Genomic DNA, 142,675 nt, shown 5'->3' with positions numbered 1-142,675 from the left:
GAAAATCTGTAAAAAGATACCAACACAGTTAAAATACAATCCTTACTCTCAAAAACATTAGAATTGGGTTGCAAAGGGGGGGGAGCGGCATAATTACAAATTAATTTAACAACAGATTAACTTAATGGGACCACCACCCAAATTGCACAACTCTGGGAGGCAGCTTTTGGTGCTTCCAGAAGCTGTTTAATGGGTGGTGCTCAATAGCAAAGAAAATGAGTTTTGACTGAAAATAGAATATCCTTCAAGAGTTAGGACTTCATCATTTGTCTTTGCCACACCATTCTCCAGCACAACACGAGTGCTCAGTGAGCCCAGTTCAGTGACTGTTGTTGAGAAAATCACTACAGGCTTTAGTGGTCAGAGAAGTCTTCATCAAAGAGAGGCGTATGACATTGGGGGAAAGGAGACAGAACAAGGAGGCTACATGGGCATAAACAACATCTCCTTTCAAGTGAGAAATCCTGGGCTAGGCATGGTGGTGCACATCTTAATCTCAGCACTCAGGAGGCAAGGCAGGAGGATCTCTGGGAGTTTGAGGCCAGCCCGGTCTATGAAGCAAGCTCCAGGACAGTCAGGATGACATAGAGAGACCCTATTTCACACTAGACTCAGGGTTATTATAATAACTAAGGAGTCTTGAGAATTATCCTACTCAATCCCCATCATCTCCATGCATCTCATATAAGATAGGAGAAGGTAAGTGCTGCCGTTAACAACACTTTAGGGTCTATTTTCTACCTTAGGGCACGTTGCTACCTAGAATCACAGAATCAAGGGAGTCTAAGCGTTCTGGATCTAATTGGCAGGACAGAGAACACAGCACACAGAGAACACTGCAGGAGAAGCATGTCTTGAAAGAATATCACCCATCTAGAAGGCAAAAGGAGAAATCAAACAGCTGCAGTCTTCAGAAAAGGGGGGAGGGGGATGGTGCTGCTGAAAGCAGCTGGGGTGGCTGCAAGTCTGTAGGGAAAGATGCTGCTGACTGCAGTCTCCATCTGCTTCCTCTTCCAGAGGCATCTACCCTGGAAAGCACATACTGTTTTCTGAGGAGAAGCCAGTGGTATTTTGTTTCAGTTTGGGGTTTTGGGGTTTTGTTTTGTTTTGCCAGTCTTGGGTTTCTTTTAGATGTAACATCGTGCTGACGCCAGCCTAGATTCATTCAGGTTAAAAGACATTGATGCTGGCTAACCTAGAGCAAGGAAAGGAACATTCCCAACAAGTTTTGCAGAATGCTAATTTCCACAGAAGAAATGAACATTGCAGTCAAGGTTTGGGGGGGAAGAGGTAAGCAAAAAAAAGCCAATACAATTTTAATCCAGTACCTTCCAAAGTTAATTTACCATAAGCTTTTCATGTAGGACACTGTGAGAACCCTGCAACAGAGGATAAAACAGTAAGACCCAAAGTTATTACCTAATGATTTGGAGAGAAACACAGCATTAGATATCAATGGCAGAAAATATGGTGGCATACATACTCTGCCCCTAACAAAACCGTCTCCACTGTAGACTCAGTTCAAAGCTAGCTGTTTTACCTTAACTTCAATCGGAGGAAAGAAATTCCTATCATGAGATAATTTGCAAAGGGAAGGTATTGGAGAAATTGGGGGGTGGGGATAAATGGCATGCCTGGGCACAAGAGTAGGACAATGCTGGTCTTGCAGGAAAAGCAGCAACAAGCTAAGCACAGAGTTCTCGCTGCTTGGAGAGAAGAGAAGTTTTGCACAGCCGGAGACGCAGCTGCTACATAAGAAAAGCCTTCCACGAAACAAGCGAACAAACAAAAATGAATAGCTTAAGACCATACAACTTAAGACCATACCATGAGTATGTAGTCGTTAGTCCCGGAAGCAAGAAGAGATCAAGGCAATGGGAAGTCCCGACCCAGCCAGAGTGACTCATGTTAGCTCAGTGTTTCCCCTGGTTCCTCAGTGACTTGGCACTAGAAGATGGCATGAAAAGCAAAGTTGACCTTAGTAGAGCTGTACTTCATCATCACAGTGTGTGTGTGTGTGTGTGTGTGTGTGTGTGTGTATGTGAGTGAGTGTTCACTCAGATAATTACATAAAAGAACCTGTATATTCCTCTGAGCGCAAAGTGCCTATCTCGATTTCATAAAGTCCTGAGTTAAATAAACTCACAGTCAAAAATGTGAACAGATCAATTAGCTAAGAAAGCAACTAAAAATGGGATCAAAGAATTGTTGAATAGCACCTAGCCTAGAAGGTGGTTTGGTTTGGTTTGGTTTGGTTTGGTTTGGTTTGGTTTGGTTTTTCAAGACAGGGTTTCTCTGTGTAGCTTTGGAACCTGTACTGGAACTAGCTCTATAGACCAGTGTAACGAGTATGGTTTTTCCTGTCCGTTGCCTGGTCTTGTCCCGCCACCACGCCAGCCCCAAATAACACACTGACTCTGTATTAGATATAATTCTGTTGGCCCGGTTACTTGTTTTTTATCAGCTAGCTCTGTCTTAATTATTAACCCATTTCTGCTGATCTATGTATTTTTCTTACCGGGGAGCTAACCAGCATACTGCTTTCTCCCGACTCTCCATCTTGGCTCCTTCTTACTACTTCCTATTTTCTCCTTGTCTCCTAGTCCCGCCTATCTTGCTTTCCTATTGGCCAACAGTGCTTTATTCATTAACCAGTATGAGAAACATTTACAAAATGGCATCTCCCATCAGACCAGGCTGGCCTCGAACTCACAGAAGTCCACCTGCCACTGCCTCCCCAGCGCTGGAATTAAAGTTATGTGCCACCAATGCCTGGCTCTAGGTTTTGTTTAATAAGTTCCTACCAAAAGTGCTAGACACACTTTGTGTTTTCGCTTACTTCCCAAGGCATCAGACATCTACACATAATGTTAAGGCCACCATTTGATGGATGATGATTGTTTTGGCCTGAGTGTGTTTCACTTGTTGGAAAGTGAAAATTAACATTCTAAACAAAGATGATCATCAGGCAGAGTAGCAACATAAAAGAAAAACAGTGTCAGGAGATTCCCTCTATCAGAGTGGCCAAGCAAGCAGGGTGAAAGAAGATGGGATAATTAGGCAGACCAGACTCTCTAAGGATCCTGCTAAAACTGAAGGTCAAGGTTTGGAGTTGGACCAGAGTAGGATCCAGCAGCCAGGGAGCCCCGGCAGGCCAGTTAGCGGGAACTTTGGCATCATGCACACCTGTGTGCCATACGCATAAGAGAAAAGAAGATGAATGAGCCCATCTGCTAGGGATGCTATCAGCTAAGTCTTGACTGAGGAGAAGTCTCCTAAAGCAAGAAAGCTGGCTGTCTTGCAGAGAACCTTGATTTGGTTTCCATCATCTGCTCAATGGTCTAGAACCAACTGTCTATAACGCTAGTTCCAGGGGATCCAAAGCCTTCTCTGGGCTCTGCAGACTCCTGCATGAACATCCGGTGTATGGTGCACATACACTCACCTGGGCTCACATACATACGCATAGATAAAAAATAAATAAACCTGTAAGGATGCTTTTTAAAGAAACCAGCTCCCAGGGCCTCCTTTGGGTCCTAGCCTTGATTTAAATCTTCTTAATTGTATCATCTTGTTAACGTTTGGTTGGTCTCATCTCTTGTCTCCGCCTGCCCAATTCTCCATGCTCAGATAAAAAGTACCCCTTTAACCTGAAGAGAACAGCTGTACCCACCTTCACTCATTTGGCTCAGGAGTCACTAACTGCGGCCTAACTAACCCAAGTCGACAGCATCATACAGCAACAGAACTGGGCAAAGTCAAGAGCATCTGGGTCCTGAAGGTCCAGGTGGAATATCTCTTTCAAGGTTTCCCAAAAGTGCCAGTTCTGAGCTCTTCAATTCCAGGAGCCCAGACACAGAGAGACACCAAGACAGAAATATGTGTGTGCTTTATTTCACAAGCCACTCTTGCGTTCTCCATTACTTTCTTGGAAGTGGGTTCTCATCAGCAGAATGAGGATAGTATTTGCTGCTTCCATGGGATCTATTTTGGAAAGTGCAGAGCACATACAGATTTAAAATATTATCCCTCCTGACTTCCTCTTTTCTGTCTCTGTCTTGGTGCCTTGCATGCTAATACTCTTAAAGCAGAAAGTATATTATACACCAAAAGAACATTTCCATTACCTAATGCTCCTGTTCTGACCCTATCTGCTTTACAGAATTTTTCATCTAAGAGAATTCTTTGAAACCAGATCAGCAAAAGTTCTGTTTCAGTGAACAATTTGTTCCCTAAGCCACAAAAATAGCTCCCGCAAGTAAATCCTATGTTAAAAATGGTGTTCGTGAAAACACAGCTTTACCTGTGATACATGGAAGCGTGCTTGGAAATGGAATTGCCTTGCAAGTTAGTTGCTGACTTTTTGAGATTTTTATTACTATTAATTAACATCTTAGTTTGTCCTGCCTCCCTACCTTGGGACTGGTTGGTCACGCCATGCAGCACAATGAGAGTTCTTTATTCAAACAGCCGATTCGCTTTTCAATAAGCAACCACTCATTATACTTCTGAGTATAATGTATATATTATAATGATACTTCTGAGTATAAAGTAGTCTATCCTTCCTCTACTTCTTTTCCTCCTTCTTCTTCCTGACTTCATAATCCAGCTTTGACATATGATTCTTTGATTTAATCTAACCATAGTATTTATTCCTCCAGCCATTACCCGTGCCTCTGCAGAAATAAACATTGCTTCTGGACACTGGAAAGAAGGGATCAGGCCATGGCTGGTGACTCAAGCCTACAATCCTAGCTACATGGGCAGCTGAGTCAGTACAGTGGCAACTTCAACTGGCCTGGGCTATGGAGTGAGTTCAATGCCAGCCTAGGTAATTTAATGAGACTTTATCTCAAAAAAAAAAAAAAAAAGAAAGAAAGAAAAGAAAAGCAAGCTAAAAGGGGTTGGGCTATCCCAGCATCAGAGCCCTAGGTTCTACACCCAGTTATGCAGGGCAGGGAGAAGGAAGGAGGGATAAATGAGAAGGAGAAAATAGGAAAGTTGGACATATATGCTTTGATTGCACTTTAACCAAAATAATAATAATAATAATAATAATATGTGGAAAGCTGGTCATGCTGGCACATGCCTCTAACCCCAGGCAGCAGTGGAAAGCTGAGGCAGGACCATGAGTTCAAGTTCAGTCTGGGCTTTGTAATAAGACCCTGCATCAAATGAGGTAGGGAGATGGGAGAAAGGCTAAGCCTGGTGGTATACACCTGTGTCCCTCATCTGAGCAACTGCGGACAGAAGGGCCACAAGTTCAAGGTCATCCTTAGCTACATACAGAGTTTGAAGCTAGCCTGGCCTACATGAGACCTCAAGTGAGCACACCACACACACACCACACACACACCACACACACCACACACACCACACACACCACACACACACACACACACACACACACACACACACCACACACACCACACCACACACACACCACACACACACACACACATACATACATACACACACACACACCATACACACCATACACACCACACACACCACACACACCACACACACACACACACCACACACACACACACACACACACCACACACACCACACACACCACACACACACACACACCACACACACACACCACACACACCACACCACACACACCACACACACATACCCCACCACACACACACACACACACATACACCACACCACACACACACATAGAGAGAGAGAGAGAGAGAGAGAGAGAGAGAGAGAGAGAGAGAGAGAGAGAGGACAAAGTGAAAGCACTGAGTTAGTACGGACCTCCAAAAGTAGTACAGAACTACTTTTTGGGATGACGACACTCTTTTCTTTGTATCCAAAGAAAGCCCAGCACACTTTTTCCTGGTGTCACCCTGAGGCTCGGGAGTAGTGAGTGGGTTTAACTGATAACGGCATCTTTATTTGCTGGCATTTAAATGTGCCCTTTAAAGACTGAAATCAATTACAGCGTGCCTAATTATAGTCTGGTGGTATACTCGTGTACCTATAGCAATCCAGTTACTAGGAGTAAGCTTTGCATCTTTCCTGCTAATCCAAAATGATGGCAAATTATGATATGGTAATTAGATCAAGACCTTACCTAAGAAAAATACACTGCAAACGGGATGTTTTGCAAAGCTCTCCTCTTTTTTAAATTAAGTTCTACTGTCTGGTTTTTTGTTTTGTTTTGTTTTGTTTTTAATTTCATCTCACCTTGCCAGCATGATGTCCTTGTAATTCATTCTCTAGCCCCGGTGGATTTTGGGCTACTTAGGATGGCAGATACAATGGCAAAGAGATGACGTCATCCTTTAACAAACTGCACCATTATCCCGGAACTGTGTGTACTCTCATTCATCTACCTTTGCTGACATTGCTCCACAGGAAGGGTTTCCAGGGCAGACGTGTGCTCCCTGGGCAACAAAAATGATAGGGGTGCACATCCATTTCAAATCCCGAGAGCAAGAGTTTCGTAAATCCGTTTTATAAATGTACTGGGAATAATGGAGAGACAGCAAATGTCCTCAAGCCTGTTCTGATTAAGAAACCTTCAAGAGTCCAAGTTTAAGGCAACCTCCAAATTTTATTCACATTATAAAAACGTTTTCCTCTTTTAAAAGCACGCTTTGACTCAAAATAGTATGCAAATTAGCATATATGGGTATACTAAGAAGTAACTGTGTTATGATCATTTGATAAGGAGTCAGCAAAAACTAGTAAAAGGTCATTATACAGGGTCCCATCCAAGTATGCTAAAACAGCTTCAAAATCTAATGCAGACATCCAAGAGACAGGAAAAGGAACTTCTGAAGAGAAAGGCAAGCACTCGGAGAAATGCTACAAAACAGTAAAGGCAACCCAGAAACAAGACTGAGGAGAAATCCCTGGAAGAATCAGGTAACATTCCTTCACCTTTGCTCTCTGCCCTAGTTAGCATCATCACTATGACCAAAGAAACTTGGGAAGGAAAGGGTTTATATGTCCATCACAGAAGGAAGTCGGGACAGGAACTCAAGCAGGGCAGGAACCTGGAGGCAGGAGCTGATGCAGAGGTCCTGGAGGGGGGCTGCTTACTGACTTGTCCTCATGGCTTGCTCAGCCTGCTTTCTTATAGAACCCAGAAGCACCAGGGGTGTCACCAGGGGTGGTGACACCCACTGTGGGCTGGGTCTGCCCCTATCAATAACTAATTAAGAAAATGCCCTACAGGGATGCCTGCAGCCCCATCTTCTCAGCTGAGACTCCCTCCTCTCCAATGACTCAAGCTGTGTCAAGTTGACATTAACCTACCCAGCCATGGGTAGTACAACATATGTGTATTCCCTGTGCTGTTAGAGACAGGCAGATTCCTGGGGCTCCCAGCCCAGCCCAGCCTATTTTACTTGGTGGGTGAGAGATGGATCCTATCACAAAAAAAAAAAAAAAGGAAGAAAAGGTGGACACCTGTAGATGTACTCACACACAACAAAGAATACATTTTAATCTCTTCAGAATGAGGTTCGAGCACACAGAAGCTTTGTTTATTTGGGAACTGGAAAGATGACAGAGTAGTTAAGAGCACTGACTGCAAAGGACGATTCCCAGCAATGAAACAACAATCCACAACTGTCTGTAACTCCAGTTCAAGGGGACCCAACCCCCTCTTCTCTCTTCCATGGGCACCAGGAATATACATATATGCACACAAAGCATTCATATATAAAAGAAAATTATTTATTAAAGGAATCTTTAAAAGATTGTTTGAAAATATGATGGTAGCTTAGTCATAAAGTATTTTTCACACAAGCATGAAAGCCTGAGTTCAATTCCCAACACCCACATAAAAAGAAGTCAGGCATGGTTGCACATGGTTATAGCCCTAACACTGAGGAAGTAGAGACACATAGACAACTAGGGCCCAATGGCCATCCAGCTTTGCCTACCCAGTGAACCCCAGGTCCTAGTGAAAGACTCCCTCTCAAAAAACGAAACAGTTTTCCTGCTGGCCTGGTCCCACAACCGCGTCAGCCCCAAATAACACACAAAGATGCTGTATTAGATATAAAGCTGTTGGCCTGTTACTAGTGTTTCTTATCGGCTAGCTCTGTCTTAAATATTAATCCATTTCTATCAATCTAAGTATCTCCACGTGGTCTTATCTTACCAGAGAGAGGATGCAGATCTCTGCTCTCTTCGTCCTACATTTTGAATCTCTCTTACTTCTTCCCGAATCTTCCTTGTCTCCTAGTCCCACCTATCTTGCTTTCCTATTGGCCAACAGGGCTTTATTCATTAACCAATAAGAGAAACATATTTACAGAACGACATCTCCCATCACAGAGCTGGGTATGGTGCTGGTGGATCTCTGTGATTTTGAGACCAGCCTGGTCTACAGAGCGAGTTCCAAAATCACCAGAGCTATATAGTGAGAGCCTGTCTCAAAAAAAAAAAGGGGGGGGGGAGGAAGGAAGGAAAGAAGGAAAAATGAAGGAACAGCTGGGCTGTGGTGGCGCACGCCTTTAATCCCAGCACTCCGGAGGCAGAGGTAGTTGGATCTCTGAGAGATGGAGGCCAGCCTGGTCTACAGAGTGAATTCTAAGGCAGCTAGGTCTGTTACACAGAGAAATCCTATTTCAAAAAGAAAATAATAACAGAAAAAGAAAAGAAGCAAGCAAGGAAGGAAGGATAAAAACAGGAAGAAGGGGAGGAGCTGAGGAAATGGCTCTGTGGGTAATGTGCTTGCTATGCAAGCATGAGGACTTGCACTCACTGCACAGCCAGGCATGAACCTGTGATCCCAGAGCTCGTGGCAGGACAGGAGATGGATATGGGAGAATCTCCAGAAACCCAAGGACCCTGGCATATGGAGCTGAGAATCAGAGATCTTGTCTCAAACAAAATGGACGGCAAGAACCAATAGACCCAACTCAAGGTTGTTCTCTGCCTTCCACATGCATTCCATAGCACATGTGTGTGAATCTACACATACAACAACAAAAAAGGTGGAGTGACATCCAAGGTTGGTGTCCAGCCTTCACACATATTTGTGGACACACACACACACAAAGTGTAGGAAAACCTTTTCCCACTTCTTGCTCCAAACCCTTAGAATCCACCTCTCCCATCTGGTCTCCGTATGGAAGCGTGGGTTTGTATCCTACTTCTGACACCAGACATTGCAATTTAATAAAGATCAGGATAAACAAATAGGCTGAAGAGATGTTTATTCAGGGAGAAATAACTCACAACCTGGACAGATGAACACCAGCAGGTTCCACCAGATGTTTTCCTCTCCGTGTCTTGCCAGCAAGAGAGCCCAGCTGGCTCCTCCTCAGACCTAGTTCCACAGGTCACTTCTGCCCCTGGCTCCACCAGAGAGCCCAGCTGGCTCCTCCTCAGACCTAGTTCCACAGGTCACTTCCGCCCCTGGCTCCACCCCCCAATGGGTGTGGTCAGTGCCACAGAAGGAGACAAAGTGAATATCCCACTACACCAACCCTAAAAGTCAAGGCTGAGCACAGCAACTGCTGTGGAATAGAACATTTGTTTAACTATGTAAAGATGTGTTGCTTTGTTTATGCTGCATTTGTTTAACTATGTAAAAGATGTGTTGCTGTTTCACCTTGCCTGCCTAAGGCACCTGATTATATAAAAAGCTGAATGGCCAATAATGAGGCAGAGGAGGGGTAGGTGGGGCTGGTGGGCAGAGACAAAAGGGGAACCAGCCAGCCAGGAGTCAGACAGACAGACACGGAAGGAGGAGAAAAGCAAGATGGACAGTGCGTAGATGAGGTAAACAAGCCTCAGGGCAGCACAGATTACTAGAAATAAATTAATTTAAGTTTAAAAAAAAAAAAGCTAGCTAGAAACAAGCTTAAGCTAAGGCTGAGCCTTCATAATTAATAATCCATTTCTGTGTTGTGATTTGGCGGCTGGCAGTCCAAGAAAGCCTTCTGCAAGCTATCACTGTCCTCTCATTATTTTTGTGCATTCCACAGACCTCTTAGATGTTTGATAAAGTCTATGGATCCCCTCTTAGAAGAAATGTTTGAAATGTGCAAACAAAAATACAAAGAATTACAAGGGAAATCAGCTATATGGCAAGATCGTTCTATCACTGAGCCCTTAGGGACTTGAGGCCTCGAGGATATGGAGCTGCAAGTTCTAGTCTCAGGGTTTCCAGCCTGTGCCAGCAGATGGAAGTACACACAGCAGTCACACATGCTTTTGCCTTCTGCAGAGGCTGCAGTCAAGACTGTTCAGCCCACCTCTAGCTAGTATGTTCTGCTCTCAGCCTCTGTGAGCTTTACCGAAGGCTGAGTCATGGCTCATTGCTGCTGTGTGCTTTGGAGAACCCCCCGTACCCTACACTGCTCCCACTCTTCGCCAAGAAGAATCCTCTCCTACAACATCTCTTTTTGCTTCCAGAGATCTCAACCTAAGACATTTACTCACTGTCCCTTAGCTTGAGTTTTTCATTTATTGACTTCCTGGGAAGGATTCCATGTATGTGCATATGGATCGAATGCATTCATTTAGCAGCCTCCTACTATTCCGTTCATGGTTTGACCATAACTAATGCAGTACATTTCCAGCACAGACATCTCCAATAGTTCCTCTCTGGAAACTTCAAAATCTCATTTTTACACATTTAAATGCAATCACTGCCTTTCCACATTTTAACTATCTAGTTAGCTGCTAGCGAGGCGTTCATCAGTCTCAGGAGCTACAAAACTTTAGTGCCTTGTTACCTTTGGGAATACAGCTCTGTTCCCAGTGCAATTTACCTTTGTATGTGAAAAGCTGAGAAGCTTCAGCTGGTCCCTGACCTCTGGATCTCTGTCTTTACAGCCCCAAACCCGAGACACCAGATTAGATTCAGGGCCAATTTCCATTCTCAACTGGATGGAAGGCTTGCAAGGGCTTAACTTAGACTCTCCAGGCATGTCTCCCTGCTGGCTGAGGGGTACCTTCTGTGTTTACTGATGACAGTGGATATCCCAAGTATCTAAGCTGCTTAAAAAGCAAGCTAGAGATGCTAGCACAGTATGCTTCCCTTTTTTGATTAGAAGTGCACATGTGTGTTGGCTTCTCTTAGCATGTCTTACCCAGAGGTCATGCAAGAGACTGAGACTGGAGAGGGGGTCGGGAGTGGGGAGGTGCAACAGAGAATTAGAGACACAGAAAGAGGACTTGCAAGAGACTGGGGTGGGGGAGGGCAACATAGACAGACAGACAGACAATGAACTGGAAAGCTGAAGGACAGGAGGATGAAGGAGACTTTCATTCCAAGTGTGTGCCCTTTAATATTACACCGTGCGTTTTCTCAAATAGCAAGGACAATTTCATCTTGTGAATGTGTATGCTCTGGCAGTAGGGTTTTAGGCCGCCCCCAAAATAGACAGAAAAGTAAAACGCAGTGCTGGAGAGTAGTCAAGCCATTTCTAAATTCCTCACTTTGCTCAGAAGCCATGGGGTAGCCATAAGAAGCACCAAGATGGGAAACAGGAGATCGGGCTCCGTACCTCAGCTCTGGCCCCAGCTCTGGGCCAGCTGCTTCATCTCCGATCACACAGCTCCTGTTGTGTAAAAGTTAAGACAGTGGCACTTGTGAGCTATATCTTTAAAATAATACGGTAGTTACTGGAGAAATCTCTTAATGCCCCTGGGCCTCTCTGTTCTTCAGAATCAAAAAGCTGGGCAAAGGGAAGATGCATCATGGTTCTGAATCCACACGGAATAATGAACTTGGCTTGCAAGGATTCCTTCTCCCTTGCGGTGGCGGAAGAGAGACATTTGGGCTTAGAGATCTAGTTCCGCGTGGAGGTGAGAAAGGGCTGCCTAACTCTGAAGCTGCTAATTAAACTAGCAGTTGGCAGGCAGGAGCTTTTTTGTTGTTGTTTTTGATACTACCAAACTGAGCACACCCTGTTGGGGGTGGACCAGAAGAAAAGTCACTCACAAAGGAGGATACACTGGGAGAGTCAAATAGCAGGCTGATTAAGCCAAAGCTTAAGGTGCTGCTAGTCTCTGCCAAGAGACTTCATTGTTTCAGGAGCCCCGAGGTGACCCGAATCAGTGATGGATACGCAGTCCTGTGGCGCCTGCCTAGTCTGAGAACTAGGAATACGAATCAGTTGATTAAACCGCAGCATTGAGGAGTTACACAGGACGTAGCACCCAGGTTGAGTTTTTGTTTGACTATAAATGAATCTGTAAGCCCCACCTGCCTCACCTACCCAAGGACCCGGTAACTTCCTAGCATCCTGGGAGTTGTAGTTCTGAGAAAATAACGACAAAGCCTTGTGGGAAAGCACAGTGGCCTATGGGTTTTGGCTGAATAAGCCCAGAAGCCCAGACATGTGCCTAGGGGCCTTTCACCTGAGGTGGATGGTCCTAACCAAATTCAATCTTGGTTATTATTTAATATTTAATAAAAGCTTGCTTTAATTTGGCCAAAATGGTGGGACTGGATTTTCTAGAGCGAATCTCAGAACTAACATTATGAGGTTGCAAACACTGAAATTCATCATGAAAAGGGCCATCAAGATAAGTGTGCTAACTAAAAAGGAACAAATATCTTAGTGCCCTCTTGGTTGGTGGAAGATGTTCTCCCTCCTGTTGAAGGTCTCCAGCTAGGGGCCCCATTCCTATTCCAAACCCCACCCCCTCAAAAGCCCGCCAAACAGCAGCCCCTCCCCTCACGCCTGCCTCTCCAGGGCCTGCTCAAGACCACACCTACAAGCTACTTAGAGCCTGGCAGCCATCATTTGCCACCTGATTCCTCTCCTGCCCTCCTGAGGATCAATCAAGAGTTGCTTTGCTCTGCTCATTAAACCTGGATTTGATAATTTGGTTTGATTGGCTTATTATTATATCAGCAGCTAACCGGGGATTCCGAACTTCTCACCTCTCCCCCCCCCCCCCATTAGAGGGCTTGTGGGTTACTTCCCAGCCACTGGAAAAAAAAAATTTTGCCAAGACTCTTCATGTCCCTGACTGAAAGAATGGCTTACTCTTGAATAAATGACTTTTCTTTCTCAGGGCAGCCTGTAATTCTGAGAGTTTAGCAATCTACAGACTGTCTTTGGCAATGTGGGCCTACGGCAAAGACAACTTCCCAAAGCTCACGGGATACAAAAAGGCAAAAAATAAGATATCCTTCGTCAGCATAAGAAGAGATAGGATTTCAAATGTAAACTAAAACCTGGTCCCTGGTGGTCTAGTGGCTGGGATTCAGCACTCTCTCAAATGTAAATTAAAGAGTTATTACTTTGGGGAAGGGAGGCCAGGAAGATGGCTCAGCAAGTAAAAGACCCTTGTCTGATAACCCAGATGAAAACTCACTCTGTAAGCTCGCCACTCCTGCAGAGAAATAGAAGGGAACCCCAGGAGAGCTGCCTGGAGCCTCATGGGCCAGCTAGCCTGTAATACACAGGACAGCAACAGAAGCAAGGGAGATCCTGTCCAAAACAGTGGACAGCACGTGATCACATACTCACTCCCAAAAGCTGTCCTCTGACCCCCTCCACAAATGCACTGGGGTTCACACATGCCCAAACCCCCCCCCCCCACACACACACACACACACACACGGGCGAGAAATTGGAGCTAATGCTATAAACATCTCTGCTGATTAAAACACTCACTTGCTGAATGATATTTTGCCCTTGTTCATGCCGCATCATTCTATCATATTCACACACTCTAATTAACATTCTTCTTTTGATGGATAATTGGATTATTCCTAATTTTTCTCCTTCACAAATACGACTGCAGGTTTGGAGACCGGAAGCCGGGACCTTAGTTCTCTTTCCCATCTTTGCAAGATGGCGGGTGAAAAAGCCAAGAAGCCTGGCAAAAAAGAGGGGAAAACCTGCAGCCAAGAAGACTGGCGGCGATGCCGCAGGTGCCCCTGCTGCTGGTGACCCTAAGGTTAAGAAGCTCAAGAAGGGGAAGCCGCATTGCAGCGGGAGCCCTGTCCTGGTTAGAGAAACTGGCCGGTACTCCCGACCTGCAATGTATTCCAGAAAGGCCCTGTTCAAAAGAAAATACTCAGCTGCAAAAACTAAGGTTGAAAGGAAGAAGAAAGAGAAGGTCCTTGCTGCCGTCACCAAACCAGTTGCTGGCGACAAGAATGGTGGTACCCGGGTGTTTAATTAAGCTTCGAAAAATGCCCGAAGTTCCTCTGCGAAGAACACACCAGAAATTTGTCATCGCCACCTCTACAAAAGTTGGTATCAGCAAGGTTAAGATCCCCAAAGCCCCGACTGACGCTTAGTTCAAGAAGAATCAGCTGCTGTTTAAGCCCAGGCACCAGGAGGGCGAGGTCTTCGACACAGAGGAGGAGACAAAAGAGATAACAGAGCAGCTCAGGCTACCAGAGAACCGTGGACTCACAGCTTTGCCAAAGATCAAAGCTGTTCCTCAGCCTCAAGCCTACCCGAGCTCTCGGTTCTCTCTGACAAACGGGATGTGTCCTCACAAACTGGTTTTCTAATTGCTATCAATCTCATCAAACAGCTTCATATGTTTAAAAAAAGAATGCTGCAATATGCATCTTGTAAGTGTTTCCCAGTGTACACAAAACAGCATTCCTCGACCAATGGATACCTGGAAATATAATTGTTGGATGCTGTATTATGCTTACTTTCAGAGTTACAAAATATTGCTAAATTACTTTCCAAAGTGATTGTGCCAATTCACACTTCCACCCACCCACCCAATTATATGACTTTTTTGCCATTTTAATGAATATAAAGCACTATCTTATTTAGTTTACATTTTCCACATTCCTAGGTTGAGCATCTTCTCATATACACTTTCCATCTGTGACTTGTCTATTTATATCATTGCCCCTCTCTCCCTCCCTCCCTCCCTCTCTCTCTCTCTCTCTCTCTCTCTGTGTGTGTGTGTGTGTGTGTCATATTGATTTATTGGAGTCCATTACATATTCTAGAAACTATGTGTTTGTTTAAGATATATCAGCAGAGGACTGAAAGATGGCTCAGCAAGCACTTGCCACCAAGCCTGACAACATGAATTTGATCTCCAGAATTCACATGGAGGAAGAAGAAAACCAACTTCCAACCTCCACACACATCCCATGGCATGGTATGTACACATGCACGCGTGTGCACGCACGCGCACACACACACACACACTAGATAGATAGATGGATAGATAGGTAGATGGATGGATGGATAGATAGATAGATAGATAATAGATGGATAATAAATGGATAGATAGTAAATGGATGGATAGATAGATAGATAGATAGATAGATAGATAGATAGATAGATAGATAGATCGTAGATGGTTTATTAAAAAGAAGAAGAGGAAGAAGTGGTGTAGAAGAATTTTACCAACTGTCTGGGTAGCTGGTTTTTTGTTTTTGTTTTGTTTTGTTTTTGTTTCTGTTTTCCAACTTGACCGAAGCTAGAGTCATTTTGAAAGGGGATTTAATTGAGGAAATGCCTCCATAAGACTGACCTGTGGGCAAGTCTATGGGACATTGCCTTCAATAATAATTGATGTAGCCCACAGTGCTGCAACCCCCGAGGCAGGTGATCCCCGGGCTGTATAAGACAGCAGTCTAAGAAAGCCACTAAGCAGCATTTCTCAATGCCCCTGCTTCAGCTCCTGCCTCGATTCCTGCCCTGACTTCCCACGGTGATTGATTGTGACCTGGGAGTTATAATATGTAATAAATCCTTTCCTCCCCATGTGTTTATCATAGCAACAGAAACCAACTGTTAGATATCAGTAATCGTTCTTGAAGAATAGCATTCAGTGATAGAGGTATTCTTGGAAGAAAAACAAATGTTTTCTCTTGATTTTCTGACCTCAAACCATGGTCATGCACTGAGGACACCCAGCTCAATGGGAAAGCTCCAGCCAAACATCGCCAAAGCTTTAGCTTTGATCCTTTTTCTATACTTTGTACCCGAAGTCTACTTGAGTGTCCAAGACTGTTTCATTGTATAATTCATTCAAACTTAAAACAGTAGAACCTTTTCCTTCAGGATTTTAAACTTTCCATATCAAAGTCCCACACATACACATCAAAGAACAAGGCAATGAAACACACAAGATGGGGAGTTTGGACGAGGTTTTAGTAGAAGGGTGTGAGTAGTAAGAAGAAATAGTGGTGCTGCATCTGTTACTATCCCCAAAGGGCCAAGAAGGCTCACTGCGGACTAAAGATACAGAGTGGAAATTGAGTGAGCTGCCTAGACAAGAGCAAAGACTGCTGAGAGACATGTCCGCCTGTGGCAACCTCGCTGCAGAAATAAGTGCCCAGCCCAGTGCCCCTCTATCCTTTCATGTCCTGCTGAAAGCCAGAGAACACAGGGGGCTTTGATGTCCATGCAGAGTGCCTTCCAGAACTGGAAAATGATCTATAGAGGCAAAATGAAGCCATCCAACACCCTAGTGTGGCCAAGCGACATCAGATCTCACCCGCATTTAGTCAAAGCAGCTCATTTAATGGAGCTCCGAAGCACCGGGCAAATATTTTTCTCTCTTCCTACACCGAAGTTTAATCTGTGGTTTGAGAAGCAAGAACTCCACTCTAACCCTTACAAAGCCTACACTACAATCCTCCAGCCCGATAAAAAGTCACTTCATAAAGATCAGGACTGCTCAGTAGAAAGGAGAAGAAAACACATCCATGAACAAACAGAAGAACAGCACAATGTTACAATGATAAATAAAAAGTAAGAAACCTCCAACCTGCAGAGGGGACCCAGGACAGGACAACAGCCTGGACAGTGGGGATAAGCAAAGAGCTCACAGAGAACACTGGTGGTTAGCATCCTCTTAGAGTAAAATCCTAGTAAGACCCCATTAGAAGTGCAGAGCCTCTCTTCCTTCCACTCAGGGGACCCTAGGGGTCACAGCTGGTCGAGCTTCTCCACGTCCCCCACCCCAATATCCAGGGTCAGAGCAGAGGTAGGATGGTAAGAGGCCCCAGACTGTCATAGAGGAGTCACCGAGAATCTGGAACATTACAAATTAAATGTTTTGTTCTTTAATGGCCCCAACCTACAGGAAACAGTTTTTAGGGGGGGTTGTTTGTTTGTTTTTGGTTTTGGTTTCATCATTGGTTTGTTCTTTTAAATTCTGCTTTTCATGAAGCTCACCCCATTCTCTTGACCACACCCCCACATCCTTACAGAAGAGATGTGAGGGCACCCTCAGGCCAGGATAGTCTTCATTCCAGCAGGTTGTGAGAACCCTGTCCCAAGACAGAGGGCAGGAAAAAAAAAAAATAAGATCAGGACTGCTGAATAACACACGATTCCTTGTAAACCTAAGTGGCCTGCTACAGATTTCTAAGTGTCAAGCATGACTTAAAGGACTGTTTCAAAAGAGTCATGAGGACAGGGAAGGGGCAAGTCAATAACCACATGGATACACGGGACAGAGAGCTTCGGCTCCTACCTATTAACTTGCAAGAATGCCATGGCGAAATATCACTGGACAGAAGACAGCCACACGAGGTTTCAGGCAGGAGACTTAAAGCTCAGCCTGGGAGAGACACGATAGAGCAGAGGGCTACAATCAGTGGGAAGCTCCCGGATGTGGCAAGTGACATTCCAGTTACAAACAGAAGTCAATGGTGAGAAAGTGAGCTGCTGTCTGTTGTCCCCAAAGAACTCTAGAGAGCCCATGTGATGATGCCGGCCAGGAATACAGCACCATGGAGACAGAGGATCAGGGATTCAAAAGCTAGCCTGGGCTTTATGAAACTCAGTCTCAAAATACAATAAAATAAATCTCCTAGAAACTGAGGGAAAGAGTAGGAAATGGAAGAAAGGAAGGAAGGGAGGAAGGAAGGAAGGAAAGAAGGAAGGAAGGAAGGAAGGGAAGCCAAGAGTAAGCTGCCTCTTAATTTCCCTAGTTCTAAGATTAGAACTATTGACAAAAGAAAAAGGGGGTAATGAAAGACTTAAACTAGCAAAGAAATGAAATGAAGCCCAAATAATTGGAATGCTGGGCGGAATTTGCTAATCACCCGCCCAGAGATAGCAGGATACCAAGAATTCACACTGCCCCTCCTTTCTGTGAGTCAGCAGGTGGTAAATAGGGTCCTTAAGAAACAAAGAGATAGCTGCACCTCCAGTTTGCCCAGACAAGATTAATTAGCACACCCTGAGGCCTTAAGGTCTGTTGACCCTAACAGTGAGACCATTCAGCCTCAAAGGGTCATGTACTCAAATGGACAGAGGGTCCCACCCCCTCCCTAAGCTTATGGGTTTTGCCTTTAAAAACACGTGTGCCCTGGGGAATGGGGCTTCTCTCTAGCCTGTGTGCTGAGGGAGCCCATTTGCCCAAACGTTTCCTGTTCATTAAAGCCTCTTGCGTGTTGCAGCAACTGGACTGGACATTGAGTTCTTGGTAGTACCGACCAAAATTGGGAGACTCCTCATTCTGAGGGTCTTATAATATCAGGTCACCTGTCATTCATAAAAAGGGAGGAAGACTGATCTTTCCAACACTTGGATACTTGTCTCACATTATCATCTTCTATTTTAGTCCCATTCAGTATTCAAAAAAGAATCACATCCACACTACTGTCTGATCTGCCAGCGACATAGCCTGCCCAGACCATTGAATGGTCCCCTAATCCACTGAGTTACCCCCAAAATAGCTTACCACGTCTCAAAACACCTGTGCTCCCCACTCTGGATCATTGTAGGTCACAGGTGGTAAACTATGTGACTGCCTCTTCTCGTGGACTAAATCTATGTAACTTTTCTCACCATTTAATATGTCTTTTTCAGTTGCCTACACTGACCCTTCAGAGGCTAGAGGGGAAATTTCCCACTGTCCCTGCAGGCATTCTCAATAGGAGAGGAAGGTTGGGTTATTCTAGGAGTGACTCATTTTTCTGTGAAATTGGGGGGGGGGGGCGTGCCTTTTATTTTTGTTGTGTTATGGCACAATTGTGACACACAATCCCTGTAGTTGCTTATAGAGATGGGGAGGAGCTGTGGTCCTTGTATTCTACTACTTCAGGTTAACTGTCATGCTTGCAGAAAAGGAAGGGAAGATTTAAACATGGGGGATTCTAACTTAGCATGCCCCATTCAAGCCAAGTACATGAAGGCTGTGAAGAAACTGTCCTGGGAGGATCAGAGTCTCTGATATAATTTGTGGATCTGAAATACAGATGTGGACAGCTGTGGTGGTGTGGGCTTGTGATCCCAACACTTGGAAGGCAAAGGTTGCAAGATCGGGAGTTTGAGGTCATCCTCGGCCACCTAGAATGTTCAAAGCCAGACTAATTAACATGAGACCTTGATTTAAAAGTGTGTGTCCGTGTGTGTTCTATACACCAAGACGAGGGGAAAGCTTTTCCTGGTGATGTAAAAGCAATTCAAGTAGAGTTTTAGCCAGGCAGTGGTGGCACATTTCTTTAATCCCAGAAAGCAGAGCTCCAGGACAACCTGGTCTATACAGAGAAATACAGTCACCAAAAAAAAAAAAAAAAAACTAAACTAAAAAATAAAGCTTTGGAGGTGGCTCAGTGGTTAAGAGCTTAGCTGATCTTCCAGGGGACCTGGCTTTGATTGCCAGCACACACACAGCAGGTAACTGTCCATAACTTCAGATTCAGGAAATCTAGTGCCCTCTTCTGAACTCTGAGCATCGCACACACATGGTACACAAATATATATATATATATATATATATATATATATGCAAAACAGCCACACATATGAGGGTAGGTGTGGCTCATGCCTCTAATTCCAACATTTGGGAGGCGGAAGCAGGTGATCTCTATGAATTTGAGGCCAGTCTAGTCTACATAGTGTGACCCTGTCTCAAAAAAATAAAATAAAATAAAGACATGACTCAAGAAAATATAGAAAGGTTTTGTTTCTAAGGTTAAAAAAAAAAAAAGTAACAGCTTGAGCTTCAAAAAATCTGCAGTGAGATTTAAAAGAAACAAGTGAAAACCAAAGCATGCTACACAAATAGTTTCCCAGAGCAACTAGGTCTCTAGTCCTCCCTAGAGAAGGAGTATGCTGGGTCTTGAAAAAGTCTACTCAAAGGAGCCCATGAAATTTGGGGCATTAATGTGTTCATATTCTGATGTATCTAGTAAAAACAAAAATTAAGGCCTGATGTGTAACTATAATAACTTGCCTGTCATAGACCGGGAGTCTGTGACATCATCACGTGGAGTGTATCTTGGCCAATCTGACTTACCACACAGGGTACCACCATCAGGTGGGGCACTGAAATAACAGGAGTTGATTTATCAGTTTATGAGGCTGGAAGACATGGCAGGTTCATGGAAGAGCCCGCTTCAGTGCATGCAGACACCACAGGGAAAGAACAGACTCTCTGCCGTATTTTATAATCTCACTATGACCTCATATAAACCTAATTATCTCCCACACACCCCCATCTCCAAATACCATCACATGGGAGGTACGGCTCCAATAAATGAGCCACCAGTCATGATTCAGTCCACAGAAAAGTGAAGTTTTATTGCATTTCACATTTTGACCAGCTTTGGTAAACAAAGAATATGGAAGCCTTAATATAAATATATTTTTTGGTTGCTTCTGTTAAAAAAGAAGTCAAACCACTGGGTAAGAAATCCACCCACTGTTTTTATTTTTGTTTCTCTATGAAGCTAAAGTTCAGTTTATAGGAACCTTTCTGGTACACACACACACACACAAGAATCTAACATACATTGTATGTGAAGCCAAATCATGATGCAAATGAGACAGACTATTTGGGTATGTTGGAGTTTGGGTGTCAAGACAACTTCAAGTCATTCAAGAAGAGTTGCAGAGCTAGTCAGTAGCAAATCAGTGGCAACAAAGGAACCTGTAAGGAGTAAGGTTTTTCCTCCCACCACTGGTCTTGTCCTGCCGTCGCGCCAGCCCCAAATAGCACACTGAGACTCTGTATTTGATATAATGCTGTTGGCCAGGTACTAGTTTCTTATCGGCTAGCTCTGTCTTAAGTATTAACCCATTTCTGTTGATCTAATATTTCCACATGCTTTCATGTTACCGGGGAATGGGGCCTGCGTCTGGTCTCCCCAGTCTCTCCATGCTGACTCCTCCTAACTACTTCCTATTTCCTCCTTGTCTCCTAGTCCCTCCTGTCTTCCTTTCTTACTGGCCAACAGTGCTTTATTCATTAACCAGTATGAGAAACATATTTACAGAATGGCATCTCCCATCATCTCCTCTTTTCTGTCTAAATAAAAAGAAGGGTTTTAACCTTAACATAGCAAAGTATATCACACAACAGTTATCAAATAAGAATCACAATAAACAATATTTAGTCCATTTGAAGAAAATATCCCATCATCTATCCTATCTTTGTGTGTCTAAAGTCTATGTGTAACTTATCTTTAATCCTAACTAAGGAAAACTATAACCATAACTATCTATCTTCAACTCCTTCAAAGATCACAGAAGGATAATCTATAAACTCTAGAAATGACAGAGACATCTTGCCTTGTCAGTCACCTGAAGTTCTTCTGTAATCTTCCATCTTCAGCCCATAGGCCATAGTGTGTCTGGCAGACTCTTCAGCAAAGCAGGAAACTTTAAATTGTCTTCTTGGCAGTCAGTCACTTTTTCTCTGTGAACTGCAGACTGTCTGGTGGCAGACTCTTCCATGAAGCAGGAACTCTGTAGCAATGTCCATCTTGAATCAGCAGTCACTTTTCTGTGGGTCCTGCATGTCCAGTTTATACAGCATAAAGTCAAACAGTCCAGACAAGAGCAGTATCTTGTCCAAATGGCTAGTCTTGCCATATTGGGAGCAAACTTCATAGCTCCTTTCTTCAAGGTCCATCTTCCTTTCTGATGCAGGTGGTGTTTTCAGGAGCATTTATGTCTCACTGTCAAGAAAAACCCTAAGCCATTTTAAATGCCATATTCTGTAGGTCTTTGAAAGGTTTGAAGAATGCCTATTTATCTCAAATACATTTCTGGATATCTAGAAATCTTAACTAACTTAACTATAAGATCTATAGATAGGTACTATCTATAATATGTATTAAATTATACATTACATTTCTAAATGATCTATATAAACACAATACCTAAACAAGAGGAGAAATATACATATCACAAAATTGACATTAGATTTGTATCAATAAATGAAAATCCATTCCAAAACAAAGTATTCATATCTATATCATAATCCCCTTTTTATCTTTAAAAAGATATTGGTTGTGATCATTAACCATTGATAACCAACCCCATTTAAATGAAAAAAACATTTATAAACAATATTTGGGAATATGGGTGTCATTCTTTCCAAACTACTTCCTGCTGGTAGGGGGCGCTGTCATGGGGGTCCTAAGAAGACGCAGATATCCTGGCTGTAGTCTGCAAGGCTGCTATGTCCCAACTGTTTTGAATGTTGGATCACCTGCGACTCTGTTTCAGGGGGTCTGGCTTGATCAAACCACATTAGTCATGAAAGAATCCACAGCTTTTTATTTTCTGTGGAAACAAAAATAGAAATCCTTTTCCCCAGTAACTTGTCCTTAGACTTAAATTTTGAAGTCAAAGCATTTTTAAAATCTATAAATTGAATTAATCCAGCAGCATTTCCTTTAACAGTTGTTGTTTCCTCAGCAGTCAAACAATACAAAGACAATTTAATACCATACAGTGTCCAGAGTTTTTCCATTTGTTGCTTTTTTATTATTCTGTTTCTTTTCTATTTTTTGAGACAGGGTTTCTCTGTGTAACTCTTATCTGTCCTGGAACTTACTCTGCATGCCAGGTTTACTCTAAAATCACAGAGCTCTGCTTGCCTCTGTCTCCCGAGTGCTGGGATCCAAGGCGTGGGCTGCCACACCCAGCTGTTCTGTCTTTTTATTTTTAAACCATTTTATCCCTTTTCTCTTTCTCTCCCAAGCCTACATATATTTTAAAACACACTGTAAACCTTTAGTGCTTTTTCTTAATGTGAATCTGTCTTTATTGTAAATCTTTATCTTTTTCTGGCCACGAGTCTTTTATCTGGTAAACAACAACATTGCTAAATTGAAAGTCATAGCTGTGTCAGCCACGGTTTATCAAAGATGGCACCAGGTACTTTTACCGCCAGCACTGAAAGCTGTGCTCACTGCCTTGGTTTGTGCTGCCATCCAGCAGCATATTGCCATCTTGGAGATGTGGTCACTGACATTGCTAGCTCTCATATACACCAATAAATTGTTAGCAGTGCTTTTTTAAAGCTGTGCGGTTTTTTGCTGCTTATGCTGAGTCAGGAATCTTCCCTTAAAGGAGCCGCGTAATTATCTGCTTGTCTCTCGCAAAGCAGAGTCCAACTGAGAAAAATGCTGCTACCAAGAAACCTTACTTGTCTCTGTTCTTTTGTTTCTAAAACCCTTTTTAAAGGTTTTGTTAAATTTTAAGTGGAAGTTCTTATTAGCCACGTGGGCGCCATATGTAAGGCGTTAGGTTTTTCCTCCGCTGCTGGTCTTGTCCCGCCGCCTCGCCAGCCCCAATTAACACACAGAGACTCTGTATTTGATATAATGCTGTTGGCCAGGTACTTAATTCTTATTGGCTAGCTCTGTCTTAATTATTAACCCATTTCTATATATTTCCATGTGGTCTTATCTTACCGGGGAGAAGCGGCTGGCAGTTCTGCTCTCTTCAGACTCTCCATCTTGATTTCTCCTTACACCTTACTTCCTCTTTCCTCCTTGTCTCCTAGTCCCGCCTATCTCCTTTCCTATTGGCTAACAGTGCTTTATTCATTAACCAGTATGAGAAACATATTTATAGAATGACATCTCCCAACAGAAACCTAGGTAGCCATATTTTCCTTAGCAGCTATGTCCATTGGCATGCCACAATTGTGATAACTTGGGTATCCTGCTTGTCCAGCTCATCTGCCATCAACCAGCATCTCACTGTGTCTTTACAGCTAAGACAATTTCTAACTTCTACAGCCTCTTGGCATTTGTGTCCCGGTCCCCATCTGGCAACTCCAGACCCACTTCCACTACCATCTACCTATCTTACACCTGTCAACTATCAGCATAGACACTTGAGATTTAGCTAGTAATCTATATGCCACCTCATAAGCAGATAGGCCCAAGTGTCTCGAATTTGAGCATGGAACCCCTGAAAGACTTACAAAAACATAAGCTGCCCCCAAAGGTTTGACTCAGTACACCTCCAGTAGGGGTTCAATGATATGCATTTCTAACAAATTCCCAATGATGTTTGAAAGTAAAGGCGCAGGGAAAACAAGGAACTAGACCACTCTGTGGGTGGAAATAAAGTTTTATTGGGTAATTCAAACTGCCAGGGCTGTCTCTGGGGGGGGGTGGAGCACAGAAAGAACAGCAAAAAAAAAAAAAAAAATAGAAATAGAAATAGAAATAAAACGTGAGGAGGACCGTGCTGGTTTTAAGGAGCCTGAGCAGGAACAGCTGGGAGTCAGAATAGTGATGGATGGCTTGTGGGCCAGGACAGCCTGGGCACTTGGAGCTGTATTTCCCACTGTTCAAGATAGTTAGCTGTAGAGGAAGTGGTGGCTTTTCCAGGCTAACAGAAACCCACTTCCCAAATGCTGAGTTTGGGCTTTTGTTTACTTATTGGAAATCTTCCTGTTTACCTGGTCAGAATCCAGCCTAAGCTGAGCCAGACAGACTGTCATTTAGGATATTGTCAGCAACACTACCATTTCCTGGGCCTGCTCTTGACCTAACGATGCTGATGTTTCTGATCTTGACACGGCGGCGTGTTTTTTAAACAAGGTTTGGGGGTAGCCTAAACCGCCCTCAAACCAAGGGTTTTTCTATCCCTGCTGCTCAGTTGCAAGGATCACAGACATGCACCAAAATGCCTGACCAGGGTCACACTTTGGAAACCATTGGCCTAGCCTCTAGGCGGATGGTTCTTTGATAAAATGACTGACAGCCATGGTGGCGGGTTACAGCATCCAGAATATGGTGACCTATGAACCAGCAACTTCCCAGCGCCGTTTCCCTCAGCAAAAGGTTCCGGACATGAGACATTTCCCGTGGCCTGTGCACAGGCAGGCTGAATTCTGACTTTTTCCTATTCCAGGTTTCTCTGAGGTTCCTCGGGTACCTGTGGAGGCCCCACTAGGGGGTGCATGCTCATTTCCCTCAGTGCTCCCTAAGGGCACGCCTTTATTGTGCTAAGCACTGGATGTATAAATGCAGACAGCCTTAACTAGTAGCAACCGAGGAATCCACTAATTTTAATAATGTAAAGGCAAAATAAATATTCTGGTACCCTTTCTGAGTAGAAAGAGTCATCAAAAGAAAACTAACAGACATTTTTAAAAGTCTCCACTCGGGTCATGATGGGAAATGCTGTGGAAAGAGTGGAAGAAGAAAACACATCCCAGCTTGCAGGAGGATCAGAGTTCAAGGCCAGCCTCAGCTACATAGGGATTTCAATGTCAGTTTGGGCTATATAATCAGACCCTATGTCAAGGAAACAAATAAAAACCTACTTAGTATAAAAGATATAAATAGTTATTTATAAAGAACTTGACATAAAAGAGTTATTGAGCCAGGTGTGGTGATATACACTCCCTTAATACCAGCACTTGGGAGGCAAAAGCAGATGGATCTTTGTGAGTTCAAGACCAACCTGATCTACAGAAAGAGTTCCAGATCAGCCAGGGCTACATACTGAGACAATGCTTAAAATTAATTAAATAATTTCTTCCAGGGAAGAGTTGTAAACTCTTCAGTATTCCAAACACTAGGGAAATCAAACTCTATCAGGCTAAAATCAAGCTAGCCTCTGTGTGCTCAAAATCCAGCTACAGTCAAAGGAGTAAAAAATGTAAGCAATTTTTTTTTTTTTAATAACGTCTTGTGTAACCCAGGAAGGCCTCTAACTTGCTGCTTTGAACTCAACTTTTGATCCTCCTGCCTCCAACTCCCCAGAGGTGAGGATTACAGTCAGCGCCACCTTTTTTTATGGGGCCCTGAGGGTTGAAGCCAGGACTTTGGGGATGGAAAACAAGCACTCTATCAACTGAGCTTCAGCCCATTGCTGGGAGTGGCCATTTCTGAAAGGGAAAAGTGTTCATCAGACCTGCTAGAGGCAGAAAGTCAGCCAAACACGTGCTGGGCTTTTGATAAAGTTCATCCACAGTCGGCTGCTGTTTTTCCTTGGCAGACAGATGCAAGGAAGCAGCTAAAGGCCAGCTTCCCTCCTAGTCTCTGGAGGCTGCTGCGCCTGCCCACTCTGCTGAGTTTGCTGTCTGGGTTCATTGTATTGTTGTATTATATCGTCCTCTAGTGGTTTCGCAGGTTTTCTCATCTTCCTTCTTTCTCTTCAGGCAGAATTCTTCGTTAGATCACGCAACGCTTCCTTTATACCTAACGAATGTCTATTGAATGGACTGAAAATGAGCTTGATGCCTGAGACTAGAAGATGAGCCTGCTGTCACGGGTAGAATGAGTGTTCAAACAGCTAAGGCCATTGTGGTTTTCTTTAACATAGATAATATGATACACAGGAAGGAGACAGCTACACATTCACAAGCCAGGAACAGAGCTTCTCAAAGCCTCACCACGTGTGACCCTCATCCTGGAAAAGAGTTCAAGTGGGAGGAGCACGGTCTTAACTCTGCCCAAGCTTACATTCACTATGTGGCTGAGGATGACCTTGAACTCCTGCCTCCACTTCCCTCCCAAGAGCAGGGATTACAACCGTGCACCACCAATCACGTCTGCTTTCTGCAGTGCTAGAGCCTGAACTCGGGGTTTCGTGTGTGCGAGGCAAGCGCTGTACCAACTGCACTGCATCCCCAGACCCCTGGGCCTTCTGCACTCCAAAACTGTGAGGTTGTTTTAACCACGCTGTTGTGCATTGGTACACATCTTGGGCTGACTAAAGCAGACTCTAACGTGATCTCAAGGCAGCCCGACGTAAATGTGGGGCCAGGACAAAGCTCCAAAGCAGATGATGGTAACTTTCCTATCGATACCAAGTACAGCCAGTGTGTTTAAAGATGATCTCTGTCCCAGAATATTGTGCATACAAGGGGAGCCAGAGAGGGCCGTGGCATCTCAGTCATGTCTCTCTTCCTGCATAAGGCAATGATGTAACCTCATGTGTCGTTAATCTGTTTTTGTCTCAGCTTGGTATTCTGTGGAGGCCTGGGGAGGGTGGCTTGACTTAGTTATGTTTTACATTATCTGTCAAACAAGTTTTGTTTTGTTTTTGTTCTATGTGTATGAGACTCCCTGATCAATTTGGGGGGGATTTAGAGGGTACAAGTATAACATGCCCATGTCTTCCATCTTAGGTAGCTTTTCAGTTGCTGTGATGAAACACCATGATCAAAGCAACTTGGGGAGGAAAGGGTTTATTTGGCTCACATTTCCACACCACTGAAGTCAGGGCAGGAACCTGGAGGCTGGAACTCATGCAGAGAGCGCTATTTATTGGCTTACTCCCTGTGACTTGCTCAGCCTGATTTTTTTTACTTCATTTTTTTTTTTATCATTTGATTTTTGGGTTTTTTGTTTGTTTTTTTTGTTTGTTTGTTTGTTTTTTTACATTAGCCTGATTTGTTCAAGAACCCAGGGCTATCTGCCCAGGTGTGGCTCCACTTACTCCACTTACAATGGGCTGGGTCCTCTCCCATCAATAGCTTATTAAGAAAATGCTCTACAGGCTTGGCTAAAGTCTAATCTTATGGAAACATTTTCTCAACTGGAGTTACCTTCTCTCAGATGACTCTAGCTTGCGTCAAAAAGTAGTCAGCACACCCTCAAAGAATGCATAGCGGGAGGAGAAAAGAGAAAACACACATACTCCATACAATCAGTGTTACTACAAAGAAGAGCTTTGGGTATTCATAAAAAGTCACTTCTGAAATACTTCTCAGATGTTTAGCATCTGCCTTTCATTCCTGCATGAAAAGCACACAATGGCCAGTAGACCACAGAAAATCAGCAGTGACCAGAGCTGATGTCATCAGTCCATACTGAAACCATGGCTGAGGACCAGGGTCCTACTTCTGGCTTCAGGGAACAAAAATGCTACTGGATTTTAAACTAGAAGAAACACTTGCTTATTGCCAACTGGCTTTGAATTGTTTATCATGTACCAGGTGGCAAGAAAAATTAGCTAAGAGCTTAGTGTGATGGTGAACCTCTGTAATCCCAGAACTTAGAAGGCTGGAGCAGGAGAATTACCATGAGTTTCAACCCAGCTTGAACTACACTGTTATGAGTAGGTTTTCCCCTGCAGGTCTGGACCCACAGCTGCGCCATCCCCAAATAACACACAGAGATGCTGTATTAGATATAAAGCTGCAGGTCAATCACTTGTTTCTTATCGGCTAGCTCTGTCTTAATATTAACCCATTTCTATTAATCTAAGTATTTCCACATGGTCTCATCTTACCGGAGAGTGGGGCCGGCGTTCTTCTCTCCGTCCTCCATCTTGGATCTCCTCCCTACTACCTCCTCTCTCCTCCTAGTCTCCTAGTCCCACCTATCTTGCTTCCTATTGGCCAACAGTGCTTTATTCGTTAACCAATACGAGAAACATATTTACAGAATGACATCTCCCATCACTACATAGTGAAACCTGTGTCACAAACCAAGTGCAAGCAGACGTGCAAACACACAGATACACACACATACAGACACACACAAAGAACGAGTGAAAGAAATACAGAGACAGAAGAGAGAGTTTTCTGGGATAACATACTTGAAAAACTACAACTGTGGTTCCTTTGGGGCAATCTTGGAAGTATACAAGTCAAGATGACTGCAGGCCTAAGAAGCTGAACTTATTATACTTCTGAAGAACTTAAGACACTTTCCCAAAGAAGACATTGAAACATCGGGTACATTACAAAAAAAAAAAACTTAGTTTATTATTGCTCCTTTGCGTGTGTATCTGTCAGTGTCTTTCAGTTGGAAAGATTGACAGCACCAAAGGTTAACGCAGAGAGAACAGTCAGAACGCTCAAACATTGTCATTATAAAATCATTGGGCATTTTGGAGAAAGGTCTACATGTTCTCATAAAGGCAAAGGTGCTTACAATAATGACTGACTGTGATCTGAGGATTGATTTCACTCCTAGATATTTACCACATGGGGGGTGGGGGGGGGACATTTCTCAACACAAAGATTTGTGTAATACTTTGTTATAGCCCAAAATGGAGACAACCCAGATATCTATGGAGGAAAAAAAACCAATAAAATGTCATTTACCTATATAGGGTCAAAAACCAACAAAATAGTAATAAAAAAAAAATGTGGATACACACAGCAACAGCAAGAAATTTCAGAACGCTGTGTGAATTGACAGAAGCCTACCCAAAAAAGAACATATTGTGGAATTGCATTAAATGACATTCTATAAAAAACAAATCTCTATGGCAGAAGATAACAGGGCTGGAGACAGGGGGCAGAGATTGAGAGCACTTGCTCTTCCTACAGAAGACCAGAGTTCAATTCTCACCACCTGGAGCAGGGGCTCACTCCTGTCTGTAACTCCAGCCCCAGGGCATCTGGTGCCCTCTTCCAACCTCCTCATGGGGCTTAGTCACTCACGTACACAAAAATAAAAATACATCTTGGGGAAAGAAGGCAAGTGTGGTGGTGCACGCCTTTAATCCTAGCACTCGGGAGCAGAGACAGGCAAATCTCTGTGAGACTGGGGCCAAGCTGGTCTACAGGCAAGTTCTAGACCAAATCTCAAATTAATTAAATAATTTTTAAAAGAAAAGGAACATTAAAATGGTTGTTTCCCCTGTTTGAGGGGGTACAATGATATTTCCAAAATTCACATGTTGAATATGATCATCAAGGCCAAATATTAGCAGATGAACTTGGGGGGGGGGGATGATAAAAAGGTTCCATGACTTCGCTATCTCCTTTGTGCCAAATATGAGGACAGAGTGAGATGTGTCTATGAAACAGAAAGTGGTCCCTTCCATACACCACCACATCTGCACTCCAACCTTGAACTTTCCAGGGTCCAGAACTGTGGGAGAATAAATGCATGTTGTTTATTAACCAGCCAAGGTAGTACAATATTTTATTGCAACCAACTAATCAGACTAGGACAGAGAAGGGCAGGGAGGACTCCCTGAGGTGGAAGATGAAAGAACTTTGTGACTGGGGTGTGTTGAGAAGCAGCTTGCTTGCTGAGCATACACAAGGCCCTGGGTTCAACTCCTGCCCCCACTGAGGGTTTGGCTCTGTGTATTCAGTGTTGTTTGAGACCAGATGTGATCTTAGAGTCCTGGCTAGTCTCCAGCTCACTGTCTTTTTAACTCTGAGTCCTGAGATTACAGAAGCACACCAGCAAAGCATGCCTGGCTGCACTTGGCTCCTAGAAAACGCTTCCAGTTTTCCTGCTTTTGTGAACATAATCTCACAGTGTACAAAGCACAAAAGGAATAATATTGAAAGAATAAAGTAATGTTAATAAAATGTCTGAAAGTTGAAACAAAATAATTTGTATCGCCCATAAGTCCTCTCCAGACCTATTCCTTCTAGTTCATGTGTGACAACTTGAAAGTTTGAAAATAGAAAGGGACCTTACTTGGTTGGGCTCCATAAAAGAAGATGTTGATTTAGAATTTGGGTATCATACATTTGTTGCCAATAAACAAGAAGTAGATAATCACTTATAAACAGGGAGTGGAGGCTGGAGATAGATGGTTCAGCATTGAAGCGCACTGGCTGTCCCTCTAGAATCAGTGAGTGCTTCTCAACCTTCCCAATGCTGTGACCCTTTAATACACTTTTTCATGGTGTGTAACCTTCAACCATAAAATTATTATTTTGTTTGTTTGTCTGCTCCCTGAGAAGCAGAAAGGGGATAGGATGTGGATTGGTAAGGGACAGGGAAGGACAGGAGGGTGTGGGAACTGGGACTGACATGTAAAACAAGCTTGTTTCAAATTTAAATTTTAAAAATTATCAAAAAATATATTATTTTGTTTGTTTTTCCAAGACAAGATTTCCATGTGTAGCCCAGGCTGGCTACGAACCCACAAAGATCCACCTGCCTCTGCCTCCCAAGTGCTGGGATTAAAGGTGTGCACCACCACCACCTGGCCATGAAATTAGTTTTGTTTCTGCTTAATAACTGTAATTTTACTACTGTTATGAATAATAATGTAAATATGTGATATGCAGGCTGATATTCAACCCCCATGAAAGGGTTGTTTGACCCCCAAAGGAATCATGACCCACAGGTTGAAAACTTCTATATTCTAGAGGACCTGGGTTTGATTCCCAGCACCCACATGGTGGTTCACAATCATCTATATACCTCTAGTTCCAGGGGATCTGACATTCCATTCTGGCCCCTGTGGCACCAGATAGGTACTTATATGTTGCTTAAGCATACATGTAAACAAAACGTCCATACTCATAAAAAAAAAATTTAAACTAATGGTAAAAAAAAAAAAAAAAAAAAAAAAAACAAAGAGTAAGGAGAAAAGGTTACTGAGACATGAACCCAAGCAAGTCTCGGCCCCCTGACAAGTTCTGGAGTATATCAGATCTAGCAGAGATGTCTGCACTGAGCAAAATAGTCAGACCTTATTAACTCCACCACTGCAGTTTGGGACCACTCTGGAAAGCTGTCATAAGCCCTAAGGAGCTGACAGCTGGGGACTGGGAGCTGGCAGACAAACATGCTGTCCCATGAAAATGGATCTGGGACACATAGCTGAGTGCGTGCCTTGGTACATTATCTTTTTTAGTTTTTACTGCTTCTGGTATTCATGAAGTTTTAAGATATATATATAGATCAAAGTGCAAACGGAGTCAGGCTTTATAGTACTTCTGATCACATGTACCACCCCTGGCCCAGATAAGGAGCCACTCAAGAAACGTGTCCTTCAAAGTGGCTGAGCCTCTGGCAATGGAGCAGGAAAGATAGTGATGGAACTGGGTAGGGAAAGAAGTCGAAACCAAACCGAACACACAGGATGACACTTCATGTGGCCTGACAACTGAGAAGCCACAAAACATCCCAGAGTAGAGCACCATGATAAACTGTGATCTATCTTCGTGACTGTCACAAAAATGCCAGCACTCGGGAGGCAGACGCAGGTGGATCTCTGTGAGTTCGAGGCCAGCCTGGTCTACAGAGCGAGTTCCAGGACAGACTCCAAAGCAATACAGAGAAACCCTGTCTCGAAAAACCAATAACTAAATAAATAAATAATGAAGTGGGTGTAAACAAGTGGTGGTTTCAGAAAATATTTTTTTAAAAATGTTGAAACTATTAAAACCACCCTAAGGTACTCCAGACAAGAATTTCAGAGATGGTATTAGAATCAAAAAGATTTCCTAGATGACTTAGAATATAAAGAATATTTTTAATGTCCATAAGAGACAGGATGACTCCACTGGAAGAGAATAAGAGGCCCAGCAAGATGGCAGCAAGGCAGGGTACTTTCTGCCAAACCTGATGATGAGTTTGATCCCGACTCCACATAAAGATAAAGGAAAACTAATTCACTCAAGCTGTCCTCTGACTTCCACTTGGTGGCACACAGGTGAATGGATGCCAACACACACAAGCATACACACACAGGAATAAGTAAACAATTGTTTTTAAAATGTTATAAGAAAAGCAAGAGAAACTAGTCTGGAAAGTGGGCCTTGGGAGATTACTTTGTCCATAGAGTGCATAAAGATTTTGGTTGCCCAGCGCCCTCGGAAAATCTGGATGCAATCTGATGGTATCAGAGACAGGTGAATCCCTAGATCTCATTGGCCAGTCGGTCCAGTTCAAGCAATACAAATCCAGTATAAGACTCTGACACAGTGGGGCCTGAAGGCACAGAACTCTCTGAGTTCCAGGCCAGCCTGATCCACACAGATCCTGTCTTACAGTAAAGTAGAGAGCAATTGAAGAAGATACCCAGTATTGACCTCTGGCCTCCCTGTGTATACATTCACACGTGCACACATACCAGACATGTACATATCGCACACAATCACATACATATCACAGACATAACCACATACATACACACACACAGACACACACACACACACACACACACCTATACACACAACCCAAAACATTTTTATGCTGGCTCTGGGGATCAAACTCAAGTCCTTATACTTTCAAGGCAAGCATTTTACAGGGTGAGCTATCTCCTCTGCCCTAGTTGAAAATAGTTTTAGTAATTATGTTGTAACACATCCTGAAACAATCTAACCCAAAGTCAGAATAAAATGAGAACATAATCCAGGTGTAGTGGTGTACACCTTTAATCCCAGCACTCAGGATATATTGGTGGACAGATCTCTGAGTTCAAAGTCAGCCTAGACTACAAAGCAAGGATTATACAAAGAAACCCTGTCTTAAAATACTAAAATAAATCAATATGTAAATATAAAAATAAAATAAAGAGAACATAAAGGTAACATCATTTACAAAGTAACAGAGGTAAATGAGAGCTACTCACTAAATATAGTAAAACTATACATAGTAAGACCTCTGAGTTTTTTAGAAATAGACAAAGTTTATCAAGTAAGGAAAATCAGGGGATGGAGAGATGACCTGGGTTCAACTTCCAGAATCCTCATGACAGCTCACAACCATCTATAACTGTAGTCCCATGGCATCTGATGCCCTCTCCTGGTGTGCAGACATGCATGCAGACACAACATCCATATACATAAAAGAAATAGATAAATTTCTGTAAATGAGGGAGGGAGGGAGGGAGGCAGGGAGGGAGAGAGGGAGGAAAATGACTCTCAAGGATGGGAATGGGCTAGTGAGCTGTGGAAAGACTTCCACTCAAGAAGCGCTGGTCCACAGGGTTTACGACCCTCTGTAAGTCATTTGCAGGGCACTACCTGTCCCATGTTTATGCAGCCTGAGTTCTCTTGGGCATGCTCTGTTTGTTACATGAAGCCCAGGCAGGGAAGTATTTCCAGTCTAGTGACCCTGGCTTCTTCAACATTAATGTTTCTGCCTCCAGTCACTGCTTGTCTCCCACAGCGATCCCCCCACCCCCCACCCCGGAGCTGTGGTCCCAAAATTATTTTTAGGGACAGAGGGGTGATGATCATTTATTTTTCTATTTTTCTATATGTACTTCCATGGTGATGAGGGCTGTCATCCCAGACTGAAGAAGCCCACAAGAACCAATCTGGTTGGTGCAGAGGCTTTGGATTTTCTGTAGTAGGAGCTGGCTAGACTCCCTGAATCATAGGGAGCTTAGTTTGAGATTATCATAGATTCTCCTAGTTGACAGCCGTTAACTAGCTGACTGACCAAGGTAAAAAAAATATATGACACATCACAAGATGTAGCCTGTTGACCACAGATAAGAACTACAAGCCAAACAATAAATTATTCCTGGGTCCAGGAATATAGTTCAGTGGAAGAGTGCTTACTTGGTCTGTGCATAGCCCTGCAAAACCAAAACAAATGAAAAATAATATTTTTTTCAGATAGTGTCTCACTAGACAGCCCTGGCTGACCTGGAACTTACTCCACGGACCAGGATAACTTTGAACCACAGAGATCCACCTGTCTCTGCTTCCCAAGTGCTGGGATTAAAGTTGTGTGCCACCACAGCCATCAAAAAATCAAATATTTATTCTTCTACCACAGTCCCAATACAACACTCCTAATGTAGCACTTGTCCCTCCTTGTATGTAGTTATGCTTTTACTGTCTAGGCAACTATTTCTTATCAAAACACATGCTTGCTTGGCATGGCACGTCATTTACCTATTTGTGTGTGCGCGAGCAAGCATGTGCGCGCGCTCCCGTACATGTGTGTACATGTGTGTGCATGTGTGTTGGGTGTGCAGAGGATAGAGGAAAACCGTGGGAGTCAGTTCTCTCCCTCCACCTGTGGATTCTGGAGAGAGAGCTCAGGTCGTCACCTTTACCCGCTGAGACAACTTGCTATCACGCAGCACGAACATTTTACAACTTGTATCATACTATACATGTCCTTCTGAAATTCCTTTCTTTACTCAATGTTTTCCCAATTCATTCAAGTTGTCAAACAGAATTCTAAATCATCTATCGGAGAGAAATACAGCACTTGTATTCTGTTCGTGTTCACAGGCATTGCGTTGGTTTAAATGAAAATGGCCTCTTAGGCTCATATGTTTGAGTACTTGGTTCATAGTTGGTGGAAGGAACTGTTTGAGAAGGATTAGGAGGAGTGGCCTTGTCGGAGAAGGTATAGGCTTAAGGGTTTTAAAAGCCCATCGCTGCTTGCCCAGTCTTCTCTCAATCTTTCTCTCTCAATCTCTCTCTCTCTCTCTCAGCTACTGCTCCAGCGTCATGCCTGTCCACTGGCCATGATGTCATGGACTCACCCTCTGAAACTGTAAGCAAATCCCCAATTAAATGCTTCCTTCTATAAGCTGCCTTGATCGTGATGTTTTATCGTGGCAACAGAAAAGTGCTAAGTCAATAATTGAAGTTGGTACCCCATTCTGCCCTATTACAAACAATGCGAGAACAATCTGCCTTCGTGTGCCTGCTTACAAGCATGTTTCCAGTGTGCGGCTCCCGAACTCTGGCGTCCACCAGAATCACCTGAGTAGTTTCTTTGCCGCCTGCTGCCCCCTTCTGAGTGTCCCATCTAATTCTAACAAGTTCTTGAGTGGTTCAGATGAGGCAGGCCTGAAGATCCCAGTTCCAGAACTACTGTCCTAGGCCGTGGGTGCTGGGGTCAAACTGCTCCACCAAACACTTGGGTGTCTTCAACATAGCAAATAGTGACAAACTGCTCTGCAGACTTTAACCACGTGTTCTCCCACAAGGAGCTGGAGTTCTCTCTCAGAGTCATACTTGGTACTGTAACACTTCCAAGGTTTTCCAACCCACAGAATATGCAATTGTAGTTCATCTTGGCTTCCATTTACATTTCCCCGAAGAGGAGGCTCAGTAGCTTGTCTGTAGCCACCTGGGTTAAGTTGTCTTTAACCTGTATTGTGTGTTCACTGTTTTTGCTATTTGTTAAAGGTCTATTTAACCATAACAAAAGACAAACTTACAACACATTTTCATTAAAGATCCGGTGGGGCCAGGTGGTGGTGATGCACGCCTTTAATCCCAGCACTCGGGAGGCAGAGGCAAGTCAATCTCTGTGAGTTCAAGGCCAGCCTGGTGTACACAGTGAGTTCCAGGGCAGCTAATGCTACACAGAGAAACCCTGTCTCAAAAAAAACAATATATATATATATATATATATATATATATATATATATAGTTGGTCTTTGTTTACAATGCTAGAATCTGAAACATCTGAACCTGTTAAATAGAAGTCTCATCAGAGCAGGAGGCGGGGCTGGCATCGTGTGTGGACAGACAGAGGGAAGCAGACACAGACAGCAAAAAGCCAAGTCATCATTCCAAAGCTATTTTCTGTACATGGCTATAACAGAGGTAACCTCTATATGATTCCTGCTGACCATGGCCGACCTTTCAGAGAGCCGGTCCATTTGCTTCCAGTGCGAGCAACCTCTCTCTGGTTTGGTGTGATCCCCTGAGACCTGTGCAGGAGCTAGACCAGAACAATGGGTCCCGTCAACTTTACACTTAGGTAGAGTGATCGTTACCAAACCACCATCTTAGAACATGAACAAGGAAAAGCCATACCCACATATTTGAGAAGTTCAACATATGCAGTTACATCATTTGTTAGCCTATACAGCTTTCATAACGGGAAAAAAAAGAATATAATATATACATGTGTGATAATATGTAAACTGAAACTCCAAAATGCTGTGCTTAGAGAAGAGAGTAGCTGGGTACGGACACTTGGGTGCAGGGCAGAGGAAAGTAGATACCAGAGTTTAAAGCCAACCAGGTCTACATGTGTGAGAAACATTTTTTTTTTTTCTATCAAAGGTAGTCACTCCAATAAGGGCCCATATTTCCTGTCCCTTCCCTTTTGTGTCAGTTAATCCATTGTCTCAGATGTGAGATTTGAGTCCCCACTAATGGGGTCACACACAGTCACCACCCATATTAGAGGCCATTTTGGCAAGCATGTTTGCTAACCAGTTTGCCAAAAACAAATCACCTTAGCTGGGTGTGGTGGCATCTTCAATCCCAGCACTAGAGAGGTAGGCAGGGGTGGATAGCTGTAAGTTCTAGGGCAGCCTGGTGTACATTGCAAGTTCCAGAACAGCTAAACGACTTTCACTGTTCCCTTTTGCAACACTGAGATGATTGAGTTCCAAGTCATCTAGGGCAACATAGCAATAGGGTCTCAAAACAGAAAGGAAGGAAGAGAAGGAGGGAGGGAGAGAGAGATGGAGAGAGGGAGGGAGAGGTGGAGGGAGGGAGGGAGAGATGGAGGGAGGGAGGGAGAGGTGGAGGGAGGGAGGGAGAGGTGGAGAGAGGGAGGGAGAGATGGAGGGAGGGAGGGAGAGGTGGAGAGAGGGAGGGAGAGATGGAGGGAGGGAGGGAGAGATGGAGGGAGGGAGGGAGGGAGAGATGGAGGGAGGGAGGGAGGGAGAAATGGAGGGAGGGAGAGATGGGGGGAGGGAGGGAGAGATGGAGGGAGGGAGGGAGAGGTGGAGGGAGGGAGGGAGAGGTGGAGAGAGGGAGGGAGAGATGGAGGGAGGGAGGGAGAGGTGGAGAGAGGGAGGGAGGGAGAGATGGAGGGAGGGAGGGAGGGAGAGATGGAGGGAGGGTGGGAGGGAGAAATGGAGGGAGGGAGAGATGGGGGGAGGGAGGGAGAAAGGGAGGAGAAACTAAAAGCCATCGTGATGACACATGCCTGTAATCTCAGCACTCAGAGTTAAGGTGGGAAGATGATGTGTTCAAGGCCATCCTGGACTACATAGCAAGATTCTGTCTCAGAAAACCAAAGTATGAGAAAGAACAGGAGCTCAAGTTTGGGGGAAATAAAAGTAGAGACATATAATCCTTGTATGGACAGTTGATAGCTCTAAGAATATATACTTCCTCCCACTTTGCTTCATTTTCAAATATTTTCTAAAAAAAAGAGTGTAGGTTCATATTCGATGAAGACTTAGCACAAAGCTAATGATTGAAACGAAAATTATGTGTACATTATTGCTCTGGATATCCCTTAATCTGCTCTATCCTTCGGAAAACCCAACAGTGCCTTTAGAACACTCAGAATAAGTCTACAATACAGCCATTTCCCCTTGACCACAGAGATGCTTGCCCAGAAGGGGCAATGAAGAAGCAAGTAGGCAGTCTACATCATGTCTCATCTTAGAATCGCATCCAGTATTTTGAGATGACGACATCAGAGGCATCTAGAAACTGGGACCAACTGAAGACAAAGCACGTTTTCACATCCTATCTCCCACTCACCTGAGCTGAGCGGAACACCAGGCAGAATCGTGTACCATCTAGATTGTCTCTCTTTTGTGGGACCGAGCTCACATATTTGTGTGTTGTGTGTGTTGTACACAATTTGTCTCTCTTTTGTGGGACCGAGCTCACATATTTGTGTGTTGTGTGTGTTGTACACAATTTGTACTCCTTTGTACATAATTAATTTTTAGTAAATAAAACATTTCTGTGGGGCTTGGACTTCACCACATGCTAAATGCTAAATAAATGTCCTGCCTCTGAGCTGTACCACCAGGTGCAGACTCTTAAAGAACAAATATTCTAGCTGGGTGTTGATGGTGCATGTCTTCGATTCCAGTGCTCATGAGACAGAGAAAGGCAGATCTGAGCTCAAAGCTACCCTGGTCTACAGAGTGAGTTCCAGGACAGCCAGGGATACCCAGAGAAACCCTGTCTTAAAATACAAACAGCGGTGGATTGGAAGGAAATGGCCGCCAAAGGGAGTCACTATTAGGAGGTATGGCTTTGGTAGAGTAGGTTTGACCTTGTTGGAGTAAATGTGACACTATGGGGGTGAACTTTGAGGTCTGCTATGCTCAAGGTATACCCAGTGACACAGTTCACTTCCTGTTGCCTGAAGATCGAGACCAGCTCCTTGTCCAGCACCGTGTCTGCCTGCATGCTAACATGTCCTACCATGATGACAGTGGACTAAAACTCTGAAACTGTAAGCCACCCCAACAATTACATAAGACCCACAAAACTGTTACCTTTCTCCACTTTTTAGACAAATCCTCCCAGCCCCACCACCACCTCCCCCCCCCCCCGTGTGTCATAGTATCATCAGAGATACAAGAACAGTTAGCTCTTCGTGGTAGTCACAGGCACTTTAAAAGACTTTTAGCCTTCTCATCATAAAAAATGTTGGCGCACTTCACACATATTTGGAGTTAGCCGTGCCTAGAAGTGGCTCATGCCTGTAGATTCAGCACTCAGGTGTATGAAACATGAGCGTGTTGGAGGCTAGCCTGAGCTACATGTTGAGTTCTAGGCCAACCTGGGCTGCAGAATGAGGCTGTATGAACAACAACAAAAAAAAAAAAACCTAACGCGAAGGGCTAAAACTGACAAGCCCTGTTTAGTAAGAGCAACGTGCATGTATTCTAGGGGACGGTAGGTACATCCGCTGTACCCGAGATGGACCTTAGGTGGCGCTGCAGGGCCGGGTAAGTGCGCACGGGCTCCACTAAGAGGAGGGCGGAGCGAGTTGCGGTGGGAGGAGCCTGCGGCGGGGGCGGGGGAGGGAGACACGTGTTCGCCGGCGCGCAGGCGCAGGGTTGGTCACTCCCCCGGGAGTGAGGGTTGCTGGGCCGGATGACGTGGCCTGGCAGCGCCCCCGCCCCCGCCCCGCCCCCGGCCGTCGCGCCGGCCGAGAACGGCGCTCCCGGAACAGCCCGCGGCCTAGTCCCGCCCGGCGCGCGTGGACCTGCCTGCCGAGCCCGGGGACGCGGCGGCGGCGCGGGGCCTGCGGGGACGCGGCGCGCCGCTGACATGGGGAGTGTCGCGCCCGCGCTTCCGTAGCGGCGGCCAGACATGAGGCGAGCCCGCAGCGCGGGCAGCGGCGGCTCCTGAGCCGGCATGGAGGAGAAGTACGGCGGGGACGCGCGGGCCGGGCCCGGCGGCGGCCTCGGGCCGGTGGATGTGCCCAGTGCCCGGTAAGGAGCCACCCGCGGCGGTGCGGACAGGCTTGCCCGGCGGCTGCCCCCGCGGGCGGCCGGGCGGCCGGGCGGGAGTCCGGGCTCGGGGCGGTTGCACCGCCTGCCAGTTTGCAGCCCCTCGGCAGGCGATCGTGGGTGTCCGTCCGTCCCTGCCGCGGTAACGAGGGGCTCCTTACCCTCTCCAGCTCCTCCCCGAGTGGATGCATCCGCGCAAGGTGTCGCCGGCGTCTCTCTCGCGAAGGAGCCAAAGTACAAGCCCATGAGCTTGGGGGTACAGCGCAGCAAAGCGCCGCCCGGTGTTTGTGGGGAGTTGGGGAGGGAGAGCGCGTGTTTTAAAGTACGAAATGGGTGTCACCCCCCAAAGCCCTACACCAGGAATTCATGAAGTGAGGATCCTTTACCTCCCCCCTAGCCTAAAGGCTAGGACTCAGTAGTGTGCAGTGGTAACGAGCCAGTTGTGTCCTTCCTGGCGTGTCCCAAGTTCTGGGGGAGTGTTAAAAGATACATAAACTGTATATGTGGAGCCCCGCAATTTGGTTCAAACCGGTATTTATTACCGTCATTTTTAACGAGATTCAGTTTTTTTCTAATCAGTATTACTCTTGAGATTTAGTGATTGTTTAGATAATGTTCTTAGAACGTAGTTACAGCGTTACCGGCTAACTTTTGTTTGTGAAAGGAACACATATGCTGAATCGAATTTGAACCAACTGCGGGGTTTGTAGCATACGTTTGGATTTCTGTCTATTTTGAGCAATTCGTTTATAGCATGTCACGTGTTAATCAGTGACCCATAAGAGCTAAATGCAGACTGGGCTACTGGTATGGATTAGTAAGAGAGAGGGCAATACCGGAAGGGACGAGACTAGGTCAGTTCACAAAATTGAACTGTAGAGACATACTAAAGTATCAGATCATTGTTAAATTTCCTGTTGATAGCTGGCGGTTTCATAGCAGAGTTGCCATGTTCTTAGGAAGTACAGCTATTTAAGGGTTAAGTGTGTTATACTTCATTTGCTCTCAAATAGTCCAAGGTGTGTGTGTGTATGTGTTTCAGAGAGTATGAGTAAGTTTTAAAGCGGTTTTGCTTATGAGCCTACTGTCTTGAACAAATATGGTAAACGTCCTTTGCCAGCCTACCTGTAGCATTATTTGCTTGGCAGAGTTGCACTTCTTCTGTAGTCTATTGCAGAATCTAAGTTTTGACTCTGGACTGGCTGAATTTTCAGGTTACTGGAGTTTTGTGTGTGTTCAAATACTGGTTATTAACTGCAACACAAACTGTCAGATCCTTTCATTGTGGCTATTTTTATGCCTGGGTTCACAAATGTTTTAAATAAAGGTTTCTGTTTTGGCTTCATTTAATCTTTGGTGTTTGCAGGGCATTGGTGGAGCATGCCTTTGATCCCAGCCTGGTCTACAGAGCTAGTTCCAGGACAGGCTCCAAAGCAATACAGAGGAAACCCTGTCTCAAAAAAACAAAGAAAAATCTTTGGTGGTCAGGGCAGCCAGGGTTTGCTGAGCACCTCCTATGCCCCAAAGGCTCTTAGTATACCCTCCCTTTAATCTCTACTGCAGCCCTACAGACTTAAGTGTGCCCTCCCTTTAATCTTTACTGCAGCCCTACAGACATCCTTGTGTGGCTGGTAGGAAATTGAGTTGCCCGAGGTTACAAACTAGTAAATGACCTGGGAGCCCAAATTTTCCCAGAACTATGTACCATGCATGCTTTCTGTTTTATTGATACTTGGCTATGTATTCAATGAATTGAACTATTATTATTGGTGGTGGTGGTCATCATATTTCCTTTTGAGACAAGATATCATGAATGCTGGAGATTCAAGCTCAGGCCCTCTTGCTTACACAGCAAGTGCTCTTACCCACTGAGCCGTCTTCCCAGCTCTCTTATTTTGTTTGTTTGTTTGTTTGTTTGTTTTTGGATTTTGAGACAGGGTTTTACTGTATATCCTTGACTGTCCTGGAATTAGCTTTGTAGACTAGGCTGACCTCAAACTTAACAGAGATCCTCCTGCCTCTGCCTCCAAAGTGCTGGGATTAAAGGTGTGTGCACCACCACCTGCTTATTTTAATTTTTTAGTTTTTATGCATGCAAATGTTTGCTGGATATATCTTCCTCATACCCTTTATGCCCTCCTCCTCTTTTTTTAATATCTAGAGAACTGTGAGTGGAAGTGATTAACAAAGTTCAAGAAGTAGCTATAAACCTATATCCAAATTTTAATAATTGCAAGTTTATAGAGGACTGAAGAAATGTCTCACCTCATAAAAGACCAGTTATGTTTTGGTTTTTTTTGTTGTTGTTGTTTAATGAGATGACTTAATAGCAAATAATGGTTTCTAAGTTGGGAGCTGGACTGAATGCTCCTGCATTGCCCTGAGGCTCAGTGGCCTTTACAAGACCCTTCCACCCCCACCCACCCACCCCATCTTCACAGTCTAGTCACTTCCCTCCTTACATGAACTGCAGTGGTTTGTACGTGGTTACTTAGTCTTAACTGGTATTTCAGAGATGTCTAGCAGGAAGATGTGTTAACTGGATCTTTAAAAGTCAAAGAATGCAGAGGCCAGCAGGGTAATTCAGCAGGCATAGGCCCTTGCTGCCAAGGCTGATGACCTGAGTTTGACTCCCTGAACCTGCACTGCAGAAAGAACTGAGGCCGACTTTTCTTTGCTGCCCACGAACACGGAGACTCAATAATGCTAATTGCAAATGCTCGGCCAATAGCCCAGGCTTGTTACTAGTTAGCTCTTACATTTAAATTAATCAATATTTCTCATCTATTCTTTGCCGTGTGGCTTGGTGTCTATTCTCAGTACAGCATGCCCATCTTGTTTCTCTCTGTGTCTGCTGGTGACTCCACAGCTCTGCCCTTCCTCCCAGCATTCTCGGTGTGGCTTTCCAGCCTAACTTTATCCTGTTCAGATACTGGCCAGTGAGCTTGTTTATTAAACCAATCACAGCAACATATATTCACATAGTATAAAGGAATGTCCCACACAGAATCAACTCCCACAAGTTCTCTGAGCTCCATGTGGTTGTCCACGTGCACACACACAAATAATAGTAGAAAAATAAATATTTAATAAGACGTTTTTAAAGTCGATACGATGCTTAAAATAATTTTCCTAGTTTGATTGTTAATGCAGAAAGAGTCCAGTGTCAGAATATGTATATGATTGCAAATGTGGATAAATAGAATAATATTTGTCACATGGAGATGAAAAGGAAAAGGTTTGTAAGGCTGAACCTAAATTGGTTACCTATGAGGAGAAAGATAGAAATGATTTACAACCCTTCCAAAAATCAGCTGTTTGGGAATTAACATTGTTACCTCTGGGGTTCTGGCCATGTATGTGTATATGAAAATAAAGTTTCTTTACTAGTATATTGTCAATGAGCATTTCACTTGAATTGATCCATATCATTTTTGAAGTTTTTAGTATTTATACAGAAATCATTTATGAATTCATCTAATCTATATGCTTTGTAAAATAAGTATGTTTAAATATAATTTGCCTTTTCCTTGACTTCAGTGATAGGTAATTTATTGCTAACCTAAATCAAACTAAATCACTAGACTGAACTAAAATACAGTAGGATCTTCAAGACTTCCCAGGACTCAAATTTTATTTTGCACATGGTACTCTGTCCTCTGACTTAACCTTCCTTTCCCTTTTCTTGCTTAATTCCGGTATTATCTTCAGTATACATACATCTCAAACGTGTAGAGATTCTTTTCAGTTCTCTCCAGGTAGTTGCTCCAGCTGATAACCAAAACGCTAAACCAGGATAGCACCCTGCCCTCAAGGAGCTCCAGGTCTCCAGGAGAGAATAGGGAAACAGAAGGTTCTAAAAGGTGTGGACCACCCACAGTCTAGGCAATCACTCTACCACTGAGCTCCATCCCCAGCCTCTTATTTTTTTGTTTTTGTTTTTAAGATCTGGTCTCACTAAGTTGCCCTTGCTGACTTAAACACACTTTGTTCTCAGGCAGATTTCTGTGAGTTCAAGGGCAGCTTGGCCTATGTAGTGAGTTCCAGGCTAGCCAGGGCTACATAGTGAAACCCTGTGTCAAGAGCGATAAAGTTCCTTCTTCCCAGCTTCTCAACAAACTTTGATTACCAGCATGTACTACTTATGACATTAATATGCATTGAAAATAAACCAAGAGTATGTGTACCAGAATGTAAACAGTAGTTGACCTGTGGATGGTGAGTTGTTTGAGAAAGGTTTTTATTATTGTTTTATGTGTGTTTGTGAGTATTTGGTTTAATAATTTCAATTATATTAAAAATTGTTTCTGTTTTTATTTTTCAGATTAACAAAATATATTGTGTTACTGTGTTTAACCAAGTGCTTGAAGGCTGTGGGACTTTTTGAGTCATACGACCTCTTAAAAGCCGTTCACATTGTTCAATTTATTTTTATACTAAAACTGGGGTGAGTATGGAGAGAGCCTTAATGGTTCTTATGTCTCTGAAGATCCTGTCTTGACTGTCTTTAAGAAATCTTACCTATATGTCCTATGGAGTTTATTCCTTCTGACTATTTGATTTTTTTTTTTTTTTAATAGAAGCTTAGATGAGGGTAGAGGTGCAGCGACCCATCAGAAAAGGATTATTTTAGCTTAGTGTAGCATCCTGACTCAACAGGGAAGTTGAGTCAAGAGGATCATGAATTGGAGGCTAGCGCCAGTTACACAGTGAAACTGTCTTAAAAATAAAGTAAAAGGAGATGGTTGAATTCATATGACTTGCCAAACATAGATTTTTAGTTTAGTTTTATTGCTAAGATTTTTGCAAAGCTCTTGTAAAGCCTATCTTAATAGATGCTTTGGTTCATTTCTATGTTAACAGTCAGTCTTTTGTTATATCTTATATCATTTAATACCATGGGGGGGAGGTCGACTCTCCTTACACTTCTGAGAACAAGTGTAAAAAGATGGAGATGTCATGTTTTTATAAAAATAATTTTGACAGTCTGGAGAGATGTCTCAGCGGGTAAGAGCAATCACTGCTCTTACAGAAAACCTAAATTAAGTTCCCAGCATCTGCTCATGTGGTTCACAACCGCCTGTAATGCCAGCTCCAGATTTGACCCTCTGGCCTTTGTGGGCACCAGTACACACATACGGAGACAAACACATACACATAACTGAAAATAAAGTAAATCTTTTTTAAAAAAAATAGTTTTGACTTTGTACTTCCCTGGGGATTTGTAGACTGTCCCCGTGATGTAGCTCAGTCTTGAGACAGTCATAAAAATGTTACCTGAGCTTTTCTTATTCCGTGTTTTCAAGTTAAAACATGTTGTGCTGTGTTCCGTACATAACCCATCAGAGTGCAGGGTCCCTGTGTTCTGTAAACTGTATAGTTTATGCGCAGTATTCTTTCTAAGTAGAGAGTTTTGGACCTTGATATTAATAGTAATCCCCCTATGTGTTAATAAAAGTCTTATCAGAGATGCTTGAGGGTGTAATTTGGCAATTTAGGAAAAATTCTTGACTAGAAGAGTTAAGCATTTTTGTATAGCATAGTGAAAAAAATCAAGGCATGTTACTGTTACATTGGTTCAAGATTTATTACTGAATGTAAGAGAAGATGTGTTATTTTCTGTGCTGTTTTAAGGTATTGACAATTAAAAGCTAAGTGGAGTGGCTCATGCCAATGTTTCTACCACTTAGAAGACCCAGGTGGAGAATTGAAAGTTCAAGATCAGCCTAGACTGCATCATGAGGTCCTGCCTCTAAAATACAGTCAGTCTGGACATTCATTACAGCTGATTCTGAAGACGGTTACCAGGAAAGCTCCTGGGTTTTACTATAAGTGCCTCATCAGTATAAACAAAGTCTCTACCACAGTTTAGTTGTTTTATCTCTTGAGGCAAGGGTTTTGTGTAGCCCTGGCTGACCTTGGACTTGCTTTGTAGATCAGGCTGGCCTTGAACTCCGATCTGCCTGCTTCTGCCTCCCAAGTACTGGGGTTAAAGGTATGCACACCCAGCCTGGAGCAAAGTTTCTTTAAATGCCATAGTCATGAAAAATTAATTGAGAATGGAATTGGTAATGAGTGTGAGGAGTTTCTGTATAGCACAGCTTGCTGTGGTCTTGGTTCTGCATTCTGCACATAGCATGAGTAGTTTGCACTGTGTATGTCATCCGGCTGTATAGTTCCAGAGAATACTTCTGAATCACCTTGATTCACTCTTGAGACTCTTATGTTTTGAATTAGTGTTTTAACATAATATGCAAATTTGTCTACTCTTAGAAACATAATGGTTTAATTACAGAAAGCTGAGATTTAATATTTTCCTAGTGTTATTCTTCAACTTGTCTGTATCAAATTAGTGTATCTAAGGATTGTAAACACATCCATCCCATTAGTCTGCAAATTTGTTTTCACATCTAATAGTAAACTTTGTATACCAAAGAAATTGATATAGTTTAAAAATAAATTTTTTATGATCTATTAGTAGTGTTTGATTATTGTGTGTATCTTACATACCTATATATATTACAATTGCATAAAATAGGACAGGTTTAAACAGTTTAAAATGTTTAATGTCAAAAATATTTTAAAAATATTTAATGTTAATATATTATTCTTTCAATGTTTACAGGACTGCATTTTTTATGGTTTTGTTTCAAAAACCATTTTCTTCTGGGAAAACTATTACAAAACATCAGGTGAGATGTGGACAGAATCGTTTATTCCTAACAGCTTCCCTTTTAGTAGTCCAGAATGAAGTGCTGTTTTTAACTTTCTAGACTTACCCTGCCTGCTTTGTTGTTGTTGTTGCTTTTTGTTTGTGTTGAGACGGGATCTCCTGTAGCCCCTCCTGGCCTCTAACTTGATACATGGCCAACGATGACCTTGCATTCCTGACCCTCCTGCCTCTACATCCCCAAGGTCTGCTATTGCAGGCTTACACCACCATTCCCAGTGTAATAGAGCTGAGCTGGAACTCGGATGCATGCTGAGCAAGCATGCTTCCAACCTAGCTACATCCCCAGTCCCAGCAGTAACTCAACTCCTGACTTGCCTTTTCAAAATTGAGGCTCCAACAGTGAACTATAAAATCTCAGTGTAGTGGAATATTTTCAGATGTAGAAGAGGGTAACAGATGTTAAAGGGTTATCTTTAACACAGTCTCCTTATTCAGAAAGATACACAAACCAGGCGTGGAGTCATGCCCAAGAGCCTAGGGTGTCACTGCGAGTGTGCAGGAGTTGGAAGTGAGACCCCTAATGTCAGCCGTATCCATGTCCTGTACTACTTACATGATCTCTTTTGCCTTAATTCTGCTCACTTATAAAGTGGAGGTAACAATATTGTTCTACGTATATTTGTGAGGAATAAATTATTTTATATGCGCAAGGTTTCTTTTTTTTTTTAATTGTGCCTCACACGTGAGCATGCAGTACATAAGCAGTGTATCACCCTGCTAGTCATTGTCATTCCCTTCAGATGGCTTCATGACAGAACAGTTCCTCATTCTGCTTAGTATCGCAGAGTGCCTCACTGGGGCAGCTATATCTACTGCATGTCTCTTTCATGTCACGGTTAGGGCCCTCCGCCATAGTATCTGCATAGTAAATTGAAGTATTCAATTTTAGAGATCAAGACATTTTAAAAATACAACTAATCTCTTTAACTCCATCTAAATGTCTTTCTCCATTTTCAAATAACTATTCCTCATGGGCCGGGCATTGGTGGCACACACCTTTGATCCCAGCACTGGGGGTGGGGGGTGGACAGAGGCAGGAGGATCTCTGTGAGTTCGAGGCCAGCCTGGTCTACAGAGCTAGTCCCAGGACAGGCTCCAAAGCCACAGAGAAACCCTGTCTCGAAAAACCAAAATAAAAAAAAAAAAAGAAAGAAAGAAAGAAGACCTAACAATAGATGAGAATATACATAATCAAAACGAATCTAGCTAGTCAGGATTTTGGCATTTTCTGTTTAATGATAAGATATGTGGTATGTGATTATTTAACCTTTCGGTTATACCATTGTCATCTTTTCCTTATGGTTTTATTTTGTTCCTGTTGTGAGACAGGGTCTCACTGTGTTAGGCCTGAGCAACTTGGAATTCACTGTATTGACCAGGTTGGCCTAAAGTCGGGGATTTGCCTGCCTGTCTCCCGGGTTCAGGAATCAGAGGCATGCTCCATATGCTACCGCATAGGATACTCATAAGCAAGTGGATGTGACTCAAGTTTGTATTTTTTGTTTCTATTTATAGTGGATCAAAATATTTAAACATGCAGTTGCTGGATGCATCATATCACTTTTGTGGTTTTTTGGCCTTACTCTTTGTGGACCACTAAGGTAAACAAAAATATGTATTTTTCGCTATTTGTTTACATTTGTTCATTTGAATATTAACTTTCTGTATTTTTGGTATTTGAATGCACACGTATGTGGGGGCCAGAAGACTGGTGGTCACTCCTCCCGCCATGTGGGTCTTTGGCGGTCAGATTTGGCAGCAAACACCTTTATTCACAGAGCCATCTCGCTGGCCCATGTTCCATATTTTATATCAGAGATTTAACTTGAATAGCTGTTTCTGTCACTTCTACAGCATTGAGTACATTTCAACATAAAAGAACCGGTTTAGTCTGTAGAGTAGTTCTTGGGTAAATACCATTAATATATTTGTTAATGATCTACCATAGATATTTTATTTGTTAGAATCAAAAAAAATTTACATGGAGAGGCTAAAACATCTGAAATGGGAAATGAAATAAACCAATAAAGATGAGACATCTTGAAAAATGAAGGGGGGTCAGATATCCTGACACGGGAGTTCCAGGTGGTTGTGTGCTCTTAGGTGGGAGCTTGAACCTGTGTCCTCTGTAAGAGCAATGAGCTCACTTAACCGCTGAGACATCTTTCCGGCCTAACACAAATATATTTTAACAGTAATAATTTACTTCTTGATCTGGAAAGCCTTTCTTCTTCCTTGAGCACAGTAGCACCCACCTATAATCCCTGCATTCAGGAGGCAGAAGCAGGCAGATCTCTGTGAGTTTGAGACCAGCCTGGTCTACAAAGTGAATTCCAGAGCAGCAAGAGCTACACAGAGAAACCCTGTCTCAAAAAAAATCCAAAATAATGACGACGCAGAAAGTGACAGAAAGTTCCTCTAGCCTCTGTGTGCACACGTGCACACTCATCATATACATATACATACACTCACTGAAATCTGGGCCAGCAGCATAGCTAAGGAAATGCATGTGCTGGATGGCCCAGCATCCTGAGGCTGATTTCCATATCCAGTGGGAGGAGGAGAAGACTAATTCACCCTGGAAGTTTTCCTCTGTCCCATCTCCCTACCTCCATCCCCACAAACCGTGCCAGTAAGTAACATTTTTTAACAAAAAGATGATATATTTTCAATATAAATTTTTAAATGACATAATTCTAAAGTTGGAGGTTATTATTGTCAGGTGTTTCATAGCCTCGTTCTTTCTAAGGTGGTTAATACCAAAATATTTTCCAAGGGCATTGTCCATATTTCTTTTTCTCGTGTTTTTGTGAAGCAGGGGGTTTTCTTTCTCTTAACTCTGACTGCATTCATGCTTCCTGAAGGTCAGATGCATCCCTGAGCCGTGTTTTGTTTTTGTAGGACTTTGCTGCTGTTTGAGCACAGTGATACTGTCGTTATCTCACTGCTCAGTGTTTTATTCACTAGCTCTGGAGGAGGACCAGCGAAGGTAGGCTTGCCATCGTTGTACTTAGAAATTGAAAGTACAGGTGTTAAACATTGTTCATAGCAAAACCAAATCATGTCTTTTACCATTTACAATAATGAAGAGACTTAATGCTAGCTTAACATTTTTCCATTTTCATTTCATTTTGATGTGATTATAGTTTCTTAGGAAGTTTTAAAAATAGTCCTGAGATGTACCTTCTAGTCAGTTTTTCCCAAAGGAAACTTAGAGGTTGATATTAGTATAACCCATGCTATAATCCTTTAATCAGGGCGTAGCAATGTTACACGTGTTCTTTTAGACCGTAAGAGCCTCAACAACCAAGGTGGAGAACTGATACATCTCCAGCAAAGATCTTCTTTGTGTGGTGTCCATAGCGCTCTCTGCCTTATTCTTAAGTTCATAGGAAAATCCTGTGAGTTTGCTCTATTTAGTCTGCAGAACAATTACCAGTGCTTTACCAACTGGTCATCCCTATTCATCAGAAGTCATTTAAGTATTGCTGTCCTTTAGAAATTGAGTTTTCAGTCTACTGCCCAAATGTTAGAGCTAGCACTACACTACCTCCATTTTACCACAGTGAAGTGTTCCTACATGTGGTGAACTGCCCTGACAGCCGTCATCTGATCCCACAGCACTTGCGTCCCCCTCCCCTAGCACACACAAAACTATTTTTAACAAATAAGAGAGACTTTGAGGCTAGCCTGTGCTACATAGTAAGAATGTCTTCAAAAACAAGAAGGGGGGGCGATGAAAGGAAACGGGATAAGGGAAGGAAAATTTTAGTTGTGTAGATTTTTTTTTCATATATGTAGCCTTTAGTTGTAATTCCCACCACACTAAGAATTTATCAAATAATGATAATCATGTAATGAATAGAATAATGTCTTGTTTTCATTTGGAATTTTTATTTACTGGAAGTATTATAGTATACATGATAGTCTTATATAAATATATGAAGTAGTACATGTAAATATAAATATTACATAAAAATACTTATAAGTTTACAGATAACAAATTATAGTAAGAATATGAAGTTTTTATATTTAACATTCTGAAATATTTATATAAACCAGGCTTATACAGTTTCTCTATAACTTATTTTATCCAAAATTCTTTCCCTGCAATGACAACATAAACTTTAAAAGTTTATCAGGAAGCTGGACAGTGGTGGCACACACCTTTAATCCCAGCACTCAGGCGGCAAAGGCAGGTGAATCTCAGAGTTGGGTGGACATCAGTCAGAGCTACACAGAGAAACTGTCTCAAAAAAAACTAAAAATAAATAAAATTTAATCAAGGTACTGGAAATATAGCTGAGTGGGTGAGAACACTTGCTGTAAAATCAAGGGCCTGAGTTCGGGTCCTTAGCACCCTTGTATAAATGAGGCCCAGCTGTGTATGCCTGTTGTGTGGTAGAGAGAGGTAGGCCTAGGGTGGGCAGACTAGCCCGCCTAGTCAAAGCAACCAACTTCAAGTTCATTGAGAAACCCTATCTCAAAAAGAAATAATAATAATAAGGTAGAGGGTGAATGATTGCTCAGTGGTTAAGAGGACTAGAGTTTGGTTTCCAGAAACCTCTCTGAGTGGCTTACAACTTCTTGTAACTCCAACTCCTGGGGATCTGACACCCTCTTCTGGTCTCTGAAGGCAGCTGTGTTCGTGTATACACACACATAGTTTTAAAAAAAAAATCTTTTAAAAAGTGAGCCAGATAGAAATTACAGCTGCCTTTGGCTGGCTTCCTCATGTTCTCACACAGCCAGCACACACATCCACCAAACACATCTTCAACACACACAGTTCACTATCGTAGGAGTGACTTAATTTCCTCAGTGTGGCTTCATGAACGTTTTCCCTAGAGGAACACTAAACTGTTGTGTATCTTAAATGTTACAGAAAACAATGAAGTTCTGCTAATTATTGTTCCTTAGCTACTTAGGGTTTTTCAACTGAAAATTAGGAAACTTACCTCTGTAAACATTAATAGTTTGTTGTTTTGCTATGCCTAGTCACCTAAGAGATAATGTTGCTAACATTGTTTCTTAAATGTTCTTAAAATACTCTGCAGAATTTATTTCTGTTGCTTACTATTTGTTATGCTATAAACTTATGTAAAGATGATCATGTCAGGTGTTAGTGTTCACTAAATGTTGATATATTTTTAACATTCTTCTGAAGCCCTGCCTCCTAGCACTCAGGTGGCTGAGACAGGAGGATTGTGAGTACAAGGCCAGCCTGGGCTGTATAGAAAGAGGCTATCTCAAAAATAAAAGGGACAGAAACCTTTTCCTCTAGCATTTGTGTGCTAATGCTAAGAATTAACCTTTAAAAACCAAACCAAACAAAAACAAAACAGAATTTTGTGTGTTTCTTCTCTTTCAGACAAGAGGGGCTGCGTTTTTCATTATTGCTGTGATCTGCTTATTGCTTTTCGACAATGATGACCTCATGGCTAAGATGGCTGAACACCGTATCCTTTTACATTAGACTGGAGTTAATCTAAAGTTTGGGAGAAAAATGGAAGCTGGCAGAATAGGAAAAGGAGGAAGGAATTGAACTCGGTGTTGACATCATTTATTTTTTTCAAATAAACAGTAAAATCTTTCTAAGTTGAATATTTTACACTATCCTCAGTATTGTTCTACAGTGGTCATATTTTAGAATGTCTTGATGGTAGAAAACAAGGAAGCATTTAAATTCCTTTGTCCTGCCCAGAATTACTCTTTCCAGCTCAGTCTATGTACGCTTGAACCCAGCTTTCTAGTCAAGTATGTCTACCCTGTACTCTCTGACCTGCCTTATTCTTTTCTAACCAATACACTTTTGTCTACTTTATTGTGTAGTACTCAAAGAACCAGTTTTCCTCTGAGTACTGACATTCAATACCCTGAGGTTTATTAGTAAAATAATGCCCATTAGTTTGTTACAATGAGATGGGGGCAGAAGAAGCTTCAGACTGCTTCTGATCCATCTACTCCCCACACACCCTCCTGTCTGCTGCTCACTTTGCTGGGCCATGTGTGGGCAGTGATATAAAGAAGACAAGTTGAAGACTGCTTTTACAAACTGACCTGAAGGTACAGCCTTGAGGTCTATCTCCATTAGACAGGAGTAGACCCAAAACATGCCTTGCCTGCTCATTCATCTTCTTTTGGAAGTTAAGAACCAAAATGTAGTCACTATGTCAGCTCAGTCATAGCGGAGACAGCGTGCGTGCGCACACACACACACACACACACACACACACACACACACACACACAGAAACCATCACTTGGGAGTCAGAGCAGGAGTTCAGGGGTATCTCTGGCTGTGTGTTAAAACTCTGACTCAAAAGTCAAAAGTAAGAAAAATGGAAGAACCACAGGCCATTTCAATTTGTAAACTTTTTTTTTTTTTTTTTTAAGAATTAAACAATTGGTTTTTTGTTTTATTTTTCAAAAGTACCATGTTACTAAGGTAGTCAGATTGGCATGCCCAGACTTAGTTTGTGTTCAGAACAAAATAAAGCAGCTAGACTTTGAACAGAACTTTGGCTTTGGGAGCTGTGATTTTAAAGTGTTTTCCTTTACTGCCGCTTGTTTAGCTGAAGGACATCATGACAGTGCTTTAACTCACATGCTTTACACAGCTATTGCCTTCTTAGGGGTGGCAGATCACAAGGTACGCTCTTCTCTGTGTTGCAGATATGATGGAAAGGTCACAGAGACTGTAACTGGGGTGGGGGAGGGCTCCTGGGGTGGGGCCTCGTGTAGCCCAGGCTGTCCTAGAACTTGACATGTAGCCAAGAATGACCTTAGACTCTTGACCTCCTACCTTCACCACCATAGAAATTATATACCACCATAGGAATTATAATTGTTAAATTTCATTTGTACCTAATACATGTCTTTACTCTTAGGGCTGAGGAAGCTGAGGTAAGAGGATCTCCAATTTAATGCCAGCCTGGGCTACATCATCCATACTGTCCAAAAGATATATTTAAACTAATTTATCTCAGGGCTGGAGAGATGGTTTCAAACTATTGTAAATAAATATATGTCTTTAAGGGTTTAGTGTATACATTTCAATGAGCCTTTTCTCATTTCCCTTATAGGGTGGAGTGCTCTTGCTGGTGCTGGCTTTGTGTTGTAAAGTTGGTTTTAATACAGCTTCCAGAAAGCTCTCTGCAGATGTCGGTGGACCTAAACGTCTTCAGGCCTTATCCCAGCTTGTTTCTGTGTTTCTCCTTTGCCCGTGGGTGATTGTTCTTTCTGTGACAACTGAGGTAAGAGCGAGGTTGTTTGTCAAATAAAGTGAGTCACTGTTAGGGATTTCAGTTCTGCATTTTTAATCTGAGGTTGAAAGTGGCTTAAATTATCCTTGCTTTTTCTTTTTTTTTTTTTAATTTTATTTAGTTTTATTTCCTGTGCATTGGTGGGTTTGCCTACATGTATGTCTGTATGAGGGTGTCGGATCCCCTGGAACTGGAGCTACAGACTGTTGTGAGCTGTCATGTTGGTGCTGGGGATTGAACATGGGTCTTCTGGAAGAGCAGTCAGTGCTCTTAACCACTGAGCCATTCCTGACCCCAATCCTTGCTTTTTCTTTAATTGGGTTTTTTTTGGGGGGAGGGGGGTTGTTTTGTTTTGTTTGTTTCTGTTTTTCAGTTAATCTTATTGTCTATAAAAATGTAAGTCAATACTATTACAAACATTTTGTAGAATCTGGACTTTCTCCTCATAGAATGCTGATGGTGTATTGTTTGTTTTTCATTTCTAGAGTAAAGTTGAGTCTTGGTTTTCTCTCATCATGCCTTTCACCACAGTTATCTTTTTTGTCATGATCCTGGATTTCTATATGGATTCCATTTGTTCAGTCAAAATGGAAGTTTCCAAGTGTGCCCGCTATGGATCCTTTCCCATTTTTATTAGTGCGCTCCTTTTTGGAAATTTCTGGACACATCCAATAACAGATCAACTCCGGGCTGTGAACAGAGCAGCACACCAGGAGGGCACGGAGCATGTCTTGTCTGGAGGAGTGGTAGTGAGTGCTGTGTTCTTCGTTTTGTGTAAGCATTTGCCCTTGCTTTTATTTCCATTAATCTGCTGTTTAAGGCTTCAGTGCAGAAGTCGTTCAGTGCTTGCATTTTAGTACTCGCTGACAGTGCCATGTTGATGGCTTAAGTGTTCAGAATTTGTATATGGAGCCGGGTGGTGGCAGCGCACGCCTTTAATCCCAGCACTTAGGAGGCAGAGGCAGGTGGATCTCTGTGAGTTCGAGACCAGCCTGGTCTACAGAGCTAGTTCCAGGACAGGCTCCAAAGCAATGTAGAGGAACCCTCCCTGTCTTGAAAAAAAAAAAAAAAAAAAAAAAAAAAAACTTGTATAATGTTCTCTTTTGTCTCTTTGTAGCTGCCAACATCCTATCATCTCCCTCGAAAAGAGGACAAAAAGGTACCCTTATTGGCTATTCTCCTGAAGGAAGACCACTCTATCACTTCATGGAGGATGCTTTTCAGCATAGCTCTCAGTCCATCCCCAGGTTTATTAAGGAATCACTGAAACAGATTCTCGAGGAGAGTGACTCTAGGCAGATCTTTTACTTCTTGTGCTTGAATCTGGTAAGATTTTTAAATATTAGTCATATTTTTAAAGCACAATGTTTTCATTTTGACATGATGTATAATTTTAGTACTTCACTACAGAGATGGGTTAAAATTTACATTTTTCTCTAATTAGTAGCAAGGATCCTATTGAGACAAAGCAAACAATCTGTGCAGTATTGTGGAAATACTGGTTTAGTGTGCTGTTTTAAATCATGAAGTAGCTTGAAAGAGGTGGAGTGGCCTTTAGTAGGATGTCAGTGAGTGCGTCCACTGATGCTGACATTTTAGAGCTTTGCCCACAGACATACAAATCAAACAGTGCCTTCTAGTTTATAAAATGGGTATGTCTGATATTTTAGTTCTCTAAGTATGGTCTTATGAAATACAGTTTCCAGTAATCCGCAGTTAGGTACAATTTTAAACACATCTTCAAAGACACTTTGGGTAATTAAAGATTAAATTCGTATGATTAAAATTAATAATTCTCTGTTGTAATGTGTTCTCAACATGCTGAAATATTTAAACCCTTCTAGCTTTTTACCTTTGTGGAGCTGTTCTACGGCGTATTAACCAATAGTCTAGGCCTGATCTCAGATGGATTTCACATGTTCTTTGACTGTTCAGCTTTGGTCATGGGACTCTTTGCTGCCCTGATGAGTCGATGGAAAGCAACCCGGATTTTCTCCTATGGGTAGGTATGCTATCAAGGCACTCAGTTTCTTTAGCACAATGCAGATTCCATCTTCAGAAACAAAATTGTATTGCTTGCAAGCCGGATAATGTCAAATCTTCACTTTTATTGCATTTGAAATTAATGAGGAATAGAAACTACACATTTGATTAATACTGCGTGACAGTCAGCTCAATATTATTCTTTCCAACATAGCTGTTTAGGAGCATTGAGAAAAAATACCACCTGAATCATTTGTGGTTTTATTCAACGTGTTTCTTTAAAGGCATAAAATATTCATAGCCATTCGTGTCCTTTTGTTAAAAAGTATTTAAAATTTGAAGTGACTGTATAAAAATATCCTCCATTACCCCAGTAATTGGACAAATGTCAAAATCTCTGTTACGTGCAAGGTGTTGTAGTAAGACTTACTCTACGCTGGGTGGTAATGGCGCACGCCTTTCATCCCAGTACTTGGTGGTCTGCAAGAGCTAGTTCCAGGACAGCCTCCAAAATCACAGAGAAACCTTGTCTCAGAAAACCAAAAAAGGGAGGGAGGGAAGGAAGGAAGGAAGGAGGGAAGGGAAGGGAAGGGAAGGGAAGGAAAGGAAAGGAAAGGAAAGGAAAGGAAAGGAAAGGAAAGGAAGGAACGAACCTATTTAAATAAACCCATCCCTTATTAATTGTATTTTGGGATTCTGTGTGTGTGTGTTGAGTATTTGACTGCATGTATGTGTATGTGCCATATGAGTGCCTAATGCCCTTAGAGACATGCTTTGTTGCTATAAAATAGACAAGGCTTCTTGTAAGAAATCTTTGTATAGGACTGGAGAGAGGTTAAAAGCATTGACTGCTATTCCAGAGGTCCTGAGTTCAATTCCCAGCAACCACATGGTGGCTCACAACCATCTGTAATGACATTTGCTCCCCTCTTCTGACCTGTAGGGATACATGCAGATAGAATACTGTATACATAATAACTAAATCTTTTTAAAAAAAAAAAAAAAGAAATCTTTGTATATACAAGATTTCAATAAGTATATGTTGGGAATGATTTTTGAACATACATGTTTTTTTTAATTTAGATATTTTTACATTATTATTTACTTAGTGTGAAAACCTGGACTTGCTTCCTCGTGTATTATTATGTTTATAATGTTTACATTTTTAAAGTACTTGTTTTTCTTTTCTAAAAAGTACTCTGTGTTTTTAGGTATGGCCGAATAGAAGTTCTCTCTGGATTTATTAATGGGCTCTTCCTGATAGTGATAGCTTTTTTTGTGTTTATGGAGTCGGTGGCTAGATTGATTGATCCTCCAGAACTAGACACAAACATGTTGACAGTAAGTCTTTTTCTTTTCCTCTTTAAGCTCCTGCTGGTCTTAAACAGCTCTTCCCTACCAAGGGCTGACTAGTCGTAGCTACTGACTTAGGGCGAGTCTGACATTGTTAAGTCAACATGACCTCTGTTATGGTGCATTGTCTCCCTCATGTACTGTTTCATTTCCTGTGAGTTTTGGTAACTCTTTACCATGGTGTATTAAATGAGAAGTTCCTTAAACAAATAAATCTAAAGTCGTAAGTCAAGCAGGCTGTGGTGATGCATGCCTTCAACCCCAGCACTTCAGAGACAGTCAAGAGGACTCTGGCTATTGCATTGCGTCGTTATAACGGTTCTGCTTTATCACTGTTGTTAATCTCTAACTGTCCCTGACATACTTTATCACCTGTATGTCTGTGTAGAATAAAACACAGTATGTACGGGTGGATTTGGTACTATCCAATGTGCACCATTAGATATACATTGAGGTCTTAAATCACATGCTCCAACAAGAACCAAAGACTTCTGTGTTTGCATTATTACTGCAGGTTTTTACAAATTAATCCTTTTCTCAAATACCCAGGTTATGTTATAAAACATACAGGTTTCTTTATGTCTTTTTTTCTTTCAAGATTATATTTTTAATATGCAAAAATTGTACAGATTTTACCCCATAGATTATATAACTGTTGTAGCCACTTTTAGTTCTTCCTTTACTGCCCTAACCTTTATGCATGTTGTTTCTGTAGATGACATGTCCCTCCTTCACTCTGCCTTCTGTTTCCTTTGAGATGCTGGCATGTCTCTTCCGTTCAGCTTCTCCGGTTCTCACTCGCATTCCTGTGCCGTCTTACACATACTCCTTTTGGCAACACTGACTTGGGGTTTTAGACCTTTAGTTAGTGATACCACTAACTCTTTAATGCTGGCATTTTTATTTTATGAAATGATGTTTTGCCCACATGTATATCTGTATACCATGTAACGTACTTAGCCAGAGAGAGCATGGGATCCCCCTGGAAATGGAGTTATAAATGAGCCTTCCAAAATTTTTTACTTGGGGAATTTAGTGAAGTTTACTATGACGTTTTAAACTGTAAGTAGAAAAAGTGTACAGCTGTGTAATAACTTCTAAATAGCAACTTTGTTTTCTAGGCTTGAAAATTAAAGCTTTTCTTTTCTCCTGTTTGCTAGCCAGTCTCCATTGGAGGGCTGATAGTGAACCTTATTGGGATCTGTGCCTTCAGCCATGCCCACAGCCATGGCCATGGGACTCAAGGACACTGCCACTCATCTGATCATGGCCATTCCCACCATACTCATGGACACGGTGATCATGGTCACAGCCATGGCTTCACAGGCGGAGGCATGAATGCCAACATGAGGGGTGAGTTATTGGGAAGCTCTGTCTCCTGAGTTGATGCTCTTACTTGTTTTTGTTAAATACTGGCTTTCTGGTGTCACTGGTTTAGAGCTGTGGGACCTGGGAGCCACTAATGAGGTAGACTAAAGTCTCATGCAGTAGCCAACTTTATTCAGAGCTCCAGACACTTCCTACTCTGGGGGTTAAGAGAGGTCACGTGAGTAAAGTCCCATGAGGTCAGGCTGTAGACAATCACAAGGACAAGCCACACGTGACAACATGTTTTTCCATAGAGGCATATATAAAAGATAGCTTAAGAGATTTAATAAATAACAACACGCAATAATGAGTACTCTGAAGTAAACTCAGCCTCTCTGCTGCACCTGGCAGAGGCATGAAAACACGTCCCAAAAACAATTCCGTGCTTTGAAGAAACTGAGGTCATGAAACTTTCATCTTATTTTCTTGGAGTTTTCTTACAAGCACCCAGAATTCTCCTCATAGATTCCATTCATGGACCATGTTCTATAATTCTGGTACAGTTATTACTTGGGATTTGTTGTTGTTTTGCTGTTCAAGACAGGGTTTCTCTGGGTAGTCTTGGCGGTCCTGGAACTTGCTCTGTAGACAGGCTGGCCTGCCCCTCCCTCCCAGGTCCTGGGATTAAAGGAGTAAGCCACCACCACCTGGTTTATTTGGGGTTTTTCAAAAGGAGAATGCTCAGCATATAGCTCAGAGAGGGGTACTTGACTAGCATGCCCAGGGCTCCCAACACTAAAGGAAGGAAGAGGGAGACGGGGACTATAAAATGCAACCATGGATAAACCTGGAGGACGCGATGCTCAGTGAACTGAGTTCATCACAGAGAGACAGTTTTCTCATAATTCTCCATACACATGATGAAACTCAGACTCGGCTTGGATTGGTAGCTAGGGGGAACCGTAAGGACAGAATTGGCCATTGGGCCTAAAGTTCCCATGAAAGAGTAGTCTGAAGACCCACGGTTTATGAACCCTCGTACCTGTAGGGAGTGTTCACACAACAATAAAGTCACTTTAGAAATGAAGGGGCTAGATGTGTCTCAGTTGTATAACAGTTGCCTCCATACGTGCAGCACCGTAAAAACAACAGAAAAGGGAAATACACTTGTGCATAAATGCCCAAGTTTAAATAAGTTGCTATAATTATAACCTTTCGTGACAAAGCAAGAAATGTTTGTTGTACCATAAAAATAATTGAATTGGCCACCCAGTGGTGGCACACACCTTTAATCCCAGCACTCAGGAGGTAGAGGCAGGCGGATCTCTGTGAGTTCCAGGACAGACAGGACTGTTACACAGAGAAACCCTGTCTTGGAAAAAAAGGGGGGAGGGAGGGAGGGAGCTCATATTAAGCTATTTTGGTACTAGATTGTTTATGCCAGTTAGTAATTGGGGTAATATCAAAACTTGGCTCAAGCCAGATGGTGATGGTGCATACCTTCAATCCCAATCAGGAGACCGAGGCAGGCGGATCTCTGTGAGTTCACAGCCAGCCTGGTCTACAGGACAACCAAAGCTACACAGAGAGACTCTGTCATAAAAAAAAAAAAAAAAAAAAAAAAAAGAACTAGTGAGGCTGGAGAGATGACTCAGTGGTTAAGAGCACAGACAAAACAAACCAACATATATTTTAAAAAAAAGAGCTTACTTAGCTCAAAGGAGCTGGTACCATGACTTTGTGAGCGAAGGTTCTTGATGGGAGATGTCATTCTGTATATGTTTCTCATACTGGTTAATGAATAAAGCACTGTTGGCCAATAGGAAAGGAAGATAGGAGGGGTTCTTGCTGACCTAAGATGCAAACCTAATAGCCAAAATTTCATCCTGGAACTCATGTAAAGGAGGAAAGAAAACCAATTCCACAAAATTGCCTCTAACCACCATTCATGCACTGAGACATGTACATCCAGGATCAGGATAAACAATTAGGCCCAACAGATGTTTATTCAGGGAGAAATAACTCACAACCTAGACAGGTGAACACCAACAGTTTCCTGCTTCCAAGAATTCCTCTGGATGTCCTCCTGTCCCCGGGCTACTGCACATTGTGTCATCATTGCCTTCATCCTTAAATATTCAGTATTCAGTTCCTTGATCATAACCATGTTTTAGTCCCTTTGAAGCACCAGCTACTAGCAAGGTGCCTGGTACTCATAGGTAGCAGCAATACTGCTAGAATGGGTAAAGGAGCTAAATTAGATGACCTTTCATTGCTTATGTCCTTAACATTTTATTTGTAGGTGTATTTCTCCATGTTTTGGCAGACACACTGGGCAGCATTGGTGTGATTGTTTCCACAGTTCTTATAGAGCAGTTTGGATGGTTTATTGCCGATCCCCTGTGTTCTCTTTTTATTGCTGTGTTAATATTTCTCAGTGTTATCCCACTGATTAAAGACGCCTGTCAAGTCTTACTTCTGAGACTACCACCTGAATATGAAAAAGAACTACATATTGCTTTAGAAAAGGTAATGTCCTCACTACTTTACCCTTTAAAAATAGCACTTAAAGTTGAATAAATTGTTCTAACAAATAATAAGCAAGATAAATTAATATAATACAGTTTAACTTAAAGAGCATAAATACAATAGACCAGGGCTTAGTGGCGTAAGCCTGTAACCTTGGTTGCCCTGGAGAGGAAGATAGATAAGGGAACGTCTCTAGGGTCTGGCTACCCACCTCTGGTTTGCCTGCTCCTCACTGTCACTGGGATGGCCTCAGATTTGCAGCAGTCCTCAGGTTCACCAGTGTTGGGATTACAGACACGTGCTCCGTACCCAGCTTCTCCTACTTTACATTTCAAAAGCTGCTTAAGTTTTCTCACATTTTCATAATCAGTGAGTACTATATCATATTTCCTTAAAAAGTTTCTGTTGCTGGTTTGTTTTTGAGATGGGGTCTTGTGTAGCCCAGACTGGACTTGGATTCCACATGTAGCTTTGGATGGCTTTGAATTTAAATCTTCTGACCCTGTTTCCCAAGTGGAAGGAATGCACGAATGCTCCACCACACTTTTTTGTTGTTGTTCCAGTGTGAGGGATTGAACCCAAGATTTTGTACATATTAGGCAAGTGCTGTTATCAACTATAACTACATCCTCAGTTCTAAAAAGTATTTTATTTCAAAAACGTAACTCATAAGGAGATATCTCAATGATTGAGCGTTTACCACTCTAACTGGCAGCGTGAACCTGGGAGAGCGGAGCCTAAAATGAGATGGACTTAAAGTCTCATGAAATAGCCAGCTTTATTTAGAGCATCAGACAATTTATACTCTGAGGATTAAGAGTCACATGAGTAAAGTGTCCAATCACACGTGCTATTTGACAAAAACATGGTCTTCATAGAGGCACATAAGTAAATAACAGTAGCCAATTGTGATGAATAATCTGGTGTAAACTCACTCCTGCTCACCAGACCTGGGAGGAACACAAAAGCATTCCAACAACAGAGCTGTTTTTGAAGAAACTGAGCTCACAAGATTGTCTTCTTTTCTTAAAGTTTACCCACAAACACTCAGTTCTCCTCCCACAACTCCATTCATTGACTGTGTTCCTACACTTTAAATAATAATAACACATATGCCCATTACAGAGAAAGTTAAGTACAGCAAAATATAAAGAAGAAAAATCAAATGAAATTTTATAGCACTCCATAAGTTGTTTCACTACATAAAAATACTTGAGGAGCTAGAGAGATGGCTAAGCAGCTCAGAGCACTGGCTTATCTTTCAGAGGACCCAGCTTCAATTGGCAGCATTCTCATGGCTGCTCCCAACAGTCTGTTACTCTAGTTTCAGAGGACCCTTCACCCTCTTCTGGCCTCTGAACACCTTGCACACACATGGTGTACAGACCCATGCAGGCAGAGCACCCACACATAAAACAAAGGTACAAATCAATACTTCAGAGATTAAACTTTGCCCACTTAATACCATATTGAAGAAACATTTATACATCTTAATGGAAAGCAATATTACACTTATTTAGCCCGTTTTCTGTAGTTGATAATTTAGCCAACCTTCTGTTGTTGAAAACTGAGGCTCTTTGAAATCTGTTATCTCTTTAACAGTGTGTGTGTGCAGTTATCAGTGTAAAGAAAGCTATTCTCTGTCTTGAACAGCTTATTACAAACTGTCCTTTTTATTTCTCTGGCTCACCATAATGATTCCTAGGTCAAGTAATCAGTAAATAAAATTCATTTATACCGCCTCTCCACTTACTTCACAGATACAGAAAATTGAAGGATTAATATCATACCGAGACCCTCATTTTTGGCGCCATTCTGCCAATATTATAGCAGGAACAATTCATATACAGGTGACCTCTGATGTGCTAGAACAAAGAATTGTACAGCAGGTAATTTTTGTTTGTGGTATTTCATTCATAAAATTCTATCCACTGAATGCTTAGTAGTCATCCACTCTTTTAAAATATCAGTCTTGCTGGACATGATGGTTTCGCCTTTAATCCCAGCACTGAGACACAGAAGCAGGCAGAGCTCCAGGAGTTCCAGGCCAGCCTGGGCTCCATCTCAAGAGCCTGTCTCAAGAAGAAAACTGTACTGACCACATTATTCTAAATTATTGAACTTTCTGAATTTTTTAACAGGTTACAGGAATACTTAAAGATGCTGGCGTAAACAACTTAACAATCCAAGTGGAAAAGGAGGCATACTTTCAACATATGTCTGGCCTGAGTACTGGATTTCATGATGTTCTGGCTATGACAAAGCAAATGGAATCCATGAAATACTGTAAAGACGGTACTTACATCATGTGAGATGTACCCTTATGGCATGAACAGTGTGGGCTGAATGAGTGTTTATAATGTCAATCGGAAGAAAGCGGCAGACAATTGTACAAAAACTCTGTAAAGCTCCCTACTGTTGGATAAAGAAGTCTTTTTTAAAGAAAATTGAAATGCAGAATGGAGCATTAATTGTACAAGAAAACGATTTGTTACCCTGTTTGAATTACGTGTATAGGGATCTTAAAGATAAATGAACTTGATGTAATTGTATCACATCATCTTCAGAAATGGACACATAATGATGGATTCTGGTGAAGACCAAAATTTCTTCTGTGTATTTACTTTCTATCAGAAAGCATCTCCACTGTAAATATGTATTTACATGTTTATTACAAAGACCCAGATGAAGTTTTTAGTCGATTTTTTGCATATCTGAAGGACAAATTGGGAATAAAAATCTATATTTATTAATTTTCTGTATATAAAACTGGTTTCTAATTATAACTTAAGTCCATTAAGTAAAAGCTGTATTTCCACTTGAAATGTAAATTATTCAGGAGAAATTTCAACCACTGATTTGAGATAAACAATGAGAATAGAGAGCTATAATATAGTTCTTGATGTAATACAAGATTTAACCACTCCGTTAATAAATATTTTATTTTTGGTAGTATGTGCAAATGAATAATTGATGAGGGTAAAGAACTTCTACGTTGTGTCATGTGACTTGCTGTTACCTTACACCTCTGAAGTAGAATATCTTGTCTTCTTGGATGCATCTGACATCCCAGGACACTCCTCAGGCTGCTGCCCGCCAGTCCGGCTTTTCATCATGTCACCCCCCCCTCCTCAGTTGTGACAGTAACAAACACCTGCCAGCTCAGAGTGTGTCCTCCATCTGTGGTTACAACACTTTTCTAATTTCTGTGGAAATGTTCATGTGTAAGAAATAACAGTGATTTTTTTTTTTTCCGAGATTTAAGTGAAACTTGCACATGGCTTTTGAACACCATGAAAACAAAATGTGGTATAGTGATGTCTACCCCATTTCCATTTCTTTTCCTTCTTTATTTATTCTTCTCTCATATATTACATCCTGGCTGCAGGCCTCCCTTGCCCCCACCTCCTCTAGCCTCTAAATCTCTTCCATTTCCCTTCAGGAAAGAGCAGGCCTTCCAGGGGGACCAGCCAAACATGGCTCAACAAGTTACAGTAGGACTAGGCACTTACCATCTCACCAAAGCTGGATATATAACCTAAGGAAACAGTATGACAAATATGTACAGCTTTATGACCACCAAAGACAGCTGTGCAGTACATACTTTTGAATATCTCCATTACAGTAGGAATTTTGATTAATAGGGTGTTTGGAATAGGTACTATTTTCCTATCATGGTGCAGACATTTTAAATACTATTTTATCTTACCAATTTTAATATAGGAGGAGCTTCAAAAATTTGTTATAAATTACTTTGGTACTCTGCTCTTTGTAGATTTTGGTCCAGAATTTTCAGCACATATTGAAATCTTAAGTGGTGGGTCTGAAGAGATGTCTCAGCAGTTATGAACTGTCTGTTCTTCCAAAGGGCCTGGTATATACAATACTATCCTACAAAATAGCTCCCATCTGTCCCTCACTCCAGTCTCTGGGTCCATGCCCTCTTTTGGCCTCTTGGGGCACTACATGCATGTAACACACTGACATATATGCTGGCAAACTTCCACACACACAAAGATGGATAGGTAGGTGGATAACAATAGTTTTTGTTTTTTCAATAGGATTTCTTTGTGTAACCCTGCTGGCATGGAACTCAGATCCTCAGAAGTAGCCTGCCTCTGCTTCCAGAGTGCTGGGATTAAAGGCATATGCCAACACTGCCCAGCAAAAAATAATCCTTTGATTAACGAAGCTTTGATTGATGAGAAAAACAATTGCATGTTAATAGTTTTGGGTTTGGATTATGACTAATGCTTTATTATTTTAATTATTTGGGAATTTTGTACAATGCACCCAATCACCTTTTCCCCCAGACCCACCTGTGCCCCCTTGTGGCAAGTCCACTGTGTATGGAGCAAGGTCAAACTCCCAGTGGCCAGCCTCTAAAGATAACCCCCACCTCCCTGCCGGAAACCATCAACTGTGAAGAGCCTCACTTCAGCATCTTTATCCCGGTTTTTAAGGGCTCTTCAGTAGCTTCCTATGTTGTCACAGAAGCCTTCAGTGTCTCTCAGCCTTAGTTTTGAGTCTGTAGTTATCGATAGCACCACAAAAGAAGCTTTCTTGCCAATAGCAGCTGGCAGCAGCCCGGATCATGGACCTCCACATGGTTTCTGGCATCGCTGGGAGCTCATGGCCACATGGATTCCAGGCATCAGCATGTTAATATTCTAATGCACATTGTGTTCATAAAAGCATTTCAGCAGATCATGAGGTATGGTAGGCATGACACCAATGTTAAAGCTTTCATTTCCCTTAAAAGGCATATAAATAGCGAGAGAGCTGGAGTTAGTGTGACTGAGAACGGTGAGCTGATAGAGAGAGGGCTCAAGGTGAAGAGAGTGCAGCCAGAGTGGAGGAAGATTCGAGAGCTAAGGCTCCAGCTCAACTTCAGGCTCACCGGCCTCTAGGTATCGTTTTTTTATCCCTCATTTGTAAAGCCAATAAAATCTTCACAGGAATTGAAAACAAAAGAGAAATAATGCACCAAAAATAATGGAAAGCTGACAAAGAATAAAGTTGAGGAATCCAGGACAGTCTCCCCATCTTCGGGTGTTCGAACTCCCAGTGCTAGGGTGTGAGGGCTACTCTTTGTTGTCAACTTGACTACATCTGGAATTAACAAACCCAAATGGCTGGGCACACAGCTACCAATTTCTTAATTGGTCTGGCATGGGAAGACTCACTTCTAACCCAGATCACTGAGGTGGTAAGAGCCACCTTTAAACTGGCCACATCTGCTGGAGGCCATGTGAGGACATGGAAGAAGGGAGCTTGCTCTTTGCTGCTTGCTCTCCCTGGCTAGTCCATTCCTTCTCTAGCATAAGCGCCTACTTCAGGACTCCAGACCAGCTGTGAAGATTTGCTATTTCTACCGCCTTCACAGCTGTGACAATCCAGCCTGGTTGACTGAACAACTGGATTCTTGAACTGTCTATTCATAGTCGTTCTAATAAATCCTCTCTATATATATACATAGATTCATTTTCTGAGTTCTGTTACTCAAGAGAACTCTTACTAGTAGAGATTTGGGGACCAGAAGTGGGTTGGTTCTAGAGCAACAGAAGTGTCAGGATAAATCTTTTAAGTGTCTGGAGTAGGCTTTTCAGTTCACCAACTACAGTTACTGAAACCTCTCCTGGGAGCCGGGGGAGCACTAAAAGCCCATGGTGTGAACAAACTTAAGGCAATAAATGCATGTGATTTTCTTGATTTACCAATTGTGAGCAGCAATAGATGTAGTGACTCTGTATTTGAAATTTGACATTTTGTGGAAAAATAAGGAAAATGATGATGCATCTCTGGACAAACTGACAATGCAAAGGAATAAGCTCTGTGGTAAAATTAACCAACTTCCAACATCAAAATGAACCAACTTCCAGCATCTCATAATATTGTAAAGAACAATGATGACTTCGTGATAAAATTGCTCCAAAGCTGGACCTTTGATCCCAGCACTTGGGAGGGAGAGGCAGGCCGATCTCTGTGTGTTCAAGGCCAGCGTGGTGTACACAGAGTTAGCTCCAGATCAGCTAGCACTGTTACACAGAGAAAACCTGTATCAGAAAGAAAAAAAAAAAAATGGACCAGCTCATACATAGTGCTGGAAGACATTCTTTCCAGCAGCCATGGAGCTCAAGTTGCAGAAGATCAAACCAAAGCCCTCATCATAAGGTTGGCTAAATCAAAAGTCCCAGCCTGGAGGGTGTCAGTTGTTAGTAATGGCATTAATTGATAAAGACTGGGATCCTGCAACTTGGGATGGGATGTGTGGGAGGGCCCTATTGAAGCTGAGAAAGGCTTTGTCTCTCCTAAAGTAGTCATTTATCATCTGCTCCACCCTATGTCTTCCAGAGGGTAGCAGTCCTTACTGTAGAAGGTTGGAGGCCAGATTGAGATACTACCTGGAGGTAGTGATGAGAGGTATGTCTTCTTGTAGATGGGAGTGATTGGTGTCCCTGTCATAATGCTATCTGTATGTTAAGGGCCTGTATTCTAGAAGATCCCAGTCATAACAAAAGACTGAGTAAGACAGGGTCAAAGACACTTGGCAGATTTAAAACAAGAGTCTATCTTTAAGAGCAAAACAGTCAGTGGCCAGAGGATGATTTCAAAAAGAGTAGTAAGACAGTAGTGACTATGAGGTTGAGAAGGAATATTATCCACCCAGCCTAGGGCCCAGCAATGTTAGAGTAAGGGAATAAACAGTATTCCCTTACTCTATGTAAGGAATGTAAGGAAATAACCCAAACTCTGGCTACTTACTGGGGGAGGTATTTAAAGGTAGATTTCACCACAGTTTCATAAAAAAGCAAGAGAGAGAGAAAAGGTCTCAACGGACAGTGGTGTCTCACGCCTTTAATCCCAGCACTTGGGAGTCAGAGGCAGGCAGATCTCTGTGAGTTCGAGACCAGCCTGGTCTACAAAAGCTAGTTCCAGGAAAGGCTCCAAAGCTACACACAGAAACTCTGCCTTGAAAAAGTAAAAAGAAAACAAGCACAGGTCTCTAAGAATCACTAAAGGACATTTGAGTTCTGGGTGTGGGACTCTGAACTCTGGACAGAGTATCTTTGCATCTTGACCAACTACATTTCATAAGGTCTCATCCAGACCGTACCCAGTGTCATTTTGACCTGTGGGAAGATTTTACGGAAGACTCAATCTCCTGGGTTTTATAAAGAGGTGACCCTGAAAAGGTATATCAATACCTGAGGCTGTCCTTATTCTAGTCCTCAGTGACAGCCTTGATCTCCCTTGGATAGGACTCTGAAATGGCAAGGCCGTCTGCCTGATCTGGGCTATGGGTTCTGAGAGTGTGTAGAGAGTATCCCCGCAGCTCCCCTCCCAGCCAGACTGAAGCCTGACTTCCTCCCCTACAGGCACCCCCATCAAGTTTAGCTAACCTGCCTCCTTACCCAGGTTCCTGTAATAAACCTGCTGAGTGCCACAGGTGCATCACCTCCCTAAGAGTTACATCCCACCACATCCCAGCTTTTCTGAATATGTTTCTGTTGTTTATTCACATCCGTGACTCTATCAGGTCAGTCCCAAAGCCATGCTTGTCCTGGCAAACATGACAGTTTCAAAAGGACCATTCATTCCTTGATTGCTATTAAACATGTTAGCAGGAGCCGTGGGTGGTAGCTCATACCTTCAATCCCAGCACTCGGGAGATCACTGGGCCAGTCTGGTCTTTAGAGCTAGTTCCAGGACAGCCAGGGCTACACAGAGAAATCTTGTCTCAAAAAAACTAAAAGAAAAATAAGCTGAGTGAAGAATTTCCTTTTCTTGCGAGCTGAAAGCCTGTCTTATGTGACTTTGTCACCTCCCAGGGACCAAATAACTCCAAAGGCAGTTGTTGGTCACTTTTGACAGCAGTCGCTGAACTAACTGGAGCCAAAGCCTAGAGCCTAGTTACGGTTTAAATGAGCCTTTCCATCCTGTCTCTCTTTACCTAGAGAGCATGGGAAGCCTCAGAGCTAAAAAGAAGACACAGGCCTGAAATCCCTAACATGAATATTTCTTGGCTGGTGACAATTGACTTGGCTGCCCCAAGAAAGGTGTTTACTGTCATTCTAGAGGTGGCATGGGACCTCAAACTCACTGCCTCAGATTGTGTGACAGGCACTGTGTTTGAAAGATACAATTTGAGTGCCTCTGTGTGGCTACCCAGGGCATCATCTTGTCCAGTCTGTAGCAACAGCATGGGTTAGGGGCAACCTGCAAGGCTTCTAAGAACTTGACTCTCCAGAACGCTGGCGGTGCATGCATAGTTCACCCCCGGACCCTATCTATGTCCACGTTTACATTCACAGGTCTCACTGGTGACTCCTGTTCTCAATTAAGAGCTTCAGGTTAAGAGTCATGTGTAAGGAACCACAGAATGTAAGAGCTTTTAGGAAAAGGGAAGGATTAGGAGCCACAACAGGGGAAGTGACAGCAGAGATGTAAACCCACCGCCACTCCTGATTCCCCTAAGTTCTGTACCGCAACACCACACTGCTGGCTAGATCAACGGTTGGCAGCTGGCTAGATCAATGGTTGGCGCACTGGGCAGGTTTTTGTCAACTCGATTCAAGCTAGAGTCACTGGGAAGGAGGGAACCTCAACTGAAAAAATGCCTCCAGATCTAGCTGTGTCTGTGGTCTATGCTGCCTCTGGAGCCATATGGATACACACGGCCCGCGCTGCCGCTGGCTGTTACAAGCAAGGAAGCTTCTTTCCACAATGGTGTGATGGCCGCTGACTCACAGTTGAGAATGAGAGATGTAAAGTCCTCTATGACAGCCTCTCCCCTTCACCCACCCACCCACCCAAAACACTCTGGACAGGAAGTCATTAAAGAGAGCCCTTAAAAACTGTGATAGGGCAGCTGGGTGGCAATGATGCTCGCCTTTGCTCCCAGCACTCAGGAAGCAAAGGCAGGTAGATCTCAGTGAGTTCAAAGCCAGTCTGGTCTATAGAGTGAATTCCAGGATAGCCAGGACTACACACAGAGAAACCCTGTCTGGGGGTGGGGAGGTGGGGGGGGAGGATGTGATGGTGTGCTGTGTAGCTTCTCACAGTACAGCTTCTGGTAGGGGTGGGGGTGGGGGAGGAAGAACCCCTTTACCTTTAAGGGGCTAACCACTGGGAGTTAGAACTTGCTTTTGGCCTGTGGCAGCACACAAATCCCAGGACTTGGGAGGCAGAAGCAGTCGTATCTCTGAGTTTGGGGCCAGCTAGGTTTACAGAGTGAGTTCCGGGACAGCCAGGATTACACAGAGAAACCCTGTCTCAAAAACAAACAAACAAACAAAAACAAGGGGGAATGCTTGGGAGGAAAAGGGGTTTTAATGGACGGGGGCTAGGGATGAGGGAGAGTCGTGCGATCAAAAACAAAAAAATCACACACTCAAGTGGGATTTGTTTGTTTTTCAAGCCAGGCTTTCTCTGAAGCTCTGGCGCCTGTCCTAGAAATAGCTCTGTACACCAGGCTTTTCTTTCATTTTTCTTCTCTTTTATATTTTCTTTGAGGAAGGCCTTTAATAGCTCTTGAACTTATATGTAGCTGAAGGCACCTCCCTCAGCTCACTACACTATTGTTATCCTATCTCAGACTCAGTGCACCAAGAAGGGAGAGGCTTCATAAGCCCCTCCCTCATCCATGATGAATCCTGACAGGCACAATCGGATGCTAGTTTTGTGCAGGTAACCATAGCTGCTGTCCATTCCTGAGTGCAATAGTGAGTACTTGAGAGTCATTTTTTCTAAAATGACAAAACTTTTCCTGGGGAGACAAAACACACATCTACTCACCCAGATAGGGAGGTCATGACAGACCAAAGTACAGATACCACCAGAGTCCACTTCCCTGAACCAGTGAGTTTTACTGAAGTTATTTACAGGAGCAGAAATGACTGAAAGATAGCTGCTGCATCATCAAAGCCCACCCCAAGTCAGGTGACTGCTCAGAAACGCTGGGAAACCTGGAGCACATTGCACAGGGCCCGAAGGCAGCTCAGGAGGCTAGGGTGCCCCTGCCCAGTATCTCAGTTGGTCTAACCCTCTACCAGGAGGCTCAGCTGGTATCTGGTCTTCTAGGCAGCTGATCTGGTCTTCTTTGTGACTTGCTACGTTTACTGTGGCAAGGAGGGGCCTAGTCAATGTGTCAGTTTCAGGGACTCCTGAAGCTATTTTGAGGGTTTTTGTTTGTTTGTTTTTCTCTTTCCATTTAAACAGCTTCCCTGCTGGTACATAACTCCTTCCTATCTCCCAACACTTGTTTTCCTTCTGCTATCTCTCCCACAGTATTCCCTGACCCTGAGAGGGGTGAGAGAGATGTCTTGTTTAGTAGCAAGTGGTTGTTTTGTTGAGACAAGGTCTCACTCTAAAGCCAGGCTGGCCTGGGACTCACAGTATAACTCAGATTGGAGTTGAACTCCTGGCAATCCTCCTGCCTCAGCCTCGTAAGTGCTGGGATTACTGGTACAATTCGCCACACCTCACTGCTGTGCTATGCTCATACTAAGGGAGGCTGGGCAGCAAAGTGCTGGACTGCATGAAGTTCTGCTAAAAGCCCAAAACGAGTCTTAAACATAAAGCCCTAGCCAGGTGTGATGGCACATTCCCTGAATCCCAGCATTCAGGAAATTAGGGTAGGAGGACCACTCCAAATTCCAAGGCCAGCTTAAGATTTAGTCTTCCAGGCCAGTGTGAGCTATGATAAGACTATGGTAAAGTACAGTGTTCGCTTATAAATACATTAATTTGCATAGTAATGTTACTAGAGGGCTGGGGATACAGCTGCACCGGTACTGTTTGCCCAGCATGCTTGAAGACTGGGTTTAGTCCCCAGTGTCATATAATCCCAGTGCTGTGGTGTACACCTGATGTCCCACACTGAGAACATGGAGGGAGGAGAATACTTTTAAGGTCATTCTCAGCTATTCATGGAGTTCCAGCTCAGGCTGGGCTTAAGATCCTGGCCAAAAATAAATAAAGACATATTAGTGATATTGAAAATGACTGTGGGAAGTCACTAAAATTAATAAACCTTAATAAAGAGTCTGAGGTAGAAGGATGGAGAGTTGCATTAGGGATTCTTGTTCAACAAGTAGGTTTTGCTTATTACTTACTTTTTTTTAATTTATTTTTGTTTTATGTGCATTGGTGTTTAGCCATGGGTGTTAGGTACCTTGGAACTGAAATTACAGACAGTTGTGAGCTGCCATGTGGGTGCTGGGAACTGAACCCAGGTCCTCTGGAAGAGCAGTCAGTCTCTTAACCACTGAGCCATCTCTCCAACCCCTATTACTTACTATTTTTGGAGTAATATTAACCTTATAGCAAAATTAAGCAGAAGGTACGTTTTCTTGTATCACTGGACCAGTAACTACTGGGGCGACTGATATGTTAATCTGTTTAATTATAACAACTGTCTACTATGCGTGCTATAACTACTTGCTATAACCCTCAAATATCCGTCCCAGATAGCTGTTGGAACAATAATTTTTTGTTGTTTTTTCGAGACATGGTTTCTCTGTGTACCTTTGGAGCCTGTCCTAGAACTAGCTCTGTAGACCAGGCTAGTCTCGACGGCTCCACACTCATTTCCCTAAGGCGGCTCTCCAGGACCGCTCACCAGTGGGCAAAGCACGCCACGCCCACCTAGAGCGGGTGGCCGCACAGCAGCCAGTGCGCAGGCGCAGAGCCCGAGTTCCCGATGGGCGGCGCTGCGTGCGGCAGCCTCGCTCTGGCCCCGCCCCCGCCGAACGTGGTCGCGGGATCGCCCAGGAAACGCATTCTGCGAGAACTCGCGGCGCCAATGGGAAGGGAGCGAGTGCCACGAACGGACCAATGAGGAGGGGCCGGCCCGGGGTTTAAACCCAGGCCCGGCAGACTCCTCCCGGCGTGCTGCGGACGAACGGCTGTTGGTGTCTGGCTCGGCGAGCCGGCGCCCGGGGACGCAGCTGCTGGTGGCCGAGCCTCTTCTCCAGGAGGAGCCATGGCGCTCAGGGTCACTAGGGTGAGCCGGACGGGTGCTGCCGTCGTCGCCGCGGGAGAAGATCGCGGCGGCCTGCGGGGGAGGGGGTCCGTCTGGCTGACGGGTCGGTCGGTCGGTCGGGAGGAGGGAAGGGTGTCCTGTAGGGATGGAGGCCCCAGGGTGAGCCTGCGCCTCCGCACAGAGCTGCCCACGACCGAGGCTTCCGTGCGTTCCCTCCCGATGTAAACTCACGGTCGTTAGGACGGCTGAGGGCCTAAGAGGCATCTGAACGTGGGTGAATGTGCAACGTCTGGGTGGAAATTCGGCGCGGCACGCCCCGAGGCTAGACCCTGGGACCCCGGCTGTACTTCAGGGAGCCTCAGTTGGGTCGCGCCTGAATTAACCCATGACTTCCTGGAGCCACCATGGATCCCCTCTCAAGCGCTCTTAACTTTTTTCAGAACACGAAACTTAACACAGAAAATAAGGCCAAGGTCAGCATGGCAGGCGCCAAGCGTGTGCCTGTGGCAATTGCTGCAGCCTCCAAGCCCGGGCTGAGACCGAGAACCGCTCTAGGAGACATTGGTAACAAAGTCGGCGAACAGGCTCAGGCGCGAGTGCCTCTGAAAAAGGTAACTATCTCCCTGGCCCAACTGTCGTGAAAGAGTCCGTCTCCCAGCTGCCACCCTTAGGAAAACGTTCTGTTTTCTCCATGCCGTCCACAGGAACTAAAAACTTCAGTGACTGGAAAAGTTTCAGCTAAAATCCCGCCACCAAAACCTCTGGAGAAGGTTCCTGTGAGTGAGCCAGAGGTGGAGCTTGTTGAGCCTGAACCTGTTATGGACGAAAAGCTTTCTCCTGAACCTATTTTGGTAAACATAGCATACTAAAAAGTCTTATGTCTTCTCTGACCTCATTTCACTCTGATACACACATGTAGCGTTTGAGTATCTACTATGTATTGAGTGCTTAGCAAAAGCTTTATTAACACACTCTGGAGTAGGTATTAGCTGTAATTCAGATGGCGGTGGATAAATGCGGGCTTTTGTTTTGTGTAGACAGGCTGGCCTGGAACCTCGGGGGTTTGGTCTGGGACCAAAGGTGGACACCATCATTTTTCTCCCGAGTCACAGTGTAGCCCACACTGCCCTTGAACCTGACATTCTTTTGCCCCCTCCACTCCAGTGCCGGGATGGTGCAACCAGGCCAGATCTTTTAATTGCTTTCTTGTGTGTAGCATCCTGAACCCAAGGTTTTTGTTGTTCTGTAATTCCAACTCTGTCTGGAATTAACTGAATGAAACATAGATGTGTTTGTGAATCTTATACGACCTAATATGAACACTAAATTAATAAACCTGTTAAAAGAGTAAAAGAAAATATTTTCAGACAGAAAATGATGAGTTAAATGTGGTATGTGCCACATTCCTGCACTCTGGAGCAGAAGCAGGTGGGTCTCTGAGTTCAAGGCCAGCCAGAACTGTAGATAGTGAGGCCCTGTTTCAAAGTGGGGAGGGGGAAGATGCTGGGTTAACCCCTAAGCCTAAAAATCAAGATTTGGCTGTGTTTGTAGCTCTGTCTGTTAGAGCATGTTCAGTCCTTGAACACAGACACACACCCTCACCAAATTTTACTACTAGGTGTGATGGTACATGTCTGTAATCCTAGCACTTTTGCTAAAGCAAGAGGACAGCTCAAGGACAGTCTGAGCTAAATAGCTCACAGCTCTTACCAGTTTATGTCACTTTCTCTAACATCTTTTTGTAATTAAGGGATGCTTGTATTCACCTGGATAAAGACACCATGTTTGAATTCATTCCACCTGGTGCTGAGGGATAGCTTTATTACCTATCCGTTTTCCTTTGACTTTCTTTATGTGTGTACATGTTCACGTATGCCACCCAGTGTGGGTTCTAGGACCTAAATTCTGTTCTCATTGTGGAGCGGCACGGGCTCCTTAGAAAACCCATTGTGGCTGGGCACGCTTTTAATCCCAGCACTGGGAGGCAGAGGCAGGCAGATCTCCGTGAGTTGGAGGCCAGCCTGGTCTACAGAGCCAGTACCAGGAAAAGGAAAAAAAACTCTATTTTGTGTGTGTGCGCACTTGTAGGGTTGTGAGCCTTGGCTAAGAGGCACTTTTACCCAGCTTGCCCAGTTCTTCCTGTTTTAAACTGCCTTAGTCTAAATTAGGAATTAACTTTTTATGAACCCAGATCTCACTTTCCATCCCTGGCTGGCTTGCAGTTTGCTATGGAGACCAGGCAGGCTTCAATTCACAGAGAAGTGCTAGGATTATAGGCATGTATCACCATGCCTGGCCCTAAATCTCCTGGTGGGGGCAAGGGTTTGCACTTGAATGCAATGCCCAAGGAGGACAGAAGAGGGAGTCATGTCCTCCTGGAGCTAGAATTTAGAGTTACCTGGTTCCTGCATAGTAACTGGACTCTAGCATTTGCCAAATGCAAGTGCTCTTTACATCTAAGCCATCTCTCCAACCCAGCATTTATTTTGAATATTAACCATTTCCCAAAATGAAATTTGAGAGAAAAATAAAATATGAAATGTTCTTCCTTTAATGAAATGAATGACATTCAGAATGATTTTTCAAATTGAGGGCGCCAATACTGACCTTGCTTCTCAGACCATAGCCTGCTTGTTTGACGGGGTCTGTGTTTTTAAGGTCGATAATCCCTCTCCAAGCCCAATGGAAACATCTGGATGTGCCCCTGCAGAAGAATACCTGTGCCAGGCTTTCTCTGATGTAATTCTTGCCGTGAGTGATGTGGATGCAGATGATGGAGCGGATCCAAATCTCTGTAGTGAATATGTGAAAGACATATATGCTTATCTCCGACAACTGGAGGTCAGTATTGTTACAGTCTGCTTTTACTGAATTCCACTAGGTTTATCAAAGAACTGGTTTTATTTTGTTTGGCTGGTTTTTATAAGACCCGGGTTTCCCTGTGTAGCCCTGACTATCCTGGGACTGACCCTGAGGACCAAGCTGGTCTCAAAAAAGTTGTAAAACCACCAACTCAACAATTGAAGATACTTTTATCAATAGTACAGTTGATGTTTCTAGACTATAGATAACACTTGAAATTCTGTTTTGAAATAGTAGAAGTCACTAACTCCATGGAGTGAACTTGTCATATTGAATACAAAATTTCTGTCTTGGGAAGATGCTACTATGACTCTTCATAAAGTAGATACACACATCACATATGTTGAAAGTCCCAAACTTGTGGGTTTAAGGAGGTAGTGATAAGACTATAGCTGTCCCAATACAAGGCTGCCTTGGTTTTTTTTTTTTTTTTTTTTTGTTTGTTTTGTTTTTTTGTTTTTTGTTTTTTTTTTGTTTTTTTGGTCAGTGTGCTTGTGCTGGACAGGAAAACTATTACTTGTGTTCCAAAAGGAACACACTCAAAAAAATTAAAAGTTGTTGGTTTTGTCAACTTCGCCCACTTGGAAAACTGCATACTAATGACATTTGCCCTTTAACCTCTGTAAATGAGACAGTTCTTTAATGTAGTTTTTATCAGATTTGCCACCCCCAGTTCTAGGAACAAAACACAGGACCTGCTAAGCATGAGCTTAACCACTGAGCTCTATCCCCAGCATTGTCTCATTAGTTACCATTGATGCTTTCTGTGTCTTGTAATGTGCGCATGTGGGACTCAGGACAACTTCAAGAATTGGTTCTCCTTCCTTCTTTATTTTAACATGGGTGGGATTGCTGATTGCTGTTCCTTTGACATAATTTATATTTTCTAAAGTAGTCTGCTTTGTAATTCTTGTTAATACTAAAAGGCTTTTTTTTTTTTTCTTCTAACTGCAGCACTGAATTTGGTAGTTGAACATAGTTCATAATTCCTTATTCTTTTTTTATGTTAAGATTTGTTTATGTATACAGTATTCTGTGTGCATGTGTGCCTGCAAGCCAGAAGAGGGCACCAGATCTTATTACAGATGGTTGTGAGCCATCATGTGGTTGCTGGGAATTGAACTCATGACCTGTGGAAGACCTTCTAGCTGATCTAAAACTCAGCAATTAGTTTTTCTATATCACAAAGCTTGGGTTCTGTATTATTAATCTATTGATCTGAGATTATGACAGGTGTAGACATGGGCCTACAGTAGCACTGGTTAATTGAATGCCACAATATCTTAACAATGCTATTTTAATCCTTGCTTTCTTAATGTTTTTCCAAGGAGCTGTTTTATGTTAGTTAACTGGCCTTTGTGGTCACAAATGTCATGTAACAGGGTGATGCTTCCAGGATAAATTTTTCTTTTGCAGGAAGAACAGTCAGTTAGACCAAAATACCTACTGGGCCGTGAAGTCACTGGAAACATGAGAGCCATCCTAATTGACTGGCTGATACAAGTTCAAATTAAATTTAGGCTGCTGCAAGAGACTATGTACATGACTGTTTCCATTATTGACCGATTCATGCAGGTATGCCTAATTAACTTAGGAGAATTCTCCATGGAGAAGGGAGGAAGGGAACACTGACAGTTGAGCCCAGGGTCCCATGCATGGTGGGCAGGTATCTTAATCATTGAGGCTGAAACTATTATCTGTCCAGGGAAATAAGCTGTCACCAGTTGAGATGTGCAAGTACATATTGTTCATTGACATTTTGATTTGCAGGATAATTGTGTGCCCAAGAAGATGCTGCAGCTAGTTGGTGTGACTGCCATGTTTATTGCAAGCAAATATGAAGAAATGTACCCTCCAGAAATCGGTGACTTCGCTTTTGTGACTAACAATACTTACACTAAACACCAAATCAGACAGATGGAAATGAAGATTCTAAGAGTTCTAAACTTCAGTTTGGGTCGCCCTTTGCCTCTGCACTTCCTCCGTAGAGCATCTAAGATTGGAGAGGTACAAATTACTTGAAACTTGTTTTTTGCTGTATTACATAGATACATAACTACATGAGAGAAGGATTTGACTGCTACTATTTAATCAGGCTGAATAATATTGCATGGTTTCTCTCAAGGCCTTCTGTGGACCATTGTATTTCAGTTTGTAGTCACAGATAGGGCTTTGTAAGTCAGTGCCAAAGTAAAACTCTGCAAAAAGAAGCTCAATGGTGTGTGGATCTGTTCCAGGTTGACGTTGAACAGCACACTTTGGCCAAATACCTCATGGAACTCTCTATGTTGGACTACGACATGGTGCACTTTGCTCCTTCTCAGATTGCAGCTGGAGCTTTTTGCTTAGCACTGAAAATTCTTGACAATGGTGAATGGGTAAGCAGTCTGCAAACCACCAAGCTTTTCCATTGTAAACAGCCTTTGAACATGCCACTTCCACCATAGATAGGAGAGAATGGGTAGTGATAAAAATGTGGTGCCATCTTAGGTTTCCATTCGTCACGTTTTCTGATGACACTCTTGGACTCTGTTAATCCTTGCACACATGGAAGCTGCACTGAGGAGTCCATTCACATTCTTATGTACCAGATCCTGTCCTTCTCTACCTTGGGGTAGAGAAGGCAGCAGCTTTAATTCTGTGGTTAAATTAGAGCATAGGCTCTTGAAGGAGCACACCTGGGCAAAGAGATGATTTCAATTTCAGTTGTGTTAACCATTCACTATCCGCCTGCTAGACCCTTGAATAGCCTAGAAAATAGACCCTAGAAAAGTTTTGTGAAAAGTGGCTGGTGTTTTAACATGCTTTTTTTGTTGTTGTTGTTTTGTTTTTGCTTTAGACACCGACCCTGCAGCACTACCTGTCCTACACTGAAGACTCCCTTCTGCCTGTCATGCAGCACCTGGCTAAGAATGTAGTCATGGTGAACCGTGGCCTTATAAAGCACATGGTGAGTTTGCTGAAACTTCACAGCTGGTTTAAGACCTTTAATCCTAGCACTCTGGAGGCAGGGAGAAACCAGCTTCTGCTACATGAGAGAGGTTTGGTTTTATTTTCATCTTTCAAGTTAAAATATATATAATTACATCGTTTCAGTCTCTTCTCTTTTCTCCCTCCAACCCCTCCAGGCAAACACCCCATTGGGATGGTTTTTGTTTCCTTGATTATAGTATAGTGCTTTTCTCTTACAGACTATCAAGAATAAGTATGCAACACCCAAACATGCTAAGATCAGCACTCTGGCACAGCTGAATTGTACACTAGTTCAGAATTTGTCCAAGGCTGTGGCGAAGGCATAACTCAAGTGGACCACTACACTACATCTGCAAATGCAATTGGCACCATGTGCCACCTGTACATAGTATACAGTGTTTACTTGATCTTCAATAAAGGTTTTTGTTTTACTTTCATAGCTTACCTCATTTGAATGTTGGTTGCTTCTGACTCTAGGATAACAAAAGTTGTCTAAAACATTTAGGTATATTTTAAAAACTGCTTTTAGTTTAACAGACTCCAACTAATGTATATAATTGTAGCCTATATGTTTACATACTTCCTTCGCTTTATGTGTCCTGATCATATCCTAAGTCATCTGTCTAACTCTTGTTTAAACTATCAGTCTACCAGCTTCTCCTTAGTTCCTTTCTCTTTTTTCAGATGTTTGCTGCCCTTTACTATCTCTTGAGCTAAGGACTTTCAGATCTGAAACCCAGTTTTCTTGTGTAATTATTTATTTGTTCTTAATTGGCTTCAAAAATAGCAGTTTAAAATTAAAAGAATTTGCCCCTCAATCTCAATGTCCTATATAAATGTAATCATGCATATGTTGTCAAGATGTTTTTATAGATTCATTTTTCAACAATATTCCTTTCAATACCTCTATTACATTTCATAAGTGTGCATTTCATGCTGTATGTAATGTATTCAGTCATTCTTCACAATACATTCAAATTGCATTCACACAATACTGCTAAAATGCTGTTTTATGCCTTGCTTAGCTTTGTGTATACTTAGCTTTCCCAGGGGGGGTATGCTTTAAATTCTGACAAAGCTAGATGAGACTTTGAGTGTTGTTGGCACTATACCAAGGTGTCATTTCCTCGTATCTCTTCTCTTGTGACTCTTAACTGGCAAAAATGCTGTCTCATTTGCTGTTTTAATTTATACATCTGATGTGAAGTTGAATAAAATTTATTAATGGAAAGCTTTCCCAATTTCTCATTTTGACTGTTTCATGTAGTCTTTTTTCTGTATAGAAACATGTTGCTAATAGACATCTTTCTACAGTTGTAGATTTTCAGTCTTGAGGTCAACCAGCTAGGAAGTGTGCACGCTTTTAACACCAATACAAGGGAGGCAGAGACAGGAAGACCTTTGTGAGTTCAAGGCTAGACCCTGTCTCAAACGTACTTTTCTAAAATGCTTCCTCTTTTAGGTGTGTATCCCTTCAGTCTTCCCCGTGAACATCCAGTTGTGTCACTGCTAACAAGTGCCTCTGATGGAAGCTGTCCCTTTTTTCCCCCTGTGGTAACAGGATGATTTTATACTGAGTTTAGGAGTTTGTGGGGCCAGATATGGCTTGATATAAGTATTTGGCATTATCGTGAACTTTGAGATTATGTCTGGTTGCCAGTACAAGGTTTCAGCTGTATACCATACTAGCTTGAAAGTGGGCTGGCATTATTATCTTGCTGCATAGAAACTTCTTGTTGAATCTTCACTGCACAGTCCTGAGGTTCTGTAAGCTTATTGCTGGGTTTTTCACTTGGAGAAAAATATTTTACCTTTTTAAAGTTCAAATAAAAAAATTTCCCATTACCTTCAGCCTCTCCCATGTAACCCTCCTCTTACATTCTCAAGTTTGTGGCCTATGTATGTTTATAAACATAATCTGCTCAGCCTGTGTATTATTACTTGTATGTATATATAATTTCAGCACTGACCCCTTTGGTATTAGAGATCAATTAGAGAACTAAGAAAGAAATTTCTGCCCTTTTCAGCATTCCTTAGTTGTCTAGGTTGGGACCCTATGATTTCCCCTTTTGTGTTAGTGTATCTGTGGGCACCCTTGTTGAAGACTTGTTTAGGCAGCCGTGAGATTTCATGGATCTGTAGCTTCCCTAACATTTCAAGGAGACAGTCTTCCTGTTCCTGTGTCTCTTAGCAATATTTCCCCCCTCTTCAGTGTTCTGGAGCTTTAAGTTCAGGGGTTGGGGCGGGGCACCTCAAAACCACTTGTTCTGAATTTTGATAGGCTGTGTATTTAGGGATAGCTATGCAGTACTTGTAACTGATGAGCTGTCTACAGCTGGCTGGGTCTCTCCTTCCTTACGCTCCTAAATGCTGGAATTGCAGGGTGCTTCACCTTGCCTATTATATACTCAGACCTCAAACATCCTTGTAACAACTTGAACTACACTAACCATCTCGAATTCTTGAGAAATTGGTTTAAGGTGTTTTCATCCTACTTGTCTCCACCCCAACCCCCAAATCTTCCAGATCACCCCCTTCCCTTCCACTCAACTTTGTATCCTGGCTTCAGAGTTTTGCTTTATTCCAAACCCCATACCCCAGGTTCCAGGTTTATAAACCAGCCTGGCCTCAATCACAGATGTACCTGCTGTGTACTTTACATAGGAGCCATAGTATTTTGGTAACAGGACAAGCATGATATCATGGGGAGTAGCTATGAGGGAACATGCAACCCTTCAAAGAGTTGCTGTACTTGTTCAGCAATGCAGTATACCTTATGTGACTGAAAAACTCACACATCAATGGTTTATATAGGTCCAGCATTTTCTCCATTCCTCAACTTCAAGACTCAATTCTAACTGCCAGAAACCTAATTCTCAATGATTTCCAACCCCAAGTATACCCCCTAACCTGCAAACAGGATCTTGGCATGTACTCTGTCCAGGTACTTACTGTGTATCCCAGGCTGGCCTTGAGCTCATCACAAAAACCTCCCCGAGTCCTGGGATTGCAGGCTTCCTCCCCTCTTTCTGCTAGAAATCTCACTGATAGTCCAGTGGACCATTGTGCAAGGAATTGAAAGATTGTGGATGTGGCCATGGTAAACTCTGGGGGCGTATGCCTCCTACTTAAGACATTTATCTCTCCACTAAACAGGAGATAAGGATCTTAGGGCTGATGAACAAAAACCTAATAGGAATTAGGATGAAGTTCAATAACTCTGATGGACCTTAGGCTTGTTCCCAGCACTGCAAGAGGAAACTTTTCAGTATAATACTGCAAGAGCCACGTCGTTCTCAGGCTGGAGGATTGGGAGTTCAAGACCAGTTTTGAGCTGCATGAGACCCAGTCTCAAAATATTAAAGTGAGAGGGGAGAGCAGAAGCTGGAGAGATGGTTTGACATCTACATCAAATGGCTCACAACTGCCTGTAACTCCAGTTGTGGAGGGAATCTGATGCTTCCTGGCTCCTGTAGCCACTTGGTTCAACTATCTCACTCTGTAGGGCATACCCAATCTCCAACCCAGACTTGAAATGTAGCAGGAAAGACGATAACAGCACCCGGGCTGGACGACTATTGACATCAGTTTAGGCCAGAGCTCTACCCTTCTTTCCTTTCCCCCTTCCCTCCCCCCTTCACCCTCCCATCACTTCTCCGGGTCGCTCTTACTTAAATTATTCTCGGATCACCGCCCCTAGCTCTGTGCTGGCTAGGTAAGCTTGTGTTGGTGAGAGTTCAGGGGAATAGAATCTATTTCTCCAGGGAAACCAGAGAAAAAGAATGCAGCTCAGTAACCACGGCAACCTGATGCTGGGAGAGGCAGAAGGTGGAGCTTTAGGGCGGAAGGGGCGGGACAAACATGCACTTCCTGGTGTCAATTTGTGGCGGGAATAAACGCTCGGGTATTTCCCTAGAGATCAAACCCATGGCATCTGCAATGGAGCAGCCGGGGGAGAAGCCTGTGGCCGGGGCTGAGGAATGCGGAGAGGTGCGGGGTGAGTCGCAGGCTGCGGAGGAAAGCATCGAGGATCGCATCCGCCTGCTGCTCAGGTGCTCCATCCCGGCATCCCGCCCTTGCTCAGCAGGCCCAGGGTTCAAATTCAAACTCACTGGCTCACCCTTAAGGCTCCGAGCCTGACTGCACTTATTAGCTTAACCGCCTTAAGCTCGTCAGCGGGGAAGCGGGCAGCAAAGGATAGATACCCTGCACGCAGAGCTGCTGGGGGAGAGGAAGGTGGGACGTTCTGAGGAAATATTTAGCACAGTACCCCGTCCTTAGCTAGGCTTCGAACCTGCCCTCATATCCTATCTTGCCACTGTGATCCCGGCTGATTGAGCAGTACATCCAAGCCGAGCTACAGGAAGCGGGAGAGCCCAACCTCTCCCCCGCCCCTCTTATTTTTTACTTTTGGGTTTTCGAGACAGGGTTTCTCTGTGTAGCCCTGGCTGTCCTGGGTCTCACTCTGTAGACCAGGCTGATCTCGAACACAGATTCCCCTGCCTCTGCCTCCTGAGTGCTGTCATTAAGGCGTGTGCCAGCACCCCGGCCCAACCCACCTTTTATGGCTAACACCCTTTACGTCCAGAATCTTCATTTGCTTATCATTTTACTAGGATGCTGTTTCTGCAACCAGCAGTTCCTAGGGGAAATTTGCTGTCAAGGAGCTGATTCAGTCCAAGTCCTGGACCAAATCTGCTCTACTGCTCTCCTAAGAAAAGCTGTCTTTCGGTGCTGGAGATGGGACCCAACGTCTGGTGTCTGCGGAGCAAGCGCTGTACCACTAGGTTTCAGCATAGGACTTCCATGTTTAAATAAGGACAGATGCCAAAACATAACACATAAAATCCAAATGTTAATGCTCATAAAGTTCTATTGGGATACAGTTTTCTGCTACAGGGTCAGAGATAAGTGTTGTATAACATTGGCAGGCTATAACTATGTATATACTAGGCTACCCTTGAATTTGTAGTAATGCTCCTGCCTCTGCCTTCAGGGTGATAGGCATTGGCCACCATGCCCAGTCACACAAAGGCATATCACTTGTTTTTAAGAAAATCTCAATCATCCGATTTACCAGTAAAGACTTGGGAGCCAGATCCTGGGGTGAAAGCCTACTAGCTCAGAGAGGCGGAGAAAGCATCCAGCCGGCCTTCCTCCTTAGCAGAGGCCCCTCCACTGTCTTCCACTGTTGGAATGACCCTCCCTTCTCTTCCTGTGTGTCTCTCTATCCGTCTTCCTGTCTCCATGTTCACTTCCTGTCAACTGGTGGCTTGCTCTGCCTCTAGACCTATGGTTGACTTTATTTAATCCTGTTTACAGCGTGCAAAAAAGAGAGCTCTTGGATTAAAGGTGTGTGCTAGGGCCAAGCCACAGCACAACTTGATCCCGGGGTTCACAGTGATCAAATACCCTGACTGAACTGGGGCCTGAAGCATATTAGGCAAGCACTCTGACACTGGGCTGCATCAACAGCCCTTTCTGGACTTTATTTTGGGATTAAATTTGATAGGTTGCCAAGGACTGGTCTTGAACTTGCTCTGAAACCCTGGCAGGCCTGTGCTGACTGTCCTCCTCCCACAGCCCTCCAAGTCACTGGGATGGCTAGCCTGGTACCTGGTGGGAAGTTGTTTTCATTTGGAATTTTGTCCCTTAAAGACCTTGCTGTCGGGTGTTTCTTAGCTGTAGAAAAGGGGCTCTAAAGACCAATACACAGGGCTGTGCAACTGGCGCCAAAAGCACTGGCTACTATTCTCAGCTTTTTTCTACTTATTTTGCTTGATTTTGGATTAGGAGTAATAGAATTTTTTCTAAAACCTACTAAATATTAATCGCTTGTCTCTCCACAAGTTATTTTTTGTTACTTTTTTGTATTTACTGGAAATGCTTTTTAAGTTTTTATGATTTTCATTTATTTTATTTGTTTATTGTTTTTTTGTGAGAGGGTTTCCTCTCTGTAGCTTTGGAGCCTATCCTGGCACTCACTTTGTAGACCAGGCTGGCCTCAAATTCACAGAGATCCACCTGCCTCTGCCTCCCGGGTGCTGGGATCAAAGGTGTACACCACCACCGCCCTGCAATTTTTTTTTTAAGATGTATTTTGGAAACAAGGGGTAGTGTCAAACTTCAGTCCTAGCATTTGGGAGGCAGAGACGGGCTGATCTCTGAGTTTGAGGCCAGCCTGGTCTACAGAGTGAGTTCCAGAACAGCCAGGGCTACACAGAGAAACCTGTCTTGAAGAAGAGTTTTTTCATTTTGATTACTTTTGATAGGTGTGTGTGTGTGTGTGAGAGAGAGAGAGAGAGAGAGAGAGAGAGAGAGAGAGAGAGCGAGAGCGCAAGCGTATGTTCAAATTCGTGCCCTTGCGGGTCAGAGGCAGCAAATTCCTCCCAGAGCTGGAGTTACAGGTAATTTCGAACAGCTGGTGTCAGTGCTGGGAACCAAACTCATGTCCTTTTAACCAGAACAATACTCACTTAGTGGCTGAACCATCTTCTAGCCCCTTCTAGAAATATTACCCTAATAAATGTAACCCTAATAGAGTTTGGCGGCGTCATCACTTTTGGTTACCTACCTCTAGCAGTTTTCAGTAACTACATTTCGGTCTGGCCTATTAATGTGCATAAGAATTAAATTTTTAACTTTTTCTCCAAGATGCTGCTTGCCCACTGTATTGTGTTCTATGACTCCCTTTCGTGAACTGTTTTAAATACAATGGGGTTAAATGAGAAGGCTTCAGTCAGTGTCAGATTTCACTTACTGCATGATGATTGTAACCACCATCCATAAATCCTTTCCTTAATTTGCAGGCTGAGGGCACAGACAAAACAGCAACTCTTAGAATACAAGTCCATGATTGATGCAAGTAAGTAGCTCCATTTTCAAGTCCATTTTCTGAGTTTGCTGATGAATGCTATTTGTTTTAAAAGTTATTTATTTCTATTGTGTGTTCGTGCATATACATGCACATATGTCTGTACCCATAAAGCCCAAGAGGGCACTGGATCCCCTGGAAACAGCGGCAGAGGTTATGAGCCACCATCTGGATAGTGGGAATTGAACTCAGATCCTCAGCCAAGGGCTTTTAATCGCTGAGCCATCTCCAGCCCCCAGATGAATGGTATTCTTGGGAAGCAAATCAGCTTTACAAAAAGTTGTGTTTTCTTAGGCATGGTGATTCATGCCTTTAATTCCAGCACTCAAGAGGCAGAAAAAGTGGGGTCTTTGTGAGTTTGAGGCCAGCCTGGTTTCCATATCAAGTTCCAGGCTGGCCTGAGCTACCCCGAGAGACCCTGTCTCAAGAACAAAACAAGTTGTTTGTGTTCATTCCGTGCAGCAAAAGAGGTAAGCAAAGAAACATGCAAGATAACTAAGAAATGGGGGGGGGGGGTGCAGTAAGAAGGCTCAGCTGGTCAAGGTGCTTGCCAGTAAGCCTGACAGCCGACTTCCATGCCAAGAACCCATATAGCGAGGGGAGAACCGACTGACAACTCTTTCTCTGACTTGAGTCCCCTGGTATGCACACACACACACATACATACACACACACACACACACACACACACACACACACACACTAAATATTTATTTACATAAAACTGTTCCTGACTTAAAAATCTTTTTACTTGCAGGTGAAGAAAAAACTCCAGAACAGATCATGCAAGAAAAACAAATTGAAGTGTATGTCATATTTTAATATTTTGTCTGTGGCTTTTACTAAGATTTGAGCTTTGATCCTTGTTACAGTGCTGTCTTTCTTTTCCTTTGTGATTCCAGATGTGTATATATACCTCATGCTTATGTCGGGAGGTTGTTGATATGCAGTGGCAGTTTCGGTGCTGGGGGGTGGTTGCTTCTCTGCTGTCCAGCATTCCCCCACATTGTCTAGATGAAGCTTAGTGAAGAAACTCAGCATCAGCTGTGTAGACAGGCTCCTATGTGGTGAGCCTTAGCTTTCTTCTGTTCAAATAGAGGTGTCCAACCTTTTCTCCAAGATTACCTTCATACACATTTCAGGAACAACTTTTACTGACATTGCTGAAATTCTTTGGCTCATGTTTCCTTAATAGTAAAATTGAAGACCTGGAAAATGAAATTGAAGATGTAAAGAGCAATTTTGAAATGAAAACTCTTGCACTAAACAGGTAACTTTTACCTTAATACTACTGAGAATTGTGAACTAAATGCAAAGGTTGGGGGGATTTAAAAAAAAAAATAAATAAAACTAAGCTGAATTCAATGGTGATTAGAAGCCTGTGATCCCAGCACTCAAGAGGCTGCAGCTGGAGGGCCATGAGTTCAAAACCAATCTTGGCTACATAGGGAGACCCTGACCTTAATTGGAGGGTGGAGTGGGAGGGGAGTAGTTGGTCGTGCACATCTTTAATCCCAGCACTCTGAATGCAGAGGCAGGTGGATCTTTTTGAGTTCAAGGTCAACCTGGTTTATATAAGTAAAGAGACCCTGTTTCCAAAAACGGAAGGGCACAGGAGGAAAAGAGTGAGGGACAAAAGAGATGCTCAGGTAATGTTACAGAAGCTTCCAACCCTGAAGTTATGCTATTCATTAATATCTTCCTCTGGAGAAGGTATGTAGGGCCCAGGAGATGATGGGTCGTCAGGAAGTTAACGTAGAGTTTCAAACACTGGGGTTAAAAGCATTACACAGATCCATTTATTTCAGTAACTGTTTAATACATAGAATTGTCACAAAGTTGGTTTGAGACAGGGTCTCACTCTATAGCCCAGGCTGGTCTGGAAATTGAATATGCACTTCAGATTGACCTGAAACGTATATACAGATTATAGGTGTTTGAATATAAATACAATACCATAAGCTCTGTGCTAAGTACAGTATGCATGTACTGTGTAGGAATTTTCTGTCAGTGACAAGATCACATATATGAAAGTAATGCCATAGAATTCTCGTGACACTGGCCACCTCACTTTGTGTGCCTTCTATTATATTCTTTTATTATTATTATTATTATTATTATTATTATTATTATTATATTCTTACTGAGATCACACTGCAAATGGTGCCTGTCTTAGAATGTGGCCATATGGTGATGCACATTTGTTATGATATGCAGCCCAAGGGGGACCTTGGTGAATCCCATGGCGAGACAAACATGCCAGGCAGTCAGGACTTACGTAGAAAGTATATTGGAGGAAGGGAAGGGAAAGGAGAGATGGGGAGAGGAGAGACAGACAGAGAGACCTGCCTCCTCAGAAAAAGAGATTGGAAGTGGGCAGAGCTTGTCTCTTAAAGGGACCATTGTACCTGCGTACACAGCCAAGGGGTAACTCTGCCAGGTCCCCAAGGGGCAGGGCCAGGTTTGCCTGGATAATAACATTAATAGACAAACATGACATTTACATAGGCTCATGATTTAGTAATAGAACGTAAATGACTCTTATAGTTACTACTCTGTAGTTTTGACCTTCCCAGATTACTTTAAGTTCTGAATTTACATTTTTATATCTATTTAAGAAGCAGCTGTAGCAGGCTGGTGAGATGGTTTGGCAGGGAAAGGAGCTTGGAGATGTCCCGTGGCCTGAGTTTGGTTCTCAGAGCTAACATGGTGGAAAGAGAGAGCCAGCTCCCACAGGTTATCCCCTGACCTCTACCCGTGCTGAGGCATGTGGGTTACACACACAGAAATAAGTTAAAGTAGTAATTAAAGCTAATTTAACTAGTTACACAGATCGGGAAGAAAGAACTACCGCCTGTACAGACTTAATTGCCCATTCTCTTACCTGTTCAGGTTTGCCTCCAACTCTAGGTCCTCCTGCCTCAACTGAATGTAGGGACTCTAGGCATGTATCCACTATGTCTAGCTGTGCCTTGTGTGTTCAGTGATGGAGACGGATCCCAGAGCCTTGCACAAGCTCATTCTGCCGGCTTGAAGTGGTTTGCTTTAATGTTCCCAGTCAAGCTGGCATAGGGGTGCACATACATGTGTAAGGAGGTAGAAATTCAAGGATATAAGATGTTCCAGGTTTAAGGATCTGAAATTCAAGGTTTCCCTCAGCTAAAAGAGTTTGAGGCTAGTCTAGGCTACATGAGACCAAACTGGCAGCATCTCCTCAGCAGGCCCATGCCGATGTCTGTATGCTTCCCTGGCTCTGCACCAAGGTGAATGGCTGAGCATAGATACCAGTCTGCTCAGCCTCAGCCTGGCAACACACAGCAGCAGGCCACAGCCTCCTCCCTGGGCTGCTTTCTTATTTCCACGCTTTGCTCCTTTTCTTTAGAATATTCCCTGGGGTTCAAGTGATGGCTCAGTGGTTAGGAGCTCCCATGCCTACTGTTTTTAAAGCATACTATGTTTTGGGTGTGTTTGAAGGAAAATCAATCTTGTTATTCTTACAAAAACACTTTCATGTCCGATAAATGTTACTTGCTGTGTGCAATAGAAGCTTTTTCTCTAAGATGCCATTTTTTTGTTATTTAATGTTTTTGGGGGTTTGTTTTTGTTTTTAGGATGAGACTTTCAGCTGCACTTACAAAGAACATGGAAAAGATGGGTGCTGAGAGCAGGTATGGCTTTTTACATTTCTCCTGGATTGGAAAGAATGGGAACAACAAGAGAGGTGTATGAAATGGTTTTAGATTGTGACTTAGGAAAAAAGTGCATTAGCAGTTTTAATCCCAGCCTTGAAAGGCAGAGGCAGGAGGATTTCTGTGAGGTTGAGGCCAGCCTGGTCTACACAGTGAGTTCCAGGACAGTCAGGGCTATGTAAAGAAACCCTAGGAATAAAAAGTCTGTGTGTGTGTGTGTGTGTGTGTACGGACAACTTGAAGGAATCACTTAGTTTTTTTCTTGACTCGTGTGCTCTGGGAATTGAACTCAGGTCCTCCAGTAGCAACTTAACGAAATAAGAGACTCCTCGGTTTTCATTGATAGAAATGAGCTTATTTTACCTGCCTGGACTACAGGGTGAGTCTACAGGGTGAGTTCAAGGATAGCCTGAACCATTTAATGAGACTCTGTCTCAAAAAGTTTTTTTGGTTTTTTTTGTTTTGTTTTTGGTGGTAGTGTTTTTTGTTTGTTTGTTTGTTTGTTTGTTTGTTTTTTGAGACAGGGTTTCTCTGTGTAGCTTTGGAGCTGTCCTGGAACTCACTCTATAGACCAGGCTGGCCTTGAACTCACAGAGACCCACCTGCCTTTGCCTCCCGAGTGCTGGGATTAAAGGTGTGCACCGCCACCGCCAAGCCCTCAAAAAGTTTAAAAACAAAAAGGGGGTGTCTGGGATGTAGCTCAGTGGTAGATCACTTAGCCAGCAAGTATGACAGGTAAGTTTTGGGTGCAGTACTGAAAAAAAAGATGGGTGGGACAGAAGAGGGAAGGGGCGTGGGTGCTGGTTCTGGTTAGTTTGTTGAGAAGTGTTAATCAAAGCTCTGGGACTCCAAGAGTCTCACTCCAGGCCACACCTGTGATCTTTCCTCCCGAGGCTCTAAAACATAATATACCCTCCTATGAGCACCAGAGAAGTTATGGGAAGCATCTGGGCATCTCTCCCATCTGGATGTCTTCATTCAGGCTGATTTTTAACCTCTTGAGATCCCTGCCAGCTCAGATTTCAAATCCCAAACTCTGAAGTTGTAGGGCCAGGTGTGGAGGTGCACACCTTAGACTCAGCTCTTGGGAGGTGGAGGCGGTGGCATCTCTGTGATTTTGAGGCTAATCTGAACTTTCCTGAAACCCTGGCTTGACAGCAGGGCACCCTTACTTACTCAACCCTCTCACAAAACGGGAAAACAGTTTTGTAGTGAGGCTAGAGAGATGACTGAGCAGTTAAGATTTAGCTGCACTTCCAGAGGACCCAGGTTCAATTCCCAGCACCCACATGACAGCTTACAACAGTCTGAAACACCAGTTCCAGGGGATCTAATATCATTTTCTGGCCTTGAAGGTACTACATGACTGATGTACTTATATACATGCAAGTGAAACACCCATACATGTAAAAATAATAATAACTTAAAACACAAAACAGTTTTATGTTAAAGGAGCAAGTGCTCATCATACACACGGGATACCTTGTGAAAACAGAAAGTTCAAATAGGCCAAGCAGTGTCCGTAGCATGTTTTGGAGTTTACAACTGTTAACGGTCATTTGAATAGGGCCATCTTTAGTGTGGCCATCTCTGCCTCCTGGGTGGTGGCCTTAGATTCCTACAAGAGCAAGCTGAAGCTCAGTGAAAACAGTAAAACAAACCCCTGGCCGGTCAGAAACCGCCTGCAAGTTTTTAAGTATACACTCATCTTTAGCCAACCAAATGCTTCTTTGTTTGCTTTCTGTGAATGTCTTACAAGCCTCTCCTTAATCCCCTGGCTCAAGAAAAGCACTGGACTGCTGGTGGTCTTTTTTTTTTTTTTTTTTTTTTTTTTTTCCTTCCTTTCTTTCTTCCTTCCTTTCTTTCTTTCTTTTTGTCCTTTGTTTTTTGAGACAGCTCTGGCTGTCCTGGAACTCACTCTGTAGACCAGGCTGGCCAAGAACTCATAGAGATCTGTCTGGTCTGCCTCCCGAGTGCAGGGATAAAAGGTGTTTATCCCTTGTGTTCTTTTTTCATTTTAAAACAGGGTCTTTCCATGTAGCCCAGGCTGGCCTTGAACTAATTATGTGGTACAGGCTCGCTTCAAACTCAAATCCTGCCTTCCCCTCCCGAGTCCAGGGATTGCTGACTTTGGCCACGGTGCCTAGTTTATGCAGTCAGGGATTAAATCTGGACCATGGTTCAAATTTGCTCATTCTAGGCAGGCAGTCTGCCAACCAAGCTACAAGGTTTTCTTTTCTTTTTTTGAATTACTTGATACGGATGAGTGTTTGTGGATGTGTATGTATGTGTACCACACACGAAATACCTGCAGAGGCTGGAAGAGGGCATCACATCCCTGGAACCAGGGATGCAGCTGGACTGTTGTGTGAGCTGTCCTGTGGTTGCTGGGAACCTGAACTGGGCCTTCCACAAGAGCAGGAAGTACTCTTAGCCACTGACCTGCCTCTTCAGCCCCAAGATTTGTTGTTTTTCACTTAAGTAAATAAATCATACTTTGTTTCCTTTGCAGTGTGCTCACTGATGACATGAAGCACATACTAAAGCTACAGAATTTGATAATGAAGTCACAGGAGGTAAGCTGCCACATAGGGCTGTTTGCATGTCTTGTGTGGTTTCCTGATTTTGATTGTTCCTAATTCCAGGGTCCTGATGGGCCAGTGGGAGAGCCCCACGACACAAACACCAAAACCAGGAGATGCAACAAGCAAGAGGTGTTTTTTGAACGAGTGCACTCGGGTGTCAGCAATCTCGGGGAAAGCTGCACACCCCTCAAAGGGTTCAGGTTCTTTTTATAGAGACAAGCCGCAAATCAGCATACATGCATGCATGGGGTACAAGGTGATTGATCTCATGTTTGAGAGATCACCCAGGTATGACCTGTTCTTATTCAAAGGATAAACCATAGAATGACTTGGAAAGTCTCCAGACTGCCCGTTGGCCAGGAGTGACCCAAACAGAGCTGTTCATCTGGAATCATTTGCTCCAGGGTTGGGGGCCGATTTCCTTGTTGTGGGCCAAGACCTGTGAGAAACTTTTTTTTCATACTCTGGCTTTCTCTTGGCTGTAACTAGCCCTATTTAACAAGATCGGTCTAACATGACCATTAGCCCCCTCACCATAGTAACTTTCTTGTTTTCATAATTTCTGTTCTCTCCTCCCATGTCAATGTTCATGCCTTATGATTTTCTATATTCCGCTTGCAAGAATTATTCTCCTGCCCTTTTATTACACCCTTGCTCTGCAAACTAAAATCTTTCATGATGACATCTTGCAAGACACAAGACTGAGATGTGCAATGCAGCTGCGGGTCTGCAGATTTCTCTCCTTGGGTTGTTTTTATCCTAGAACTCCCTTTTTACTGAGGTTACAAATGATCAGCATACTTTAAGTGACTGTTTTCTTCCTTTGGCTTTGTGGAAACAGGGGAGTTGAAAACCCCACTTTAGGCTAGGTCTCTGCATACACCTGTGATCCTAACACTTAGGAGACAGAGATGGGCCAGGAGTTCAGTCATTCTTAGTTCCATAGTAAGGTGAGGCTAGCCTGAGCTATTTGAGAGGTAGCTGGGTATAGTAGAGCATGCCTCTGCCTTTAATCCCAGCATGCAGGGTGAGTTAAAGGCCAGCTACATAGCAGACTTGTTTCAAAACACCACAAACAAAAACAAAAGTAAGGAAAAGGGGGAAAAGGAGCTGAAGAAAGTCAGACTATGAGTCTCAGTGAGGCTATTGATTTCTCATTGAGTGACATGCTTTCATTTTCATTTCCGTAAACAGGAGTCTTCGGAATTAGAGCAAAAGCTGCTTGACGTTAGAAAGAAGAGACTTCGTATGTACAATGAGTTTACACTTCTTTCAGTTGTGTGTGTGTGTGTGTGTGTGTGTACATACAAATAAACACATGCCCATTGTCTGAGGCACTCATGGGGGCGTTGGCAGGCAACCATTAAGAGTGGGTTCTTACTGGGTGGGGGTGGGGCACGCCTGTGATCGCAGCACTCGGGAGGCAAAGGCAGGTGGATCTCTGTGAGCTCAAGGCCAGCCTGGTCGACAGATCAAGCGCCAGGACAGGCTCCAAAGCTACAGAGAAACCCTGTCTTGAAAAACCAGAAGAAGAATTAAAAAAGAAATTCTTTCCTTCTGCCACACCAGGTCTCATGTGTGGGAGCAAGGACCGGTGTCACTAGCCCTTGTTCTTGGTTTTTTAAGACAGGGTTTCTCTGTGTAGCCCTGGCCCACCATGGAATTCTCTTTGTAGGTCATGCTGGCCTCGAACTCAGAGATCCACCTGCCTCTGCCTCTGAGTGCTGGCATTAAAGGTGTGTGCCAGCCTTTTGAATTATTTCATTACTTTGTGGAACCCATTTTTATCTACTTTAACTGTTAACAGGGACAGATTTCTCAGCAGCTGGTAAATTTAATTTTCAAAATTTCTGAACACGGTGCTTAAGGAAATGGGGTGTGAGATGCATTTCTCTTAGTTTTTATTGTTTTAGAGCCTAAAATCATGGTCAGCTGAGGTAGCACATGCCATAAAGCCAGCACTCTGAATGCTTAGGCACAAGGATCGGGAAGTCAGGTCATGCTCTACAGTGAGCTCAAGGCCAGCGTGGGTTACATGAGAGCCAAAACTACAATATGAGTACTCTCTCTCAGTGAAGAAATCAAGGGACAGAGAAAATTACAGTAAGAAGTCCTGCCTCTCTCTCTTTGACCTCAGTTTGGTATATGTCATTATAGAGTCTTCGCATGCCCTTATGAACATATTTATACCATTCTCGGTCATAAGTATATCTGCTTCCACGGTCTTCTCATCTAATTTATTACAACATAATTCTAGCACTCAAAAGGTCAGAGGTTCATCACTTGTTCAAAGCCAGCCTGAGCTACATAGTGTAGAGCAGGCTAGGCAGGAATTGATAGCAAGACCTTCTAGCCCTTCTTAGAATATGTATACACATATATATGTATAAATACGTGTGTGTGTGTGTGTGTGTGTGTGTGTGTGTGTGTGTAATGAGATTCCTTTTGATCGAAACTATTGAAATGTATGTCTCAAAGGTCTCCCACGCCCCCTCAAATCCCTGAAACAGTCACTACACAAAAGGACAGGGATTTTTTTTTTTTTAATCTAGACTGAAGTTTACCCTCCCTCTTCTCCTCCCAGGCCATCCCCCCCCTCCCCTCCTCCATCCATTCCTCAGTTTCTCTTCAGAAAAGGGCAGGCCTCTTGTGGATATCAGCCAGCCATGGTGTGTCAAGATGTAATGAGACTAGGCACCTCCTCTTCTAGTAAGGCTGGAGGAGGCAACCCAGTAGGAAAAGGGTCCCGGGAAGTTAACAGAGTCAGAGACAGCCCCTGATCCCATAGTTAGGAGTCCCACAAGAAGACCACATTACACAACTGTAACATATATGTAGAGGGCCTAGGTCAGTCCCATGCAAGCTCTCTGGTTGTCGGTTCTGTCTCTGAGAGCCCCTGTGAGCCCAGGTCAGTTTAGTCTGTAAGTTTTCTTGTGCCTTAACCCCTCTGGCTCCTACAACCCTTCCTCCTATGGTAGGGATTTATGTTCAGTAGTTTGGAGGGCTCAGACTGACTCTAGACTGTGATTAAATGTATAGGTTGTCTCGTTGGTTACAGATTGGGTTCCTCACAAATTTACCGAATCAAGGATACTAGATAAATCATTTCACCTGCAGATCATGAAAACTGTGGGGATCCATACTGCCCTTTTAAAAGAAAACTACAGAAACATATCCATGTGGGAAACAGATACCTAATAAGAAGGACTCTTGGATTAGAAAAGCAGGTATGCCAGACAGTGATGGTGTGCACCTTTGATCCCAGCTCTTGGGAAGCATAGGCAGGCCAGTCTCTAAGTTCAAAGCCAGCCTGGTCAAAGAGTGAGTTCCAGGACAACCAGGCTTTCACAAAGAAACCCTGTCTTAAAAAATAAATAAATAAATAAATGATAATGAGAAAAGGTATATCCTTTCAGTGAATGTAGAACTGAAAATGGCTAAACATTTATGAGAACCAAGCCCCTAGGCCACAGGATGTAACTCAGTTGGAGTTTGCCCAACATGCAAGAAGCCATAAATTTGGGCCAGGCATTCTGACCCACACATGTAATCCCAACACTTGAGAGAGAGAGACAGGAAGATGGGGAATTCAAAGCCAGCCTGAGCTGTATGAGACCTATAACAAGATGGCCATGAGTCTGTTGAGGGGCTCTCAAGAATTTATTTAGGTATAGGAAGGAACAAACACTCACTGATGCAGAGTCAATAGACACCACCGCTGATCGGCTGCCCAAGGGCGGAGAGCATCAACAGCAAGCCCCCTGTTCCTTGAGACCCTGTCCCAGAGCTTGTAAGTCAAGTCCACAGCCAAGAAGCCACGCCCTAAGGCTGGTACCCCAAAGTTATTGGTAGAATGAGTTCCCACAACAAGACCCTGCCTCAAGAAAAAACAAAACAAAACAAAAACAAAAACCATAAACAGATTGTAGAGCTGGCCATATGCTCTTCAGGGAACCCAGGTTTGAATCTCCGCACCCACATGGCAGCTCATAATGTCTGTAACTTCGATCCCAGGAGACGCATCTCCCTGTCTGGGCCTTTATAGTACTTACTACACACACTTGGTACACGGATCTATCTTTGTTTATAAAGTTGTCCTATGGGTCTTGGGAACACATTTCTTTAGGTAGGTAAGTTCACATAGTGAGTTCAGGTCAGCCAGGGCTACGCAGAGAGACCCTGTCTTAAAAAAAAAAAAAAAAAACATGCCAGGTAGTGGTGGTATACCTTTGTCCCATCACTGAGGCAGAGGCAGGCCATATAATACTGTTTTACTTTTAACCTCACAGAATTAAAGCAAACTTCAAGAAGTAAGCTTTTGGAAATACAAACCGAGAAGAGCAAGCAGAAAAAGGATTTGGACAATATGGAAAATTCAGAAGTGATAAAGACCATGCAAAAAAAACTACAGATGGAGATAAAGATTACTACAGTTATTCAGCATGTGTTCCAGGTAACATGTATATACAGGAGGTATATCTATACATTACATGCCAGAGGCAGCTGGACATGGTGGCACACATCTATAATCTGAACACTTGTGAGAGAAAGGTAGAGTGATCAGGAACTCAAGACCATGGCTCAAAAGAAACAGAAACAGCCAGGAGAGTTGGATCATTGGTTGGGAGCACTGACTACTCCTCCAGAGAACTCAGGTTCAATACCTAGTACCTGTACAGCACTCACAACTACATATAACTCTAGTCCCAAGGGATCTGATCTCCTCTTCTGACCTCCATGGCAGTAGTCCTGGTGAGTAGACAGGCATGTAAATAAAAAACCCATACATATAAAATTAACTGATTCAGAATGACAGAAACAAAAAAAAAAAATGTTTCTTTTTTTGGAGTGGTGGGGGGGTTCAGACAGATTTCTCTGTGTAGCCTTCGCTGTCCAGGTTGGCATCGAACTCACAGAGATACACCTGTCTCTGCCACCCAAGTGCTAGAATTAAAGGCATGCACCACCACTGCCTGTCAAGAATGTCCCTCCTATAGGACAAAATTTTTAATATTTTTGTAATAATGTCACAACACTTTCTAAAATCTATCTAAACATTATACAATAAATAATTTACTATCATTGAGCCATTGTTTATCAAAAGGTAATGACCAGAATTCTCATTCATTTATGATCCTAATCATTTCTTCATCATCTACTCAATTGTCTGCCGCAAAAATATTTTTCACTGTTTCCAAAGGTTTAAAACATTGATGAACTAAACTTTTTTTTTTCTCTCTTTTGAAAATAAAACGTATTAGCTATGGTTACTGTTTCACCTGAGCACGGCAACGGAACTTTTGCAGTGGGGGGAGGGAGACAGAGGGGGGTGGGCAGCCATGCAAGTATTCCTAACGAGGTGGACACTGGAAATACCATCTAGCGTCATGTGAAGCAGGCTGCCACTGTTGAGAGTGAGAATCTGAGGATGAAGTCCTGTTTTTCCTCTTGATCATACTCGTAGATGCTCAGTAAACAGAGATGAAGTCAGTGCAAGGGCGCCGGGGATATCTGTGGCTCAGCTGGTAAAGTTCACCTGGCAGCCCCAGCCCACGTGGCCTTGACATACTGGTAGATACTTGTAGCCCCAGCACTGAGTAAGTGGAGGCAGGAAGATGGGCAGTTCAGTGTCACCCTCAGCTGCCCAGTCGATCAGTCGATGGATATAGCAAGTTTGGCGCCAACCTGGGCTACATGGAACCTGTTCGCAGGGGGGGGGGTATCAGGAAAGGATTTGTTAAGATCTTGTTAAATTAAGTACTTAGAATTTTTCTTTTTAATCGCAGGGCCTTATTTTGGGGAGTAAAACCAACTGGGCAGAGGACTCTGCCCTGAGGGAAATTGTGCTGCAGCTGGAAAAGGATCTCACCACAATCTAGTAAGAGTCCTGCCCTGGCGTTGGACGCGTTAGTGCCCACTCTGCCATTTAAATAGCAGAGTTCGTCGGAATGCCTGACATGCTTCGGAACCATTCTGATGCTGCAGCTCTAGGGCTCGGGTTGGTGATGTGACATGAAATCTCTTGTTTGGAATATGACCACTAAAGCGACTGGAATACTCTGCAGGAGTCTAAACGCTGTAGCCTTGGAAAGAAGGCATCTGATCCAGCTGCCACCGAATGTGGACATCTTCACAACCATTTCCCTGGTGGTCCCTTTCTGCGTGCTTTTATGCCTCTGTGCATTGGTTTGTCAACCGACACATTGGGAAAGCATCCGAACTGTAAAGGGTTGTGATTGTTCAAGTTGTGGGTCATGACTTGTTTTTCCCCTTCTCTGTTTAGCATGCATTTTACTTTTAGAAGTTTATGAATAAAAAGAATACATGTTACCATCTTATTAATTAAAAAAGAAAATTCACAGTGGTTAAGAGCACTGGCTGTTCTTGTTGTAGAGGACCCAGGTTCGGTTCCAGCACCGACATGGCTGCTCACCACTATCCGTAACTCCAGTTCCAGGGGATCTGACATCGTCTTCTGGTCTCAGCCCAGTAGCAGGCATGCATATAGAGCATGTGTGTACATGTAGACAAACACACATACATATGGAAATTTTTTTTTAATTTAAAATTACCATTTTATAGACTCTGTTCTATTTGGATAACTTCTGAGTATTTGGAGGTTGTGATAATTAGTGTTAATTATCTACCTGACAGAAGCTGTAGTCATCTGTGAGATGATTCTGTGGCATGCCTGTTGGGGATTACCCTACTTTGCAGTCTCTCTGCTTCCTGACTGCAGATGTGATATACCAAATGCCTCACACTCCTGCCTCCATGCCTGCCCTGCCAGCATGAACCATATTCCCCCATATGAATAACTCCTTCCTCCATTATTATTGCTTCTTTCCAGGTATTTGGTCAGAGCAACAAGAAAAGTAACTAATGCAGATGCTGTCTGATGACATTCTTAGCTTTAGGGTTGGTGGTAGCTAGTGGTCCAATAATTAATGCATTCCAAAGATTTACCTAGTAGTTAAAAACATGTTATTTCAGACACAGAAATGGTTGATAATGGTTATTAGTGGTACTAAAGATAGCCTCAGATAATTTTGGCATTCCGCCTCTCCATGAACCATGCAGGCTCTGGTTAACCAGGCTGCAGAGTCTTGAACATGGTGTGACTTTTGCAGGAGACTTCAGTTCATACTTGAGACGGAACACTTAAGTGGATACTCCAGAGGTTCAAAACACTGACTCCTCAGACCTCAGAACTCTCAGCCTCCAGAGCAGCTGCCCCTTTAAAAGCCAGAGTCCTTCCTTTACCCTTCCTTTCAGCACACAGCTGGCCAGAAGCCACTTAATCACGCATGCCACCCAACCCTGCAGCCAGTCTGATAACAAGGCTAAAGTTGCATCAGGACCCAGATGACAAAGGGAGAGAATACTCTAAGGAGAGTGAGAGTTAGCAGACATGCACAGGCGGGAGGCAGAAGATGCCTATGCAGCTGGATTCTAAGGATGCTTTATTTCCAGGAGCCTTGGCGTGAGATTGGATCAAAAGGCGGTCTGTGTGGGTATCTGCCTTAAAATACAAGATTGGACACAGGGTTTGGTACGCACTTACTGATATGGTGGCCAACACTGAGCTAAACTAAAACACCTGGATTGCTGTAGCAAATGGGAAAGAAGGGATTGAAAAACCTAGAGGAGGGTTCTCAATCTCTGGGCTGGATGGCCCGTTTACAGGGGTCACATATCAGATATCCTGGATATCAGATATCTACAGTATGACTCATAACAGTAGCAAAATTACAGTTATGAAGTAGCAATGGTTAATTCTGTGGTTGGGAAACTGTATGGAGAGGACCTGTATTAAAGGGTTGCAGCATCGGGAAGGTTGAGAACCACTGGCCTAGAGAATGCTAGGGATGTACATCATAGAGTGCCTGCCTGGCATGCATGAGACCCTCTAGTCAGTCCCTAGTACCATGTAAACCAGGCTTTGTGGTACATTCCTGTAACCCCAGCACTCAAGAGGAGCAGACAGGAGGATCAGAAGATCAAAGCCATGCTACCTGAGACCCTGTCTAAAACACGAAGCCCAGGGAGAGCCTGAAAACAGTTCAGGTAAGGGCACTGGCTGATCTTCCAAAGGGCTTGGATCTGATTTCCAGCACATAGCCATCTGTACTCCAACTCTAGGGAGACCTGATGCCCTCTTCTGGCTTCCATGGGCACAAGTGGGTCACAGAAGTAATAGGCCCCCAACCTTAGCACATCTGACACTATGATAGACGACCATTCAGGCCTTGGGACCCAGCATGGAGGCGGCACCACCTGCCGAAACAAAACAAAGCTAAACAAAAGGGCAAAAACCTGACCCATCTACGTATATATAGTAGGCTGAATTCTGGGTAAAAAGGCTTCTGAGAAAAGCATGTCCCTCTCCCAGGAGAACCAGCCCAAGGCAGGAGGGGAACAGAGGGCGAAGAGGACTATGAACCCCGTGGCTGCCAGGGTGGAGACTGTTGCTGCCTTGCTCAGCCTGCATTTTTTTTTTTTTTTTGAGGGGAGCGTGCATTTACTTATTTATTATGTATGTATATATGTGCCTGCATGTACACATGTCATAGCATGCCTTCAGAATCAGAAGACAACAGTTCTCCCACAACACAGGTCCTGGGGACCAGATTGAACCTACATCATGGGCTTAGTGGCAAGTGCTACTCCTCATCTAGCCAGCCACAAGCCTGCACTTTTTCCAAAGATTGCATGCTTGCTTCCTTAGTAGTTCTGATTTCTTGACACTTGCTCTACTACTGTGTCCCATCTGAATTCTTTTTCAGGAGCATAGCAATCCAGACCACAGGAGACTACAGACGTCTCTGTAAATCAGTGATTCTCAACCTGTGCGTCCCGACCCCTTCGACAAACCTCTAGCTCCAAATATATTTACATTACCACTCATAACAGTAGCAAAATCACAGTTATGAAGTAGCAATGAGAATAATTTTATGGTTGTGGGGGTCATCACAACATGAGGAACTGTATTAAAAGGTAAGGTCACAGCATTTGGAAGGTTGAGAACCACCGCTATAAACAGTAAGTAGCACATGGCTACTAAAGAGGTTAAAGATAGCCCAAGATGGGTTGGGCTGTCAATTAGCAGCATTCCATTTCCCCATAGTCATGAAGTTCAACTGCAGACCTTCAACATAAATGTACGTGGCTTTGGGAAACTTCAGTTTAATTTAGCATACAGAAAAGGAACATGGAGTGGTTTCCCCTGAGTGGTAATACACACCAGTAATCCTAGAACTTGGGAAGTGAAGGCAGGAAGATCAGAAGTTCAAGGTCATCCTTGGCTACATAGCAAATTTGAGGTCAGCCTGTGCATACACGAGACCTTCCAAAAACAAAAGAGAAAACAGCCATGTGAAGTGAACTTCCTTGATCTCCTACCCATCTACTCCATGCTTTCTCCTTTCCTGCCTCTCAAGAGTGTACCTGGCGGAGCACACCCCATTCCTCAGCCGCAGGCGGATCACTTGTTTATGCCAGCCCGGTCTATATAGTGAGGCCCAGGTCTGCCTGGGCTGTGTAGCTTGACAATGTTTCAAGGAAAACAAAACTTGGTCTCAGATCTCAGCTCCTTTCCAGTAGAGCTCCAGGGCCAGATCTAGGAAGCACTGTTCTCAACTCCGAAGCAAGCTGTCTAGCAAGGCTGAGTCAAGGTCGAGTGTCTGAAATCTGCCAGTGCTGGGCTCAGTTCTGCACTCAAAGGAGAAGTCTTTGCTCTCTACTCCTGCAATCCAGCTGGATGAGCCAAAGGCCCATACCCTCCCAACCCTCAGCCAGGGAGGCTCTGCCAAACTCCACCTCTCCTTCATGCAGGGCAGAGGGCCTGTCCCTAGTCCTCAAGCTGAAGGTGATGTGTGTGTGTGTGTGTGTGTGTGTGTGTGTGTGTGTGTGTGTATAAGTAATTTTATTTTTATTTTATGTGTATGGGTGTTTTGTCTGCATGTATGTCTGTGCCTTCAGAGGCCAGAAGAATAAAGACAGTTGTGAACCACCAGGTGGTACTGGGAATCAAACCCAGGTCCTCTGGAAGAGTAGTCAGTGCTCTTAACTGCTGAGCCATCACTTCTATCCCCTGGAAATATGTTTGAATGCTTTCTCACAGATGGGTCAACACTCTCCTGCTTTTATTATAGAATTTAGGACACCAGAAGTGTTTAGAGGAATAGCTCATGACATTTCAGCTCCCATTCCTGATTCACAAGAAGGGAGTGGTAAGAGGCAACATTTAGGATGGACCTGCTATCTGCATTTTCATGCTATTGCCACAAAGACCTTGTCAGATAGGCTGGTGGAAGTTACACCCCTTTAAACTCTACCCCTACCCCACCCCCACCCACCAGGGTCTCACTATGTTGTCCAGACTGGCTTTGAATTCAAGATCTTCTGCTGTACTCTTGTGAATGCAGGTTTACATTACTACATCCAGCTTTAACTTATTTTTCCTTCAATGCTCTTTGTTTATTAAGTGCATATAAAATATTTCCATGCTGGGGGTGGTGGTGCATGCCTTTAATTCTAGAACTCAGGAGAGTGAGACAGACCAACCTTCGTGAGTTTGAGGCTAGCTGATCTACAGAGCATGTTCCAGGCCAGCTAGGAATACATAGAAAGACACTTCCTAAAGAGTAGGATGTTTTAAAGTGGCATGTGAGCTGGGGAGATGTCTTGGAGGTTTTTCAAGACACTGATTTCTCTGTGTAGCTTTGGAGCCTGTCCTGGAACTAGCACTGTAGACCAGGCTGGCCTTGAACTCACAGAGATCCTCCTGCCGATGCTTCCCAAGTGCTGAGATTAAAAGCATGTGCCACCACCACCCAAAATTTTTGAATATTCTTAAACTGAGATGAAATGTTAATTATCAGGAATAATGAGTTGTAGAAAACAGGAATAAACTGGAATTAAGCAATGCCCATCAACAAGGGAACAGGGCTTGGCCCCCATTAAGTCAGAATTGACCATTCCTTTTGTGCTCTAAGTAAATCCCAAGTTTTTTTTTTTATTAAATTTTTTTGCACATAACATATTCTGATTATGATTTTTCCCTCCCCCCTCCTCTTATTTCCTATCCAGCTCACCTCTCATTCAGATTTATAACCTTACTGTCTCTGTTAGAAAAGCAACAGGCAATTTAGGAATACTAACCCAATACAATAAGATAAAAGAAAAACAAACAAATTGGAACAGAGCAAAATAACTAAACAAGAGAAAGAGCCAAAGAAAAACCACAAGAAATGCATAAATATGCAAACACACATGCATACACACTCACAGGAACACACACGTTCATACACATAGGAATTCCATAAAAACACTAAACCGGGCTGGGCAGTGATGGCACACAACTTTGATCACAGCACTCAGTAATCAGAGGCAGCTGGATCTCTGTGACTTCAAGGTCTACAGAACTAGTTCCAGGAAAGCTAGGGCTGTTACATAGAGAAAACTTGTCTGGAAAAACCATAAATAAATAAATAGAAAAATCATAAATAAACACCACAAACCTGGAAGCCATAATATATATGCAAAGAACCTGTAAGGCTTTTTAAAAAACAGTGTCTAGACTTAGACAAAGGTCCTCCACAGATGCTGTTGAGTTAGTTCATTTTACATTGGCCATCTGTTGTTTGACATGGTGCCAACCCTTAAGATTGGTTTGTTTCCTCGTGAGACTCTCGTGGAGAAAATTAAACTTTTCACTTGCAAATGGCTATCAATTGGAGGTAAGGTTCTGGGTTAGCGATGGGGACTCGAACCCACTTCTCCTTTGCAGCCCTGGAACCCCATCTGGGTGTATCCTATGCGCGCTGCCACTGTCTTTGTGAACTATGTGTGCCAGCCCTGTTGCATCTAGAAGGCCTTGATTCTTTGGTGTCTGCCCTCTGGCTCCTAACACTTTTTCCTCCTCTTTTGCAGGGTTCCCTTGCCCCTGAGGGAAGAGATTTGACTGAGATATCCTTTTTAGGGCTGAGCGTTCCAAGGTTCCTCATGACACATATTGTCTGGCTGTGGGTCTCCGTGTTGGTCCTATTTGCCACAGGAGGAGACTTCTCCAATGAAGGCTAAGCAAGGGAGCGATCTATGTAACTTCCAGGTCTTAATAAAATTATTTGTCAGGAAGCCACGGGATAGTGTATTACTTATGTTTCAGATTAAAATCTGAACCGCACCAAAATTAGAGACTAGCTATCTGGGGGGGGGGGGGGGCTAGATAACTTGGGATAGTGAACCAGATAGTACAACCTGCTGCTTGCTACTCAGAGCAACACTAGAGCACGGGGCGGGGCTGAGCGCCTAGGAGGGCGAGGGGCGGGGCCGGGAGCGGAGGGGTGGAGCTGGCCCTTATATCTCCTCGGTGACATCACACTGGCTCCGCCCCACGCTGCCCACTCCCGATACTTCTGCGGCTCGCCTGCGCCCCGGAAGCTGCCCCTGCTCGGGGGTCACGATGGGCAGCAAGATGGCTTCCGCCAGCAGGGTCGTGCAGGTAAAGCCTGGGCACGCCCGCGCTTGGCAGGGAGGGAAGGATGGTGCAGACACAGCAGCGGCGCCGGGGGGAGGGGGGGAGGCAGGCAGCGCGCTGTGGCCGCGGGCGGCCCTGGGTAGGGCCAGCGGATGTGTGTCTGAGAGTGGGATCTCAGGCTCCGGCGCTAAGGAGGGCCCGGCGCCGAGGGTTCGAGCCGCGCGGCGGGAGGAGGTAGCCTCTGGTAGCGCAGGCTCATGCTCGCCCGCCCGAGATCTATGGATTCCCCAGCACCTCATTAGCCCAGGAGTCTGCGGACTACGCTGCCCTCCAGTAGCTTGGCCAATCGCCGTTTAAACTTGTCGGTGATGTCCCCCACGTCAGCCAATCCGGAGGGAGGCCGTAGCGGGGCGGGGGAAGGAAGCAAATCCTGGTTCTGACCTGGTGTCCCTTCAAGGACTTGGGGATGGCCGGATAACTGGCCCCTCAGGCTGATTCCTCACCTTGAAGCTGGTGGGATCTGATCCCTTCGGACGCCTGGCTACACGTGTGGGAAAGTGTGAAATGTCATGCTAATTAAGTGTATTGCCTTCTAGTGTGTGTGTCTCGGGGTTGGTTGGCCAAGCCTTTTCCCATTGTGTTTATTTAGATAGGCAGCTAGAGTAACATTGCTAACCCACCCATCAATTACTAACTCTTGACAGCCTCTGTATCTGCTTCTCCAGCTGAGGTCTCTAACTGAATTGGAGAGGCAAAACTCATGAATGAGAGGACACAGCCTTTTGTAACTAGAGAATTTTTAAAATTCGAAATGTGGAGTATTTTCTGTGAAGTTTCACTTTTGTTTAGAAGTGCATTTTCCTCTGCACGAACGCGTCTGATAAAAGTCCTTTCCCTTGAAGTCGTCTGGGTGATGACCTTTGGTACCATCGCAATGACTAATCCTCAGTTACCCGTACAGTTGGTAGGCACTGTGCATTTGAGGGTTCTACAAGTACAAAATAGCCACCTGCTATCCATACCATACACCCTCATACATCAATAGGGCATGTGTAACTCGGTCTGAAGTGAGTACAGCAGCAGACATGTTGACACACACCGTTAATCCCAGTACTCAGGAGGCAGAGGCAGAGACCCTGTGAGGTGGAGGCCAGCCTGGCTTACAGAACAAGTTGCAGCCAGATCTACACGGTAAATAAAACCATGTCTGAAAAAGTTGATGTTGCTGGTCGCATGCCTTTAATAACAGCACTTGGGAGGCAGACGCAGGCGGATCTCTGTGAGTTCAAGGCCAGCCTGGTCTACAGAGCAAGTTCCAGGACAGGCTCTAATGCAATACAGTGAAACCCTGTCTCGAAAAACAAACAAAAAATGTTGATGTGTGTGAGTGAGGGAGAGAGAGAGAAAGAGAGAAGGAAGGAATTGATGTAATAAGATACTACAGTGTAAACATGGAAAAAAAAAGATGCTTAGAAACTCGTACTGGAGTGCTGGAGAGATGGCTTAGCCGTTAAAGGCTAGGCTCACAACCAAAAATATAAAAAAATCCTTACTTGCCAATAAGGTACAAATTAAAACCAAGAAGAACAACACATTCACCAAAATAAAATTTTGGTTTGTTGCTGGGATTTGAACCCAGGGCATCATGCATGTGCCCTACTTCTGAGCTACACAGTCTTGTGTTTGTGTCTTCAAGACAGGGTTTCTCTGTGTAGCCCTGGTTGTTCTGGAACTTGCTTTGTAGCCCAGGCTGGCCTCGAACTCAGAGTTCTACCTGCTTCTGGGAATGCTGGGACTACAGGCATTTGCCACCATTGCCCGGCTGTGTTAAAAAAAAAATTTTTTTTTTAAAGATTTATTTATTATGTATGTATGCAGTGTTCTGTCTGCATGTATCCCTGCAGGTCAGAAGAGGGCACCAGATCTCATTGCAGATGGTTGTGAGCCACCATGTGGTTGTGGGAATTGAACTCAGGACCTCTGGAAGACCAGCTAGTGTTCTTAATCATTGATCCTCATGAAATGTAATTTATTGCTAATTTATTATCCAACAGACATGTGCCTCTACCTGCAAAAAGACTTGTCTGAGAATGTTCATAGAAGAGGAAGAGAGTTCAGTGGGCCAAGTGCTTTCTTTGTTGGTATAAGATCGGATCCCCAGCGCGCATGTAAAATTGGCTATAAGCCCAGCCTTGAGGGAGGGGGTGAATCTCCAGAACTCGATGCTGGACTAATCAAATGAGTGAGTTCGGGCTCAGGGAGATACTCTGTCTCAAAATAGAAGACTTGACAGCAGTAGTGCCAGCATACATGTACACAACACATGTGAGCACACACACACATACACGCACACACACACACACACACTCTCTCTCAAACTCACACACCCAGAGGCAGATGGATCTCTGAGTAGCCTGGTCTACATAATGAGTTCCAGGACAGCCAGGGATATGTAGAGAGACCCTGTTTCAAAAAAAAAAAAAAAAAAAGAAAAGAAAAGAAAAGAAAAAAGTATTACTCTAGGGCTGGTTTGGCGGCTCAGGTTTGTCTCTAAGCCTGATGACGTCAGGTGAACCGACTCCCAAAAGTTACCTCTGACTTCTTCATGCACACACACAACATAAACAAGAAAAACTATTTTTAAATGCTTTTCTAGAGTATGCATTTCTGTAGATGGAGGGGGGGAAATGGAAAGATTTCAATATATTTTCATGGATTGATAGGCTTGGGAGTTACAAATGTCAGTTAATTTGTATTTTTCTACTTTTTCCCATTTTTACCCAGATTGTGAGTCAGAACAAGGGTTTTGTTGCTATTTTGTTTTTAAAACTCTGACCCTTTTTGTGTGTGTGTGTGTTTGTTTTTGTTTGTTTTGTTTTTGAGACTGGGTTTCTTGATGTCCTGGAACTCACTCTGTAGACCAGACTGCCCTCAAACGTAAAGGCCCACCTGCCTCTGCCTCCTGAGTGTTGGGGTTAAAGGTGTACAGCACCACCACTGCCCAGCTAACATTCCAACAACCTTCCTTCCTTCCTTCCTTTTTTTTTTTTTTTTTTTTTTTTTAAAGACAGTGTCTCTCTGTGTAGTCCTGGCCATCCTGGAACTCACTGTGTAGACCAGAGTGACCTCAAAATCACAGTGATCCCCCTGCCTCCCAACTGCTAGGATTAAAGGTGTCCCTCATCACTCTCATCAGCATTCTGGATTTCATTCTGTAATTTGTATTCATTCTTTACGTTCTTTGGAGCAGAGCGTGAGCTGTAACTTAGAATAGCGTGGCAGTCACTGATTTTTAGTGCTTTTACTCAACTACAAATTTTGAAATACTTATTAAAAAGAACCCTGAACACCAAATAGTGCAATTTAAAAAAAAATAGTTATTTTACGATACAGGGTCTCTCTACTGTGTAGTTCCTGCTGTCCTGGAGCTCCCCTGTAGGCCAGGATGGCCTTGAACTCACAGAGATCCACCTGTCTCTGCCTCCAGAGCACTAGGATTAGAGGCATGCTCGCCTCTATCTAACTTAGAACAGGTGATTTTAATTGCCTGGTGTTTGTTATTTTTGCTTGTCTGTTCTAAACTAAGTAACGTAGCAAGAAAGTCATACTTAATACAAATCAGGACATTGTCAGTCTGTGAGGCTTTCACAACACAAGCTCTCATCATCATCATTTTTATTTAAGTTTATTTTTATGTATGTATGTTTGTATGTATGAACCCAGAGTAGGTAGACGTCAAATCCCCTGGAGCTGGAGTTACAGGCACTTGTGAGCTATCGGCTGTGGGTGCTAGGAACTCAACTCTGGTCCTTTGCAAAAGCAGAAAGTGATCTTGAGCACTGAGCCATCTCTCTAGCCCATTCACTGTGTTTTGCTTTTTAATGTTTATTATTTCGATGTGTGTGGTGTACACATGCGTATGGAGGTCAGAGAACAACTTTTGTGAGTCCATCTCCTTCCACTGTGTGTTTCGCCTTGTCAGGCTTGTTTGGCAGGTGCTTTTATTTTCAGTTTGTGTGTGTGTGTGTGTGTGAGAGAGAGAGAGAGAGAGAGTATGTGTGTGCGTGCATGTGTGCTCATGCCTGTGTGAGCACGAGTCACCAGAGGTATCGTTCCCAAGGAGGTCAGAGGTATCACGTGCCCCTGGAGGTGCAGGCAGTTGTGAGCTGTCCTGAGGTAGGTGCTGGGAATGGAACTCAGGTCCTCTGCAAGAGCAGGACAGTACATGTTCTTAACCGAATCATCTCCCCACCCCCAGGAGTAATTTATTTTAATGAAGGTATTTAGTTGTGAGGACTAGTATAGGTGGTTGCTTTTATAGTTAATGAGATCATTTTTTTTCCCATGTATCTCTTTTTTTCTTTTAGGTAGTGAAGCCACATGCTCCATTAATAAGGTTCCCTGACAGAAGAGATAATCCTAAACTTAGTGGTAAGTTGTATTTGATTTAGATATGTTTTTAAATCTGCACATTCATATTTAGAAACCAGTATTATAGGCAGTATTTCTCACTTTATAATCAGGAAGGTTGTTATACCTTAGATCAAAGTGGTACCCAAGTAGCATGCAAGTAACTAGCTTTTTAAAATTTTTATTTACTTATTTTTATATAGGGTCTTACTATGTATTCTCTGTCTGACCTGGAACTGGATATATGGACCAGGCTGGCCTTGAACTCATAGAGCCCCTCTGCTTCTCAGCTATAAGACTACACCCAATTAATAAGACACTTTTTTATTATCCCTCTCTTATTGTGTTTCTGTAATAAATTATAATTTTGTATATCAGTATTTTTCCTACATGCATGCCTGGTGTCCACAGAAGTCCTAAGAGGCCATCACATCCTCTGGCCCTGGAGTTATAGGTGGTTTTGAGTCACCAGGTAGGAGCTGGGAATTGGACACAGCTCTTCAGACTTGGCACAAGTGCCTTTACTCACTGAGCCATCTCATAGCCCCTAAAGGGAAGCTGGGGAAGCGGGCTTTGACGATGTGAGTCCTTTAGAAGGTACGTGTGAACCTTCAGTGGCTGAGCTGTCTCTAGCTCAAAAGCCATTTGCTTTTCTTAGGAGTCAGGGTCTTGCTAGGTAGTCCTGCCTGGCCTATGTAGACTAGGCTGGTGTCTCAATTCCCAGTGATCCTCCTGCCTCTGCCTCCCAAGTGCTGGAATTCACAGTGTGTGCCACTATACCTGGCCTACTAATTTACTTCTAAAACTGTTTTCACTATATTGATTTTGGTGTGTGTGTGAGTGTGTGAACTTTCAAGTGTGCGCTTATCACAGTGCATGTGTGGAAGTCAGAACAGCTTACAGGGGTTAGTGCTCTCTTCTACCACATGAGTGCTGTGCCAGGGGTAAACCTCAGGTCATGGGCTTCGTGCCTTTAGCTTCTGAACCATCTCTTTAGTCATAATTCACTTTCTTTAAACTACTTTGTCAGGCATGGAGACGAACACCTGAAGTCCTAGTACTCAAGAAGCTGAAGCAGAAGGATCAGTTGAACCAAGGAATTCAAGGCCAGCTTGGCCAACATAGGGAAACTTTTCCTATACACAAATAAGAGCTGTAACTGTGACTCAGTGATTGTTTGCCTGGCTCATACAAGAACCAGCACTGCCTGACCCAAAACAAAAAAGACTACTATTTGAAGGAAGGAAGGAAGGAAGGAAGGAAGGAAGGAAGGAAGGAAGGAAGGAAGGAAGGAAAAGACACCTTTAATCCTAGCACTTGGGAGACAGAGACAGGTGAATCTCTGTGAGTTTGAGGCCAGTCTGATCTACAGAGTGAGTTCCAGGGCTACACAGAGAAACCCTGTCTCAAAAAAAAAAAAAAAAAGGAAAAATAAAAGACTACTATTTTTTCAAAAAGAACATTGTGTGTGTGTGTGTGTGTGTGTGTGTGTGTATACACATATTGAGAGAGAATTGTAATAGTTCAAGAAGCCATGTATAGTGGTATATACTTACAATTTTAGCCCTCAGAAGGTTGAAGACTGCTACAAGCAAATTGAAGAATGACATGAATTATTTCTTAAAGTTTTATTATTTAACGTGTACGGGTGCTTTGTCTGCATGTATGTCTGAGTACCACATGCAGGCCTGGTGCTACAGAGGCCAGAAGAGGGTGTCAGATTCTCTGGAACTGGAGTTACAGGCAGCTTGATTGCCCCTGTGGGTGCTGGGAATAAACCTAGGGCCTCTGGAAAAGCCAAGTGCTCTTCACCGGCCCCAATGACCTTTTTTAAAAAGAATGGCTTGATTATTCAAATAATTCAAATAGTAACATTTATTTATTTATAATAAATATTTCAGAAGATAACACCTAAAGACACCTGGATAATTTGTGTAACCTGCTTTTCATTTCAGCCTCAGAAGCGTTGCGATCTGCTGGGCTACCCTCCCACTCATCCATAACCTCACAGCATTCTAAAGGAAGTATATCCCCAGATTTGCTGATGCATCCAGGGCCACCAGACACTGCAGAAATACTAAAAACATTACCTCAGAAATACAGAAGGAAACCTATATCTCAAGAAGAAATGGAATTTATCCAGGTATGTTGCCTCTCTTCAGCACAAGGCTGTGCAGAGTACCATGACATTTTGGCTTTGCAATGGGCATTTGCTGATTTACACATTCTTCCCTTTGTTTGTCAAATGGGATTGTAGCTAAGGGAGATGCAGAGATAAGCCAGGGCTGTCAGACATAAATTGCTGTTGGGATTCTCAGTAAGTGCGCATGACATAAGAAGAAATAAACCCATAGGAAGGGCTGGGAAATGTAGCTCATTAATAGAATTGTCCAGCATGCGCCAAACCCTGGGTTCAGTCCCAACAAAACATAAAACCACATGAAAATAAGGGGCTTCTAAGGCCATGGGAAATTTGAGGCTAACTGATGTTAGTTCTAGAAATTTCTATGTAGACCAGGCTGGCCTCAGACTCACGGAGATCCTCCTGCCTCTCCCTCCCGTATGCTGGGATTAAAGAGTCCACTACTGCACCCAGCTTTGTCATCAATATTGAATCCTTTCTATATCTGAATTTATAACATTTATTGTAAGTGCATCCAAACTACACAAAACCTTGGATTTTATTTGTTTGTTTTTTTGAGACAAAGTTTCTCTGTGTAACAACTCTGGTTGTCCTGTTACTTGCTCTGCAGACCAGGCTGGTCTGGAACTCACAGAGATCTACCTTCCTTTGCCTCAATAGTGCTGGGACTAAAAGTGTGCCTAGCTCCTTTTTTTTTTTTTTTTTTTTTTTTTTTTAAAATAAAATCAAAGATGTCTAGGCCTGGTGGCTCCCATCTGTAATCTCAGTTCTCAGGAGGCTGAGGAAGGAGGGTTGCTGTGGTTTCTTAGAGGCCAGTCGGGCCTGTAGAGTGAATTTCTAGGCCAGCCTAGGTTACACAGTGAGACCTTGTCTCAAAATCCAGCCAAAGCCTGAAGATCATTTTCATTGTATAAATTGTGGGCAATTTGTCCTTTATCTCACTGCTCTATGCTTCTCTTTTCAGCGTGGAGGTCCAGAATGATCTGTGGCTGCTGTTTGTCGTCAGACGAAAGGGTTATCTTTACAATAAAGGACTTCCAAAATGTCAAGTGAAAATTGTATATTAAAGAACCTTAATAAATATTCTGTGAAAAGAATGAAGTATCGAAACTCTAGATGGCCACTTGTATCTCCTATATGTGTCTTGGTCAGCTTCTCCACAAGCTGTCCTGCACACCTATTTAAGTCCCATTTTCACGTTAGCCTATTAACTTACTCTGTTACCAGTGATGAGCTATTAAAAGCACACTATCTTGTAAATGATCAGATTTCCTCTTTTCTGTTTGTTTAGCCTTAAGGATAATTTATGAAACATAATTCCTGCTATAAGGAAGTTTTTTTCCCCCTGAAGTTAGATGAAGTACAGTGAGGTATTTCCACTATTCTCCATTATCTGGCTTTTTTTCATTCACAAGGTTATCTGACAATAACTGATGTAATCATAATGTGATTTAAATAAAAGCTGGCGGTGGGATTAAGACTATGAAGATGGTATAGAAGATTATTTGTACTATATTTGTACCAAGTGTCTGTACTGTAGGGATTGTCAGCAACTTTGAGTAAGTGAAACCCTGAGTGAATGTTAAACATGAGCATGGCCATGGCCAGGAATCCCAAGGCCTCAGCCCCACAGGAATGGTAAAGCCTTACTTGTATGTGGATGGAGGTTTCTATTTAGCCTGGTCCCGAAGAAGCCATTTGGACCCAAATAATCACACAGAGACTTATTTTAATTATAAACTGGCCAATGGCTAAGGCTTCTTATTGGCTAGTTTTCTCTTAATTATTAACCCATTTCTAATGAACTATGTATTGCCATGAGGCTGTGGCTTACCCAGAATGCTTTGGCATATTACTCCTTTGGTGGCTACGGGGCATCTCTCTGGCAACTCACTAAGTTCATCTTCCCAGAATTCTCCTAGTCTGGTAGCCCTACCTATACTTCCTGCCTGGCTACTGGCCAATCAGCATTTATTCATCAACCAATAAGAGAAACTTATATTCACATCATCCAGAAGGACATCCCCCACCACTGGGTAGGCTCAGAGGGACCAAGTATTAGTGTTTACGGATGATTGATCAGTGTGTGCAGAGATTAGGGGCTGCAGCTTCCTGATGTTTTTCCAGCCTGAGGTTGATGTCCTACAGAGACCTAACAAGACTAGCTCACTCCTCCCTGTGTGCTGCACCTGATAAACACAATGAGGTTCTAGGAGCAGCAGAGCCCCAGTGTTAACTGTACGTGTGTCTGTGTGTTTGGCATTTCTTCATGGCCTCACTATTCCTAGTCAGGGTTCCAGAACCCAAGCCCAATAGGTCCCAGCAGTGTATAAAGCAAAAAATAATAGGTAAGATGATAGTTAATAACAGTAGTTAATAATAGGTAAAAAATAATAGCATTGGAACAAGTACTAGAAATTGCTACTTACTGTGTTTAGGATTCCTTTAGCTTACTGTTTGTGATGTTTTTAAAGCCTGATAATTAACTTCACTAAATATGTCTTGAGAGTCTCAAAAATCCACCTTACTAGGCAACCAATGAAACTGTAATGCGTTCTCCTGCTAATCTTAACAAGGCTGACTAAATCCTCTTCTATGCTTCCATACTTGATTTCTAGAATATACTTTATAAAGACATCATAACGAGTAACCCATGATCAATGGAGACTAGAACTGTGTAATCTTCTACTTTTGTTCAATCACCTGTGGGCTAATCTTTTTAAATCATTCCAGAGTGGATTTGTTTTTCTTGTAAGTTCTGTGCTGTGACTGTTACCCTGGTGAGAAATAAGGGTTTATATTTGATGTTACTAGTATGCTATTCTGGTAACATGAAAAATATATAATTCCTTTTTTTTTTTTTTTTGTTTTGTTTTGCTTTGCTTTTGTTGTTTGAGACAGGGTCTTACTATGTAGTTTGGCCTGGAACTCTACACTATACTAGCATCATATGCTCTGTTGCTTACTCCACCGTGACTCTAAAAATTAAGATCCCTAATTTTTAGAAACATTAGTTGCAAAGAAGGAGAAAAGAATTGCCATTTTGACAGCTACTTTCAGCTCAGAACTTTGGGATCAGCCTGTTAGTAGATCCCGTGGATTAGGAATCAAAATTTTTGTATCACTCTAGTGAAGCCAACTCTCTTACCACAGTCATTCACCAGCAGACCTTGTTGATTTTCCTTGCCCTTTCAGTCTATAATGTAGTCTTAGCAAACCTTTAAAGTATCATCTGGGCCCAGAGAGATGGTCCAGCAGGAAAAGACTCCTACCATCAAGCCTGAAGACTTGACCTTCAAACATGTACCATGGTATCCCCACCATAATGACAATAAATAAAATGGAATAAAAAATTAATCTAACTCTATTGCTAAAGTTCATTGGATTTAGGGCTGGAAAGAGCTCAGGTCAACTGCTTTTCCAGAGGACCTGTGTTCAATCTTCAGCACCCACATGGCAGCTAACAGCTGTCCTTAACTCCAAGGTCTGACCCCCTCACACAGACTCACCTGCAGGCAAAACACCAATGTACATAAAATATAATTTTTAAAAATCCAATGCACTTACAATGATATTGTTCTGCCCTATTTAAAACTTGGAAGTAAAACTTGGAAGCCCCAGCTGTGTCTCGATCCCTTTCATTGCACCATCAGGCCTCAGTTAATTTTTTTTTTAATTCTTAGACAGGATCTCACTATGTAGACCTGGATAGTCTGGACCTGATTACCTTTTAATCTTCCATTACAAGGGGATGTTATGGTCCACAATAATGTTTGGCATGTAGAAAGCAATACATATTTGTTAATTCTTTTTAGTTATTTTGAGACAAGATCTCTGAGTATCTCTGGCTGGCCTGGAACTTACTGAGTAGATCTGCTGGCCTCAAACCCACAGAGATCTGCCTATCTCCGCCTCTGTAGTGCTGGGATTAAAGGCATTCATGCATCTTATAGGAGTTTTTTCTTTTTCTTTTTTAATTGTAGCATGATTTATGTTAACTAAGAAGTTGGATTCCGGTCACAACCAGGTTGGTTATGTTTTTGTTTCGGAATTTTGTGAATCATAGAACTCCCAATGACCAATAGCAAAATATGTTTTCGTTGTTGTCTGTAGCCCAGGCTCTCCCGGTAATTGCAAGCTTCCTGCCTCAGCTTTCAGAGTGCTTAAGCGCCCAACCATGCCTGGTGGAACAGGGATGTGTGGGACACAAGAACACGTAGCAGCAGAAAAAAAAAATCTTACTGGTTAAATGAGCTTACTTTACCTTTTCATAAGGGTTAAAGCACTTCTTTATGCCACCTAAAACCAGCCAGTTCAGGAAATCTGGCTGCTAGTTTCTTGGAAAGTCAGATAAGTAACCTAGTTTCTGCTTGGTGTGGGATTTCAGAATGCTTGACTCCCTTTTGGTCTGGTAAACTCTGTGTAGAAGCTCAATTCGAACGATCTCATAAATTTTACTAACGAAGGTACTAAGAGGCTTGGAGATGGCTCAGCTCTTAGAGCACTTGTTCTTCAAGAAGACCCACGTTCAGTTCCAGCACCCACATGGTGGCTCACAGCCATCTGTAACTCCAGTTCCCAGGGATCCAATGCCTTCTCTTGACCTCCACGGGCACTGTACACACATTAAAAGCAAAGGTGCTAAAAACTTTTGGTTCTTGCCTCTGAAGTAATTTCGGCTTCATTATTTTGTTTCCTCTTGAGAAAAAAGCTGAACAATGTGAAAACCAACTATTAAATCTACCAGGGAATTGAGGTCTTAGCAAAACCACCGTCTACCCTGCAAACTGAAGCAAAAATATGACTCAAACGCAAACCATTGCTGGTAGATGGGCTTGCCGCGTAATTACTAATCGCATAGCTGACGTTATTCTCAAACGCTCTGATGTTTCCCTTAATTCGTTAGTTTTGATTTTATAGAAGGCCAAAGTCCTACTCCATAACATATCGTTCAGCAGGGCTGAGTTTTGCTTCCCTGGGCCTGTTTCTTCACTGATTAACCTTTAAGCACTTGGCTCTCCTTGGAAGGAGCGGTTTGGCGTCCACAGCGGATGAGGCGGCAGGACAAGGCAAAGCAAGACTCCGCCGTCTAAACTCCGCGTCAGAACGCTGATCTGTCCTTGCAAGCAAATCCAAGTCAAAAACACAAACAAAGCCAACAGTAACAAACTGACAGCCATCTAAGGCGCGTCGCTTCCGGCCTCAGCAGCGGGCGGAGGGTACAGCTCCTAGCCGGGTTCCGCTTCCGCAGGGCTGGCCCCGCCCACGGCGGAAGCGTGGGGGGCGTGGGCGGGGCCAGTGGGCCGCGAGCGTCGGGGGGCACGGAAGTAGCTGTTGGGAGGTTGAAATTCCTGCGGGGTGGAGGCCTGGGCTTTCTGCCGGGGTCTGGCCTCTCACTCGCATGGCCGTGGACGTGAAGTCTCGAGCGAAGCGCTATGAGAAGCTGGACTTCCTCGGGGAGGGCCAGGTGAGGCCGTGGTCGCGCTCGCACACCCTGGTCGGCCGAGGCTGGCGCCCGAGCTCCCCGCTCCCTGCTGGGCAGGGGCCGCCCGGCCACGGCCAGCCGGGCCGCCCGGGGGAGAGGCGAGGCCAGCCGGGCCGCCCGGGGGAGAGGCGAGGCCAGCCGGGCCGCCCGCAAAGCCCCTCTCACGAGTTTGTCACTGTTTCCCCCTCCAGTTCGCCACGGTCTATAAGGCCAGAGATAAGAACACCAACCAGATCGTCGCCATTAAGAAAGTGAGTTGACCTTTTTGCTTTGTTTTTTTTTTTTTTTACGTTGCTTTCGCCCCGGGCTTTGTGTCTCGCTTGCCACGTAGCCCTCGCTGGCACCGAGCTCGCTATTGCAGACTCAGCCGGCCTCGAACGTGCTGCTGGCCTCCCGCTTCTGCCCGGCCTGCGAGTGTTGGGTTTGGAGGCGGGTGCCACCACGCCAGGCAGCTCTTGCAGAAAAAATTACTTGGGCCTGATATATTGTCACTTGATTGGTGGGGTCTTTGATGAGACAGTCTTGCCGTGTGGTCCAGGTTGGTCTCCAGCTCGAGGACATCCCCCTGCCTCTGCCTCCCGAGTACTGGGATTGCAGACATGCGCTACGTTTGGCTTCGGTTGTTTGTTTGTTTTTTCGAGACAGGGTTTCTCTGGGACTAGCTCTTGTAGATCAGGCTGGCTGCGAACTCACAGAGATCCGCCTGCCTGTCTGCCTCCCGAGTGCTGGGATGAAAGGCGTGCGCCACCACGCTTGGTTTTAATATGCTTGGCTTCGTTTTAGTATGCACGGTCACACTCTGATGGTAGGAGTTACACGATTTCTAGAGACAGTAATATTTGTTAGTGTCTTGTGTTTCAAGATGGAACTCGAGCTGAACCAGTTTTTGTGCAAACAATATAAACCAGAACTGTTTTGCTCCGTAGAATTGGTTGTTGGGCAAGGAGGCAGGTAACACCATTTCCTCAATTCTTTTGGATGCCATGGTCTTTCCAGGCCACAGGTTGTTACATCTCTGTTATGTGTACAGAAAGGATTTCATTGGTTTTAACGTGGATGTAGGGCACTTTCTAAAATGAGTGCAGTGATGTTTAAACTTGAATTCGTCGACACTTCTGACCTGGCTCCTGTGTGCCAGACACTTGACTTACTTTCCCGCGTCGAACCTTACAGCCTGTAAAACAGGTAAAGGTGTTCTTGTTTCCCCCTTGAGGTGCCTGAGGCTGGCCAGATGACTTCCAGATCACACTGCCAGTAATTGCTGAGGCTGGGGTTAGAGCGCAGCTGTTGGCTGCTCTTTCTCATACTTGGGAAATCTGTAGCCATCTTAGGGTGAGTCTGATTTTCCTCACACAACGCAGGGCCTGTTGGTGTCACCGGCCTCCATATTCCTGTGCTACTTTGGACGCTCTGTCCTTTGTAAACTCTTTCCTCCCTTGAAGTGTGACTGATCAGGGTTCCATCTTCACCCCCCCCCCCCATCTTCACTCATCAGTGCCTGGCTTGTTGGCTTCCTTTCAGGTATCTTCGGCTATTATTGTCTTTGTTTTGAGAAATTATTTTTGTATGAATAATTCCCAGTGAGGTGTCTGTGGAACTTGGACAACTGTGGAGCTGGTTCTTGTTCTCTTTCCACCTTGTAGGTTCCAGGGATTGGATTTTGGCTTGGCGGCAAGCGCCTTCACACAGTGAGCCATCTTGCTGACCCGTTTTGTTTTGTTTTGTTTTGTTTTGTTTTGTTTACTTCTCGTATTCTTGGTTTCCAGATTGTGCTTTGTGGTGTACTGCCGTATTTCACTAAACTCTTAATTCTCTTAGCTGGGTTTGGTAGTTGCCGCCTGTAATCCCAGATGTTCCAAAGGTTGAGGCGGGAGGATCGTGGCAGTGCTCCCGGCACTGCGGAGGGAGAGACAGGCAAATCCCCAAAGCCAGCTCCGTGGATATCATGCACGCACACACACACAAAATTCAATACCTGCCTGGGCTAAAGAATGCCTTTCAAGGCCAGCATAGGCACCATAGTAAGACCGTGTCTGAAAGTAAAAAAAGCTAAAAGAGGCCTGGGCTCATTGGCAGAGTATGTGCCTTGTTTATGTCAGGCCCACTGCTTTGGAAAACAAACACCAGCAGCAAAACACCAGAGATCCTGAATGTCTCTTTTCTTGAGGCAGGAGCTCTGGCCCAGGTGGTCTAGGTTGGCCTGGTACTCATCCTATATCCCAGGCTTCTGCTTCGGCCTCTCAAGATAGCTTACTGGGGGGAGCCAGTCCCCAGCATTCCATCCTAACCCAGTTGATGTCTTTGTCATCTTCAGTTCCTACCCCAGCCACACTAACCTCTGTATTCCTGTGGACATGTTAAGTTTGTTTTAGTCCCGGGTTCATTGTGTTTTCCTCTAGAGCTCGGTGTGGTTGAATTTTTTAAAAAGATTTTTTATTTATTATGCATATAGTGTTCTGCTGGCATGTCATAAGAGGCACCAGATCTCATTATAGATGGTTCTGAGAATTGGTTTTCTGGGAATTGAACTCAAATCCTCTGGAAGAGCAGCTAGTGCTCTTAACCTCTGAACCTATCTCCAGCCCCATGAGATAGTATTATTTAGGCTTCTCCTCCACCAGAGGTCCTTCTCTGTTAATTGCAGCAAAACAGATGATTCCACTTTCCTTTCCTGTTCTTTGCATTTTTCATTCTCTGTCATCTTCGTGTCATTATCATAATCTGTAATTCTTCCATCTGAATTCATTGTTCACTCTAATAAATAATTCACATTGTAACTGGACTGTGATGAGCACATTATAGACATTTGTTTATTATATGTTTATTATGTTTGTGGTGTTTTGCCTGTGTGTTTGTACATATATATATATATATATATATATATGCCAGAAAAATGCCTTATCCCCTGAGACTGGTGTTACAGATGGTTGTGAGGGGCCATGTGGGCACTGGGAGTCAAAACGAGGTCCTCTGGAAGAGCAGCCAGTGCTCTTCACCACCGAGCCTTATTACCTGTCCTGACTTAGCTGGATACAGTGGAGTGTGTTCTCAGGAGGCAGGTAGGATCATCGAATCTAGGAGTTCAATCCAGCCTGGGCAAACAGTGCACACTCTGTCGAATACGAAACCTTAGTTGACTAGTAGTCTTTCCACATGGTTGACATAACTGGGTTTTGTAATTGTAAGTAACTGCTTTGTACAAGACTAAACAAACTTCCTAACATAGTGTGTTATGCTTAGTGTTAACTGTTTCTTACATACATTTTGTAAGTTTGCTTTGTGAAAAATATAGGATTATAGGACATATTACCAACTATATATGTTATTTTTTTTCTTCCAAGTATACTAAATTGAAGTAATTTTAGGGAAACAAATTACAATACCCTTAGTTATCCGGTATGTATGTAACTTGAAAAGATGAAAGGAGATCTGGGTATGGTAATTAACGAAGGTAATCCTAGCATTTCAGAGGCTAAGCTGAGGATTTGAAAGTTAGGGCCAACCTGGACTACATACAGCAAGACCCTTTCTCAAAAACAAAGCAAAACAAAAACTTAAACTAAAAGAAAGGGCGGTGGTGCATGGTACAGCCTTAATTCCAGCACTTGGGAGGCAGAGGTAGGCACATTAATGTGAATTTGATGCCGGCCATCTTCAGAACAAGGTCCAGGGTGGCCAGGGCTACACAGAGAAACCCTGACTCTTAAAAAAAAAAAAAAAAAAAAAAAAAAAAAAAAAAAAAAGGAAGGAAGGAAGAAGAGTCTGGAATGTAAAGGAGACAATTTGTGTGTGTTTACATCCATCACAGCATGCCCTGAAGGCCAGAGAACTACTTGTAGGAGTTCTTCCCTTCCACATTGTGGGTTCAGGGGGTTAACATTGGGATGTAGAGTTAGCAGATGAGCCGTGTTGAGTTCAGTTATTTTTATGTGTGGTTCAGAAACTTAAAGTAGATGCTTGATTCATTTTGGTTCTGCTGTGCAGGAGCTCAAACCCTGCCTTGCATGTGTGACTCATTAGCTCCTGAGCAGTACCTTCAGCTTTCGGATTTCCAGTTCTCCTGATGTGCATATTGCTACATATTTTACTGTGGCTAGTTTTTTTAAGCCGGAGTCTAGAGCTCAGTGTGTAAACCTGGGTAACCTCAAACTCAAGAGAAGTGCTGGGATTAAAGGAATGCACTCCTAGTCCCAGCTGTTTTGATTTGAGGCAGAATCTTGCTGTGTAGCCCAGGCCTGGCCTCCCAGGTATTCACCATGTCAGTCCTGCTTGCGGCTAAATTTTTGTGCTTATAGATTATATATTAATACACCATGATTCTTGTTCGTTTGGTTTTATTTCTAGAATTTTTGTTACTGTGTATCAGTGCTTTGCTTTGCTTCCTGTGTACGCCTGGTTCCATCCAAGGTCAGAAGTGAGCATGAGACTCCACTGGCACTGGTAGTTGTGAGCTGCTCTGTGGGGCTGGGAATTGAACCTAGATCCTTTGGAAGCAGTCAGTGTTCTCAACCCCTGAACCCTCTTCATCCCCCTATTTTTATTTTTGCTTTATTTTATTTTTAAATTATTATATATACATAAGGTCTGCCTCCAAGTATGCCTACACTCCAAAAGAGGGCGCCAGATCTCATCATAGATGGTTGGGAGCAACCTTGTGGCTGCTGGGAGCAGCCAGTGCTCCTGACCCCTGAGCTACCTCTCCAGCCCTCCCTTCACACATTATTAATGGATGTCTTTCGGTCTCCCCCTCCTTTCTCTCCCAGATCAAACTTGGACACAGGTCAGAAGCTAAAGATGGTAAGTATCAATTATAATTTGATAAAACGGGAGCTGTGTTTATTCTGATCTGAGGAAAATGTCAGTGAGAGCTAATAATAATTCTATAGCATTATCACAGTGTCTCTAGAACAGTGGTTATCAACCTGTGGGTCTCAACCCCTTTGTCGATCAAACATCTCTGTCAAATCTCTGTCACAGGGTTGCGTATCCCATCTGTCCCACATATCAGATATTTACATTGTGATTCATAACAGCAGGAAAATTACAGATATGAGCTAGCAATGAAAATAAATTTATTGTTGGGGTCACCACCTCCACATGAATATAGCATTAGGAAGGTGGAGAAATACTGGCCTAGAGAGTAAAGAAACAGCATTTAAGCATTGCAAGGATTCAGATTATGTAAATGGACGGCAGTGAGCTTGTTGGGCTCTTGTCTGGATGTCCTTGGTACTGTTTTGGTTGTTGTAAGTTATTACCTTTTGATTTCTGGTTTTCTAATTGCTTTGGAGAATTTAAGGATACATCTTCACGGAAGAACATAAATTTCCTATAGAATGGCACATTGGGAAAAGATTTACTTCTTATTCTCAAGCCTCTTAGAGTGTCAGGCCCTGTTTAGCCATCAAATACTTATGAAAAAGTCATAATTTTGATTTTGATCCTTTGTATTGAAAAAAGGGTATCCTTAGTGCTAATTGGCTGTTATCATATATAGTCTTCCTCTGATGTTTGTTGGATAAGAGAAAAGCCCCTATACTTGTCTGCATATGTTATTGTAGTGATTTTCAGAATGATACATAATATAGAAATAAGTACTTTCTTCACCATTTTTTCATAGACATGTTAAGCCACTTTAAAACAATGTGAGAAAAAACTTTCTCGTACAGGTAGTAAAAATTGTTAATTTTTGTGTGTGAAATGTTTATTTCCTGTAATGACATTTCCTAAAAAATACATTTATTAAAGGTTGGAAGTTTCAGAATTATTTTTTTGCGTTTTTCCCCCATAGGTATAAATAGAACAGCCTTAAGAGAGATAAAATTGTTACAGGAGCTAAGTCATCCAAACATAATTGGTGTGAGTATGATCTAAGTTGCTTGCTTTTGGGTTAAAAGTAGCACCTTGCTTTGAAATACTTCTTTTTGCCTCCATAAGGGCTAGAATGTGTTGTTTGAATTTTTATAGGCTATCCAATTGAAAACGTTTGTGGTGTAGTAGTGCCTGCCTCGGACAGTCACACATTCAGTGGATGGCAGATGCTATTTAGAAGATACTTTTTTCTTATTTTGTTTTGTTTGGTGGGGTTTTGTGTAGTATACCCTTGAACTCATGGGGTCAGGTGATTCTTCTGTCTTGCCGCCTAAGTAAATAGTGCGGTAGGGCATCCACCAGACAAGACCGCTTGGGTATGGGTTTAAGTCAGTAGAAAGTCTTCCAGCTGGTGACTACACAGAGTGTTTGGGAGCCCAGTGTAGCACCAAGTCTGTCAAGGTTAGTACATTTTCGCAGAACTATGAACTTCGATGGGTTAGGCTTTTGTTTTTATTTTGGCAGGTGGTACTGTATGTATGCTGAGTTTTATGACCTGAATGGTACTTTCATCATGGAGTTAGTTGTGCTAAGGTGTGGGGGCCCTGTTACATGCAGTTTTTACTATAATTGTTGTACTGTAACTGCAAGTGTATATCACTGTACCCAGCAACAATTTTCTTTAGCATTTGCTTAGAAATTTTTTTGTTTTCTTTGAGACAAGGTTTCTCTGTAGATCTTTCTGTCCTGGAAGTCACTCTGTAGCTTCAGACTCAGAGATTTGTCTGCCTCTGCCTCCTGAGTGCTGGATTAAAGGCGTGCACCACCATGCATGGCAAAAACTTTCAAAAATTAAGAATGTTTTTCTTTTCTCATACTTTGTGTACATGTGTGTTTTCACATTTTTTTCCTATGTCTGTATTTGGAGGCTTGAGGTTCATATAGGATATCATTTTCTATTACTTTTTCATCTTATTCACCAAGGCAGAGTCTCAGTCAAAACCAGAGCTCAGTGATATGGGTAGTTTTGCTTGTTAACTTGCTCTGGGGAACTCCTGTCTTGACCTTCTGATGCTGTATTGCAGTCACACCTTCCTGCCTGGTGTTTACATGGTTTCTAAAAGCTCACCTCTGCTCCAGTCCTCATACTTGTATGGCAGGGGCTTTAACTGCTAAACTCTATCCCCAATCCCAGGAATTTTTTAAAACTAGAAACAAAGTTGAAATTTACTTGCTTTTTGTTTTTGGTTTTTTTGAGAAAGGGTTTCTCTGTGTAACAGACCTGGCTGTCCTGGAACTTGCTTTGTAGAACAGGCTGACCTCAAATTCACTGAGATCTACCAGCCTCTGCCTCCCAAGTGCTGGGGTTAAAGGCATGTGCCACCACCACCAGGGCTATGAAGTTTTCATTATTTATTCAAATACTCTGGAGGTTTGAATATTTTATTGAGTTTGTTAAATAAAGTTTAATGTTTTTGTGCCTGAGAAAACTTAACTCCTGTTGAAAAATGGGGCAATTGTTATAGTTAATAAAAGGACTTTCAGTTTTACCTGAAATTACCAACAGTTTAAAATTTTAAGCCAGGTAGCACACATTTTCTATTATAATTCCCTTAGAAGTAGAAGCAGGAGGGTTATGAATTCAGGCCAGCCTGAACTACATAGCAAATTCTAAATCAGCCTGAATTACATAGTGGTATCTGGTCTTCAAAGTCCAAAGATTGGGGGTGCGGGGGACGGGAATGACAATGACATGGACATGTGTCTTTGTGATAGAACACTTGCCTAGCATGCTCAAAGTCCTGGGTTTACCAGTACTATGAGGGGGGTTGGGAGTGGGAAAGCAAACAAATTGTTTTTTAAAATTACTTCACTAACAGTAAATTCCAACATTAAGTAGAGAACGACAATTTAACTGCTTTGCTTTGCTTTACAGCTCCTAGATGCATTTGGACATAAATCTAACATCAGCCTTGTCTTTGATTTCATGGAAACTGACCTGGAGGTAAGATTAAGCTACCTAGAGACTTTCCCCACTTAATGAGGATGGACCCTGCATGTTTTTCTGTTTAAGAGGATACTGACAAAGAATTGCTTTCTTTTGCAGAAGTCAAAAAGATCTCTGCTTTCTTTATATTTGGTTGTATTTCTGGTTATTAAGTACAGAGATTTAGATTTTTAAAAGTCTCATGCTAGTCATTAATTGAATCTTGGAAAAAGTGACAATCTTTTCCAAGAATTTAAAACAATTAGAATTCTCAGACATTGCTGGTTTGAATGTGGTAGTATTATTTATTACAGTAACTTTGAAAAATAGAACAATTTGTTATAAAATTAAAGACACATTTACTAGCAGATCAAAGGTAGAAGGGATTTTTGTGACACAGCATTAACTAGTAAAAGAAATTTCACTAAGTATGCATACTGGTGACTATGCTATATCTTATTATAGGTCTTAGCATCAGTACCACTAATTGACCAGTATTATATTATGTATAATAACATCAGTAAAATTGCAGTCACTAGTAATAATAATGTAATAAAATCAACTGATGTTTGCTATTTATCTGAGAGAGAAACATTGCCAACGCAGAAATTCCTTGGTGTATGGATTTCACTAAAGTTGGAAACAGCTAAAATGTGCTTCATCTGGTAGATTTTTAAACAGATTAGTTGCCCATCCAAGAAAATAGTGCCCAGGAATAGATAGGAAGCAATAAGTCTAACAATGAACTGATGGAGGCAGAGCTTACAGATGGATATGGACTCAGTCCTTTAACCATGAGCATACATTTTCACTTTCCTTTCCCAGGCAATCCCGAGCCTGATAGTCTTAGTCTAATTACACCTGCAAGGAAATGGTTGGTTCCCTTTGATTTACCACAATTACTCGTGTTTCTGTGGGGGGGGGTTGGTTTTTGTTTTTGTGTTTGTGTATCCTTGGCCGTCCTGGGCCTCCTGAGTGGGACTAAAGGCGTACACCACTGCCCTTGGACATTATTTGGGTTTTTGAGAATGGTATTAGGTTTTAGGTCATGTGTCTGTTTTTAAGCAGACTCTTCTCGGCCAAGAGGCTACAGTGTGGAGGTCTCAGGTAGAGGTTAGGTCAATCTTACTTTCATCATGAGACCTGAGCTGGAATGAAGTGATTTCCCAAAGTAATACTGAATGTGCTTGTCAGAAGGGGTAAGCAAAACTCAGACATTCAGTACCCCCCCCCCTTTTAATATTTGCTTATTTTATGTGCATCCATGTTTGCCTGCATTTGTGTCTGTGTGAGGCTGTCAGATCCCCTGGAATGGGAGTTATAGTTGTGAGCTGCCTTGTGGGAATTGAACCCAGGTCCTCTGGAAGAGCAGTCAATGCTCTTAATAGCTGAGCTGTCTTTGCAGCCTTCACATTTAGTGCTTCTAAGCCAGAGTTATAGGATATACATACACAGTTGCTTTCTCCTGAAATCAATGGTGCCTTTTTGTTTTTTGAGATGGGGTTTCTCTGTATAACAGCCCTGACTGTCCTGGACCTCCATCTGTAGACAAGGCTGGCCTCAAACTCACAGAGATCCACTTACCTGGGGGGAGATGCCATTCTGTAAATGTGTTTCTCTTATTGGTTAATGAATAAAGCATTGTTGGCCTATAGGAAGGCAAGATAGGCCGGACTAGGAGACAAGGGGAATTCTGGGAGAGGTAGTAAAGAGGAGTCAAGAGGTGTGTCAAGAGAAGAATAAGAGACCCTCCCTCCCTCTCTTCTTCTCCCTCCCTCCCTCCCTCTCCATGTGGAAACACCTAGATTGATAGAAATGAGTTAGTTAATAGCTAAGACAGAGCTAGCCAATAAGAAGCTCTAGCCATTAGCTGACAGCTTTATAACTGTTTAATAGAGTCTCTGTGTGCTGTTTTGCGCTGATGGTGGCTTGGGACCAGGCTGTCAGGAGAATGCCTCCCCTGCTGCAACTGAAGGCATGCTCCCCCACTCCCTGGCTCAAGGGTACTTTTTAACCACCTGACTTTGGAAATTCATGGGATGCCTTCTAAAGGACAGCTGGATAATCTCTCATAGAAATACTTGTGTATGGATACATTCATTTTCAATCTATATATTTTATTTGTTAGAGTTCACTTGGGATAATGAAACATACCTGTATGTTGACTGTCTATAGGTTATAATAAAGGATAATAGTCTTGTGTTGACACCATCCCACATTAAAGCCTACATGTTGATGACTCTTCAGGGATTAGAATATTTACATCAGCATTGGATTCTACACAGGGTAAGTTTTCTGTAACATCCATGCATCCACGAGAGGTCTTGGTTTGGTTCTGGAATGGCCCTGGATTGCCAGGTTCTTGTGTCTTTGACTCCTGATTGCTGGTATTGTGGGTGTGTTTTACTACACCTGACTTTAATGTCGCTGCTTATGTTTGATTAAACCTTTTATCCTTAGTTTGGGTTTTTATTTTATGTATTTTAAATGCATGGACCTATGTGTGTGAGTGTAGGTGTATAACTGTAGGTGGGCGTGTACTGTAGTCTGTATGTGCACCTGTGTGTGTGTGTGTGAGTGTGTGTGTGTATAACTGTATGTGGGCGTGTACTGTAGTGTGTATGTGCACTTGTGTGTGTGTGAGTGTGTGTATAACTGTAGGTGGGCGTGTACTGTAGTGTGTATGTGCACCTGTGTGTGTGTGAGTGTAGGTGTATAACTGTATGTGCACCTGTGTGTGTGTGTGAGTGTAGGTGTATAACTGTAGGTGTGTGTGAGTGTAGGTGTATAACTGTATGTGCACCTGTGTGTGTGTGAGTGTGTGTATAACTGTAGGTGGGTGTGTACTGTAGTCTGTATGTGCACCTGTGTGTGTGTGAGTGTAGGTGTATAACTGTAGGTGTGTGTGTGTGTGAGTGTAGGTGTATAACTGTATGTGCACCTGTGTGTGTGTGAGTGTGTGTATAACTGTAGGTGGGCGTGTACTGTAGTGTGTATGTGGAAGTCAGTTGACAACTCTGAGCAGTGAGTTTTCTCCTGCCACTTTACTGCTGAACCATCTTGCCAGCGCAGTTGGTGGCTTTTGTTTTGAAGATAGGGTCCTCCCCTGTAGCCTGGTGTCTTAGGGTCTTTGCTGCTGTGAACACACACCATAACCATAGCAGTTCTTATAAGGAAAACATTTAATTGGGGTGGCTCACTTAACAGTTTCAGAGGTTCAGTCCATTATCATCATGGCAGGGAGCATGCCAGCATGAGGCAGACACGGTACTGGCTAGATCTTGATCAGAAGGCAACAGGAACTGTGCTGTATGTTACAGTAAGCAAAGCTTGAGCAAAACAGACTTCAGAGCCCACCCCACAGTGACATACTTCCTGCAGCAAGACCACACCTCTTGGTAATGCCGCTCCCTTTGGAGCAATTTTCTTTCAAACTACCACACTTTGGCTGCCTGTGTATTTGTCTTAAGTCTCCTGATGTGCTGAGATTACCATTATGCGCCCATAATGCCTAGCTTATTTTCTTGTTTTGTTTTGTTTTCCCCTCCATTTTGCTTTTTCAATACAGGGTCTGTGTAGCTCTGGCTTTCCTGGAACTCATTTTGTAGACCAAGTTGGTTCTGCTTCTTGAGTGCTGGGATTAAAAATTTGTGCCACACTTGGCTTTGTTTTCTGTGTTTTAAAGTTAAGCTAACTAGAGACATAACTCAGTTGGTAAGAGCATTCCTAAAATATATAAAGTCCTGTGTTCTGATCCTCAACACCATATTTGCCACATAAACTTCATTCCAGCACTCTGGGAGCAGGGGTAGAATCATCAGAGATTCAGACTTGTCCTTTTTGACTACATAGTGAATCCAAAGCCAGCATGGGCTACGTAAGACTGGATGGATGGATGGATGGATGGATGGATGGATGGATGGATGGATGGATGGATGGATTTAGGTAAGTAGGTAGGTAGGTAGGTAGGAGGGTGGATAAGCTAACTAAATGTATCATTTATTATGTTTTCCTCTAGTCCTGCATAATTTTGTCTGGGCTGCATAAGACTATTTCAAATAAATAGGCTAGCTGAATGTATCATTATGTTGTTTTTCTCTAATCCTGCTTGATTTTTTTTTTTTTTTTTGGATAACCGATACAGGATCTGAAACCCAATAACTTGTTGTTAGATGAGAATGGAGTTCTGAAGCTGGCAGATTTTGGCCTGGCTAAATCATTTGGAAGTCCCAATAGGGCTTACACGCATCAAGTTGTGACCAGGTGAGAATACCTTAAGAAAATGAGAGTTCGTGTGTTAGGCTTTCATCACAAGTGAGGTCGGCTAGCTACCCTGAAATACCTTTGCAGAACTCAGGAGTGAGTCACTGTTGGTGTTGTCTCAAACACAGCCCTTTAATGTTAAGTGTACTTTCCACAGTTTAAAAAAAAAAAAAAAATGCACAACTCTTTCTAATTACCTCAGTCCTCAGACATATTTTTGCTGAGCTAGTGATTAACTGAGCTACGTCTTGAATCTTCCAGTAACTTTTTTAACTCAAAAAATTGTAAATGTGGCACTTGGGAGGCAGAGGTAGGCTGATTTCTTGAGTTTAAGGGCAGTCTGGTCTACAGAGTGAGTTCTAGGATAGCCAGGGCTACACAGAGAAACCCTGTCTTGAAAAACAAAACAAATTCAAGTTGACAGGCTTGCATTGTAAGCACTTTTACCTGATGTGCCATTTCACTGGTTCACTTTTTTTTTTTAAATATGATTTGGATATCTAACACAGGATTTGGGCTTACTAGGTAAATGTGTACTCTTTTGCATATGTAGGAGATGGGTCACCTGTGTGTATGGAGGCCAAAGCAGAACTTCTCAAGTGTGGCTCCTTGGTAGTTGTGTGTGTGTGTTCACATATGTGGGTGTATGTGTTTGCAGACCAAAGTTGCTATCAAGTGTCTTCAGTCTCTCTCCACCTTACATATTGAGGCAGAATCTCTGTGTTAGACCTAGAACTTGCTGATTTGGCCAATTTAACTGCCTAGGTTGCTCTGAACTCCCCTTTCTCCATTTCCCTGTGCACAGCTGACCCACCAGCGTTGCCTGCCATTTTCATGGATACTGGGGATCCAGATTTCTATTCTAGGGCTTGTGTAGCCAACACTTTACCCACTGAGCCATCTCCCCAGCCTTCCACTTTGGTTTTTGAGATGGGGTCTCTCTGATTAGCCCAGGTTTGGTGGCCAGTGAACCCCAGGGATCTTCTTATCTCTACCTCCCAGCCTTGGAATTAAATGCATGTAGTACCATGACTAGCCTTTTTGCATGTGTGCTGGGATCAACTTCAGGCCTTAATGTTTGTGTGGGATGTGTGCTGAAAACTGAGCCATCTTTCCCACTCCCAGAAGTGCTTTACATCTTAGCTACACACTGTAAGTTGATAATAATTCATTCTGCCTTTGCATTTTAATTAGATAAGCTACTTCAATGGCCTGCTATTTTAATATTATTGGCCCTGTGTTTTATTATATTTATCAATACGGATCCTATAGTCTCTGTGTGAATATAAATTCTCTGTGCATAACACTTGCATTTTATAGTATAAAAAAATTGTGGCTTTTGTTCATACTTTTGATGCGTCAACACAAAAAGAATCACACTAAGTTGGGACTGCAGATTTTATAATTTGCATCATGATGGCTTTGTTTGTTTGTTTGTTTTAATTTCATTTGAAACAGTCTGGTATGACCATTGGCTGGCCCCAACACTCTGTATACCTAACTCCTCACCTACTTCTACACTGTTTGAATGATAGGTTGTGTCATCACATCTGGCCTATGATTATTGTTTTTGTTTGATTGATTGGTTGGTGTTTTTGATACAGGGTTTCTCTGTGTAACCCTAGCTATCCTGGAACTTCCTCTCTGTAGGCAAGGTTGACCTCATACTCAAGAGATTCACCTGCTTGTGCCAACCAAGAGCTAGGACTACAGTTACACACCATCAGGCTTGGCCTGCATTTGTTAATTCCTAAGAGTTTTCAAGGATCTGAGAAAATTTCAGAATCTTCCATCAATTATTTTGTCACTTTCACAAAAATTTATGAGTATCAGTTACCTGACCCTTCCCCCCCAAGTAAGAAGTAGTGGCTTATGAGTGTTGGGAAGATTTCAGCAGTTGGATTACCAGAGTGGTGAAGTTGACAAAACAGTGGTAGGAATAGAAACCCCGATTTTAAAGGTTATGGGGCCCTTTTCTTGGCAGCTCCTAGGCTGTGTCAAGAGGAAGCTGACTATCTACTTTCTAGCTACTGTTGTCAGAACCGCATTGAAGTGGATGATGAAGGAAACATACTTGTTATGAGAAGTGCATGGCCACAGGAGTAGCTGTTGATGCTCTGGGTGAAGAGTGGAGGGTTGTGTGGTCATTCAGTGATGGGAACAACAGAAAAGATTCTTCCATGAAACAAGGTATCACAGTGCACAGCAGAGTGCACCTGCTGTTGAGTAAGGGCAGGTCTGTTTGAGGATACTTTGTGGGTGCCAGTCCCAGTGTTTCTAACTTGGCTTATTGTAAAAATAAAGCAAGGGTGGGGTGGGGGTGGTATTCCTTGACTTGAAGAATAGATACTACTATGCCTCTGAGGTAGCTCTGAAAGAGCTAGCAGATTCTGAAAACTTTTTAGTCTCTCTGAAGATGACTTGTTTGGAAGCCCTTAAATAGTTCAGGAACAGATGGCCAGTCGACATGGTCTGTCCTCACTGAGAGTTTGCGTCTAAGTCTCAGTCCTCTCAGATCTTTTCTCTTTCTTTTTTTCCTGAGACAGGGTTTCTCTGTCAAGTCTTGGCTGTCCTGGAACTTGAGCTGTAGACCAGGCTGGCCTTGAACTCAGAAATCTGCCTGCCTGCCTCCAGTGCTGGGATTAAAGGCATGTGCTACCATGACCTGTCTTCAAAAATCAGTCTTTAATCTTAATGGGTAAATGATCAAGACTTCTTAAAAAATTAATAAAGAGAGTTTAGGGGTCAGACACTGTCACACTTGAAATTCCAGCACTTCAAATGCAGAGACAGAAGGATCAAGAATTCAGAGTGTGGCCTGGAAAGATGGCTCAGTGGTTAAAAACATTGGCTGCTCTTCCAGAGGACCAGGGTTCAATTCCCAGGAGCCACATGGTGGGTCACAGCCATCTATAGTGGTATTGTGGGATCTGATACCCTCTTCTGGTTTAAAGATGTACATGTATATGGAGTACTTACACTTAATTAAATCTTAAAAAAAATAATAATAATTTAAGGTGTGCCTTAACTCTAGTGATCTGCAGACTAGCTTGGACTGCTTAAGATCCTGTCCAGTCCTGTCTCCCCTCTCCCCCCCAAAAAAAAGAAATTTAGAGAGGAGTTGGACACAGGTGGATTTTAGAGAAGTGATATGCTAGCATGTTAATGGGAAAAATCTAGTAGAAAGCAAAGAATTTATTAGGGAAGAGTGGAGAGTTTCAGGAATAGTGTTGAGAACTGGTAGATCAGGTTGCTTCGGGACTCATGGTGAGTGGTTGGTTCTAAACACAGAGACCGTTCATCTTTTATTTATTAGTCTTGCTGGGCATGGCAGCACACCCCTTTAATTCCCACCACAGGAGGAGCAGAGGCAGATGATCTCTGTGAGTCCAAGAACCACCTGGTCTACACAGTTCCAGGATAGCTAAAGCTACTTAGTGAGACCCTGTCTCAAAAAAATAAAAAAATGTAGCCTTAATAATTGATTTCTCATATGACATTATTTCATTTCCCCCCCCCCAGATGGTACCGGGCCCCTGAGTTATTATTTGGAGCTAGGATGTATGGTGTGGGTGTGGACATGTGGGCTGTCGGCTGTATATTAGCAGAGTTGCTTCTACGGGTAAGTCCTAAGTTCATGTATATCCTTAAGTATGGTTGATAAAGTTCTCATAATTAATCATAATCCTACAGCAAGAAATTGATAAGCAAAGTCAGTTTGTTAGATAAAAGTTTCAACAGGTATGATGGCACATCTTATAATCCTAGCATGTGGGAGGCTGAGGCAGGCGGACCAAGGTGAGTGCAAGACTAGACTGGATTACATAGTCCAATTCTGTCTCACGAAACAGAGCCTCAGCGACTTGGGTGGAAGAAGCAGAAGAATTAAAGAGTTTGAGGCCAGTTGTATAGTTGTGCATGCTGTGACAGGTGGGTTGATTTTGGCTGGCAGCCTGAGGGTACCGTCCATCGTGGCAGAGAAGTCACGGCACTGGAAGCTAGAGACGCTCTTTGTCCCATCCCCTCTGCAGTCAGGGAGCAGAGAGGTGAGTGCTGGTGCTCTGCTCCCTTTTTAGTCCAGCATTACCTTTACAACGGTACCACCCGTGTTAGGATGGGTCCTCCCTCTTTGTTAACACAGTTTAGAAATGTGAGTGCTGCAGCTCAGATGGAAAGGTGTCCTGGCACTCAGGAGCCAAGGAATACCACAAAGTCACCATAAGCATAGCAGCTTACAGCCTTGCTTCAGGGAAAGGGTTCCCAGGGAGTTGTTACAGCTCTTGCTCAGCCCACCTCCCCAACTCTGCTTTGGGTGACAGTTGATATATTGTTATAGTCGGTCTCCTCTTGGTCTAAGTATCACACCACACAACAATCCTTATTCAAGAGATTGACTGGGAAGGCAGAATCCAGAAGAGAGGCTGCCTGAGGGTTAGAAGCAGCAGCAAACTGAACAGGGCACGGGGTTGGGGGAGAGAGCTTTCCAGGGTGGCTTGAGATTGGTGGATTTGTGTGCCCTGATTCTGGGGCAAGATCAGGAATTGGTGGGGTTTAAAGTCCTGGTCCTGGGGTGAAGTCAGGGTCAGATGTTCTTTTTTTCTTGACTCTTTCGCCCTATAAGAAATTCCTTATAGTTATACTCAAAGGCTTGTTTTCTTAGTGATTCTACATTCCACCAGGAGAACAAATTAACTATTACAGAGGCTGGGAAAGGATCTCTGTTGATAAAATGTTTTCTGCACACATATATGAGACATTTCCGAATTCTTCCTGCTAGAGCTTGTACCAACTCTGGGCCCAGTTAGAAAACAAAGTACACACATTAGTTTGTTCCAGGAAGAAGGTGTTGTGGTTTATACCTGTAATCCCAGCACTTGGGAGGCTGAGGCAGGAAGAATCACCTTGAGCTTGAAGTTAGCCTGTGTTACAGAGTGAGACTGGTCCACCCAATCCCTTTTCCTCACAGCTTATAGTGGATGTGGGCAATGAAGGGTTGGCTAATAAGTGAACTAATCCCATGATTGTCAGATGTAAGCAATAGTCACTGTTTCCCACCACTGAGATCACCCAGGAAAGAAGTCCAGGGATGGAGTCTAGACCCTGTTCAAAGGCACAGCTGAGAATTGGATGGCAGCAAAGTTGTTTTGGGTCTCTTCTGGTAAATCTGCTTTTGGGGTGCTGAACTGATGACTCAGCACCTGGTACATGAAAGCTCACAATTACCTGTAGCTACTTCAAGGGAATTTAATAGTCTCTTCTAGCCTCTGAGGGTACTAGGAATGAACATGGTACATAGATATACATACAAATAATACCCTTATACATAGGAAATAGTAAAATGAGTTTTTAATAATCTGATGGATAGACTATGTTGGAATTTTGCTTTGGGGTGCTGAGGGAAGCTCTTCAGAAAGTATCTGTTTGGTGAATGATGCGAATTCCCAAAGAATCAATAAAGCCTTAAAATGTCTTACTTGCAGGTTCCTTTTTTGCCTGGAGATTCAGACCTTGATCAGCTGACAAGAATATTTGAAACATTGGGTACACCAACTGAAGAGCAGTGGCCGGTAAGCCTTTACGATTCGGTAAAGTTTGTTTGCTGTATCTGGCTAATGGAGGAAGAAATTGAGTAATTAATTAGTGCTAAAAGACCAAGGCTTTTCCCGTACTGGATAAGTGCTCTGTCACTGAACTAATTTAAAAAGCATCCTCATTGGTGAGCATGGTGGCATTTGTTTATAGTCCGGAGGCAGGAAGAACTTTGGGAATTCCAGGCCATCCTGGTTAACAGTGAATTCCAGGTCAGCCTGAGCTCTATACTGAGATCCTGTCTCAAAAAAAATAAATAAGTAAAAATAAATTACCCTCATTGTAAAACTGCAGATGGCTGTGCGTTGATGGTGCACGCCTTTAATTTCAGCACTCAGGAGGCAGAAGCAGGCAGATCTCTGTGAGTTTGAGGCCAGCCTGGGCTACAGAGCATTCAGGGCAGCCTCCAAAGCTACAGAGAAACCCTGTCTCCAAAATAAATAAATAAACAAACAAAAAACCGCAAATGACAAAGAAAGGAAGTATACAAGGAAAATGTTACAATTGTGACCTACCCACCATCTTCCAGGTGTGTAGTCTGTCCTTAACCCCAGAATCTGTCCCAGGTTAGTCACGGCCTCCAGCTGATGTAAAGCTGCCCTAGCAGTGCACACTTAGAAACTTGTAATAGAATTGCATTTTCTTTCATTCCTTCATTCTTTAATAAAAAGTGAGGGATGGGATGTAGCCAATGGAAGACTATTTACTGTTAACATGTTCAAGGCCCCCAGCCCATTAAAAGCACTTCAAGAAACAGTAGCAGGATTGCTCCGTTTAATCTTGTGTTTTTCCACCATTTGGCCCCAGGTTTCTTACTACTCAACTCTGGCTGGCCTGGGACTTAACTACAGAGATCCATCTACCCATGTTTGTCTAGTGCTGGGATTAAAATTTTGTGCCACTCTGCTGTACTACTTTTTTTTAGTGGCTGAATAAGACTCTACTTTATGGACATTTATGTTAGTTACCCATTATCTGGGTAAACTAGCTATATTTATTGGATTAGTAGCACAATTTAAATATTTCTGCCTTTTTTTTTTTTTTTTTTTTTTTTTTGTTTTTTTTTTTGTTTGTTTGTTTGTTTTGGTTTTGGTTTGTCTTTTGAGACAGGGTTTCTCTGCATTGCCCAGGCTAGCCTTGAACTCACAGAGATCTATCTGCCTCTGCCTCTAATGCTGGGATTAAGGGCATGCACCACCACTGCCTGTTTTTTATGATCATTTTATCCCAATATCAGTTATGATTTACCTCTCAAGTCCTAACAACTAGAGAATGAGACAAGAGAATTGCTTGCGCTCAAGAGCTTGAAGTCAGTCTGGGCAAGTTCCATCTCTTTTCCAGAAAAAGAAAAAGATACTGATTGTACATTACTAAATTACATATTACATTTTAGTAATCTGCTATCAGGCTAGGTGTAAAGTTTCACACCTTTAATCCCAGCACTCAGAGGCAGAGTTAGGAGGATCTCTGAGTTTGAAGCCAGCTTAGTCTATATAGCAAGCTCCAGGACAGCCAGGATAACAAAGACTGTCCCTGATAAAAAAACAACTGGGATCAGCAGTTAGTTCTTCAGTGACATGATCCTGAGAGCGGGAACCAGGGGATGGAAAACAAAGAAGATGGGAAAGTTTGGGGTCAGGAGGGCTTACACAGGTTGACTCATGCAGGCAAGTTTATTAAGTTTGCCATTGCCAGGCGGTGGTGGGACTCTCCTTTAATTCCAGCACTGGGGAGTGGAGGGGGATTAGCGGCAGGCAGATCTCTGTGAGCCTGGTTTACAGAGTGAGTTCTAGAACTGGATCCAAACCTACACCGAGAAACCCTGTTTCAAAAAAAAAAAAAAAGTAAAATAGTTCACCTATGTAAAGCTTGTGGGGGGGGGTGGAGTTGGACAGAGTCAGCAGGAAGCCATTAGACAATGGGACAAAATCAGCAGGTAACTGTCAATCTGTGTTGATTGAAGAACACAGGATATCTCAAGTGCTTTCCATACTGAGTGTTTGTTTAGAGGGTTAAAATCAGGTTCCCAGGAACTGAAGCCCAGGATGGACTTTGCCAAGTCTGCCCCTGTATCCTTTCGTCAGGGCCTCTGAGAAAGCCTTGCGTTCACCTGGCTTCCACTAACAGTAGCAACAGCCTGTCCCCTCTCACTCAGATTCTTTGGTTTTTGGTTTTTTATTGTTGTTGTTTATTTTGGTTTTTCCAGACAAGGTTTGTTTGAGTAGGGTTGGCTTTCCTAGAACTAGCTCTGCAGAGCAAGCTAGCCTCAGATTCGCAGATCCGCCTGCCTCTGCCTCCAGTGCTGAGATTAAAGGCTGTGCCACCCCTGCCTGGCACTTCTCGGAATCTTGAGGTTAAAGAACTGTCGACTCTTTGTTCCCATTGTAGCCCCAGGTTCTGAGGAGCAAATAGATGTTAGAAAAGCAAATTTGGGGAGGCTGTGGATACGCCTTAGTGGTTAAGGGTGCTTACTGCCCAAGCATGAGAGCCTGAATTTGATATCCAGCAACCATGCAAAAACACAAACAAAGTTTGTGTAACTGTACTGCTGTCGGGACACGCTAGAGATCCGGGGATCCCTGGGGTTTGCTGGCCTCCAGTCTAATCTAGGTTCAGTTGGAGACCTTGTCTCCTCAGCTCCAGACACACATGTACCACATACATTCTTGTACCCCTCCCTCACCAAAGAAGATAGGAAGTGAACGGTTACAACAGGACTCTTAGCGGCTTCTTAAAACTGTGACATAACTAAGACTAAAATTCATATCTCAGTGATTTATTTTTTGCCATTTTTTCCCTCAAAATTACTTTAGCTAACTTACCTTTACCTCCCTGCATAATTATAAGTATTGTGGGATTTGTTTGTTTGTATATTTGTTTAATTTTGTTTTTTCTACAGAGGGTATCTCTGTAGTGCTGGCTGTCCTGGAACTCACTTTGTAGACCAGGCTGCCTCAAACTCACAGAGATCTGCCTGTCTCTGCTTCCCATACACTGGGACTAAGGGTATATGCCTCCACACTTGGCTAAGTATTGTGTTTTCTGTTCTAGTATTTACATATTCTTTTGTTTTTCCCCTTGACTAGTTTTCTTGGGAGTTTCTACAGACTGTTTGACAAGGCGCATTTTGTTTCTCTTTCCCTTTTCCGTGTCTCTGAATGCTTTACTTACCTTTGAATTGTATTTGCAGGACATGTGTAGTCTCCCGGACTATGTGACATTTAAGAGTTTCCCAGGGTTCCCACTGCAGCACATCTTCATTGCAGCGGGGGACGACTTGCTGGAACTCATCCAGGGCTTGTTCCTGTTTAACCCGTGTACGAGAGTCACAGCCTCACAGGTACTTACACCAGGGAGCCTGAGGGCCAACAGTCAGATGTCTGAAATTTTCTAACATCCTTTAAGTACCGGGAACCCGTATATCTGAAGGATATATATTTGTGTCCTTTCCCAAAAGCTATAAACACTGTCTAGGCTAGTATTAAATTTTACATGTAAGAAATTTATACTTGCTTAGGGGTTTTGTGTGTGTGTATGTTTTCACTCAAACTGCTGTATTTCAAATGAGCTTTTTTTATTTGTTTGTTTGTTTGTTTATTATTGAGATAGGGTTTCTCTGTTTATCCCTCCCTGGCTGTCTTAAAACAAACTCTGTAGACAAGGCTGGCCTCTAGAGACCTGCCCGCCTCTGCCTCTACTGGGGTTAAAGGTGTTGCCACTCACCACTGCTCATCTTGCTTTTGGGGTCGGGGGAGGAAGTATGAAGATGGGTGGTTACAGAGTAACTAGGAGGAGTTGGGAAGGGAAATGACTCTGGCTGTTGGATGGCACTAGTATATTGCAAACAGAGTTAGTTGGCAAGCTTGTTATTTGAGAAGAAACCACTTTTACAAATTTTGTAAATTCTGGAATATTATTCTTTAGTGGTTAATAGAAACCTTGGATAGGCCCAAGTAAACTTTCATACATTTGCAGTGGATTATAGTATTTGTAATTCATTGGTTCTAGTACAGTCTGTGCCATTGTGGAAATATTAGAAGGGAGTGAGCCCCCTCCTTTAGTAACAGCATCAGCCAGTTGTAGGATGCTAGGTTTTTATTTGTAGTAGTTCTAACCATATACTTGATGTTGGTTCTTTGTTTGTAGACATGGGGTATTTACATACTGTTTTCAATGCTGTCAACAATTTGGGGTAGATTTTCCTGTATACAGCACAAACATTAAAACGTTGCTTTTGATCTGGGCATGGTGTGGTGCATGCCTCTCATCCCAGCACTCAGAACAAGCAGGACAGGAGGGCTACAAGGGCCAGGCCAGCCTCATCTGCACCAGCCAGTGCTACACAGTTAGGCCTTGTCTACAATAAAAACAAAAGGGTAAGACATTACTTCTGATTTCTTTTCTTTGAAAAGGCATTGAAGACTAAGTACTTCAGTAATCGTCCAGGGCCGACACCTGGATGCCAACTTCCAAGGCCAAACTGTCCTGCAGAAGCCCTAAAAGAACAGGCAAATCCAGCCGTGGCTACAAAAAGAAAACGAACAGAGGCCTTAGAACAAGGTAAAGAGCCCATTGGTAACAAACAGAAAAGAATGAATGACATCAGAAAGCTCTAAATGGCTCGTGTATAGCTAGTGACTGGAAGCCAGTTAAGAAAATGGAGCTATGGAGCTGTTTAAGTTACGTGCTATCGAGGGCACTTCAGGTACTTTTGAGTAGATCTGAGTTGTGAGTGCTCTGGTGTGTGCCTTCTTCCCCTCACCCCACCCCGTTCACCCTGTTTATTTTCCTGTGAATATGTGCTGTGTATGGAGGCCAGTAGAGGGCATCAGATCCCGGGACTGGGGTTCCAGCAGCCTTGTCCTGTTCTGCGGCTGCTGGCAGTGAACCCAGGTCCTCTGGGAGAGCAGTGTGTGCTCTTCACAGTTGAGCCAGTCCTGCAGCCCTCTCTCCAGCGGTTCCGAAGCGCGCTCTGTTAGTGTTTGACAAGTCCTGTAAGTCAGCAATGGTGTTGGAACGCAGTGAGTGACAACCTCTTTGTTTTGCTTTCAGGAATATTGCCCAAGAAGCTAATTTTTTAGTTTACAGCGAACAATGGACAGTGTTTCACCATGAAAGAAATAATCCGAAAGGCAAATAACGGAAAAAATAGGAAGCATTAAATGCTATAGAAGAGAACTTGTAAATATTCAACACATGTAAAATATATAAAAGTATGGGTTATTTTTATTAAATGTATTTTAAAATAAAATATGTGTGATTTATGACAAAAGTACAAAAATAGGTTCAGTTCTCTGAATGTAGTTCACCGTACATTAGGAGAACCTTAATATGTAATTGCTGGTTACTTTGCAGCTCTGGATGACAGACCACCTCAAGTTCATTAGGAATAGTATTTAAAACAGAAAAATACTGTTAGCAGTTTTGCTAGTACTGAACACCACTTCCCCAGATTAAGTAAACTTGAGAAAATAAAACTGACACCTCCCCTTAATACTCCCCCACCTGGAACTCACAGTGATCCTCCTGCTTCTGCTCCTGAGTTGCTTTGGTTATTCTGTCATGCACCACCATAACCAGTCCTCTTAATACTTCCATTCCATTCCTTTCTACCCTCTCCAAGGAAACGGGTTTTAGGGAAATGTGTATTTTTCACTCCATGGTTTTGTACAATTACCTTCAGAGAACTCTATCTCACCTTATTGTAGCACCTGACTTTGATCCTAGCATGTAGTAAAGGCAAGTGGATCTCTTGAGTGTTAGAGGCTAGCCTAGTCTACATACTGATTTCCAGGCCAGCAAAGAATACATAGTGAGACCCTGTCTCAAAAAACAAAAAACCTACTCCATCTCTTGCTGATGTTTTTTTGTTTTTTACTTAGAAACTTTCTCTTGTGTTAATTAATGGATATGGATCTAATTGGTTTAGTTACTATATAATAATGTATTGTAAGTAATGCTTTTACTTGTGCTTTGTTTATGGACTATTATCATAAAAATACCATGAGTTGTGAGGCATTTTGGCTTATGCCTTTAGTCTCAGACTTGGGAGGCAGAGGCAGGTGGATCTCTATGAATTCAAGGCCAGACTGGTCTACAGAGTGAGTACCAGGGCTGCTTAGTGAGAACCTTTTTCAAGAACGAACAAACAAGTTTATGTGTAACTTAGTGCTAGAGTTTTCCCAGCATATATGAGCCCCAATTTCATTCAGTTCCTGGCACTGTAAAATAAATGATAACTCTATTGGGTAATAGTTCTTAGGTGAGGTCTTTTAAGTTGTTGTTATTATGTGCATGAGTGTTTTGTCTACATGTATGTCTCTGTAACATGTACATTCCAGGTGCCCATGGAGACCAGAAAATGGCATTAGACTTCTAGAACTGGAATTGCATATAGTTGTGAGCCACCATTAAGGTGCTGGAAATCAAACCTAGGTCCTCTGGAAGAGCAGCCAGTGCCTAATTAGTCATCTCTAGCCCCACATGAACTTCCTGTATGGGAGTTTGGGAGAGCAAAACCTCACTCCTATTCTGCATTCTCCTTGAGTCCCATGGGAGTTCAAAAATAATATAAAATTCATTAAAGAAAAGCTATACATATTTAATACAAGTTTACGTAGCTACCAGGTTGGCTTCTCATGCTTATAATCTCATACTTGTCAGGCTGAGGCTTGACTGCCCCAAATTCAAGGCCAGCTCAGCTACAAATAGTTCTATGCCAGTCTGCCCTCAAAGCAAAACTACCACCTCAAAAAGCAAAACAAAAATAAAGTTTTTGGCATGGGAGCTGGCCAACAAAGGTATAGAGACAAGTTAGGAGTCAGCTATGTACCTGGGTGAGGTAGGCAGACAAGCAGGCATAGGTCTCAATAGACAAAAAAAGGTAAATATAGGCTAAAAGTAGTCACCTTTCATTTCATTAGATGTGAGAACCACACAAAGAAATAAGTGCTGTTTTTTGTTTGTTTGTGTTTTAATGTTTGGTATGTGGTGTGTATGTGCACACGTGTGTGCGTGTGTGCACTCATGTCACAGCACATGCATAGAAGCTAATGGACAGCCTCTCCCTTCCACCAAGTTTTCGAGGCAGTATCGCATAAGCCACTCTGAGCCATGAGCTGCCACACAGTCCGGGGTTTTAGCGTAGGTCACTGGGACCGCAGACATGCTGGTGCTCTGCCTTTGTTTGGGTTCTCAGGTTCCAAAGTCCAATTCCTAGACTTGAGTGGCAGGTTTGTCAGAGCCATGTGCCTTGTTCCCAGAGGAGTCTGTATAACACTGTCTGGCAGAATGGTATATTTTTAAGTTCTTCAAAGCTGTCTTGGTTGTTTTTCTGCTGCTATGATAACACACCCGGACAAAAGCAAGTTAAGGGGGAAAGGGCTCGTTTTTGCCTTACGATTCTTTTGAAATTCAGCACATCTGGAGAAGATGGCAGGAGGCTGGCCAGTCACGTTGCATACACACACACACACACACACACACACACACACACACACACACTCAGGAAGCAGAGAGTGAACAGGAGTGCGGCAAAGCCAGAAAGCCTCACGTCTGCCTGGTGAACCACTTCTTAGGGAGGCTACACCTCATAAAGCTTACCAGACAGCATTGACCTGGGGACCAAGTGTTCAAATGTGAGCTGTGGGGAACATTTCACATTCAAACCACAGGGAAAGTTTTAGGGAGGAATCTGCTAACCTCCCTAACTGCTTGTTTTTTGAGACAGGGCCGTAATGGAACACACTCTGTAGATCAGGCTGGCCTCAAACTCAGAGATGTATCTCCCTCTGCCTCTCAAGTGTTGGAATTAAAGGTGTTCGGTTGGTTTAAATAGTTTCTTGTGGTGCTGGGATGAAACCAGGGCCACACACATAATCAATAAACTACCACGGAGCTTCCCAGGACCTGCATCCCTGGTCCCAGTTGCCCTAGCTTTTGATTGACGTTTTCTCAGCGTAATCTTTTTCTTTCTCCCCTACGTCCCCCAGAATAGTGAGAGGGACAGGCACAGTCCATCGCTCTAAACTCTTGGTTTCTTAAGGTAGCTTACGTTGCTTTTGTGAGGCTCACTGTCTACAAATTAGCAGTAAGTACTGTAACCTTGAGCTTCATGAAGGGGCTGGAGGCCAGGCTCAGGAGCTTGCTGCTCTTCAAGGGGATTGGAGTTAAGTTCCCAGTACTGACAGGGCAGCACTACTTGTAACTCCGCCTCCTGGGACTCCACTGCCCTCTTCTGGCCTCCTCAGGGATCTGCACCCACACGTAATAAAACCTTTGTAGTTTTGAGATAAGGTTTCACTATGTAACCCTAGCTGGCCTTAAACTTGGTATGAGAGACTTGCCTA

General features: G+C 43.2%; 5 protein-coding genes and 1 pseudogene across 5 annotated transcripts; all 6 read left to right on the top strand.

The window, feature by feature from the left end:
* The first annotated feature begins 13,802 nt into the window (after positions 1–13,802).
* LOC127221018 (60S ribosomal protein L6-like) lies at positions 13,803–14,254 on the top strand (annotated as a pseudogene).
* A 25,631-nt stretch (positions 14,255–39,885) lies between these two features.
* Positions 39,886–63,942, top strand: Slc30a5 (solute carrier family 30 member 5). Its single transcript, XM_051182858.1, has 16 exons — positions 39,886–40,001; positions 44,344–44,466; positions 46,645–46,711; positions 48,268–48,353; positions 49,654–49,741; positions 52,124–52,211; positions 53,327–53,403; positions 53,837–54,007; positions 54,502–54,790; positions 55,134–55,342; positions 55,861–56,018; positions 57,211–57,340; positions 58,513–58,705; positions 60,963–61,189; positions 62,950–63,078; positions 63,331–63,942. The coding sequence occupies exons 1-16, from the start codon at positions 39,925–39,927 to the stop codon at positions 63,499–63,501; spliced, it is 2,283 nt and encodes a 760-aa protein (XP_051038815.1). The 5' UTR covers positions 39,886–39,924; the 3' UTR covers positions 63,502–63,942.
* Positions 63,943–73,029: 9,087 nt separating this feature from the next.
* On the top strand, positions 73,030–79,447 carry Ccnb1 (cyclin B1). Its single transcript, XM_051182860.1, has 9 exons — positions 73,030–73,196; positions 73,616–73,786; positions 73,880–74,026; positions 75,834–76,016; positions 77,454–77,612; positions 77,808–78,044; positions 78,275–78,415; positions 78,877–78,987; positions 79,229–79,447. Exons 1-9 carry the CDS (start codon positions 73,176–73,178, stop codon positions 79,334–79,336), a joined length of 1,278 nt encoding a protein of 425 aa, XP_051038817.1. The 5' UTR covers positions 73,030–73,175; the 3' UTR covers positions 79,337–79,447.
* A 3,482-nt stretch (positions 79,448–82,929) lies between these two features.
* Positions 82,930–98,177, top strand: Cenph (centromere protein H). Its single transcript, XM_051182857.1, has 9 exons — positions 82,930–83,062; positions 85,820–85,875; positions 86,642–86,690; positions 87,080–87,154; positions 89,496–89,552; positions 92,086–92,149; positions 93,353–93,404; positions 96,448–96,611; positions 97,945–98,177. The coding sequence occupies exons 1-9, from the start codon at positions 82,938–82,940 to the stop codon at positions 98,035–98,037; spliced, it is 735 nt and encodes a 244-aa protein (XP_051038814.1). The 5' UTR covers positions 82,930–82,937; the 3' UTR covers positions 98,038–98,177.
* A 6,346-nt stretch (positions 98,178–104,523) lies between these two features.
* On the top strand, positions 104,524–112,289 carry Mrps36 (mitochondrial ribosomal protein S36). The gene is made up of 4 exons (XM_051182856.1): positions 104,524–104,663; positions 109,007–109,070; positions 111,005–111,192; positions 112,157–112,289. Exons 1-4 carry the CDS (start codon positions 104,625–104,627, stop codon positions 112,172–112,174), a joined length of 309 nt encoding a protein of 102 aa, XP_051038813.1. The 5' UTR covers positions 104,524–104,624; the 3' UTR covers positions 112,175–112,289.
* Positions 112,290–116,533: 4,244 nt separating this feature from the next.
* Positions 116,534–139,578, top strand: Cdk7 (cyclin dependent kinase 7). The gene is made up of 12 exons (XM_051182854.1): positions 116,534–116,659; positions 116,869–116,928; positions 121,441–121,474; positions 122,469–122,536; positions 124,425–124,493; positions 126,651–126,761; positions 128,620–128,738; positions 132,261–132,360; positions 134,219–134,305; positions 137,518–137,667; positions 138,740–138,887; positions 139,380–139,578. The coding sequence occupies exons 1-12, from the start codon at positions 116,594–116,596 to the stop codon at positions 139,406–139,408; spliced, it is 1,041 nt and encodes a 346-aa protein (XP_051038811.1). The 5' UTR covers positions 116,534–116,593; the 3' UTR covers positions 139,409–139,578.
* Positions 139,579–142,675: the final 3,097 nt, after the last annotated feature.

The sequence above is a fragment of the Phodopus roborovskii genome, unplaced genomic scaffold (genome assembly GCF_943737965.1).
Source record: "Phodopus roborovskii unplaced genomic scaffold, PHOROB, whole genome shotgun sequence".
Classification (NCBI taxonomy): Eukaryota; Metazoa; Chordata; class Mammalia; order Rodentia; family Cricetidae; genus Phodopus; species Phodopus roborovskii.
Note: the sequence above shows the minus strand (reverse complement) of the source record. Positions and strands in the feature narration are given on the sequence as shown.

What these genes read in the sequence shown, in the direction of transcription:
- Cdk7 (XM_051182854.1), top strand. Translation starts at nt 116,594, where the DNA reads ATGGCCGTGGACGTGAAGTCTCGAGCGAAGCGCTATGAGAAGCTGGAC. An exon ending in GTCATCCAAACATAATTGGT is followed by an intron (nt 122,537 to 124,424) that starts GTGAGTATGATC and finishes TTTGCTTTACAG; the next exon opens with CTCCTAGATGCATTTGGACA. An exon ending in AGCATTGGATTCTACACAGG is followed by an intron (nt 126,762 to 128,619) that starts GTAAGTTTTCTG and finishes TAACCGATACAG; the next exon opens with GATCTGAAACCCAATAACTT.
- Cenph (XM_051182857.1), top strand. Translation starts at nt 82,938, where the DNA reads ATGGCATCTGCAATGGAGCAGCCGGGGGAGAAGCCTGTGGCCGGGGCT. An exon ending in CAAGTCCATGATTGATGCAA is followed by an intron (nt 85,876 to 86,641) that starts GTAAGTAGCTCC and finishes TTTTACTTGCAG; the next exon opens with GTGAAGAAAAAACTCCAGAA. An exon ending in CGTTAGAAAGAAGAGACTTC is followed by an intron (nt 93,405 to 96,447) that starts GTATGTACAATG and finishes TTAACCTCACAG; the next exon opens with AATTAAAGCAAACTTCAAGA.
- Mrps36 (XM_051182856.1), top strand. Translation starts at nt 104,625, where the DNA reads ATGGGCAGCAAGATGGCTTCCGCCAGCAGGGTCGTGCAG. An exon ending in CCGCCAGCAGGGTCGTGCAG is followed by an intron (nt 104,664 to 109,006) that starts GTAAAGCCTGGG and finishes TTTTTCTTTTAG; the next exon opens with GTAGTGAAGCCACATGCTCC. An exon ending in AGATAATCCTAAACTTAGTG is followed by an intron (nt 109,071 to 111,004) that starts GTAAGTTGTATT and finishes TTTTCATTTCAG; the next exon opens with CCTCAGAAGCGTTGCGATCT.
- Ccnb1 (XM_051182860.1), top strand. Translation starts at nt 73,176, where the DNA reads ATGGCGCTCAGGGTCACTAGG. An exon ending in CTTATCTCCGACAACTGGAG is followed by an intron (nt 76,017 to 77,453) that starts GTCAGTATTGTT and finishes TTTCTTTTGCAG; the next exon opens with GAAGAACAGTCAGTTAGACC. An exon ending in GAGCATCTAAGATTGGAGAG is followed by an intron (nt 78,045 to 78,274) that starts GTACAAATTACT and finishes GATCTGTTCCAG; the next exon opens with GTTGACGTTGAACAGCACAC.
- Slc30a5 (XM_051182858.1), top strand. Translation starts at nt 39,925, where the DNA reads ATGGAGGAGAAGTACGGCGGGGACGCGCGGGCCGGGCCCGGCGGCGGC. An exon ending in CTGGAGGAGGACCAGCGAAG is followed by an intron (nt 49,742 to 52,123) that starts GTAGGCTTGCCA and finishes CTTCTCTTTCAG; the next exon opens with ACAAGAGGGGCTGCGTTTTT. An exon ending in ACTTCTTGTGCTTGAATCTG is followed by an intron (nt 55,343 to 55,860) that starts GTAAGATTTTTA and finishes AAACCCTTCTAG; the next exon opens with CTTTTTACCTTTGTGGAGCT.